Below are 144,179 nucleotides of genomic sequence, written 5' to 3'. Positions count from 1 at the left end.
TCATGTGGCAGGAGTTGAGGGCACTCTCCTCCACTTTCTTGATGTTCTTTGCTACAGAGGGGTTGGTTTGGTCCCCAAAGGCGCTATACTGGTGTCCTCTGAGATGTGGCTGGTTATACCTAACCTTGTTGAATATTCACTGGCATTAACTTCTACTGTATCACTTCTTGCCAGTTGCCTCAAGGAATAAGGTCCCTAGGCCGTGTAGCTTCCTTTTCCCAATCAGAGTCCCCTCTAGGTTTTAGTGGCCTCTCCACATTTCCCCACTGAGCCATACAGACATTTCTGGGTCTCTGGTATGCCTTGCATAGTCTATGGGAGGACTGGGGCACTCTCTTGGGTACATCATCAAATGCTTCCTTTGTAATCTCTACAGCTCTTTGGCCTGTTGACAGAAAAGCAGAGCATCAACCTCTCATTTAATCAATGTCAGCTTTCTATGGGCATTTTAAAGTATTTGTTCTGTCTCTTTGGCCGTGGCACAGGGATGGCAGTGTGACTACTCCAGATCAGGCATCTCATCAGTTTAACTGCTTCCTCTCTGAGACCTGTGCCTGCCTTCCATGACAAAATAATTTATTCTTCTTCCTTCTTATTGGGCATATCCCTTTTGTCAAATCATTTGTTGTCTCTACACAGTATTTTCTAGTAAAACTCTAGGACAAAAGTCCATCAGCCCTAGATCTGTATATAAAAATTGGAGTTTAAGGGACTTAGAAAAACTTATCTCTTTAAACAAAGTCTCATTTTTAAGAATCTTACTGGAGATTCAAACAAGTCTAATTTTGGAAATCAAAAACTGAACATGGACACCATTTTATCTTACATTGCTGTTTTAATGCTTAGCCTCCTTACAGTAATGGCCAAGCCTCCACTAGCTGAAGTAAGAGGGCATCATATACAAGGAAACGTGAGAAAGAAAAGTACACAACAATATATTTAAAAAAATATTCCTATCACAGAAATGGACTCCAACTAACTTAATCATGTGTGACATATTAGAAGTCTATTGGTGTTGGAAAATCAATGGAAGGCTAAGGGATAAGTGTGGGGATGCACAGGAGCCTAGGGTGATCCCGAGTTTCCAGATGTGGAAAGTGCAGCAGTGTAGATAGCATGCTGCTATTTAAGACTTATAGGCCAGTCCGAAAGCATCAGTGGCTGAGCTTAGGTGTGGGCCTATCCTCTGCCTTCAGCAGGGATGAGAAGTCATGGCCTCTGTCAGCTTCAGCTTCCACATGGGTTGGAGGCATCTGGATTCCCCTGTCACCAACACAACAAATGATGGTGGGTTTTGGAGGTTGATTAACCTCCAAAAAAGAAATTGGGGTGCTATTAGAAAGTCATTCTTGGAAAGTCCTAAATGATGAATATATGCAACATCTAAATGAAAACAAAAAAGTGTGGGAAGGAAGGGCTCAGAAATAAAAGGTGGGATGTCCAAAAATGAGCTCCTCCTTTGCACTTCTGTCAAGGATAGGCACAACCCTGTGGTTTGAGGCATGACCTTGGCCTTAGCACCCATACCATAATGCCTCTTTTTCCCCGCTTTTCTTGGCTCCTTTGCTTTATTTTTCCCTGGAGGCTGTTTTCTTCCCTTCTCTGTGTAAATGGCCACTACAACACCTGAGTTCACAGCTCTGCCATTCTATTAAAGTGCTGAATTAACCAGAGCCTCTTTATTCCAATTCTAAACTTCCAAGAGAGCATATCTGATTAGGCTGGTTTAGTATATCCACACCTACTGAGCTATGAACACAGGGAATGGGTAGGTGCAAAGGGTTATGTGGTATCAACACTATTTGGGAAATGTGAGGCTGGCAGTGGTTCTCAGAAAGGAGAGAATGGGGCATAGAGTGGGAAAACAGGCTATAAGTCATGATGGCAGGCTATGATTATGCCATAACATGTTTTACAAATCCCCTACTATTCAATATTCTTTCATCCTAATTTTTTCCTACTATAAGAAAATTGTGATTTTAAAAATCCTTTGATGCTAAATTACATTTTTCCCTTTAGGATTAATTCCTGGAAGAGGAATTGCTGGTGCAAATAATCATTACATTTTAGAACTTTTGATGTATGTTAGTTGTCTTCCAGAAGCCAATGTATGCCATCTCCAGTACTTAAAAGTACTCATTTTCCTGCTTTCATCTGGGTATGTTAATTTGCTTATTAGACATATTAAAAATAGTTCATTGCTTTAATTTACTTGTATTTAATTCCAAATAAGATCCAACCTTTTTCATAAATATATTAGCCACTGCACTTCTTCATGTCTTTCATGTATTCTACTTTCATTGTGTTACTCTTATTGATTTTAAAAGTTCTCTAGTTATAAAAGATAATCTTTTGTTGTATAGTATGTCTCAAATATCTCCCCAAGCTATTTGCCTTTTGAGAGTTTCTATCTAGATTTTTAAAACATAGCTGTGAAGTAGCTTTTTAAAAAACCTGTGGTTATATAATGTAACTAAGTCAAAATTTGGTCAGTGGGATATTCTTCTTTACAGAGTTATTGGATTTATTTGTTCTATGTGGAATATAGTGATCTTTTGTTCAATATTCTGCCTTTAGGAAATGGAGTGGCTGTTGACTAAAACCATCAGAAATGAAATACAGAATAAGGCTCACTTTATGCATAATGATGTTACTGATTTGTTGATAAACTTGGTCACATAAATCCAATATATAGCTGATCTGTGCTTTTTATTTTGCCATTTAGGGATAAGATAAGAAGAAAACAAACCCAGTAATGCAGCATCAATTGTTAGAATATTGTCCGTGGGGCTCTGCTTTTACATCTCTTTTCAATTTTTCAAATAGATATTCATAGGTCAAGATTTTCTTGAGAGCTGACTAGAATGAACTTCTGTGTATTAGATTGAAATTGGCTCAGAAGTTAATGTGTAACAGGAGGTATTATTTCTTCTTCCAAGAGATATTTGGCTGAGAGGCTGCCAATTTATGTGCTATGAAGTTTTTTGGAGAAGAAAATTAAATTATTTTATCTTTGGCTTTAAGGAATAAATATCCATCTCCAAACTTTCTAGCCCTATCTGAGAGATGCCATTGTACATGTCTTTCTAAGCTTTATTTTTATCACTACCTGACAAATATTTCATTTTTGTTTTCATATATAAGGTTTACTTCTCTTTATTTTATAAATGTAATCAGTACAAACTAGATAAAGAAATATTATAAGGAATTAGCAGTTTAACTCTAATTGCTATCAAAAGTTCACAAAGGAAAAAATTCTAGATGTACATTGTCCAGTTTATAACTGCAGATGACTTGTTCACCAAAGGCTCTTCTAACACCTCAAAGACAACACATCCAAACTTAGAGCAGACATACACTAAGGTGACCCCCAGTGCATCCTCATTCTTGTTTAATTCTCTCTTCTTGAATGTAGGCAGAGCCCATGACTTGCTTCTAACCAATACAATACGCAAAGGCAGGATTTCACTCTTTTGATGAGTTTATATTGTATGCCAAAGATGGTGGAATGTCACTGCCTTAAGTATACAAGACTCTCTTAGCACACTACAACTAGAGATTCTCCCATTGACCTTGAAGAAGCAAATGGCCATGTTATGAACTGCCTATAGGGAGGCCCAGGCAGCAAGGACCTCCCTCTAGGACTTAAGATTTGCCTTTACCCGCAACCAGTAAAAGGTTAAGACCCTCAGTCATACAACCACAAATACACAAATTCTCAAAAAACCCAAAAAACTTGGAAAAGTGGATCTTCCCCAGTCAAGCCTCCATGTGAGAATGCAGCTTCCAGATGAGGATGTAGAATGCAACCTTAATTACAGCTTGTGAGCTTCTGAGCAGAGAGCTCAGCTAAGCCATACCCAGACTGCTGACCCACAGAAACTGTGAGAGAGTAAAGGCATATTGTTTTATATTGCTACGTTTGTGGTAATTTGCTATAGAGCACATAAAACAAATATGCAAGCCTAAACTCAATTGTGTTTCCCAAGCTTCTTGTATTTTCTTTGTATCAGCACAACTATTTTTCTAGTGAAATTCATCTTTGATTCCCAAAGTCAAGCAGCTACCAAATCCTGCTGATTTTATATCTAAACCATCTCTTGTGTGATTCCACTTATCATCAGTTCTTACCAAGACAACTGCATATCTTTTCCTTCCTTGGGCCCTCATGGTGCCTTTATTCTGTGAAATGTTGGCAAATTACTCTCTCCAAAGCTGTGCTTTCCAAAACACCTTCTCTAGATACCAGTCCCATGAAATATTCAGTATACTGTAAGCTCCATGTGGGGAAGAAAGGCGGCCCCCTTTTGTCCACCATGTTATGCCTGATGTGAAGTAAATATGTACTTTAGAAAACAACGAGTACACAGATCAGAATGTTTCTGGAAGAAAATTGCATTATAAAAATAGAAGCCTGCTAATTTTTGCTTCAGGTTTTAAGAGGGAGTTTAATAAATTATTTTTCTATCACAAGAATTTTCAGAGCTATCAGTCTCAGAACAAATGTGAACTATTAGTAGGATGACCATACATCACTTGTGGCTCCCCTTTCACTCAAAATCATGCAGGTTGAGAAGATAAATTTAAGGTGATGGGTGGTGGATGAGGTGCTGATGAAGAGCACTAGATCAGATAACCAGGCAGTTTTCCAAACTCTAGCCTCTAGCATATGCTTCCCTTTTAAATATAAATGAATTGGGAGGAAATGCGGAGACTTGTGAGGCTGAAAATTCTTGATTTTTTTTTGTTGTTAAACCATTATAGTTTGCCAAGTCCTTTCACCCTGATTGTAAATCTCAAAGGGAATTCAATCCCATGTGTTTCTGATTAGTTTACACTTGAATTATCCAAAAGTTTTGTAAGACCCATTTGAATTCCAAAAACCTTTGTGAACCTTTTTTTTTTTTTTTTTTTTTTTTGGTGGTGGTGGTGGTGGTGCAGTTTGTTGGGAAGAGATTGTTGGAAGGATAGGTAAAGAGTGAAAACAGGTTATTTTGAGTTAGGATCACAAGGAAACCTCTCTAAAATGATAAAATATACAACATAATCAAAGTAATTCTTAAACATGAAATTTATGTGGTTCAAATCAATCTATAATGTGGCACAGTGTAATTGTCTCATTTTTGAAACTAATTTCTGCCTACAATACCCACATAGCTCATAAATATAGCATTTCTTTAATGCTAGATACAAAATATTTTGTTTTATTTCCAGATTAAAATAGAAATTATTTTAATTGCTTGTTCATGTATCATTGAATATTAATGGAATCTCTTCTCATTAAAAGAGTCAGAGAATTTCCAAAAGGAGGGAGAGCAAAGAAACATTAAGCAATATGGAGATTATCAGTGTTATCACTCTCTGTCAAAAGGACTGAAAGGTTATATACCAAATCCCAATATGTGTAGTCATATCCTCTGCTGAATATATTTGAAAGTTAACGACTGTTTGTAAAAATAAAACTTTGTGGCATCATTACATTTTAAGAAGCATTGCAAATGTATTGCTCCATATAGAAATGCACACAGACTAGTGTTAAGTCATGCTCCATGCTTCTTGTCCTATTTCTTGCTAAGTTTGAGTGTCTGGAATCCCTAGCTGAGTGCCAATGTGTCTGGAACTCACACAGAGGCTGCCCAACCTCACTGGGTCTGCCTATTACAGGCTGTATTTGGTCCTGATTTACTCTACTGGATTTGGTATCTGAGTATAATGATGGATTTCATGTAGAATGAGTACAGCAATTTAAAATTATGAGATGAAACTGCCTTACAAAACATTATTTCTTAACTTTCTGAAATTTGATGCCAGGACACATCCAGGATTTGCGCATACATCTGTCAGTTCTCAGCTCCCTCCCCTTCGTTCCAACCATCACCAACCGCACTCAACACTTCTTAGTTTGGAACAAAGAACCTCACTACCATCATGGTAGAATGAACTTGTAATGAAATTCATGCTTACCACATCCTATGACAGGCTAGGATTTTATAGAACATACTTGATTCCTTTGGAAAACATGTTTATTTTTGAGTTTCTAAGCAGATGCATTTCTGCATTTGAATAGCAGCTTGCCAAGAAGTTCTGAAATCTAGCCATTTTAATAAGAAAAACCAAAATAGTGGTACAAGTTCTTGACCATCTGTTACTGCTCTTACAGAGAAGATTGCTGCATCGGGTGGGAGGGAAGAGTACAATGAATCCTTAGGTACCAACCAGTTCTAAGACTCTATTATTCAAGCACCTCAGATTCATTGATTATTTCATGCAATTTATTGTGGTTTACTTTGGGACTAGCTATGCATAGCTATGCATAGATTTGTGTTATCTGAGATGCCTAAGCTTCTCAAGGCTACTCTATCTTCACTAATATCTTTTCTACTTAATCCCTGATACTCAAAATATATTTAAAGGAGGTAGGAGGTGGGAGAGGAAATGCTTCCCATGTCACATTATAAACAAGGCCTAAAAGAACATTCCTTTAGGGAAAGAATACACAGCAGTTTTAATTTTCACTAAGGTGGAAATGACTGATATCAGAGCCTATTCAATTAGCAAATTTTGATAGCAGACACTAGACATCCTTATAGGTATAAGAAGGACAGTCCAGAGGGAAGGACAGCCAGAGAAAATAGTAGGTGGAGAATGTTACCCTTTGCTTTAGAGTCAGCCTGTCTAGCTTTATAGGTGGTTTATACACCCCACAACTTTAGACTTCATAGTTAAGTACACAGAGTATAGGAGAGTCCTCAAAAGTGGTTTGAATGAGGCTAGGTATGGTGGCTCATGCCTGTAATCCTAGCACTTTGGGTGAGGCGGGCGGATCACCTAAGGTCGGGAGTTCAAGACCAGCCTGGCCAACATGGTGAAACCCCGTCTCTACTAAAAATACAAAAATTAGCCAGGTGCGATGGTGGACTCCTGACGTCCCAGCTACCTAGGAGGCTGAGGCAGGAGAATTGCTTGAACCTGGGAGGCAGAGGTTGCAGTGAGCCAAGGTTGCGCCACTACACTCCAGCCTGGGCGACAGAGCGAGACTCCATCTCAAAAACAAAACAAACAAACAAAATAACGGAAGTGGTTTGAATGGTTTCTTATTTCTCTCTACAAGCTTTGGAAGTATTTTCATTAGGTGAAAAAGGGCAACAAATATATCAGTTTAGCTCTTAATTACATGCTGCAGAAAATGTAAAGAAGTACATGTGGTAATAGCCAGTTTGCAATATAGGTAACACAAAAGGAAAAGGAAAGCTAATCTTAAAACGAAATCGCCATCCTAATGAATTACCAAAAAGTGTGAAAAGTACTTTTATATCAAATGAAAAGATGTAATCTTTATAAAATTTATTTTTTTTACAGCATTTATATTTATTGATCTCAGGTAGGCTATTGTTAGAACAAAATTAACAGTAAATACTGAACAATATGTCAGGCATGGGGCAAATTGATTTCTTTTCTTTACAACAAGCCACTATGACCCTATTAGGAAATGTTTTAAAGGAGTTTCTTAGCATTTTCAACAAAATATTTGTACTCCCTACTGAAAATAGCTTAATATGAAGTCCCAAAGGAATTCTGTCTGCCTCATAAAATTGCTTTTAGAGTTTTCAGTTTTTGGCTTCCTCCTTCCAAATGCACAGGGAATATATGGTGGAGTTTTGTCTAATTCTTTCAGTTGAAGAATTTTGCTACATTAAAATAATTTGCTAATTCATCATTTTCATGGTGAAATAGAAATTACTCACCCTGATTCCTAATATGATCCACATAACTTTGCTTTTCATACATAAAGACATAGGTATGAAAGGGAAGCATTCTCTTGCTTCTATCCATATGCTAGCCTGCTTAAGTAGTCGTGTACTATGACTATGGAAAGCATGACCTCAAATTCCAGCTACACCACTTCCCAGCTGTGTACCGTTCAGCAAGTCATTTGCCCTCTGTAATGACTCAACTTCCTGGTCTGTAAAATAGAATCAGTGGCTACCACCAGAGAGAACTGCTGAGGGGAGTAAATGAGAGCATGAATGTAGATTGCAGCACAGCACCCATCATGCAGGATGCTTTCAATAACTGTGAGTGATTTTTTTCTCTAGTATTAATTAATGCTTTTCTTGGATTTTGTTAACTACATCATATATTTCTAAAACCAATACTCTCTGTTTTTACTTATAAAACATAAATCTTCCATAAGTAAATAATTATAGACTGAATGTTAATTCATGACCAAGTGCAGGATATACTGAGGCCATTATCTGGTGAATGCAGGGTTTATAGATAGCCAGTCTCAATTATTTAGAACCTAAAGTGGACATTAAGATAAATTTTAAACATTTCAAAAATAGAACTGGTTGTCACACAGTTTAATAAGCAAATTTGACCCCTAAAGTCTTTGAATAAATGCACAGATAGGGCTTATTGTACATTTAAGCTTTCATTTCTACATGTTGACAATTTACTGAGATAAGCAAATATAAACAAATGAACACTGTGGGAAAGTGTTTTGATATTTAAAACTCTTGTCAAACTAATTAATTCAAATATGTCATTCAGGCCATTATTAAAAAGTCAAAAAATAACAAATGCTGGCGAGGCTGCAGAGGAAAGGGACACTCATACACTGCTGGCTGGAATGTAAGTTAGTTCAGCCATTGTGGAAAGCAGTCTTGAGATTTCTTAAAGAACTCAAAGAATTACCACTTGACCCAGCAATCTCATTACTGGGTATACATCCAAAGGAATATAAATCATTCTACCATAAAGAGACATGCACACATATGTTCACTGCAGCACTATTCACGATAGCAAAGACATGGAATCAACCTAAATGTCCATCAACAGTAGACTGGATCAAGAAAATGTGGTACGAATACACCATGAAATACTATACAGTCATAAAAAATAATGAGAACATGTCCTTTGCAGCAACATGGATGGAACTGGAGGCCATTATCATAAATGAATTAATGCAGAAACAGAAAACCAAACACCGCATGTTCTTACTTATAATTGGGAGTTAAAGATTGAGTGCACATGGATACAAAGAAGAGAACAATAGACACTGGGACCTTCTTGAGGGTGGAGGGCGGGTGAAGGGTGAAGATTGAAAAACTACATATCAGGTACTATGCTTTTACCTGGGTGACAAAATAATATGTACACCAAACTCCTGCAACATGCAATTTATTTACAGAACCAACCTGCACATGTGCCCCTGAAACTAAAATAAAAGTTAAAAAAAGTCATTCATTAGGTATTAAATTCTGAAAGACCAAACCAAACAAGATGGAAAAAAGTAGGAACCATCAATATTTCTATCTCTTCTGGGCCATTTCCATCATCATACAACATAGGACAATTACCTCCTGTCTTAAACATAAAAATGAATATATGAACCTTCTTTGTCTCTATGGTCTCCTCCAACAACCACGTTATTTCTCTGTTCCCTTTTAAGACTAAACTCTAGGCCTGTCTTGTCCTAACAACTGTACTAAAAGTTCTGTTACCAAGGTCCCTTAAAACCCCCACATTGCAAAATCCACTGGCATTCTTCATTCTTCATTTTTGACCCAGTTCATTACTTGGCCACTAGTCCACTACTCTATCTTTTTTTTTTTTTTTTTTTTTGAGACGGAGTCTCACTCTGTTGCCCAGGCTGGAGTGCAGTGGCCGAATCTCAGCTCACTGCAAGCTCCGCCTCCCAGGTTCACGCCATTCTCCTGCCTCAGCCTCCCGAGTAGCTGGGACTACAGGCGCCTGCCACCTCGCCCAGCTAGTTTTTGTATTTTTTTTAGTAGAGACGGGGTTTCACCGTGTTAGCCAGGATGGTCTCGATCTCCTGACCTCGTGATCCAACCGTCTCGGCCTCCCAAAGTGCTGGGATTACAGGCTTGAGCCACCGCGCCCGGCCCCCTCTATCTTATTTTTTGACCTCTAAACACTGGAATGCTGCAGGTCAGGCTTTATGTGCTCTCTCTACCTTTGTTCCCTAGGTATCTTTATTCAGGCCTCTGCTTTTTAAATATATCTATAGATGGATGAACCCAAATTATATCTCCAACACTGAGCAGTCTCATGAATTACAGATTTGTATATTCAACTGCTGCTTTCGTATCTACACCTAAATGAAATACAGGCATAACTCGGAGATGTCGCAAGTTCTGTTCCAGACTACCACAATAAAGTGAGGCAGATGCATGTTTTCGATTTCCCAGTGCATATAAAAGTTATATGTTTATACTATATGTAGTCTATTCAGTGTAAAATAGCATTATGTACTAAAAACAATGGACATATCTTACTGTAAAAATTGTTTATTAAAAAATTGTTTATTACTGAAAAATGCTAATGATCATCTGAATCTTCAGTGAGTCATATTCTTTTTGCTGGTAGAGGGACTTGCCTCAGTGCTGATGGCAGCTAACCAGGGTGGGGGCTGCTGAAGGTTGGGTGACTGTGACAATTACTTAAAATAAGACAACACTGAAGTTTACTGTATCAATTGACTCTTCCTTTCACAAAGAATTTCTCTGTAGCACGTGATGCTGTGTGATAGCATTATACTCACAGTAGAACTTCTTTCAAAATTGGAGGAAATTGTCTCAAATCCTGCTGCTACTTTAACAACGAAGTTTGTGCAATATTCTAAATCTTTTATTGTCATTTCAACACTGTTCATAGCATCTTCACCAGGAATAGATTTGATCTCAAGAAAACACTTTCTTTGCTCGTCCATAAGAAGAAATTCCCAATCTATTCAAGTTTTGTCATGAGATTGCAGCAATTCAGTCATATGTTCAGGCTCCGCTTTTAATTGTAGTTTCTTGCTGTTTCCACCACAGCTGCAGTTACTCCCTCCAATGAAGTCTTGATCCCCTCTAAGTTAGTTTTCCATGGGGATTGGAATCAACTTCTTCTAAATTCCCATTGATGTTAATATTTTTACCTCTTCCCATGAATCACAAATGTTCCTAGTGGCATCTAGAATGATTAATCCTTTCCAGAAGATTTTCTGTTTTCTTTCTCCAGATCCATCAGAGGAATCACTATGTATGACAACTATAGCCTTACAAAATGCATTTGTTAAATTAGACAACTTGAAAATAGAAATTACACCTTGATTTATGGGCTGCAGAATGGATATTGTGTTAGCAGGCATGAAAACAACATTCAACTCCTTGTACATTTCTATCAGAGCTCTTGGGTGGCCAGGTGCATTGTCAATGAGCATGACATGGTTTGACTCTGTGTCCCCACCCAAATCTCATTTCTAATTGTAATCCACATGTGTCTGGAGAATAGCCTGGTGGGAAGTGATTGAATCGTGGGGGCCGATTTCTCCCTTGCTGTTCTTGTAATCGTGAGTGTGTTCTCAAAATATCTGGCTGTTTGAAAGTGTGTGGCATCTCCCCTTTAGTGCTCTCTGTCTCTCTGTCTCCTGCTCTGCCATGGTAAGATGTGTTTGCTTCCCCTTTACCTTCCGCCATGATTGTAAGTTTCCTGAAGCCTCTGAGCCATGCTTCCTGTTAATCCTGAAGAACTGTGAGTCAATTAAACCCCTTTTCTTCATAAATTACCCAGGGTCAGGTAGTTCTTCATAGCATTGTGAAAAAGGACTAATACAGAGTAGTTATCTCTGAAAGGATTCTTTTTTCTGAGCAGTAGGTCTTAACAGTGAACGCAAAATATTCAGCAAACCATGCTGTAAACAGTTGTGCTGTTATTCAAGCGTTTTTCCATTTATAAAGCACAGGCAGCGTAGATTTAGCAAAATTCTTAAGGGCCCCAGGATTTTGGAATGGTCTCTAGCATTGGTTTCAACTTAAAGTCACCAGCTGTGTTAGTCCCTAACAAGAGAATCAGCCTGTCCTTTGAAGCTTCCAGGCATTGGCTTCTCCTCTGTAGCTACAATAGTCCTAAGTAACATCTTCCAATAGAAGGCTGTTTCATCTACATTCAAAATCGGGGTGGGTGTAGTTTTCTATGTATGTCCACTTATTCATTTAGTTAATCATGTTTTTAAAATCATCAATATCATGTTAATTTTATTTTATCAGCAGTTTCTTTAGCTATGAGGGGAATATACTAAAGGTGTAGGCACCTTCATCAATGAACGTAGCTAGATCTTCTGGATAATTTGCTGCAGCTTTTATATCAGCACTTGCTGTTTCACCTTTCACTTTCGTATTGTGGAGGTGGCTTCTTTCCTTAAACCTCATGAATCAACCTCTGCTAGCTTCCAACATTTCTTCTGCAGCTTCCTCACCTCTCTCAGCATTCATAGAATTGAAGAGTCAGGGTATTCCTCTGGATTAGGATTTGGCTTAAGGATATGTTGTGGCTAATTTGATTTTCTATCCAAATCACAAAAACTTTCTCCATATCAGCAGTAGGCTATTTCACTTTCTTATCATTTGTGTGTTCACTGGAGTAGCACTTTTAATTTCCTTCAAGAACCTTTCCTTTGCATTCAAAACCTGGCTGTTGGGCATAAGAGGACTTCCTATTGTGGCTTTCAACGTGCCTTCTTCACTAAGCTTCATCATTTCTATCTTTTGATTTAAAGTGACAGATGTGTGACTCTTCCTATCACTTAAATACTTAGAGGCCATTGTGGAATTATTAGTTGGCCTAATTTCAATAGTGTTGTGTCTCAGGGAATAGGGAGGCCCCGGGGGGGGGGGGCGGGGGGAAGAAAGACAAGGGAACAGCTTGCCAGTGGAGCAGTCAGAACACACTTAACATTTAACATTTAAGTTTGTCATTTGATATGGGCATGGTTAAACAATTACAACTGCTAAACAATTACAGTTACAATAATCAAAGATCACTGATCACAGATCTCCATAACAGAAACAATAATGATGAAAAAGTTTGAAATATTGCCATAATTACCAAAACATGACATAGAGACACGACGCAAGCACACGCTGTTAGAAAAATGGCACCGATACACTTGCTCAATGCAGGATTGCCACAGACTTTCAATTTGTAAAAATTGCAATATCTGTGAAGCACAATAAAGCAAAGCACACTGTAAACAAGTCCACCTGTATAGGAACTTCAAACCTACTTTGTCCATAATGGAACTCTTGGTTTCCTTAAAACTTTATCTTCCTAAGGATTTTTTCATCTCAGGAAATGGAATATGTTATTCTCATCACTTAGACAAAGAAACAAACAAAAGAAAAAACAAAACAACTTTGGAGCAATCACTCTTTTGACCTCATTGTATTTACTTTCTCTCATGTTCCATATTCAATTCACCAGTAAATCCTTTGGCTCTACCTTCTAAAATATCTAGAACTAATTACTTCTCTCCACCTTCACCCCTACCACTTGAGTCCATGCCACCATCTCTGACCTGATTTATGAAAACAGCCTTCTATTTGTCCTTCCTGAGTCTGCCTTACCCTTCTCTGGTTTATGTTTAGACAGTTGCCAGAAAGACCTGTACAAAATGAAAGTGAGATTATGTTACCCCTCTACAAAAACTTCCCAAAGTTTCTTATCTCACCCTGAAAAGCCACATTCCTTATGATGTTGCTGGTCCTGTCTGACAGCATCACCAAATGTTAGGAATCCTACAGAGAAGAGGATAGATACATTTTCCCGGTTGAGTTAATAGAAACATAACGTGTTAATCTGTAGTGATTTTACGGGAATAAAGTTATTTGTTACATTTTCCTACAGTCTTTCAACTGTCTACATCAACTGTAGCTATGCCTCCATTTTCATTCCTAATTTTGACTGCTTCTACCTTTTCTCTTCTTTAATCTCATCAAAATTTAATCAATTTTATTTATCTTCACAAAGAACCATCATTTGGCTCTTTTGATTCTATTATATATTTTTTCTATTAAAAATTTTACCCTGGTTTTCTAGTTTATTTCTTACTTTTTAGATGGTTGCTTAGCTTGAATTCTGAGCATTTGTTTTTTTCTAGTATCGCTGAAATGGAGACATATGTTATTTTAACCATGTCCTGTGAGTTTTGATGTATAATATGTTCGTTATTATTTGACTCTTAATATTTTGTAATATTATGATTTTATCTTTGGCTTATGGGTTATTTAGTTGTGATTTTCTTCCAAATATTGTGGTTTTTTTCGAGTTATCTTTTTGTTTTGATTTTTAACTACATTTAATCATAGAGAATGTGACATGCATGACTTAGTTCTTTAAACTTTGTTGAGAGCTGCTTTTGGATCAAAATGCGGCCAATTTGATAAGATGTTTTCTGTATGTTTCAAAAGTTGTTGTAATTTACATGTGTGGATATAGTGTTCTATATATGTCCAGTTATTCATTGAATCATGTTTTAAAAATCATCAATATCATGTTAATTTTATTTTGTCAGCTGTTTCCTTAGCTATGAGAGGAATATACCAACATCCCTCACTATTATTTGCATTTATTTTTTCTTGTCTTTCTCTCAATTTTTGGTTTACATATTTTAAGGCTCTGTTGATAGGTACATACAGGTTTAGAACTGTTATATCTTCTTGAGTTATTAAATGTTTTAGCATCATGTAGTGATCATTTTAATCTCCTAATGCTTTAGTTAGTAAATCTATTTAGAGTGATGCTAATAGTGATACTATTAGAGTGATGCTAATACCTGCCAATTGCTTAGATTTTGATTCATGCATAGGATTTATTGAATCATTTTACTTCCAAACGTTCTGAATATTTAGATTTCAAACTTGTCTCTTATAAACTGCTTTGGACTTTTTGTCTTTTGTTCTTTGCGCCACGTGAAGCTAAAATATTGTAGATCAAATTCATCCTAATTAGCAAATGCCATAAAAATGAAAGTTGGCTGCAGAATTCCACGTACCTTCTGGATTTCTGCTAAAAATGCTTTATGATGCTGTCAGTTCAATAATTACTTTTAAGAATATATATTTACTCAGGATTATTAGCTGGTTTCAGCAGGAGGGTTGATCTAGATAATTTTCCATATTACAACAAATTAAAATGAAAAAATAGTAAAATTTTAATACATTAAATTTTATGATTTAGTTTTAAGATGTGGTAATTCATTTATGTTAAATAATTTTCTTATTATGGAGGACATTTTAAGTTTTCTTCATGCTTTAAGATACACTTTACATACAATAAATTTACCTCTTCTAATGTATAGTTCTGTTTTGTGTCCCTATAGAGTTTTACTTTTTTTCAGAATGTCATACAACTGGAATCAAGTAAAAGTATGCAATATTTTCTTTTCTTTTATTTATTTTTGAGGCAGAGTCTTACTCTGTCACCCAGGTTGGAGTGCAGTGGCACTGTCTCGGCTCACGGTAACCTCTACCTCGTAGGTTTAAGTGATTCTCCTGCCTCAGCCTCCTGAGTAGCTGGGATTACCGGTGCCCACTACCAGGCCCAGCTAATTTTGTATTTTTAGTAGAGATGGGGTTTCATCATGTTGGCCAGGCCAGTCTTGAACTATTGACCTCAAGTGATCCACCTGCCTTGGCCTCCCGAAGTGCTGGGATTACAGGCTTGGGCCACTATGCCCAGCCAGTATGTAGTCTTTTAAATCTGGCTTTTTTTTTTTTGCTTGGCATAGTGCACTTGGCCATGTTTTGTGTATCAGTAGTTCATTCCTTTTTAATCCTGAATAGTATTCCATTGTATGGATGTACCATAATTTGGTTATCCATTCACCTTTGAAGAACATTTGTGTTGTTCCAGTGTTGGAAGATTACAAATAAAGCTGTATAAACTTTTCTATATCTGCTTTTATGTAAATACAACTTTCATCTTTGAAGTGGCAATGCTAGATTGTATTGTAAGTAAATACTTAACTTATTAAGAAGCTGCTAAACTGTTTTTCTAAAGTGACAATACTATTTTGCATTTCCATTAGGAATGTATGAGAGTTTCGCTTTCTCTATATGATCATCAATATTGTCAGTTCTTTTGATTTTAGTAATTGTAATAGGCATGTAGTAGTATGTCATTAGGATTTTTCATTTGCTTCATAACTAATGAACTCAAGGGTCTTTACATGTAATTATTCGTTATATGAATATCTTCTTTGGTGAAGTGTCAACTCATGTATACCTATGTAACAAACCTGCACATTCTGCAAATGTATCCCAGATCTTTAAAGCAAAATTTTTAAAAAGTGACCAAACGAAAAGAAATTTTGTCCTTTTTGTATTACATTGTTGTTTTCTTAGTATTGAGTTTTGAAACATCCTTATATATCTTTGTTATAAGTTCTTTATCAGATAAAAGATTTGCAAGCATTTTCTCCTATTCTATGGCTTATTTTTTCAAAAGGCACAATAATTTAATTTAGATTTCACTTTTAGGTATTGATCCATTTTGAGTAAATATTTGTATGTAAAGTATGCCTTAATGATTTCTCTTTCTTTTGTTCCTCCTTCCCTCCCTCCTTCCTTCCTTTCTCTCTTTTTCTCTCTTTGCATATTGTCTTAGTTTACTAGTGTTGCTATGATAGAACACCCAAGACTGGATGATGTGTAAAGAACAGAAATCTATTTCTTACAGTTCTGGAGGCTGGGAAGTCCAAGATCAAGGTGTCTGCAGATTTAGTTGTCTGGTGAGGGCTGCCCTCTGATTCCAAGATTGTGCCTTGTTGCTGCATATGTGTCCTTATATGGTGGAAGGCAGGGGGCAAGAGGGTCAAATGCTGAGTGAAGCCCCTTTTATGAGAGCCTTAATCCCACTTATAAGGGGAGGAGCCCTCATTACCTAATCACCTCTTAGAAGACCCACCTTTTAATGTCATTACATTGCCATTAAGTTTTAACACCTAGATTTTGAAGGGGACGTATTTCAACACCAATTGTTTCTGCACTGAATTACCCTTTCCCATTCAGTGTGATGCTAGCTATAATATTTTGGTTATTTGTTTTTTAAATGGATGCCTTTATTAGGTTAAGGGAATTCCTATCTATTCCTAGATTACTGAGTGCTATTCATTCTATCGTGAATCTATATAGAATTTTGTCAATTATATTTTCTGCACCTATTGAGATGTTCATCTTTTACTTATATGGTGAATTACATCAATTTATTTCCAAATGTTTGCCCTGCACTCTTATCATAAACCTCATTTATTCATGATGTATTATTCTTTCTATTGTTAAATTTCATTTGCTAGAATTTTCTCAAGGTTTTTTGTACCTATGTTTATGTGGGATATTTAATGTTGTGTAGTTATCTTTTCTTGTAACATCTAGATTTTGGGTTAAGGTAAGGCAGGTCTCCTAGATAAAGTGGGAAGTATTTCCTTGTCTTAAATTTTCTGGAAGAGTTTGTATATAATTGGTTTTATTTATTTCTTAAAGGTTTGGTACAATTTAACCATGAAAACTTTGGTGCCTGGAGTTTTATGTGTGGAGGTTTTTAACTATCATTTCAATTTCTTAAATAAATGTGCGGCTATTCTGGTACACTTTTTCCTCTACCTGGGATTCCCTTCACTCATTGCCTACCCCTCCATCCCCCTCAACAAGAGTCACTACTACAAGTACTTTCAGATCAGCTCCTCTCTCACTTTCCCAAAGCTTTCCCTAACATGTACCGCTTTTTCAAGATTTCCTCCCTCATGCCCGCAATACCCTGTGCGTGACTACTATTGATTTTATAGCAGCATATAGAGAATATTAAACATTCTCTACATTAAAATTTTTTCTGTTTATGTGTTTTCTTTCCCAACAGACTATACAATTGAGGACAAGAGCTATGTCATTTTTATTATCATATCCTTGGTATCTATACAATAAAACATGGATTTACACATATTTACACATTGCATCTATTACACAAGCATGCAGTGAAGATATAGGTACATTAGATATGTATATACATACTTTAACATATACATGTAACTATGTACTTATGTACATATATGTATATAAGTAATTCACCTATATACATATATGTCAAAGTCATATGTGATAGTCATATATATGTAAAAGTCTGTTTTTGCCAGTTCTTTAAAACAAAAATCATCAGCATCATAAATTTATTGAAGCTGACTACCCTTTCTTAACCTTATGAGATTTAAAAAATGTTTGAAATATTTTTTTAAGCCCACGAAGTTTACTTTTGTGAGGAAAGCCAGGTTGAGGGCAATGGTATTTCTACATTTCCTGGGGCTTAACTGAAAGAATATAGAGAGAGGACTGGGTGCAGTGACTTACACCTCTAATCCCAGCACTTTGGGAGGCCGAGGCAGGCGGATCACCTGAGGTTGGGAGTTTGAGACCAGCCTGACCAACATGGAGAAACCCCGTCTCTACTAAAAATACAAAATTAGTCGGGCATGGTGGCGCATGCCTGTAATCCTAGTTACTCGGGAGGCTGAGGCAGGAGAATTGCTTGAACCCGGGAGGTGGAGGTTTTGGTGAACCAAGATTGCACCATTGCACTCTAGCCTGGGCAACAAGAGTGAAACTCTGTCTCAAAAAAAGAAAGAAAAAGAAAGAAAGAAAGAAAGAAAGAAAGAAAGAAAGAAAGAAAGAAAGAAAGAAAGAAAGAAAGAAAGAAAGAAAGAAGGAAGGAAGGAAGGAAGGAAGGAAGGAAGGAAGGAAGGAAGGAAGGAAGGAAGGAAGGAAGGAAGGAAGGAAGGAAGGAGAAGAAGGAAAGAAAGAAAGAAAGAAAGAAAGAAAGAAAGAAAGAAAGAAAGAAAGAAAGAAAGAAAGAAAGAAAGAAAGAAAGAAAGAAAGAAAGAAAGAAAGAAAGAAAGAAAGAAAGAAAATATAGAGAGGTATGTATCAAGGCTGTTATGACCACGGGCCATCTGTGCAGTCACACAAAAGTGTGTGGTTTTCTTCCACATTTCTATGTGTCTTCTTTAGCATTTTCTTTTCTAAAAAACAGGCTCTATAACTGGGCATACTTGAACCCCACGATTAGACATGGATGTGGTGATTCATCAGGCTGGCTTCTAAGTACAAGCAGCCCTGGCCTTTCTAAGCCTTGACTGTTGGCAACTCTTTTTTCCCCGCTCTGAATCAGACGTGTATTTGTTTGAGTAATCAAGAAAGAACTGTCTGTCTTGTGACCTTAGAGGCTGGTGAAAGGGAGCAACTGAGTGTTTTTGGCACAGAAAGGTTAGTGAACAATGCAAATCTGTAGATCAGAGAGCACGCTGCTTGGCTGCTGACTCTGGGCAGACCTGAATGTCACAGAATGCTCTGATTGCCGGCAGGGTTTTTCACCCTCTGCCGAAGGCCATTTTAATATAAGCAGAATAGATTTCAGGTATTCCAGAAACCATTCTTAAACTCTCACTGTGTTCATTTTGTTAAATTCTGTACCTTCTATTAAGACTTGCAGTCTTTCTGAAATGAGCATTTTGAATCTGACTGTGATAAGAGCCAGTGAGAAACAGCTTTACACTTGGATGCCACTGGGAAGAAAGCACACCAAATAACCCTGCTGAGGAATGAACGAATCAGCCTGATGCAAATTAGGTGAGGAAACTGGACCGCACAGAGGGGATGTTGAAACTATTTCAAAGATGAGTGAGAGGGATGATAGCCAGTGAGTGAGCCCAAGAACTTTGATGACAATGAAGGCGAAAGAATCTGGTGGAAGAAAAGGATTCACTTCTTATAATGAATTAACTCGTCCCATTTGCCTGTTAATCAATGGGTGTTTTAAAGATGCCAGTTGGAGGAAGTCCAAGTGTTCAATTTTAAAAATGCCTATTAGATTAATTACAAGAAGGTCTCTCTCTCTTTCTTTCATCTCTCATCTTTTCTCTTGTTAGGGGTATGCAGGAGTTCATTAGAAGACCAGAGAGAGAGACAAGCCACAATTCAGGAAAACATCCCAGCGGACTCCTCTCTGCCTTATGTTTGACATTCTTGAAATCTGTGCTCTCTGTCTTGAAATCTTTGAACAATGCACAACAATCTTAGGCTTGCCCAGGGAAACCTGTTCCATTAGATGAGGTGAGCTGATTACATACCTTCTTTGACTTGTGTTCCCAAGTGATCTTATTCCAGATATGACTTGGGGATACTTGTATGAGCCATTCTGATATTGTCCTAAAAGGAAATTATTTTGGAAGTAAAGTCACTGATAAAATCAACTCAGGAAAATGCACTCTGCAAATATGAGAATATGAGCGTTATTAAAAGCCATGCTATAAAAATACCAATGGTTATTTTTACTGAGAGTAGTGTTAAAAATTTATGGGAGACTATTGTTTTGGACTAAGCTCTTGCACTAGGCCCAACAGAACAGACCAAACCAGAATGGAATTACTAGTGCTAGGTCCCCAAACTGGACTTTAAGATCAGCCAGTTAAAAAGCAAACAAACAAACAAACAAAAAACGGAATCACAGCAATCAATTAAAAGGGGAACAATGAGATCACTTGGACTCGGGAAGGGGAACATCACACACGGGGGCCTATCATGGGGAGGGGGGAGGGGGGAGGGATTGCATTGGGAGTTATACCTGATGTAAATGATGAGTTGATGGGTGCTGATGAGTTGATGGGTGCAGCACACCAACATGGCACAAGTATACATATGTAACAAACCTGCACATTATGCACATGTACCCTAGAACTTAAAGTATAATAATAATAAAAAGTAAATTAAAAATAAAATAAAATAAAATAAAAGGGGCCCAGTCAACCTGAGCCGACATAATAAGAAAGTCCCCCCGCTCTGCTTTATCTCTTTAAAGAAAGTAACTTTGAAACAACCAATCTGCTTTCTGTTCCTGTTTCTGCTTTCTTCAGGCTTTTCTGCCCATAAAGCCCACTGCCTCTGCTCAGCTTACCAGCGTGTTTTTCGGTTTCATCGACGGGATACTGTCTGATTATCGCTAATGAAAACCAATTAGATCATTAAACTAAATTTGTTGAAATTTTTACTTTTCAACAGTAGTTACACAAGAACAATAAAATATCCTTAAGAGGAAAATGAGAATATCTCATCTGAGACATGTGAGACAGACAGAAAAAGGTTTAAATAATTATATTCAAAAGCATTATGTAAACGACAAATAACACATGAAAGTCGAATCTGAAAGGAACAGGAATTAACTTTATAAAGGGAGACAAACAAAAATCAGGTTTCTTTCCGCATCTCAACATGGAGGATTTTCCTTTACCTCTGGCCTCCTATTTCTGTGTGCAGAAACTTGCTTCAGCATGTCAGTCCCAGCTCTAGCTATCCTGATTCACTCCTCCCTAGAGGGAATGAGCTCACCAGGCTGACTCTGCCCCTGTGGGGACTGTCTGGGGAAGGCCTGTCATTCCCTGGCTCTGCCTTGGCATCAGTGCTCTGACAGTCTCTTTCAGGGGTTATGTGTTAGGGGCCAGGGATGACTGCAGATCTAAAGCCACATTTTAAAATCCACTCTCTCTGAGGCAGTGGGCTGACTCCTCTTCTCTTTTTCTATTGGTTCTGAATTTCGTTAGGAAAGGAAATGGTCGTTTGTAGACCCTGCTAAAGCTCCAATAGCTGATTATAAAACAAGATTCTATGACATGCAAGAGGTATATCTAAGTCAGAAAAATTATGTAGAATTTCTTTTCCTGACAAGAAACAAACTGAAAAAAGAAAAAGCAAACCTCTGTATGTTTATTTGTTTGTACTATTGTATGATATCAGAAAGGCAGCCGTATAAAAGAGAATCAGGCTGCAGGGAGCTGAAGGCTCCACTAAATGGGGATAAACTGACCAGAGAAGAACTGAAACTGTTAAGAAGCCTGAAAGAAGAAAATAATTATGAATTTTGCTCCTCTCTCCTTCCAAAAGAAAGTAAATGCACATGTTTGAGAGGGAAGCATGGCCATAGATATCGTTATGCCATGTAGTAAAATCAGATTCCAGACCAAGGGAAATCAATTTCAGGCTTTAAATAATGATCCATCTCTATGAGAGGCCATGAGGCTGTGCCCAAAAAATCTTCCCAGTGAACCGGAGGAGGGAGTGTTCTCTATGGGTAGGAGAAAGCTTCACTTCAGAGAAAAGAAGGAAGGACTAAGAGAGTTAGAGGCTGGAGGGAAAGAAGGGACAAGTAAAGGGAGTGGAAAATGGTTTGACCAAAGACAGGCAGAGCCACTCATATGCAGATTTCAGGTGGAGTATTATTTTCACTTGGACTAAGAAAACAAATGATGACTTCTTAACTCTTATAAACAGCACTACTCATTGAAAACCCTGGTATCAGTGTGCAAGAACTCAGTGGGGACTTTAGAATGACAGTGTCTTTAGCTAAATAACAAGTGACTGAAATTCAGACCCTTCCACAGCTGCTTTATCTGCCTAGCATGTCTTCTCCTCCACTACCAGTCCCCTGGATAAAATAGACCTGGTCCAACTCCTACTCATTCAAAACTCTGTTGAAATGGCTTCTCCTCCAGAAGGCTTTCCTCATCCCTTTCAATTCCATTCCCCTCACCAACCTTACTTGTCTCCTCTCAGATTCTGACTGGCTGGCTCAGTGTTTCAGAACTTGAATCTACATGGGAGGCCGAGGTGGGCAGATCAAAAGGTCAGGAGAACGAGACCATCTTGGCTAACACGGTGAAACCCCATCTCTACTAAAAATACAAAAAATTAGCTGGGCGTGGTGGCGGGCACCTGTAGTCCCAGCTACTCGGGAGGCTGAGGCAGGAGAATGGTGTGAACCTGGAGGCGGAGCTTGCAGTGAGCCCAGATCGCACCAGTGCACTCCAGCCTGGGCGACAGAGTGAGACTCTATCTCAGAAAAATAAAATAAAGTAAAATAATAATAATAATAATAATCTGAAAAAGGAGATTCTACAAACTCTTTTGGTAACATTCTACAGTCAACATTTTCTCTAAGTCAAACATATGCCTCCACTTTAAAATGAAAGACTATCTCCTAATTTTTTACATCAGTTGAAAACAAAATCATCTGCTTTAATTCCCTGTAAAGTATTCTCTCATACATGTAAACATTCATATTGGCTGTTTCTCATTCTCCCCTTATTAAAATAAACCTATATCTTTAACCTTTTCAAATAGTCTTTTTTCTTCTTTTAATAATTGTGCTTCTGAAAAATATTGTGTCATAATGCATAAAAACAGTGAGACAATTTTTGAAGTCTCAGAAGTGGTTCATTTAGGCTAGGGGCAGTGGCTCACTCCTGTAATCCCAGCACTTTGGAAGGCCAAGGGCAGATCACATTAGGTTAGGAATTTGAGACCAGCCTGGCCAACATGTGAAATCCAGTCTCTACAAAAATACAAATATTAGTCGGGCATGGTGGCGGGTGCCTGTAATCCCAGCTACACGGGAGGCTGAGGCTGGAGAATCACTTGAACCTGGGAGGCGGAGGTTGCAGTGAGCCAAGATGGTGCCACTGCACTCCAGCCTGGGTGACAGAGTGAGACTCCATCTTAAATAAATAAATAAACAAATAAATGAAAAAAAAATACAGTTAAATGGGAGGAGTCAGATTATAAAAGTATATAAAAATCCCAAATTCCACAGAATTTTCTCTGTAAGCAGAAGCAGCCCCTTCTTTCCTTTGTCATGAGCCTCTCCACTGATTCCTTGGAAACTAATAACAACCTTGCCTAAGACAGTTACCTCGTAAAGGGAAGCCACTTTTCTTCATGTCTGCCTGTACCACCTCTCATTGCAGTCAGTATCACCAACATCAGGTATCATCCGCATGCCACAGGGTACCAGTTTAAAACAGAGAATAGAATGCTTATAAACCAGATAATTTGAAACACTGTTAATTTGTGATGGCAAACATCTACAGAATATATGTGTGAATGAATGCTGAAGAGGCTCGACTAAGAGGGGAGACATAATTTTAAATCAGGCTGAATTTGCTAATTTAAAGCATGCGTGTCAGAATTTCTTTATTCAATATTCAAACTCAAGCAGCTGGAAGTGGCATTAGTTCTTTAGTTTTTTGGCTAAAACTTGGAGTTACCAATGGCCCATATTAAATTCAAATATGAGGCCATGAATTAATTTTTTGTGATAATGTACATGAAGGAAATCATGTATACCTAGTGTCATTTCCAGTAGTAGAAGACTATAATATTTACCCATATTTTCTCCTTTCATTGTCATGTATTCATTAACACATTTCTCTTCCACTGCCACTTCCATTTCTCTATTTCATATGGGGAAGGGTTGGTAGTGGGTAACATTAATATTTTAGTCCATAGCTTATAAATATCAAGACATGCTAGAACTAGAAAGGGAATTAATATTATGGAGGGATCGTAACTTGAAATTAGATGTGGTAACTAATGAAGTTTTGATCATTTCACTCAACACAGAGTGAGTGTGTTTTATTTGTATGATCAATAGTTACATAATGTTGGATGAAAAAAATATTGTTTAGAAATTTAAAATTGAAAGAATGGTAAGTGTTGATGCTGGGCAGCAGAGAATAGTTAATAGCTGAACTATAGTTTTTAATCCTCCCCCACCTGCTTTTGTGACTGACCTATATTTTTTGAATACCTGTTCTATACTTTGGGAAGCCATAACTATATTCCCCAGTCTCCTTTGTAGCCAGAATTTAATTCTAGCATGTAATTCAATCATTTATATCCATAAAAATAATTAGGTGAATTAAAAGCATCACTTTTAAGAAAAAAAAAATGAGATGTGATTCTTTTATTTACTCATGAAATAGATTAGTTCTGATTTGAAAGCATGGTCTCAGCCTGAGATCTTTATAATCCAAAAGAAAAATATGGAGCTAGGAGGAAGATAGATTTGATCCATTTCTAAATTTGGACTAGACTTTGAAAAATAGCGTAGTTAGAATAGGATGAGAAATCTATATTAGAGACACACCTGTATCTATGCAGGTTTAATTTTTTTCAGGATTTCTGTTTGTACTTCTTTATACATATTTACTAGAATTTATTTAGAAAATGTCAGCCTGTCTTAGCTTTTCTATATGGAAGCAACTGAAAGAATTTTGTCTGTGCTGTAGCCAAGTGGTAAAAAGTTGGGAGTTAGTTGTGTCAGGAGCAATCAAGTACCAGCCTTCTAAGAGGAGGGCAAAGCCAGGGCGAGAGTCAGAGTTTGCTTATATAACTGGAGAGCTTTTGGAACTCTCTTCTGTTCAAACCTTGGAAGGAATGGTTTTGTTTTAATTAAGGAAGCTAACACCTACGAGAGGAGATAAATTTAATTAACATTTGTTGGAAAGGATTTAGGTATGTATAAAAGGTAAACCTAAAAGTTTTGGGGGAACAATTTGCAGAATGAAAAGCAAAACAGAAGCGTAGTTGGGTCAGCATAATATTCAGATTTAATTGAACATACAGCTTTATTGATTTTTGAAATATTTATTTAAATAAAATACACATAAATCAAAGAGAATGTATGGTAAATGAACAGCTCAATGAGTTTTTGCAAATTGAAGACATGTGAAACTAGCACCCAAAATAAGAAACAGAGCATTGACTGTATCCCAGAGACCTCTCATTTCCTCTTCCCCTCATAACCACCCCCTCATCCATGATCACAATCTTGACATCTGATACATTATGATATGTTACATCACATGTTACAATCACATTTTATACTATGTATAATCTCATATTAATTTTGACTTTAAAATTATATATAAAAGGAACAATGCAGTATGTATTATTTTGTATCTGGTTTCTTTAACTCAGTTTATTTTGTGAAATTAATTCATGATGTTGCATGAGAATCTAGTCATTTATTCTCACTTCTGTAAAGTATTGAATTGTACAGTATTGTGTATTCTGCTGTTGATCATTTGAGTCACCTGTGGTATGGGATATTATAAATTGTGCTGCCATGAACATTTATATATGTCTTTTGGTGAACATATGAACACATTTCTGTTGGGTATATACATAGGAGTAGAATTGTTTGGTCATAGGGTATAAAAAAACTTTACTAGTGTTTTTCTATTTTTAAATATTATAATTCAGACAAGGTATATGAAAATCTATAATCTAACTTGCAAAGGAAAGCAATTTGGTTACTTTTGCAAACTAATAGTGTGTTATTTCTAAAATACCTTTAATAAAATTGGATGTATTCATCTTCTCTGTTATGATCAACTTAAAATATGTTCCTTTGTTTTTTAATGTGCATCACCTTTGCTAGCTTCAATTACCCTAAAATAACATATGGGTCATTACATTATAAATGGACACAAGCATAGGATCTTTTCTTATACATTCTTCTGCAAGTCATGCATTTACTTAATAAAAATTATTGAGTGCCTACTCTGTGCCAAATGCTATACTTCATATGGAGATACAGCACCAGACAAAAAATACAGTTCCTACCTTCATGGAATTTCCATGCTACTGACAAGACGGACAATAAGTAATGTGTCGAATTGTAATATGAAGACAGATGAGGTTGGGAATAGGTAACCTGGAGTGGTATAAATGACTGTTAATTTAAATAGGGTGGCCTGAGGCCTGAGACATCTTTCTTGAGAAGGTGACATGAGAGCAGAGACCTGAAGAAGCTGAGAAGGCTAATATCTGGGAGTAAATCAATGAGGGAGAAGTGGACAGCATGTTTTAGAAACAACAAGATGGCCAATGTGGCTGGAGCTGAGGAAATTCAGGGAGAGATGTGGGATAGAGGTCAGAGTGGTAGCCCAGGTAAGGCCAAGTGAGACTGTATGGGCTGAAGACTGCCATGAATTTCACTAGGATGGGAAATGATCGGAAGAGTTCATGCTGAGGAGTAACGTGATCTGATTTATGTTTTAGAAAAATTATTTGCATTCTATAGAAAGAAGAAATGTAAGGAGTGGGGGCGGGGGTGAAAGTAGGGGGATCTGTTAGAAGGCTTTTGCAATAATTCAAATGCAAGATGGTTTGCAAGAATTTGGTGTTGGTAATATATTCCAGAAGTATTTGGAAGGTAAGTTTGACAAGACTTGCTGACAAATCAGATGTAGAGTATAAGAGAAACACGGAAGAAAGGGAAGACTTTAGGAAATTTGGCCTGAGCAAGAGGAAGAATGGAATTGTGATTTACCAGGAAAGGAGAGAGAAGAATAAGGAGGAAGAGGATTGGGTCGTTGGGCAGAATCAAGATGAAATTTGAAATACCAATTAAGTACCCATACACCCAAGTTAGGAAGTTAGGTGTTTGGTTGCATGACTCATTTTTATATTGAATAATAAACTTACGTATTTGAACACCACTAAATTGAAAGGTTTGAGTTTTTGGTTTGTTTTGCCAAGAAGCAAGCATTTTACCTATTTACCCTACTTTGGAAACCCTTTCCTATGACACAGTCAGTCTGTGGATAAGCCAAGAGACAATTAATTTACTTTAAACCGCAGGTTCATACAAGGTTAAGCCTGAATGTGATCTCGACAATCACATAATTTAAATCTGTCTTTTGTTGATGATTCTATTGTGACTTGGAAGAGGCTGTGCCCCAATGAGAAGGGAGAATGACCATGGCAATGGACATTGTCCCAGTGCCTATGGCCATAGCCAGAGGAAAGAACACAGCTCACCATCCAGCCTGAGTCTGCGCATCAGGCTGACAGATTCCTATGCCTCTGAACCTTAGAACTTGAAAGGGCCTCATAGAAATATATCCAAGTACAGCCAAATAGAAGGCCTGAAAGTGACAGTGAGTCATCGTATCAAGAACTCAAGAGAACTTCAGAGATTACGTTGCTCAAAACTGTTTATGGAGGCAGAAACTGAGTCAGGGTCAGAAAAGTGAAATGAATTACCCAAAGTCACACAGAAAGTTCATGGCAGAGAAGCAGAGAGCCCCAGGGTTCCAGTGCTCAGCCCATCATGATACTGTACTTACTGGAGTTCTTGTCTGCAATATATTTTCGTAATAAAACACCCACCTTTAGGATATGTAATTAACTTGAAGAGCAGCTCCAAGTTTCACACCTTACTTTAATGTTATTCACATTTATTTCACCATTCTCCTTAGAAATCTAATTTTAACATTTTACTAGTATATGTAGAAGTTATCTTTACATCCCTTAAATTTAGGAGTTCTACCTTATTGATACTACACCCTTGTGATTTCTCTTTCTCCTTTTTAATGACTAATTTTGATACCAAAATACAGATATAAACCAGGGTTCAATAGTCAAGAATCTAATCTTGCCTCTTTCTATTGGTAATTGTAATCAATCACTATTACAATTGCTGAATACGAATATGCTGAATATGCTAAATTTTCCCTCTTTAGGAATAACTCCTCTTTTCTTAAAATACTCTCAATTTTCTTTCCTTACATACATACCTGACGAAACTTTGTATAAACCTGATTGTTCACCTTTACTCACTACCATTCAAGTACTCCAGTCTCCTTTTCTCTTCCACATCTCTGGCAGTTCATTTTTTAACTCTTTTGCTAGCTCCAAGTCTTCCACCATATGTCTAAAACTTGGAATTTTCAAATAACAATCATGGTTTACCTTCTCACTAAATAATTGCCCTCAGCAATCTCACCCATCCCAAGCTTTGAATGCTAACAATACACAAGTGAATAACAAACATCACCCTCTTCTGAACTATTTATTAAACTGTCTACTTGACATCTCTCCTTAGTTTTTTTTTTTTTTTTTTTTTTTTTTTTTGAGACAGAGTCTTGCTTTGTCACCCAGGCTGGAGTGCCACTCTCCTGCCTCAGCCTTCTGAGTAGCTGGGACTACAGGCATGCGCCACCATGCTGTTTTGATTTTTTTATTTTTCATAGAGAAGGGGTTTCACCATATTGGCCAGGCTGGCCTGACCTCAAGTGATCCACCTGCCTTGGCTTCCCAAAGTGCTGGGATTACAGGTGTGAGCCACCACACCCGGCTTCTTTTTACTATTTCACAGACATCTCAATATAATGTATCTAAATGAACTCTTGATCCTTCCCCTAAACTTTACTTCTTCTTCAATCTTATCCTACGCAATTATTAAAGCCAGATACATAGCCATTGTAGTGGGGTGAATAGGGATATGTCCCCTAAAAGATATGTCCATATCCCCAAACCATGAATATGACTTTATTTGGAAAAAGGGTCTTTTCAGATATAATTAAGCATCTCAGGATTATATCATCCTGGTTATTTAGGTAGATCCTAAATCCAATGACAAGTGATTTCTTGGGAGAAAAGCTGAGAAACATTTAAGTGAGAGAAGAGGAGAAGACTGTGTGTAGACAGAGGAGAAAGTTGGAGTTTTCCAGTCACAAGCCAAGGAACGCCTGGAGCCACTAGAAGCTGAAAGAAGCAAGGAAGAGTTCCCTCCTAGAGCCTTCAGTGGAAGTGTGGCCCTGCTGACACCTGGAGTTTGGATGTCTGCCCTTTGGAACTGTGAGAAGATAAATTTCAGTTGTTGTAAGCCACCCAGTTTGTGGTCATTTGTTACAGCAGCCTCAGAAGACTAATAGAGCCGTCAACTTGAATACTCCCCTTTCTGTTATTCTTCTCATCCAATCCATCACCTCCCCAAGAATTCTGCCTCGAGAATGTCACTTGAATAATGTGACTTTTCTCAAATTTCTCTTCCAACAATTTATCACTTTAGTCCAAGCTGCCGTTATCTCTTGCCTTGCCAACTGCAATAGCCAACTCTTTATCTCCCTGTTTCTGCTCTTGGATCCTCTAATTTATTCTCCATATATGAATAATAACCAATTTTAAATTTGTAAAAATGTAAAATACATTCTTTTAAAAATGTAAAATGAATTTTCTCACTTCTCTGCTTAAATTTTTCAATCATTTCCTATTACAGCTGGATTATATTCAGAAGTTTTAGCATGAACTCCGGGCTCATCCCCTGCCTATTTCTTCAGCCTCTTGTACTTCCCACCCCTTTCTTTCTGCAGCTCAGTCACTTCCTTCTGTTCCTTAAACCCACCTATTTTTGTCTCCCTAATAGTCTTCACTCATGCCATTTCAACCACTTTCAGTATTTTTTCCCTGTTCTTTGTCTGGTGGCAAATTCATACTCATTGTTCAATGTAAATGTCCTTTGCTAAGAGAGGCATTTCCCAATCCACAGATATGTCCTGATGATGCCTGTTACGCTCTCACATAGAAACTATACATTTCTTTTACAGAACTTAGGATTTCCAATTATACTGATATACTAGAGACTGTCCATTTAATGCCCGCCTCCTCCACTAAACTCCCCATGAAAGTAAGACTCATATGAGCTTTGTCAGCCACCATATCTAGAACATTAGTCCTAACTTTTCCCTTGACTTCTAGTCCAGCATCCCCAGTTTCCAATAGACAATTCTATTTGTAGATTTTACCTTTTTCATAAGTTCTGCAAATCTAAACCCAAACTTACCAACACACAGATGTGAACAATTTGGCCTCTTTTCTGGGCTCCAGTTTTACCTGTAGTGTCGTGATTCCAGAGTGACCCAGAAGAGAATTCCCACGTAATCTCTGGCCTTTGTTGTCCTTTGCTCCTCTGTATGAAAGCAGTCACCCAGTTCTTACATCTGTCTTTTGTCTTATCTCTATTTTTTCTCTTTTGACAGCCTTCCTTCTAGATCTGGTCCACTCAACCCTGGCACTCTGCACACTTGGGGATGGATAATTCTTTGTCATGAGGGGCTATTTTGTGCTTTGTAGAACAGTTAGCATCATCCTTGCTTTTTACCTACCAGATGCCAGTAACACTCCCTGAGTTGTGAAAAAAAAAGTCTACAAATATTGCTAAATGTCTCTTGGGAGACTAAATCACCTCCATTTGGGAACCATTGTTCCGGAACATAAGCTTATTTCCTCTGGTCCAAGAAAAATACATGACTTATTGAATCAGTTCCTCCAGGCATTTTCTTCTTTATTTCAGTTACTCAACATATATTTTACTAGACATGTACCATGTGTCATAGAATATCATGAGAAGCATGAATGACAGTCCATTCATACAATGTATATCCTAGTTGAAGGGTTCACACAGGTGCCATAATACTCTTTCTAGAGCTTAATGTATTCACTATATCACATAACTGCTCAAACATTTTCAGTAGTATTATATCACCATGAAACTTATTTTGCAATCCTCAGTTTGTCTTCCACAGACTGGCCCCACTATCAGATTTCCAGACTAATGTCCCAAACTTTTCTCCAGCACATGCTCCACTAACCACTGTGTTGTTCCATTGTCACCTGTAAACTTATTCATGCCCTTACCAGCTCCATTCCAACTACCCTGCCCATCTTTCTTTACTCAAACCAGAACCTATCTCCAAAACTCTCTACCTGTAGGGATTTGTACCTTTTGTTCATCTGTTAGCATTTGCTGATCATGACATTGATTTGGCATATATCTTGCCTTGCTTTACACTACATGCCAGTAGTTCTTATACATACGTCATCCCATTACACTATAAATGCAGCTAGGCCCTAAATTTCTCTGTATCCCCTATAACATGTATTTTTTTACAGGTAGGAGAAGTTCAGTGAAGATTGTTGTATTATTTGTTTAAACATCACCCAGCTATGTCAGCAGATGCTCCATGTCAATGTCTCATATTTTAAGGGATTTAGCAGCATTTGTAGTTTTAGTTCCATAATACTGGACTAGGAAGAGGGACTGTGGGGGGGAAAGAAAACATCCCACCCTGGAGCTGGGAAATATTTTGAGTCTGACATCACAATTAATATGAGGGGAAAATGAAATTTTCCTAAAGTGTGAATTTGAAGTTCCACAGGCTCTTGCCAGGCAAGGGCAGGTCCTGGTCCACCTGCGATAGTTGCATTAGAGCTAAGCCCTGCATTAAAAGAGATAAGAGTAACACAGGAGCGAAGTATGTAATTTAGAAAAAGCAGAGGCTTTTTAAAGGAAAAGCATGAGGTGCCCAAGAAGTCACTTTCATTGTCAGAATGAAATTTGGCTCTCTGATAAATTGAAGTCTCACCTGACCCCATGGAATGCAAGATCACGAGCTATTTCAAAGGCTGTACCCTCCATAGTAAGACATTAATCAAAATCTCTAAAGGACATTCAGAAAGTGAGTCACCTTTTTTGTAAATTACGTCTTACGATTAAATTAACTACTTGTGAACATCAGGCCTTTTTAAAACGTATACTCATTTCCCATATTTTTATGGGGGATAATTTTTTGTCAGTATACTGATGGAGAGAAATGGTAGTTCTTGAAATAATGTGAAGGAGATGATTAGATAAATTTATGTTAAAGTAAAATAGGCAGAGACTGAAACAGAATGATTTAGTCATGGTTCCCCTTGCTTTCCTAGCCCACTTTCTTTTCATGCATTTTCAGTGAGATTAGTTACCAAGTAAAAGATTGTGAAAAGAAAATCTATCTTTACCATTCATTTTGACTCTTCCACAAATCAAAAGAGATTGCTATGGATTGGAGGCAAAGCTTTTTATAAAATATTTATTTGTACAAATGTATTGGGTACTTGTATAATTTTTTAGGTGCATAGATCATGTAGTGGTCAAGTCAGGGCTTTTAGGGTATCCATCACCCAAATAATGTACATTATACCCATAACTAATTTCTCATCGTCCACCCTCCTCCCACCCCCTCACCCTTCCAAGTCTCCCTTGTCTATAATTCCACTCTCTACATCCATGTTATACATTTCTTAGGATCCACCTATGGGTGAGAGGATGCAATATCTGACTTTCTGTGCTGGGCTTGCTTCACTTAAGATAGTGACTTCCAGTTTCATCCATGTTGCTGCAAAATATATGATTTCATTCTTTTCATGGCTGAATAATATAATGGCATATTATATTCAGCCATGAAAAGAATGAAATCATATATTTTATATGAATAGAATGGAATATTTTTTATATATAACATTCCATTATCTATTTAACAATATTCCATTGTATATAATATATATAATATTATTATATAATGTATATATTATTATAATGTGATATATAGCACACACATACACACACCACATTTTTAATGGGTTTGGGTAACTTGGTAAAAAACATCATTTATCTCTATTTGGCCCATGCTATCTCTTTAGTATACTATTGTTTTGTAGTTTGGCAAGAGTGTCAGGAGAAAAGCCTATAGCTAGCCACTCACAAGGAGGCTTCTTAGATGCTCAGTGGTGGGAATAAGATAGAATGAGGGTGTGTGCCAATTGCCTGAATGAAAAGAGTATACTGTGTTACTATCAGTCATAGTTGCAGAGTTTTAAAGAAAGGTTTAAAGCACTACAAAGCCCTTTGAGTTCTGAGCTATTGCTGGTTCATCCAGCAATAGTACTGGAATAAACAATTTTGTTCTATTAAGTGCTTACGCTTCACCCCAAGCAGCATAGTCTATCTATTCTCAGTTTCATCTGGCTACTATGTGCTCAGAAATGCTAAAGTCATATTTACAGTTAATTTGTAAGCTTCTGAAATTCTCTTTCACTGCCTGCCCTGATTGCCCAGTCACCTCTGCCCTTGATCATGGTCTGCTTCTACTAACACAACATCTGCCTACCTGGGGTGGTCTGCTCCAGGACTGAGTCATTCAGCAAATATTTATTAAATAACTGCAAGAACCCAGGCCCTGTGCTGGTTGCTAAGGACGCAGAGTTAAATAACAAGAGTCCCTCCCTTTTAGTTACCCATAGTTTAGTGATGTTAAACAAAGATCTACTTTCTCTTGACAAATTCCTTAATAATGAGAAGGTTAAAAATAAAAGTTTTAGTAATTAAATGAATGAAATTCATTTAGTAATTTTATTACTAAAGACATAAAAATAACAAATAAGATGAGATGCCTAAGATGAGAAGAGCCTTTGCTCTTCTGGCTGTTCTCACAGGTTATTTCCTAACTGAAAGGCTCCTCTCCTTTCAAAAGTTTGGCTTCTCCTCCTACTGCTTCAATGCTATTGTTGTAAAAATACAAATTATTTCTTTCCTATTCATGCTCTTTTCTTAGCAAAGACATCCCAATTACAAGCCCTCAAAGGAGGCAGCTCCATTATTATATGGGCCACGACAACAACCGATTGCACCACAAGTGGAAAAGTGATGCAATTCAGGCTCCTTGGAATGCAGGATCTTGGAAATTTGACATTGACACACCTATGTCAGGTAACAGTGATGAGCTTACAATAAGGTCATGTAGAGTCCAAGCTGAAATCAAAGCCGTAGTGAACCCAAACCACATGAAAACTAAAATAGTAAGGGAAGTAGAGGGACTGAGATGGAGATACTTAATCTTCAAAGCAAGGAAAAATAAGAGGAAGGGATGTAGGGAGAAGAGAGAAAGGGAGGAGAGAGAAGGGAGTGTGAGAGAGAAAGAGAGAGAGAGACAGAGACAGAAGAGAGACAGGCAGAGAGATGTTCATATGAAATGCAAAGTCATGGGAAGGCATTAGAGTAGGAATTACGGTATCAACTGTCAGTTTTTCCTTGACCTTCATAGATCATTTGTTCCTTTGTGCTCTAAGTCCTCTTGAGGGGCGCTTAGAAGAAAATAAAATTTCAGCCACGGAATGGAAGTCTAGCTATAGATTTCTGCTTATATTTCTGAGCACAAAATGAATCCGCATTTCATGGAATTAACTTGGAGGATTTCCACATTGTATATGAGATCTGATCCTCCTAGAAATATTAAAAATTATTCTGGATGAATCAGTTTACTTATTAATGTGTAAACTGGTCAAGTTGCTCAACATCTCTAAGCCAACATTTCTTCATCTATAGAATGGGCATAAAAATATATTGTAAGGTTTTTGTAAGGATTAAGTGAAATAACATATGTAAAGTGCTTATCAGTGCCTGGCACTTGGTAAAGCACACTTAAATGCCAATCATTACTGGTAGTGACATTTCTAATAATGATGTTATCAATATTATTTTTATAATCAAGTTCACTTTCACTGCCATTTCTTTACATCTTTCCTGTTTCCTGATACTTCCTGACCCCCAGCCTCCTATGGCTGATGACAGACATCTGTATCAGGTCTTTCACAGTGTCTATGCTCTAAAATTATCTTTTTAAAATCATTTTTACCTTTTCTCATTCCTCTAACAACAACTCTATGCCCCATCCACAATGCTATTGGCTACGACCTCAACTAGAGCCTAAAATAGAAGCAATCCAACTAAAGGGCATAATTAATGTTAAAGCTCAAATATCTGAACTACTCAGGAGTATTGGCTTCTTTAAAATAATACTTGTTAAACCTTAAGCTGGAAAAATTTCAGAAAGTATAAAGAATAAATTTTTTCTGCAAGATTTTTTTAAAAAACAAGAAAAGGCCAGAAAGGACTAAATCTGAATTGTTTTTAAAAAAGAATTAAAATACATGTACTAGATCATTTTACAGTAATTGATTTCTAATATTTATGAGCAATGCAATGTTCTGGGCTAGCAAATTTAACAGTTCTTGAAACTTACTATTTCAGCTCTAAAACTTAAAAAATTAAATGGAGAGGAGCACTCCATCGTATTTTCTTGCAATCCTTTCTAAATTGCCACATGGGTGGGGAGGAGGTATTTTGAAAGAGTGGAAAGATATAAAACATATAGCCCCATTAGAAACAGAATTACATTCTGATTCTGACATTTATTTGCCTGGTAGCCGCAAGCAAAGTCTTACTGTCAGCTCCTCATGTTTTGAAATAGTGACAATATTATTTATTCAGTGTAATATTTTTATTAGCATTTTTTATTTTATTATGAATATAAGGACTGGCAAATACAACAGAAGTTAACTGTCATTTATTTGAGCAGTCAACTATGATAATATTGAAAGTAAACATATATGGTAATTTGTAAAAATCTCTTTGATTAGACCAGATACAACGCAACTACATTCTACCTTCTTAAGTTCCAAGATGCTTTGTGATATTTGTGTGTAATACAGTACCAGAAATGTATCCTATGTTTAATAAATACTTACTGATTTATGGATGTTGACCCAATGATTTCTTTATTTATTAGTAGCATCTATAATCTAGCACCTTTGTTAATGGGTAAGAACTTTTTTTACTATAAAATTTTTAGTGGCAATGAAAGACAGTCAATTTTTTTTAGTATTATATGATAAAATGGAAATGCAAAATTCTAAAGCTTTATAATCCATATTGAGTTCAGCTTCACTTGCTTGCTCTGTGGGTTACAAAAATCCAAACTTCTAAGTTGTAAAGGGATGATTTCCATATTCCTATTATAATCTTTTATATAATTAATACATGAACATATTCTCATTGTAAAGTTTAATCAGTTGAGAAGTTTATCTTCAACATCGCTTCAGCACACTCTCCCTAGCCCCATTTGCCTCCCAAAAGTATAGCATGAAGAGTTTGTTTTATATCCCTCCAAAACCTTTCCTATGTATTTGTTCAAAACCATACACAAACATATTTTCACAAATGTGATCAGACTTTATACATTTTTGCAACTTCATTTAAATATTTTTACAGGGTCTTGTGCCTCTCACATGTCAGTATATAAATTTTACTTACAGTATTTCATGGTATGAGTGTAGCATAAATTAGTTAGCTTTCTATTGGTGGGCATTTGGATGATTGCCTTTTTTTTTCTCTTAAAACAATGCTCTATGAAAATTCTTGTTCATGCTTTTTTTATGTAGATGTACAATTTTTTTTTTCAAGATAGACCTTAATAAGTGGAACTGCTAGCCCGAAGGATAATAAGTATTTTTAGCTTGCATAAATTCGGCCAGCTTGGGAGTGCCGTTCTGTTTTCTCCCCACTCTGGTTCTCCAGTATATCTGAAATAATGTTTGACCTCTCCCCAAAATCTTTGCCTTGTTGATCACATTCCTAGTATAATATGGGCTTAGCAAAGTTCTATGATGTTGCAGGGGCTCTGGGGAGAGCATATAGAGTCATCACATTGAGGAACTCTGTCATCTTCATCCTTTTTTGGATACATAAATGGGCTTAAAGACCTGGAGAAAATCAGCTCCACTGTTCAGTATAACAAATTTTATACTCTGTCCTTTTCTCCTCTTGGAACTTGCTATGGGTTTCAGATATAAGGAAGGTACTTTCTTTATTCTGATTGATTTTTTTTGAGAAAAAATAATTTTACTTTATATCACACTATAGATATGGATAACATAGATGTAGCTATAGAAAAAAACTTGCCTTCTTCAAACAGTGAATATATATTTCTTTCAAATGCCACAAATCACTTTTGTCTAAAATATTTTTTAAGACAACAAAAAATTTTAAAAATTCCAAACCATAGAAATTACTCAGACTACATCTTCTTCTCTCAAAGCTGAATTTAGTTAGGTCAATGCTAAATAAAAAGAAAGAAGTAGACACTATTTATGTCTATATGTTTGTTGAAATTAAAACATAATAAGCCTTTATGTACTATGTAATGTAGCCTTAAAATAATTTTTTAAAATATTTGTTAAAATAGAAAAGAAGCTCTAAAGAAAAAAAAATAGGGAGGTTTTAACATAAGTATCTAAGTCCTTGTTAAATTAAGAAGGTTAAAGGTAAATGGGGTGTAACTATTCTTGAATAATTTGGGCTCATTACGGTACACACTATAAAGCAACTGTGTTCTTTTCTCTTACTCCTTTCAAACTCAGTTAGGTCTTTCCTCAGTGTTGAATGATATCTCGGACAAGTCATTCAGCCACAAAAGCAATCACAATTCAATAATTAAAACATCCAGTCCAATGCAATAATCAGATCTCCAAATTTCATTTAAATGGAAACTTTCTCTCCTTCCCCAGAAATGAGGCAGGAGATGGGGTCACCCAATACAGCTTCTCTCTGTTGGGGTCTTTTTGCCTCTCCAAGTAATTCCCTTGAGTGGGGACTTTAAAATTTCCCAAGTATGCCCACTTTCTGGGAGCAACTTGACTCTTGAGAAACTTGGGCCTCCTTGCCCTATTCCTTGGAAGAGCAGTTTGTGCCCAAGCTCTCTGATTTTCTTTTACTTCTAAAAAGAGACAACTCCAGTCTTTAGAAATCTCGAAGGAAGTGTCAGACACCAATTTCTCCAGGGGACGTGCTGATGTCTTGCTATGATTCTCTCACAGCCCTTCTCACCTGGCTGAGGTGATGGGGAAACCCTTCTTCACAGTTGGCAGTAGGTAAAGGGAGGTGGGGATACACAGTGATTTAACAGTTTCCCCAACTTCTGTATCCACCAAACTTGTAGTCATTTGGCTTGAGGTGAGGGGATACAAACACATCTTTTCTTTCAACTCTTCAGCACATCATCTTTTGCCATTCAAAGTATATGACCACTAGTGAATTGCCTACCTTTTGTGGGGCATGAGGCTGATACAGTTTTGGAGAAGCCTTAAAAGAAATCCAAAGTAACAAATAAAAATTAAGAATGAATGTGAATTCTCATTTAGAAGATAAAAAGAGGCTGGGCGCGGTGGCTCACACCTGTAATCCCAGCACTTTGGGAGGCCAAGGCAGGTAGATCACAAGGTCAGGAGTTCAAGACCATCCTGGGCAAGATGGTGAAACCCCATCTCTACTAAAAATACAAAAAAAAAAATTAGCTGGGTGTGGTGGCGGGCACCTGTAATCCCAGCCACTTGGGAAGTTGATGCAAAGAATTGCTTGAAATCAGGAGGTGGAGGTTGTGGTGAGACAAGATTAAGCCGCTGCACTCCAGCCTGGACGACAGAGCAAGACTCGTCTCAAAAAAAAGAAATCAGAACTAGTTACAAATTTTGAAAATGTCACAACTACTATAAATCTCACAAGATAAAAAATACGTATTTTTTAATTAACTAACCGCCTGACATACCTCTAAAGTCATATAATTTTTGGCTGTCTATTCTTTGATCTCCTCTTCATATTCCAGTGATTTAGAAATATGATTTTCTTTTTTCTTTAACTTTTGTTTTAGGTCCAGGGGTACATGAGCAAGAAATGTGATTTTTCAATACACATAATAGGAAGGTTTTTCAATTTTTGCTCTGGCATGGTTTATCACATTTTTTATTAGTTTAGAAGTTCTTTCTACCTTTATACATCTCTATTAGAACTGCCATATAAATTTTTGGGTTTCTTGTAAAATTCTTACAAATTATTGTAACATGCAAAATTACTATTAAGTTTTTTTCATGTATGAGTTATAAAATCCCAGGATGTTTCAAGTTTTCTGGTTCAGTAATATTAAATACTCTTTTAACCGACATTATTTATAGTCTAGAAAGGGCTCTGTGCAAGAGAAGAGGACCTGAAGCTTAATCTTCATTAATTTGCAGCAAATCCACAGTGACTTGCTGATGTTGGAAGAACTGGCTTTATAATCTCTTGATATTTATCATCTAGGCCATCCAGCCTGTTGAACTGGCATGCGAGGATGTTTGGCACCTACCCCATTGCTCTTAGCCTTAAAAAGGTATTTAGGACCGCTACTGGAATTGCTACTTTAAGTGATATTATGTAATAATATATGGGATATGAATAAGATGATTATGTTACTTTACAAAACTAAATCAGGCTCTGTGCCCTATGGACAGAGAACAAATATTGCTTCTGTCAAACTTATAAGACATTGTAAGAGCTGCAATCTCTGACAACAATGCAGTAAACATAAAAAGTCATTATAAAGAGATATTAGAAAAGATGAATCACTCAAACATTGAAAAGTATTATTCTCAATAACAGTAGGGGCAAAGAGGAAATAAAAATTAGCAATTACCCAGAAAAGAGTATTAATAAAATCACTACCTATAAAGCTCTATGGAATGGTGTTAAAGTTGTAACTAAAGATAAATTGAATACATTAAAATTTTATTACTAAACAAAAACAATAAAAACACATAATATAAGCATTAACCCTAAAATGTAAAAAGGAGAATAATATATAAGAAATACAGAAGCTAAGAGTACATTTGTATTCAGTAACTAGAAATCAGATAAAAGTAAGAATCATGAATAAATACTGAATCAGTAGGCATTGCCTCTCTTGAGGATTTGCTTTGTTGTCTAACTATCAATCAGATTTGAGACTTAGGCACTTTAGGGAATACTGTAATGAAGCATCCATTAGCCTATTTATATATGAATACTGTTTCAGACAAGAGTGAGCTGAAAGTTAGAAGAAACTAGCAGGAGATATGTCACTATTTTGAATTATTTTATGAGACATTTCCCATTCATGACTTTGGTGAACCTAGTGCATATTTCTGTATCTATAGCTAGTACAATAGATTTATAACTTCACTATGCTTGGCTTACTTTATACTTAAGTGTAAATGAAACTGTGGAATTTTTAAATAGAAAGGGAAATTTATGAGCCATGAGAAACGTGACAAAATTTCTCATGGAAATGTTTGCAATACTTCTTGGTAGAGACCTCAACTAATAACAAGTGATGAGAATATTGATTCTCAATTTTTTCCTGTTGTTATAACATCTTTTTTTCTGGTGTTTTTACTTAAAATTTTATTTAAAATAGAGACAAGATACGGGTAGAAATACTGGCTGTCCTTCATTTTTGTTTTACATTTTTGCTTTGCATAGTATTTTTTTTTAGAATAGGGTACATTAGAAAAAATATTGTAGGTATATAGTCGGTGTGTATATTTACGGGGTACATGAGATATTTCGATACAGTCATACATTGTGTAATAATCACATCAGGGTAAATGCAGTAATCATCACTTCAAGCATTTATCATTCTTTGTATTATAAACAACTCAACTATACTCTTTGGTTACTTTGAAATGTACAACAAATTATTGTTGATGGTAGTCACCCCATTGTGCCATCAGATACTAGATCTTATTCATTTTATCTACTATATTTTTGTATTCATTAACCATCCCCACTTCCCTCCAGCCCAGTTACTACCCTTCCCAGACTCAACTAACTATCATTCTACTCTCCATCTCCATGAGTTCAATGGTTTTAATGTTTAGCTACTACCAATAAGGGAGACCATGTGAAGGTTGTCTTTCTGTGCCTGGTTTATTTCACTTAACATAACATCTTCCAGATCCATCCAAATTGTTGCAAATGACAGGATCTCATTCTTTTTGATGGCTGAATAGTATTCCACTGTGTGTAAGTACAACTTTTCTTTATCCATTCATCTGTTGATGGGCACTGAAGATGCTTCCAAATCTTGGCCATTGTGAATAGTACTGCAATTAACATGAGAGTGTAGATATCTCTTTAATATATTGATTTGCTTTCTTTTGGGTATATGCCTAGAAATGGGATTGCTGGTCTATTAGTCCATTTTCACACTGCTGATAAAGACATACCCGAGACTGGGCAATTTACAAAAGAAAGAGGTTTAATGAACTCAGGTTTCACATGGCTGGGGAGGACTCACAGTCATGGCAGAAGGCAAAAAGCAGTCTCACATGGCACCAGATGAGAGAAATGAGAGCCAAACAAAAGGGGTTTCACCTTATAAAACCATCAGATCTTGGGAGACTTATTTACTGCCACGAGAACAGTATAGGGGAAACCACCCCGATTCAATTATCTCCCACTGGGTCCCTTCCACAACAGAAGGGAATTATGGGAGCTACAATTCAAGATGAGATTTGGGTGGGAACACAGCCAAACTATATCAGCTGGATCATATGGCAGTTCTATTTTTAGTTTCTGAGGCACCTCTAAATTGTTCTCCATAGTGGTTTTACTAATTTACATTTCCACCAACAGGGTGCAAGCATTCCCCTTTCTGCATATCCTCTCCAGCATCCATTATTTCCTGTCTTTGAATGAAAACCATTATAACTGAGGTGAGATGGTATCTCACAGTAGGTTTGATTTTCATCTCTCTGATGATCAATGATGTTGAGCACCTTTTCATATACTTGTTTGCCATTTGTATGTCTTCTTTTGAGAAATGTCTACTGAGATATTTTGACTACTTTTTAACCAAATTATTATATTTTTTCCCATAGAGTTGTTTGAGCTCCTTATCTATTCTGGTTATTAATTCGTTGTCAGAGGGGTAGTTTGCAAATATTTTCTCCCATTCTGTGGATTGTCTCTTCACTTTGTTGATTGTTTCCTTTGCTGTGCAGAAGCTTTTAACCTTGATGTGATACCACTTGTCCATTTTTGCTTTGGTTGCCTGTGCTTGTGGAATATTACTCAAGAAATCATTACCCAGAACAATGTTCTGGAGAGTTTTCTTAATGTTTTCTTCTAGTAGTTTCACATTTTGAGGTCTTAGATTTAGGGTTCAGTATCATTCTTCTGCATATGGATATCCAGTTTTCCCAGCACGTACATTGAAGAGACTGTCTTTTCTCCAATTCATGTTCTTGGCACCTTGTTGAAAAATGAGTTCACTGAACATACATATATTTATCTCTAAGTTCTCTATTCTGTTCCATTGATCTATGTGTCTGTTTTTATGCCAGTACCATGCTGTTTTGGTTACTATAGCTCTGTAGTATAATTTGAAATCAGGTAATGTGATTCCTCCAATTTTGTTCTTTTTGCTTAGGATAGCTTTAGCTATTCTGGGTCTTTTGTAGTTTTATATAAATTTTGGGATTGTTTATTCTATTTCTGTGAAGAATACCATTGGTATTTTGATAGAGATTGCACTGAATCTGTAGATTGCTTTGGGTAGTGTGGACATTTTGACAATACTGATTCTTCCAATCCATGAACATGAAATATCTTTACATTTTTTGTGTCCTTTTCAATATCTTGCATCAATGTAGAAATCTTTCACTCCTTTGGTTAATTCCTAGGTATTTAATTTTATTTGTGGTTACTGTAAGTGGGATTGCTTTCTTGATTTCTTTTTCAGACTGTTCAATGTTAGCATCTAGAAATGTTACTGATTTTTGTATGTTGTTTTTGTATCTTGCAACTGTAATGAATTCGTTTAACAGTTCCAATAGTTTTCTTGTGAAGTCTTTCTTTTTTTCCAAATATAAGATTATATCATCTGCAAATAAGGATAATTTGACTTCTTCCTTTTCAATGTAAACACTCTATTTCTTTCTCTTGTCTAATTGTTCTAGCTAGGACTTCCAGTATCATGCTGAATAACAGTGGTGAAAGTGGGCATCGTTGTGTTGCCTATCTTAGAGGAAAGGCTTTCAGTATTTCCCCGTTCAGTGTAAGACTAGCTGTGGATATGTTGCATACGGCTTTTGTTGTGTTGACATATGTTCCTTCTATAAACACTTTTTTGAGAGTTTTTCTTTTAATCATGAAGGGATGTTGAATTCTATCAAATGCTTTTTGTGCATCAGTTAAAATGATCATATGATTTTTGTCCTTCATTCTGTTGATATGACGTATCACATTGATTGATTTGTGTATGCTGAACCATGCTTGCATCCCTGGGATAAATCCCACTTGGTCATAAAGAATGATTTTTTTAATGTGTTACTGAATTTGGTATGCTAGTATTTTACTGAGGATTTTCATGTGAATGTTCATCAAGGATATTGTCCAATAGTTTTTTGTTTGTTTGTTTTTGATATGTCTTTACCTAATTTTGATATTAGGGTAATTGATATAGTTTGGCTATGTCCCCACCCAAATCTCATCTTGAATTATAGCTCCCATTATCATCACTTGTTGTGGGAGGGACCCAGTGGGAGGTAATTGAATCATGGGGGCAAGTTTTTACTGTGCTGTTCTCATGACAGTGAATAAGTCTCATGAGAGCTGATGGTTTTATAAAGGGAAGTTTCCCTGCACACACTCTCTTGCCTGCTGCCATATAAGATGTGCCTTTGCTCCTCCTTTGCCTTCTGCCATGATTGTGAGGCCTCCCTGGTCATGTGGAACTGTGAGTTCATTAAATCTCTTTTTCTTTATAAATTAACCAATCTTCAATATTTCTTATAGCAGTATGAAAATACACTAATACTGGTCTTGTGGAAAGAATTTGGAAGTATCTCCTCCTCCTCTATTCATTGGAATAGTTTCAATTGGGTTGGTATTATTTCTTCTTTAAATGTTTGGTAAAATTTAGCAATGAAGCCATCAGGTCCCAGGCTTTTCTTTGCTGGGAGACATATTATTATGGCTTTGATCTTGTTACTTGTATTAGTCTGTTTAGGTTTTGAATTCCTTCATAGTTCAATCTTGGTAGGATGTATGTGTATAGGAATTTATTGATTTCTTCTAGGTTTTCAATTTATTGGCATATAGTTGCTCATAGTAGCCTCTAATGATCCTTTGAATTTCTGTGGTATCAGCTGTAATGTCTTCTTTTTTCATCTCATTTTATTTATTTGGGTCTTCTCTCTATTTTTCTTAGTCTGGCTAAAGATTTGTCAATTTTATCTTTTCTAAAAACCAACTTTTCATTTCATTGGTTTTTTGTATCTTTTTTATTTCAATTTCATTTATCTCTGCTCTGATCTTTATTATTTCTTTTCTTCTACTAATCTTGGGTTTGATTTAGTCTTGCTTTTCTAGTTCTTTAAAATGCATTCTTAGGTTGTTTTTTGAAGTTTTTCTACTTTTTGTGATGTAGACATGTATAGCTATAAACTTTCCTCTTAGTACAACTTTCACTCTATCCCAAGGTTTTGGTATATTGTGGTTCCATTACCATTTGTTTTAAGAAATTTTAAATTTCATTTTTAATTTATTAATTAATCCACTGGTCATTCAGGAGCATATTGTTTAATTTGTATGTATTGGCATCATTTCCAAAATTCCTCTTGTTATTGATTTCTAGTTTTATTCCATTGTGCTGAGAGAAGATGCTTGATATTATTGTAATTTTTTAATGTTTTAAGACTTGTTTTGTGACCTAACATGTGGTCTATCCCTGATAATGATCTGTGTGCTGAGGAGAACGTGTATTCTGCAGCCATTGGATGAAGTGTTCTGTAGATATCTACTAGGTCCATTTGTGCTATAGTGCAAATTAAATCCATAGTTGCTCTGTTAATTTTGTCTGGATGGTCTTTCAATGCTGAAAGTGGGGTGTTGAAATCACCAGCTACTATTATATTGGATTTTCTGTCTCTCTATCTCTAATAGTATTTGCTTTTTATATCTGGATGCATATATATTTAGGTGAATATATATTTACAATTGCTCTATCATATATATTTATAATTGCTCTATCTTCTTGATGAATTGATCTCTTTATTGTTATATAATGACCTTCTTTTACTCTTTTTACAGTTTTTGTCAGTGATATTGTTTGGCCGTGTCTCACCCAAATCTCATCTTGACTTGTAGCTTGCATAATTCCCATGTGTCATGGGAGGGTCCTGGTGGGAGGCAACTGAATCACAGGGGTGGCTCTTTCTTATGCTTTTCTTGTGATAGTGAATAGTTTCAGGAGATTTGGTGGTTTTATAAAGGTGAGTTCCCCTGCACATGACCTCCTGCCTGCTGCCATGTAAGACATGACTTTGTTCCTTGTTCACCTTCAGCCATGATTTTGAGGCCTCCCCAGCCATGTGGAACTTTGAGTCAATTAAACCTCTTTTATTTATAAATTACCCAGTTTCTGATATGTCTTTATTAGCAGCATGAGAACAGACTAATACAGTCAGGAAAACCTATTTTTTCTTATATAAATGTAGCAAATCCTGTTCTTTTTTCATTTCTATTGGCACGGAATATCTTTTCCATCCCTTTATTTTCAGTCTATAGTTGTCTTTATAGGTGAAGTGTGTTTCTTGTAGGCAACATATCATTGAGTCTTTTTAAAACTTCTATTCAGCCACTCTATGTCTTTTGATTGGAGAGTTCAGTCCATTCACTTTCAATGTGATTATTGGTAAGTAAGGACTTACTCCTTTAATTTTGTTATTTGTTTTCTGGTTGTTTCATGGTCTTCTCTTCCTTCTTTTATTCCTTCCTGTCTTCCTTTTAGTGACGGATATTTTCTCTGGTGGTACATTTTAATTTCTTGCTTTTTATTTTTTGTGTATCTTTTGCTTGTTTTTATTTGAGATTACCATGACGCTTGCAAATACCATCTTATAACTCATTATTTTAGACTAATGACAGCTTAACACTGATTGCATAATCAAACAACTAACAAGCAAAGAGAAAAGTAATTAAAAACTCCATATTTTCACTTCATCTCCCTGCCTTTAAACTTTTTGCTTTTTCTATTTATATCTTATAATACTGTCTATATCTTGAAACATGGTTATAGTTATTTTTATAGGTTTATCTTTTAGTCCTTCTTCTCAAGATATGAGTAGTTTACACACCACAATTACAGTATTATAATATTCTGTGTTTTTCTGTATGCTTACTATGACTAGTGAGTTTTGTACTTTCAGAATATTTCTTATTACTCATTTATGTCCTTTTCTTTCAGATTAAAGAATTCCCTTTACTATTTCTTGTAGGATAGGACTGGTGTTGATGAAATTCCTAAGCTTTTGCTTGTCTGGGTGTCTTTATTTCTCCTCCATGTCTGAAGGATATTTTCACCAGATATATTACTCTGAAGTTACCGTCTTTATCCTTCAACACTTTAAATATGTCCTGTAACTCTCCTGCTTGCCTGTAGGGTTTCCACTGAAAAGTATGCTGCTAGATGTGTTGGAACTCCATTGTGTGTTATTTATTTCTTTTGTCTTGCTGCTTTTAGGATCCTTTCTTTATCCTTGACCTTTGGGAGTTTGATTATTACATGTCTTGAGGTAATCTTATTTGGGTTAAACTTGTACTTGAATATTGATGTGTTTCTTTAGGTTTGAGAAGTTCTTTGTTATTATCCCTTTGAATAAACATTTTACCTCTTTCTTTCTCCACCTCCTCTTTAACGTCAATGACTCTTAGGTTTGCCCTGTGAGGCTATTTTCTAGGTGTTGTGCATGCTTCTTTTTTAAAATTCTTGTTTCTTTTGTCTCCTTTGACTGTGTATTTTTAAATAGCTTGTCTTCAGGCTCACTAATTTTTTCTTCTGCTTAATCAATTTTGTTAAGAGACTTTGATGCATTCTTCAGTATGTCAATTGCATTTTTCAACTCCAGAACTTCTGCTTGATTCTTTTAAATTACTTCGATCTGTTAGTTAGACTTATCTGTTAGGATTCTGAATTCTTTCTCTGTTTTAACTTGAATTTTGTTGCATTTCTTCAAAACAGCTATTTTGAGTTCTCTGAAAGGTCACATATCTCTGTCTCCCTAGGACTGACCCCTGTGCCTTATTTAGTTCATTTGGTGAGGCCATTTTCCTGGAACTTTTTCAGTGTCTGGGCATTGAAGAGTTAGGATAAGGTATTTATTGCAGTCTTTGCAGTCCTGGCTTGTTTGTGCCTGTCCTTCTTGGAAAGGCTTTTCAGGTATTTGAAGAAACTTCAGTATTGTTATCTAAGTTTTTGGTTACTGTAGCTGTGTCTGCATTAGGAGCCACTCCAAGCCCAGTAATGCTGTGGCTCTTGCAGACTCACAGAGATATTGCCTTGATGGTCTAGAATAAGATACAAAAGAATTCTCTGGACTACCTGACAGAGACTCTTGTTCTCCTCCCTTACTTTCTCCCAAACAAATGGAGTCTGTCTCTCTCTCTCTCTGTGCTGAATTTCTTGGAACTAGAGGAGGGGTGACACAAACAACCCTGTACTCACCACCACTAGGGCAGTGCTTCAGACCTGAAACCAGCACAGCATTGGGTTTCACTCAAAGCCAGTTGTGAAACTGCCTGGCTACCACCTACGTTTGCTCAAGGCTCTGGGGCTCTACAATCAGCAAGTGGCAAAGCCAGACAGTCTGTGTCCTTTTCAGGGTGGTGAGTTCCCCCAGCCCTGTGCAAGTCCAGAGATTCTGTCTAGGAGACAGGGCCTGGAGTTGGAAACCTTAGAAATCTACCTGGTGCTCTATTCTACTGTGGCTGAGCTGGCACCCAAGCCACAAGAAAAAATTCTTCCACTCTTCTCTTCTCTTTTTACAAGCAGAGGAGTCTCTTCTCATGGCTACCACTGACCGTGAGAACTGCCTGGCTACTGCTGATGTTCACTCAAGGTCCAAGCAATCTTCAGTCAGTTATGGTAAATGCTGCCAGGCCTGGGACTCCTGCTTCAGGGCTGTCAGCTCTCCTCTGGTCAATGGCAGGTCCAGAAATGTCATCTAAGAGCCAAGGCCTGGAATCAGGGACAACAAGGATATGCTTGCTGCTCTACCCCACTGTGGCTGAGCCGGTACCCAAACTACAAGACAAAGTCCTATTTATTCTGCCCTCTCTTTTCTTCAAGTAGAAAGAGTTTCTCCTCATAGTCACAAAAACTGAGAATGTACTGGGTCATGGCTCTGAATCTCACCCAAAATCCATGGTAAGTACTGCCTAGCTACCACTGCTGATTGTTCAGGGACCAAGGGTTCCTTAGTCAGCAGGTGATAAATCTTTCCAGGACTAGGTCCTTCCCTTCGAGGTTATGGGTTCCCTTCTAACCCAGGGTATATATAGAAATGTCATCTGGGAGCTAGAGCCTGAAATGGGAGCTTTGGACTCTGCCCTGTGCTCTATCCTACTGTGGCTGAGGTGGTATCCAAGTTGCAAGAAAAAGTACTCTTTACTCTCCCGTCTCCTCTCAAGTGGAAGGAAGGGTTCTCTCCTGAAGTTGCAAGCTTCACTGCCTGGATTTGGGGAGGGGTGACACAAGCATTCCTTTGGCCACCCCAGCTAATGTCTCACTAAGTTGTATGCACCCCAAGCCCATTGATTCTAAGCCCAGCACAGCACCAGGAGTTGTCCAGAAATTGCAGTCCTTGTGGCCTAGACTGCCTTTCATTTCAAGTTTATTTTAGAACCCCAGAGCACTTTAGCCTGTGTTGGCGGGACTTGCCAAAACTGAAGTTCTGCCACTGGGATGGGCTATTTCCCTCTAGCTAGGGTTGGTTTAAATGCTCCCTCTATGGGCACTGGCTGAGTTCCGACCTGTGTTGCTTTCTGCTGTGACAGAGCAGCACTGAATTCCAATGCAAAATTCCAGTCACTGCACTGTCCCTCCCTCAAGCACACAGATTCTCTCTCTGCATGAGTGAGGGACTGCTACCTGGGGACAGGGGAAGAGTGGTGTAGGCAATTCAAGTTTTCAATTCGCCTTTCCTGTCCTCTTCAGTGCCTCTTTCCTTAATATGATGTTAAAAGCAGGTACTGTGATCACTCATCTTTTTATGAAGGTACTTTTTTTGTTTAGATAGTTGTTCAATTTTGTTTAGACAATTGTTCAATCCTTTTGGGGGAGATGATTCCTGGAGGCTTCTATTTGGCCATCTTGTTCCATCTCCTCCTGCATAGTACTTTTTAATGCTGTCTTATGATTTTCTGATCTTACATAAAGGTCTTAAATGTGTTTGCCTGCTCAGAGAAAAAAAGTGTATCAAATGTACATTTGCAATAGTATGATTCATTTTAATTTTGAGGACTTTAGTGGCTCATTACAAAACATGTTTTCAATAATAATAACAACTTTCTTTTAAATCAAAACACATTATGAAAACACACATAAATTTTTTTTTAAAAAAGTATTTACTAAATATTATTTAACAATACTCCTCTAACTTCAGCCAAATCAGAGAAGAGTAATTTATAGGTTTTGAAAAGTTCATATGTATAGTTTTCAGAAGTGATAATTGGTACATTCTTTGTGTAGTTGTCAAAATTTCTCCACCAAAAATTAGAACTCATTTAATAAAAATTGTTGACAAAAATAACCACGATAATGAAACACAATGTATGACATGAGAAGCATATTAATATGATAAATCATATATCTTGAGAGTAATGGAAGAGTTTTTTAGTGTTTATCCTCCAAATATTTAGTTTGTATTTAGTACAGCTAGAGGTTCTATTACAAAAATGCATAAATTCAAGGTTCACTTCTTAATACCTAATTGGTTTTGCCCACTATTCTATAAATAATCCATAAAATTACACATTTCTTTACATCTTCCATGATAATTAAAACAACATTTAACCAGATTTTAACAAATCTGTTTCTTCTGTACTCAATTATTTCTACTTACTTCAAAAAAGTAAACATCAGAGCCAAGATCAGGTTTCATGTGTGAGAATTTAGAGGTTTTTTTTTTAACTTAACATCTAAATTTGAAGTACTCCAGTTTAAAAAATCAGGATATGATGAATATTTATCAGAAGATCCTCTTTTTCAGATAGTTGAAAATTTTGTGTATACATTCAGCATCACAAATAACATGTTGATTATTTTAATGGACTGGTAGCCCTTCTTTAATGCCAGTACAACATTATGCCTGTAAATTTAGCATTATCGTTTTTCATAAGAAAAGAAAAGAAATACAGTGGCATATTATGCTTTTTAAATGTCTTGATTTGGCCAGGTGCAGTGGCTCATGCGTGTAATCCCAGCACTTTGGGAGGCCGAGGCGGGTGGATCACAAGATCAGGAGATGGAGACCATTCTGGCTAACATGGTGAAACCCTGTCTCTACTAAAAATACAAAAAAAAAAAATTAGCTGGACTTGGTGGCCGGCACCTGTAGTCCCAGCTACCTGGGAGGCTGAGGCAGGAGAATGGCGTGAACGCAGGAGGTAGAGCTTGCAGTGAGCCGAGATCACGCCACTGCACTCCAGCCTGGGCGACAGATCAAGACTCCGTCTCAAAGACTAGGGACTTGGACTGGCTACCTTGTTCCTCAGCTTGCAGACGGCCTTTTGTGGGACCTTGTGATTGTGTGAGTCAATAATCTTTAATAAACTCCCCTTCATACATCTATCCTATTAGTTCTGTCCCTCTAGAGAACGCTGGCTAAACACTTACTTATTTCATTTTTCTGCATAACACTTACATAACCTGGCTTATATAAATCTGTTTTGTTGTTCATTCATTGTTGTCATGTCAACAATAGTAATATTCATAGGTTGGGCACATTGTATATTTTGTTCGCTGATGTAAAATTGAAACAATACTTGGCACAGTGTTGACACTCAGAAATGTGCGTTGAATAAGTGAATTCTGGTGTGGCATAGAGTTCTAGCCGTGGTCCCATCCTGCAGAAGCAATATTCTGTTAGTATTTTGAGGTCACAGAGTCATGGCATTCTTGCTCGCATCTTCCATGGGGAGACTGGTGGAATGATGAGGTACCCTTGGAAGGTCCAGAGAAAATTTTAGTGAACACTTTTGAGTGTGTAGCCTCTTGCTGCATGATCCCACTATATAAGAATTTGCTTATTTCCAGGGCTTCATACCAAGATGGGTAGAGCAGAAGCCTACCTGTATATGATAAAGGAGTGAATACACCACCGGCTGGGTGCAGGGGGACCTGCCGCACTATCTTTAACAGTGTTTCAGAAAGGAAGTATGGAGCTTCATTGGAGTTTTCCCTTTCTTCTCCTTCCTACCCTCAGTTTACAGAAAGTGGAAAGAAAATAATATCCAGCTTTCAAAATTAGACCCAAAATGTCCTACAAGAGATGGCAAGGATGGCAATCAGATTTTACTATACAATATCCAAGTTACAAATGAACAAGATGTAGAAATATGACCCCTCAATCAATAGATATATAGATCTATTGAGGAATATGTGAGGAATGAATGTAGACATTGATTTTTATCCTTACTTTTCTTCCAGTTAAGCAATCTCTACCTGTGAACCTGTAGTCAAAGTACTTCAGAGTTCCCCAGACTGGCGTTCTGTTACAGAGGGGGTTTAGATTCAACTTCAAGTGAATGATGGAGACCCTCTGGGCTGAGCTCCAAGGTGCAGCTTGGTAGTGACAGGCTTGAGGCTGAGCAGGGGGCAGGTTGGCCTCCTGCCTCTTAAGGCTCATATCTAGCTGATGAGATCCCTTTTAATGTCATGCTGTTGTTTTATTTCCAGTTTATATTTGAATTCATGATTTTACACATTTTTAAAATGAATATAATGTGCCCTATTCCTCATCTATACCTAGATCAATTAATAGATATATAAATAGACATATATATAATGAACTTAATGAGTTATTAAAGTATATAAAATAAACAAAATCCCATACTCCTCATCTATATGTATGTGTGTAAGAAGAAAAATCAATGTCTACATTTATTCTTCACATATATTTTATAGGCACCTTATTTACTATGGTCACCATATTAACACTGAGATCATCACTGTCTGTCAACACCTAACATTAAGCTAACAAAAGTTATAAAAAATAAATTCAACATTCAGTCAATACCTTTTGAGCATCTACTGTATATCAAATACTTTGAAATATAACTTATTTAACTTTCTCAACAATTTGGTGGAGCAGATATTGTCTCTTTGCTTATAGCTGGGGAAATTGAGGCTAAGAGAAGTTGGATGAGTCATACTTTGCACTCAAACCTCTTTGTTTCAATTTTACTCTATGGAAGTGCCATATAAGGCCCCAGAGGAAGTAATAGACTGCAATGTTTCTCAGCCCTGTCTGTTGAAAAATTATTTGTACTTAGGGAACTCAACACAAATATTAACACCTTGGCTGCATCACAGAGAGCCCAATTTAATTGGTTGGGTAGAAAAGGGAACAGAGGAAGCTAATTTTTAAAAACTCTCTTAATGGGTCTAACATGCAGTCATGATGAAGATCTACTGATCTATTTTATTATATTTACTAAGTTGTATTATATATATTATTTATATATTATATTATAACTAAGTTTCTTATATCTACTAACTGCTTTCAAATTAATATGGCTTGAATTGTTGGGGGGCTTATATAGTTAGTTCAGCAGTATCATAAACACTTCTATTTCCTAGACTGGCATGATTTACGAAAAGCTGGTAATCATTAGAACTCTGATATTTATTTTACTGCTTACTCAGTAATATCTGTTTCTGAATTGCTATTTTGGAACTCCTACATAACTCATTAATTGCTATAATAACACCCCAGAAACAAATGTTAACATATCATATTAATAATTTTATCTTAAATCAGAAATATTTGCTGTAGTATTTTAAGGATCAGGTAAAGAAAGTGAGCATCCAAACCCCATCTAGCACTAGGGTTTAGTTCTCTACAGAAAATGTGGAGGTCAGGGAAATCTCCAGAGGTTAGCATCACCTGGGAGTTGGGCAAAGTTAGAGCCAAATCCCTGGTAATAAAAATAGGGATCGAGGTATGTGTACTGTGTTGTGGCAAGTTGCATCACTGAAGGAGTGAAGGGTCATAGAGAAATTGTTCCAAGCTTCCTGAATGCTCCAGGATCAAGGACAAACCAGAACAAAATCACACTGTCTAAGTTATACTGAGTGAGACTTTTTAGCGAATCAGAAGCTATTCACAGAGCATTTGTAGAATTAGCTGAGAGGAAACTTCATAAATCGTTTAATAAAATATTCCGTCTTTACAGATGAGAAAAATGGGGATCCAACATGAAAAGTGACTTGCAGTGGTTGCAAACTAGTGTCCAGGGCTCTGACTTCCAGCTCTGGTCAACTTTCGCCACCCCATACTGTGCCAACCCCTGGCATTCTGTTTGTGCACAACCAAGTCTTTAATTTCTCCTAGTAGTCATGTTTTTTTTTTCTTCTTCTTCTTCTTAAATTGATGTCTTCACTTGCTGTTTCCTTGGTTGTTAAAATGCAAGTCCCACCCACTGCGGAACCAACAACATTGAATAAGAATATGGCCATGAACTGATTGGCCAAATCTACTCTGACCCGAGCTCCCAAGGTGAATGACCTTCTTGGGGTTTACTCACAGTCTTTTCCAGGGAGGTCAACATCAACTCAGCTATTTCAAAACAGAGTTAAAGTTCCAGTCCAGGGAATGGCTGATTCTTCAGGTGTGCACAACTTGTTCTTTCAACAACCTCCCCCTGAGTTTCTGGAATGTGAAGACTGCTTTTGTCTGAAGAAACCACTGGCCTACATATTTTTATTATACACACATGAAAAAATTGTTACAAGAGGTACTGCTGTGACAAGCAATATAAAGTCCTGGACTGTTTCCTAGTTATCTGTCCGTGCTTTATCCACATGCCTGAGGAGAGTGGTACAATTTTGAGAGCCAGCTTGTGAGTGAAGTAGAATAAACAAATTCGCAAATAAGTAGACTGAAGAATAGGCTTTAAACTATAAACCAAATACTTTTCATAATGGGTCCCTTTTAGCTGCATGACTTTCTTTGCAAATATCCTTTTTTTTTCTAACCACTTGTACTTTCTCTTTAACCCTCTCAGCCTTACTTAGACCCAAATTATTTCCTTTCTTTTCTCTTCTTTCTTCCCATTCCCTAGTTCCCACATATTTATCTTTGACTTTTCTAATTAAAGAGTAATTTTGATCACTGAATCATACTAATGCTGTGTTATTACCAATTAACAATCCATAGGTAATATGGATTTTGACTTATTTAGACTTTTTGTCAAACTTTCTTATAGTGGTATCAGATTTTTTAATAAGATTAAGAATAAATGTAGAAAAAGAATGTGTGTGAGAGAGAGAGGGAGAAAGAGAGATACTGGAAAAACTTTTTTGAATTATCATATATATTAAAATGTATGTAATTGTATAATAATGCCTTTTTTGGTTTGCACTAACCTTTCTGGTTACATTTTAATGTGAATAAGTGGTGATTTCCTGAAATTTATCCCACCTTGTTCTCAGTTTCTATTACATAAAATTCTTTATTCTAACATGTGTTAGGAAGAGAGGTAGAAGAGTCATGCTGGCCTCGTAAATGCCTGGCCCCAAGTGACATGTGCCATTTCCATTTCTGACCATTGGCTATAATTGGTCAAGTGGCCTTGCCCTAACTCTAAGAGAGGCTGGGGGATGCAGGGAGCAACAGCCTCTACCATACTCAGAGTAGCTGAAAAAACACAGGTCTTGGAGTCCAGCAAATCTCTATGTTCTATTCACCTCAAACTCAGTAGAGGAAACAGCATTTTTAATTTTCCATCAGAAATCATGCTCGAGTCAGCCATGTTTTCAATCATATCTACAATTACATTATAGCACCTAATTTTAAATGGATTTTTTGTTGTTGTCGAAGAACATACAAGCCCTTGGTGTATTGCTGTTATTTTAGTTGACAGCAATGGTGTTCTATTTCAACAAATAGAATAGAATGGTGTTTTATTTTTAAAAATACAAGAACACATCAGAAAGAAAGGTAGGAGAGGCATTTATTTTACAATTTATTCTGCTGTTTTTAAATTGAATTTTAGAAAATATGCATCTAGATTAGCGCATATATCCTAAGTGTGCAGTTCAATGAATCTTCACAAACTGACCACACTTCTGTAACCTGCCCTCCCCAGATCAAGAAATAAAACATAATCAACAACTCAGACCCCTCTTATAGTTTATGACTTCTAAGGGTCACCACTATCGTGACTTTCAACACCATAAATGAATTCATATTTTATGTAAATGATATTGTACAGTATGTATTATTTTGTGGGCCAGGCTTCTTTCACTCAGCATTATGTAGAATTTTATGGTGTTATGCTGTTATGTTGCTCACTTTTAATGCTATAATATTCCACTGTGTAAATACAGTGACACTAAGTTTTTAAAGTTAATAATGTTTGTAGGTTTGGATTCATTTTTGATGACCAATCTCTATTTGCTAGGAAGTTGGAAAATATTTTCATACTTAATTGATGCCCTCCCCTTCCTGATCAGTTTTCCTTTAGGTCTTCTTCTTGCCTCTTATATTCACTTCTGACTGCTCCTTTTTGTGGCTTACAGTCATTAAATTTCCGTAAGAGCTTTGCTGGCTCTGAGGCAAATTCAATCACAATTCCCTTCTTGCTCTTCTTGCTCATTCTTTCTTGAATTCCTCTGCTATTATATATATTATATACATAATATACATTATGGAAATTATGTATATATAAAATGTTTGTGTTACTATATATATGCTATATGTAGCAACACACACAAACTCTTTTCCTCTGCTATTATATATATGTTATATATTCCTCTGCTATTATATATATTATATATAATTTTATATCAGAGGAAAAGAGAAAAAGCATTTTTCATGCTTATTTCATATGACAATTCTTTCTAACTGTTTCACACTGGAGTAAACTAAAGGGTATTTGGAGGCATCTGCATGGGACCTGTTGAGAAAACATATTATATGTACTTTATCAATATCATTATGATAAAAACACAAATATTAATGAAAAGGTTGAATATTTAAACAGTCAAATCTTTGCAGTTTTTAAAATGAGACTTCAGTATGCTTTCCTGACCATTTTTTCTTTGAGTATTATATTTTTATGCCTGAAATGGTTAAACACTTCCTAGTCAAATCTTATTAATGATGATTCCTGCAAGGTCTTAACAATCCTCATTGATAAGACACTTTTTTGCATAAGTTATAAAAAATTAAAACCATTAACATATAACAGTGTATTTGAAAAATTTAGCAGCTTCTGCCTTTTTTTCAAAAACAACTATTAAATTAAAATTTCCCTTTCTAAAAAGAATAGATCTTTGAATCCAATACTTTTTTTAATGCCAAGTATTTTGAAATAATGACGACAATAATTTGGGAACAGGTCTGTGTGTTAGAAGAGCTACTATGCAGCCAACTTGGATGAGAAAACAGAAATGTTCAATATTTGTGATGCCAGAATGTAGGGGCCACTGCTTGGATTTACCTCTTTCCCAGTACCCACCTGAGCTTTCTGCCTCTTCTTTCCCTACCCCCATCCCTTCCCCAACCAGGCTCACCTAAGCTATCGAACATCTTGAACTCCCTTGGCAGTCTCATTGACTCTGTGGTGAGTTGAATAGTAGGCCTCAAAAAATATGCCCATGTCCTAATTACCAGAATCTGTGACTATTATCTTACTTGGAAAAAGGAACTTTGCAGATATAATTAAATTAAGGAGCTTGAGATGAGGAGATCATCCTGGATTATCTGTGTGGCTCTAAATTCACTGACAAGTTATTTATAAGAAATGCACTGGGAAGACTGCTTAGACACTTCAGGGCATTATAGCAGAATATCATAGTCTGGGTGGCTTGTAAACAATAGGAAATTATTTCTCACAGTTCTGGAGGTTGGAAGTCTAAGATCAGGGTGCCACCACGGTCAGATTCTGGTGTGAGCCCACTTCCAGGTTGTAGGCTGCCAACTTTTTTTTGTTTCTTCACATGACTGAAAAAAGAGCAAGGTAGGTTTCTGGCCTCTTCTTTTAAGGGCACTAATCTCATTCATGAGGGCTCCACTCATCTCATAAGTCCCTATCTGCATATACCATCACAGGGTTTCAACATATATGAATGGGGAGCATACACATTGAGTCCATAATAGCAGATTTGGCAGAAGTGGCAGAGGTGATATAGCCTCGGAGGCAGAGATTGGAGTGATGCAGCCACAAGGCCACAAGTCAAAGAATACCAAAAGCCGCCAGAAACTAGAGGAGACAAAGACTCTCCTAGAGCTTCCATAAGGAACATAACCCCTATTGACACCTTAATTTCAGACTTCTGGACTCTAGCACTGCAAGATGATAATTGTTTTGTTCTTTTAAGTCACTAAGTTTTTGGGAATTTATTACAATAGCTATAGGAAACTAATATAGGACCCTTGTCTACAATGGGCCATAGGCACTTGGGAGGTGGCCGTTGCATCCCACCTGGGCAAAGTGGCAGGAGTGGCCATCTTGGGGTTCCCTACCTGTGTGGCCCACAGCATACCTCAGGCTGCCCTCTGAAGAGCCCAGATGAAGTTCTGCCACCGTGGCCTTGCTGCCCCAGGGCTGAGGGTCTCAGCAATTATGGCACAGCAGCTGAGCCCCTATGGACACACTGTTCTGGGTGTGTAACCTAGGGTTGCTGCTCACAGTAAGCTCATCCTCTGCCTGTGATTTCTTCTCATTAGGGTTACTAACTCTGTGTTGAAAAGGCAAACTGTTATGTGTAAAAAGAAAATCCATAGTTCTGGTAGAAAAGTATAGGTTCATCATAAATTAGTACTAGGAAAATCACTCATCAGAAAATATTTCTAATTTTATTCTGTTTTTTATTAAAAGCATTCCTTGAACAGAATACAAAAGACACTTGAGGGGTGGTGCATGGGTAGAAACCCTTACTGCTTTCTCTAGTTGGGTTTGGAATTATTCTAAATTCATGCAGTAGTCTTTTTGAGCTTCATTTTAATTAAATATCAAACATATTCTTTGTTGAGCTATAACAGAATTTGTGAGAAGTTTCCTTCAACCCACTTCAGATCCCACTTTGCTCTTTGCAGTTCCTTCCTTTGCATTATATGTGGTCCTGCTCAGTGAATACTTCCCCTGCCTCTTTGTGTCTGCTTCCCTGAACGTTACCTCATCGTTTCTGTCTCCTATAATCTTACTGAAACAATTAACGGGACATGTAAAAGACATTTGAAGAAATAATTTATTTGGTTCAGAGAGATCATACCTTTGAAGAGGGTGCTTTTCATGAACATACAGTCACCTGAGTTATCAAGAGATGGATTTAAATTGTTATTTATTTTCCTGTAACAGGAGCTTTTTGTTTTGTTTTGTTTTGTTTTTTTGCGCTCTATCACCCTAGCTGGAGTGTCGTGGTACAATCTCGGCTCACTGCAAACTCTGCCTCCCAAGTTCAAGCAATTCTCCTGCCTCATCCTCCTGAGTAACTGGGATTATAGGCATGTGCTACCATGCCTAGCTATTTTTTTGTATCTTTAGTATAGATGGGGTTTTGCCATGTTGACCAGGCTGGTCTCAAACTCCTGACCTCAGGTGATCCACCTGCCTTGGCCTTGGCCTGCCAAAGTGCTGGGATTACAGGTGTGAGCCACCGCGCCTGGCCAACAGCTGCTTTTAAGTGCTCTGTTCTGTCAAAACTGTTCAGCGGAGACCATGCTGCATAACAATGTTTCCTCAAAGCATTTTGCAAAGTGTGTATACCCTGAGCATTTTTATGTATTGTATAAGGTAGAATGATCTCACCCATGGAGTCTAAATTGGGCTTTGCAGTGATATTCTACAATCTGCACATGATGCCACATCCGTGCACAACCGTGGCTATTCCTAGCCTCAGATGATATTCTAAGGAATTGGGACAAGCGTTTTACCCAGGATAACCTGTGGCCATAATTTATTGAAAAAACTTACAAGGAAAATACCAAAATAGACAATTTGATTATTTAAAATTAGTGATCGACCAGCTTTTAGGGTTCTTGAACTTTAATGATAAGCTTACAGATTCCACAGTTGTTGAGGCACAGGGAGAGAGACACAAGTGGGTTTCCTTCTTCTAGACCAGAGCATGGTGATATTACACAGTACACAGGCAGAGTGTGAACAGTGACCACACTCACTTCTAGAAACTTCCTAGGGTGATGGCAGGTGACAGCAGCCATAGCAGCAGCACAGAGGGCATTCGTTTCTGGTACTGCCAGCTTATGAATAGTGCTGGTGGAGTCCTTTCATCTCAAGAAATACTATCTGCATTGTAGCTAAGAAGTCCTAAGGCTGACCCTTTGGATAGGAATAAACCCCTCAGTAGTTTCTTGACCAAGAATTAGATTCCGGAGGAAGATGAAACTCTGTTCATCTAGGCAGGTAGGATTTATTTTCCTTTGGCAAATTGATGTGGCACATAATGTGACCAGAGCTCTAAGTAATGTCATTGCTCCATCTTGTACATGGGAAAACAAGGCACAAAGAGATTCCATACCTTGTACAAGATCACAGTTAATAAGTGGCAGACTCAGACTCAAACCCAGGCAGTCTGGCTAGATACTCTGTTTGGTATTACTAGATTAGCATTTACAGTAAAGACAGCAGAAAAACTGTTTTGCTTTTATTCAAATCATTCCTCCAAGAAATGGAATAAATTATGTATAAGATATTTACATGTCAGGATGAGCTACTGTCACAGGATGATGGGAGGGTATCTCTGGCACTTTACAACAGACCAGGGTCAGGCAAGAATATCTAGCATTCTGCCTTGGAAAAGTTGAAATTGCCTGGGAACACAAGATTCAGATGGTATTTATTTTAGCAAAACATTTTTGAGTCTGTCACTTTTATACCTTGAGGTTTGGAAAACCTTACATTTTCTTAGTCTTAAATTAGTGTAATCTATTTTAGCATCAGCATTCTTCATTTTCTAATTAAATTTGAGTTTTATTTGAATGGGAAGTTTTTATTAAGGCAAATGTTTTTGCAGATAGGTTGTTTAGCTTAACCAAACTAGTCTCCAAGGTGACCCCTAGAACATAAGCTCTGGAGATTGTGAAGTTTAGGAAGGTTTAAAATATGTGGTTGATTTTCTTGAGGAATTTTAAAACCTCAACTAATATCATTTTCAGTCAATTTTTGGAACATATACAAAATTTTCTTCATTGCCGTTGATGTCTGCAATGCCAGGTTGTGGCTATTGCTAGATCCCTACTATCAGTTGATACTTATTTAATATAATATACTTGAATTTTTCTTCTGAACTTAATTATAAATTGTTTATGTCACTATTTTTTCTAGGAGAGTCTAGCTCATAAAAAAGGAAAATTTCATGTATTATATTAAGCCCAAGACAAAGTTGCAAGTTTGCTCTGGAAAAGTTGGTTAAATGAAGAGAGAAATTGTCGGTTAATTAAAAACACCAGAAAGTAGAGAATATCTTTTTTTTAAACCTTTATTTTATATCCAGGGGCACATGTTCAGGTTATATAGGTAAATTGTGTGTCACGGGGATTTGGTGTACAGATTTTCTCACCACCCAGGTAATAAGCATACTATCTGATAGGTGGTTTTTGATCCTTACCCTTCTCCCTCCCTCCATCCTCAAATAGACCATGGTATCTCTTATCCCATTCTTTGTGTCCGTAGGTACTCAGTGTTTAGCTTACATTTATAAGTGAGAATATGCACAATTTGATTTTCTGTTCCTGTGTTAGTTTACTTAGGATAATGGTCTCCAGCGCCATCCATGTTGCTGCAAAGGATATAATCTCATTCTCTTTATGTGTGCATAGTATTCCATGGTGTATATGTACCACATTTTAAAAATTTAGTCTACCATTGAGGGGCATCTAGGCTGATTCTATGTCTTTGTAATTGTGAATAGTGCATGCATGTGTCTTTATGGTAGAAGGATCTATATTCCTTTGGGTATATACCCAATAATGGGATTACTAGGTTGAATGGTAATTCTGCTTTGAGTTATTTGAGAAATCATCAAACTGCTTTCCATAATGGCCCAACTAATTTATATTCCCACCAGCAGTATATAGGCATTGCCTTTTCTCTGCAATCTTGCCAGCATCTATTATTTTTTGACTTTTTAGTAATAGCCATTCTGACTGGTGTGAGATGGTATCTCATTGTGGTTTTGATTTGCATTTCTGTAATGATTAATGGTGTCGAGTATTTTTTCATATGATTGTTGGTCTGTTGTATATCTTCTTTGAAAAGTATATGTTCATGTTGGATAAAGAAGCAAGACACAGCAGTATGCTGTCTTCAGAAGACCCATCTTATATGCAGTGATGTCCATAGGCTCAAAGTAAAAGGATGGAGAAAAACCTACCAAGCAAACAGAAAACAGAAAAAAGGAGGAGTTGCTAATCTAATTTCAGACAAAACAGACTTTAAGCCAACGAAGATCAAAAAAGACACAGAAGGGCATTACAAAATTATCAATTTTTTTGTTTGTTTTTCGCTTGTTGATTTGTTTATCATCCTTATAGATTTTGGATATTAGACCTTTGTTGGATGCATAGTTTGCAAATATTTTCTCCCATTCTCTCTGTTTACTCTGCTGATAATTTTTGTTTTGCAAAAGGTCTTTAGTTTAATTAGATCCCATTTACCCACTTTTGTTTTTGTTGCAGTTGCTTTTGGCATCTTTGTCATAAAATATTTGCCACCAGACCTGCCTTACAAGAGGTCTCAGAAGGAGTGCTAAATATAAACTGCCTTATAAGAGGTCCCAAAGGGAGTGCTAAATATAGAAAGACTGTTACCAGCCACTACAAGCACGCACTTTCGGTACATGCACCAGTGGCACTATAAAGCAACCACACAAACAAGTCTGCGTAATAACTAGATAACAACATGATGACAGGATCAAATATGCATGTGTAAATACTAACCTTGAATGTAAATGGGCTAAATGCTCAATTAACACTCACGGAGTGGGAAGTTGGATAAACAAGCAAGACTCAATAGTATGCTGTCTTCAAAAGACCCATCTTATATGCAATGATGTCCATAGGCTCAAAGTAAAAGGATGGAGAAAGATCTACCAACAAACAGAAAACAGAAAAAAGGAGGAGTTGCTAATCTAATTTCAGACAAAACAGACTTTAAGTCAACAAAGATAAAAAAAGACACAGAAGGGCATTACATAATGGCAAAAGGCTCAATTCGACAAACAGACCTAATAATCCTAAATATATATGTACCCAACACAAGACCACCCAGATTATAATGCAAGTTCTTAGAGACCTAGGAAATGACTTAGATAATCGCACAATAATAGTGGGAGAATTTCAACACCCCACTGACAATATTAGATTATTGAGGCAGAAAACTAACAAAGATATTCAGGACCTGAACTCGATGCTTGACCGAATGGATCTAATAGATGTCAACAGAACTCTCCACCCAAAAACAATTGAATATATGTTCTTCGCTCTGCACATGGCACGTACTCTAAAATCAACCACGCAATAGGCTTAAAACAGTCCTCAGCAAATTAAAAAAAAAAAAAAAACAAAAAAAAAAACCTGAAATTATACCAGCCACACCCTTGGACCACAGGGCAATAAAAGTAGAAATCAAGACTAAGAATATCACTCAAAACCACACAATTACATGGAAATTAAACAACCTGCTCTTGAATGACTTTTGGGTAAATAATGAAATTAGGGCAGAAATCAAGAAATTCTTTGAAACCAAAGCAAAAAAAGCTACAATATACCAGAATCTCTGGGACATAGCTAAAGCAGTGTTAAGAAGGAAGTTTATAGCACTAAATGCCTACAACAAAAAGAAAGATCTCAAATTAAGAACTTAACATCACAAATCAACCCCAAAGCTAGCAGAAGACAAGAAATAACCAAAATCAGAGCTGAACTGAAGGAAGTTGAGATGCGAAAAACCATACAAAAGATCAATGAATCCAGGATCTGAGTCTTTGAAAGAATTAAGGATAGACCACTAGTTAGACTAATAAAAAAAAGAGAGAAGTTCCAAATAAACACAATCAGAAATGACAAAGGGAACGTTACCACTAACTCCACAGAAATACAAAAACTCCCAGAAACTGTTATGAACACCTCTATGCACTCAAGTTAGAAAACCTAAAAGAAATGATACATTCCTGGAAATATACAACCCCCCAAGATTGAACTAGGAGGAAACTGAATCCCTGAACAGAGAAGATCTCTTGTAAAGATGTCTTCAAAATCTCAAACTCCAGTGCTTCTTCTTTTAAGAACTCCAGGCATGTCTTACTAGTAATGTCCCCCTGGAGATGATACTGACATTTTGAAAATACATTCCTCAAACAGAACTCACCATCTTCCTGTTTCAAATCCTGTTCCTCCCTAGCCTGTGCTCTCCATATGCTCATCTATTACTGAAGCTAGAAACTGCAGAATTGTCATTGACTCATATTTTGTACCTATTGGCTTTGCTTCTTAAGATAAATTCCAAATGCAGTTACTGAATTATTTTTTTTAACTTTTTATTTTCAAATGACTTCAAACTTACAGAAAATTTGCAAAAATATACTAATGTTTTTGCATATGCCCTTCACCCAAATTGGTTACCATATTTTAACATTTTCTCATATTTGCTTTGCTTTGGCATTCTCTCTCTATACACATATATATGTATAAATATATATAGTGTATATATGTACATATACACACAAACACACACATAGATAGCAACCAAGACTGACCAATTATATAAATATATATATTTTATATATAATATTTATATATTTTGTTCTGTTTCATCTGAGAGTAAGTTACAAAGCTCATGCTTCTTTTCCCTGAAATATTGTGTTATTTTCCAAGAAAAAAAATTCTCCTATGAAATCACAGTAAAATTTTCAAAATCATGAAAGTTAATATGGATATTGTACTATTATCTAATTCATAAGATCTATTCAATTTATTCTAATAGTCCCTTTGATGTCTTTCATAGCATGTATTTTACAGGTCCACAATGCCATGAGGAATCACAGTTGCACTTGGTTTTCAAATATCTTTAGTCTTCCTTGATCTGGGGTGGTTCTTTGGCTTTTCTTTGTCTTTTATAACATTGATTTTTTTTTTTACAGTACAGTCCATTGATTTTATAGAATGATTTTCAAGACTAGTTTCAGCTTATGCATTGTTGTCAGGAATGTAACATAAGTAATGTAGTGTTCTCAGTGCATCACAACAAGAGGCTCATGATATCTGTCTCATTACGAATTATGTTACCTTTGGTCACTTGGTTAGGTAATATATTGACATTTTCCCCTCATTCACATCTTCACTCGCCATGAACACCTGGATGTTTAATTCTGAAATTCGACCAAATTCAGATATTCTCCTTTATTCCCATGGGCTTTGCCTGGACACTAGTTTCCCAACTATGTCTCACTTACAAACCCTTCTTCCACATTCTTGCCAAAGTTGCGTTTTTAAAATACAAATTTGGCCGTGAATTTTTCACATCTTTATTAATTAAGACTTTCCATTCTACTTGATTCCTTATAGTAGCATTCCCAAACTATCTTATATGGAACACTAACTTTTCAAAATATCCGAGCAGCTAAAGGGATATTTGGTGGAATAAGTTTGGGAAATTTTATCTTTATTTACATATATCTCGTGGAACCATATACGTTAGCACATTGAAGACTGTGAAAAGTTTTACGGAAAAAAAAATTCAAGGTTTCTCATCCTTTCTTTGAAAAAGAAAACTTTTCTTTGCTAGTCCCCATAAATAATCCAATAAATAAGTGGTATATGGAGTTAATATTTTATAAAACACCTTTGGGAAAATGTCATTGTATAGTCCTACTCTTCGGCTAACCTTACAGTGATATTCATACCCCACCTCACTTCTTCACCAACTCAAAGTCCATTACTCTTCCTGCCAATATCTCTCTTATCATCGGTCAGAACTGTTACTTCTCCCTGATGCTCAAGTCTTCTTACTACATAATGCCTTCTGTCTACAAGACTGTTGTGAAACTATGTTTAGAATGCCCTTTGCTATCCCACCTCCCACCCTTCTCCTCCTGGGTCACTTATTCTCTTATTAAGACACAGTTCAAAGGTTGCCCTCCTCCCCCAAGTCTTGTCTGCTGTCTTCTTCTCTCCTCCCTTTTTGTGTCTCTCTGTTGAGGGCTTATCACATTGCATATGATGATCCTAGTCTGTTAGAGCTGCTATAACAAAATACCATAAACTGAGTGACTTATAGACAACATAAATTTATTTCTCCTAGTTCTAGAATCTGGAAAGTCCAAGATCAAGGCTCTGGCAGATTCACTACCTGGTGAGGGCCCACTTCCTCATAGATAGTCATCTTCTCTCTCTAGCCTCACACGGTGGAAGGGGCAAGGGATCTCTCTCAGACTTCCTTTATGAGGGTGCTAATGCTATCCATGAGGGTTCCCCCATCCTCCACCATGACCTAATCACTTCCCAAAGGCCCACCTTTTAATAACCATCACCTTAGGGGTGAGGATTTTGGCATATGAATTTTGAGGGGACACAAACATTCAGACCACATCCATGACAATTACTTGTTTGCATATCTGCCTCTGTCCTCACTTGATGAGCTTCTTATATGCCTTGTAAATATCATGGTATTTGGTAAGCTCTGAGTGTTGACTGTTGAATAACTGAGTAAACACAGACTTGACATTTTCTACATACTGATTTAATCTGGTGGATTTTTTAACATCGGCTATACCTGGTGACCCTATCAGATTGTTGGTACTGAAGGAATTTTTGTATCACACCCAAATTATAAGTAACCAAATAGAATATTTTGTTTGTTTGTTTTTTGTTTTCTTTTTGAGATGGAGTCTCACTCTGTTGCCCAGCCTGGAGTGCAGTGGTGAGATCTCAGCTCACTACAAGCTCTGTCTCCTGGGTTCACACCATTCTCCTGCCTCAGCCTCCTGAATAGCTGGGACTACGGGCGCCCGCCACCACACCCGGCTAATTTTTTTGTATTTTTAGTAGAGACGCGGTTTCACCGTGTTAGCCGTGATAGTCTCAATAGCCGTGATAGTCTCAATCTCCTGACCTTGTGATCCACCCGCCTTGGCCTCCCAAAGTGCTGGGATTACAGGCGTGAGCCATGGTGCCTGGCCCAGAAATTTTTTATTTTTCATTCTCGTTTTCTCATGCAACTCACCTGTATTTAGAAATGTGTGTTACAAATTATATGAAGGAAATAACTTGATTCTTTTATTTGAAATTTGAATATTTGTCAAAAGCAGCAGATAACAGACATATTTCCATCTCATTTACTTTATAAGATTCATAAATTAAGAAGATATGATTATTTTATTCTTAGTAACCAGAGCAAACTTTCCGGTATATATGTATTTTATATTTCTGAAGCATAACTAATTCTCTAATTTAGAAGAATATGTGAGTTTGATACGTTTAGCTTATAGGATAATTCTAAGTTTCTAGCCACAAATTTTCCAGTTTTTCTATTCATTCCTCATGTCATCACTAATCTTTTTTTCATTTCAGATATTTGGTATCTAATGATATTTAAAAAGAAAAAAATATAACATTTGGTTAGTACAGTGTCTGTAGTTTCTTTGAAATTAAATTTAGACCTTCATAGCTAGTCTTAATTCGTTTTTCTCGATAAATGCATGCTACTGCATTTAATAATAAGAAAACCCATTTTCTTCAACTTACTGTAAACAAGTGAATATATGGTGATAAACAGTGTTCTTGCATCACCTATGATTTTTATAAACACAACTTATCTTGTAATGTTCTTTACCTTCTTGCAGTTAAAGATATGATCTGTCAGATGCTTACATTTGTTAAGCAGCATTGACAAAAGCCTTAGCCTGTGACACCTGGGCGTTCTCAACTTCATATTTTCCCACTTTCATTCACTATGGGACTAGCTACTTTACTGCCATAACAGGAAAGCAGGATCATCTTAAAAAGCCAAGCTGTGGACTCTTTCCTCATCAGAGACCTCAGATCCTGAACGAGTGCAACTTAGTTCCTGTCCCTTTGGAGACAATTGTAGGGAATAAACTTTTCCATAGCAGGAGAGACACTGTGATTTTTTTCCCGATTGCACTCCAATTTTTCAAGAATGTGTTTGAAATCAGATGTCGAACTAAACTCTAGGTTGAGTTTTATTTCAAATACATTCCACACAGATTGTAGCACAGGATAGGGTATATTACTCAGCCACCCTCCACACGGTGACTCATAAGGAAACCCCTTTTACCAGCTGCCAACAAATGAAGAGCCTGGGTTACCAGAGTTTGAGCAAGCACAGATGCAGAATGAGCTGGAGCCGGTCAGGGACAGAGTGTGCATTCCAGGTTGGCAAAAGTGCACAGTTTACAATTGCAAGGCAAGATTGGTGCTTGAGAACAGTCAAGGAGGCTGATAGAGGCTTAGTAAATCAGGCTAAGAATGCACGATTTTCTCCCCCCGCATACTCCTAATGTGTTTTCAAAGAGGAAATGTTTGTAAATTTTCCAAAGTCCTTTGTTTGTTGTTAATGGGTAAGCCATTTCAATATCTCTACAGCTACACAGTTCTGATCCAGTCCCCAAATCACAGCTAAACTTGTCATGCTGCAGTATGTGGTGGCTTGAATCAGCATTACCATACAAGGCAGCTTTGAATTCCCCGCAGTAACCTTTTATTACTGTTTTTAAGTTTCCCAAGCACTGCCAAATGTCTTGAACTTTGTGGAATGATTATAAACTTTATAAATATAAACCTTTGATTTCCCTCTGAAATTCTGCTAAAGAAGGCCAAAATTATATTAACAGTGCATATATTTCAAAATCAAAGACCTGTAATACCATTTTGATTATTCACTCTTGGAAAAAAATTTGTTGGGATCATTGGACCATTGATAAAGGGGCATTGCAACAGCTGTGCTGATTTTCAGGGAAAAAAATGATACAACCCAGGAACAGTGTTTGGGCTGAGAAGCGGGCCTGCATGTCTGGTTGTTTGCAGATGCCTTGGATATTTAGAAAGCTACTCCTTTAAAATCTCCAAAACATTTTGTTAGAAACACTTCATAATGGAAGTATGTTTCCCTTGGCACCTCGGCAGAGCAGTTCTTGCTTTCATTTCAAAATATGAGAGATTTCATTAGAAACAGAAAGGGTTTTGTCTTTTGCAAGCTGACATGAGGCATGGCCCAGAATCAATCTGATGTGGGGCAACTCCTTAAGGAGAGAAGAGTTTTCTCAAAGAACAGGCTACAGCTTTTGGAAGCTGCAAAGGCACGTGGAAGAAATCTCTGTGAAAGGGCAGGCGAGCAAAAGAAATCTATTTTTATGTGGTGCTGACATTGTGACCTGACATAGTTCACATGGAAGGGAAGAAGATATACATTCAATATCTAGTATAGTGTGGTGAACACAAGTTCACACTTTAGGCCTTGATTGTCAGGGTCTTTCAGTTCTTAGCTTGATGGCTTTCCAAATTACATAATCATAATAATTCCACTGTCCTCAGTTATTCTATCTGTAAAATGATATAATAAAGTACCTACTTCGAACGGTTGTTGTGAGGATTAAGTGAGTTTGTATGTGTAAAGTAGATGTAGCATTGACTAGAGCTACTTCTTGAAATAATGCTAAGAAAATTTTAAATAGAACAGAGTAAGAATAAACTTTATCTTTAAAAGGTTTCCAGTAAATTTACTCTCACATGATAACATTTGCCCCAACACACACACACACACACACAGCTCACACACATGCTCACACACACTTTTGCACACACACACACTCGCTCACACATATGCATGCAAGAGATGATAAAGAGGTCATTCTAATGTTTTTTTTCCTCTCCTATTTGTAAAATTCTGTAAGTATTTTGGAAAAGGTCCTATAATTATCCTGCAAAGATCATCTGGATGGGAATAAGTCATAGAAATTCCATTTCATTTTATAAGTTAAGAATCAAGAACCCATCTCAACCTTCAATGAGGATACTGAATCTTCACTCTGAGGTGCCACCCCTTTAAAGCAGGGGCTTCACCTGCCATTTTGGTGTCATATGCCAGCCATTGGAATGGGCAGAGGAGAATGCTTAATAAAGATTGAGTGATGATGATAATTCATAGTAGTGTTTTATAGTTCGTTACCTTACAGATCTTGCAAAACAGCATGCAATATTTCCCAGTAGAGGCAAATGCCGAGTGCTGTGCTATTTGGTGAAAAAAGGAGCATGGCATGGAAAGTCAAATCAAAATGAAAGCACCTCAAGTTGCTGTGGACCTATGCTGTCCTCCAGCTCCTCTCTTCCTAGCTCCCACTTCATACCTGTAGCAGAACTTTGTTTGGAACAAGGGAAAAGAGAGAAAATGTGTGTGGGGAAAAAAAAAAAAGAATGTACTATATGACTTTGTCAAGCAGAGCTGCCAACACTCTCACCTCCTTTCTTACAATTCTCTCTTACAAACACTTAAATTGTTCGAAGGTATCTTTCCCAAATTTTTTCAGTTTCAATTAAAAAGTAGTAATTTATTTAAAAATTTGACAAAAAAGAGTAAGAAATCAGGTAAGTCACTAATTACGAATACTATCGCATACCATCTTTCTTTGGAAAACTGTACATATTCACAAACTTCAGGACTAAGCACTAGATTTTCTCTCTACTATTGCATTTATCACAATGGATTGCCAGTTTGTTTAAATACCTCTCTCGTTTGTGAGATATGACACTGTAAACTTCTTGAGGCCAAGGTCTACGTTGTATAAAAGTTTGTACCCATAGTACTCTGGAGTTCATGGGTGACTAATAAATTCCGACTTCCCCCAATCTTCCTTAAATAAATGTCCTTTATTTCATAGAATCTGGAGAACAAACAAGGTCCTGTATTCTAAGTTCTTTCCCACTGAATCTTTAGCAGCACTAAAGGTGTTTCTCACTTTAGCACCTGGAGTGTTGAGGATTCCATTTGTTCAGCATAGAAATTCAAGCACTGAAGACTCTCTGTGAAAATATAGGCCTTCTGTTTGCTCCATGACTGTGATCCTAACCTCTGGAATGTACTGTCCTGAAAATAGTGCTCACCAGAATTTCTGAGTCTAGAATATTATAAATATTTCTGATGTTTATAAACTCTCAAATAGAGTTTATGGAATTAAGTTTCTTAAGACTGCACAACTGTATAAATCCCAAAGCAAAGGAAGAAGAAAGGTAGATGAGAAGATGAAAGTTAATATAAAAATGAATTTGTGTAAGTAACAAATTGTATGAATTTGTATAAATAACATTTTATAGCATCCAGAGCAAATGTATATGTTTTATAGAAATTCTCTTTTATGTATCTATTACATAATAACAGAGTTATCATCTAATAATTCTGTTCAGTAGGTGTTAGATATCTTGGCCACATAACAAACGACCCCAAATTCAGCAGTATAAAACCATTTATTATGCTTACAGATTCTGTGGTTTAGGAATTTGAACTGAATGCAGTGGGTTCAGGTTTTTCTGCTGATGTCACGGGCTTCAGCTGGAAGACTAGAGGCCCAGGATTGGAACTGTTTGAAGATTTGTTCACCCAGGTTTCTGGCAGTCAATGCTGGCATTGGGCTGGGAGCCTCAGTTCCTCTCCACATGTGTCTTTCCACATGGACTCTCTGGGTAGAAAACTTTGGGTTTCTCCACAATATTATGAATGGGTTTCAAAGACAGGCATTACCAGGGTAGATGGTGGGGGAGAGAGAAAGGGAGAGACAGAGAGAGAAAGAGAGAGGTGAGAGTGATCCTGGAGAGCTCCTATCACCTCTGATGACTTAGCCTAGCCAGACAGACATGCTGCAGTCTGTTAGTCCAGGCAGTAACAAAGTTCCCCTCAGTTTCAAGGAGAGAGAAGATAGACTCCAGATGATTGTCGACAAGGTTCTGCAAAAACATGTGACCAGAAATATTGCTGTGACCATTTGTGAAAATATAAGCTGCCTTATAGCGATTGATAGTCCTGTTTTGTAGGTGAGAAATTGAGGCACAGCTTAAATGGTTATTCACATCCCCACAGCTGGTAAGTTGGGAGTTCACACTTCAATCCAGTTCTTTTGATTTAGCAGTATAATTTTGTCACTACACTGTAACTATGGAGAGCCAAATCTTCATACAAACACTCCACTTATGTGAAGAGATGAATGACTTGATGAGATGTATTTTCTTCTATCAGTTGGTAAAATATAATTATGAGACTTCTTATGAAACATGGTATTTTAAACTGAGAACATTCATAAGAGAAAATTATAATAAAATTCCAAGTTTCCCCTGAACTATGAGCTGATAACTTTTAAAACTTTGTATTTTGAAATAATTTCAGGCTTATAGAAAAACTGCAAACAGTATTACAAAGAATTTGTTTACCCTTCACCCAGATTTCTTAGCTATTAACATTTTGCCACATTTGCTTTCTCATTCTCTCTCTACAGTATTTTTTCTAAAACATTTATGTGTAGGTTGCAGATACGATACCCATTTACCCCCAAATGCTTATTTCAGTGTGTATTTCTTTAAAACAAAGACATTCCCTTGAATGATCACAGCAGGAAATTAAATATTATATAACACTATTGTCTAATATATGGACCTTACTGGCTACAATTTAAATAGACTATAGAATAGAATAATTTTTTTTTTCAGGAAAAGCAGCAAGTCAATATATTTCCTTTTATCTTCTCACAAAGGAAAAAGCTGATGTTCAAAGGAGTAACTACTACCCTGGAGAAGTTCATGATTCTTTAAGATATAATAGATGTCGGTTTTGAAAAATAAACAAAGCTAATTTGTCTAGGAATTATTTTTCTCTGTATGGGTCTGCTTTTGTTAATGGTCCTCTTCTCTGTCAATAAAATGGGAATATAAGGTGTCTATCATTTATAGGATCCAAGTGAAGGCAGTGCAGCTAATGAAGAATCTCCTTCAAGTTGTAAGAATAGCTAATGAAACTGTAGCTGATAGAAGTAACGAAAGTAACTGTAGCTAATGAAGCTAATGAATGCAGAATGAAACTGTAGCTAATGAGTCATTGGGCTGCAGTATTTAGACTGATTCAATGTAATATACATGAAATATATTTATATCTTCTTTTTATCCATATCTGGATTATGGTAAACATTTAATTACTCTTTGATGGATTTTTATTAATGAATGAAGAAAACTATAAATAATTAATATATCAAATAGAGAAAGAAGAGAATAAATCAGGAGTAAGTTTGGGAAAGAAAGTAAAATTTAGAGAAAGAAAAGTTTAGGAGAAAAATTCAGAAAGGCAAAATAAAATGAAAAAGAAAGATAAGGAAGAAGAGAGGAATGGGTGATATGCTGTCATCTATTGCATGGTTTATGCATAGATGAAGTTAATGGATACAGCAATTAGTGGCTCATAATAGTACAAGAAAATCAATATGCAAACTGGGACCTGAGATTTCAGAGGTGCTACGGGAATGGGGAAGATAAGGAATTGGCATTGCTGAAACATTTAATACTATAACCTTTTCTGTAGTTTGTTGTCAGATAAGCAGATCCTTGACAACCTTTGCAAAACAACAAGTACTCAGAATTTTTTAGGTCTCAGAACTTTCAATATCTATTGTGGAAATACAAAAACTGCTGATATAATTTCACCAAAAAGGAGAAAATACACTAAACTTGTCATTGCCACCTGGGGAAAAATAGAGTAACGTGAAAATCATTTCAAAACTGTCTTTGACATGTCACATTTGATAAGGAGACTGGAGTCCTTTTTGGTAAGCTATTATCAGATGTGAATGGTAACTTTTGTCTATTGACTTCTTTATCTATATCTCTAGCCAGAGGTTTCTCTTGAGCATCCACTTTCAGGTCCCAAACTGCCTGCTGTACTCCTCCACTTGCCTCAAGCTCCACATTCTCCCCAGTGAAGTTATCATTTTTTCTCTCAATGTAGCTCTTCCCTAAGTGGATTTCTCATGTCTGTTGAGGTCACCGCCATTCTTCCAATTGGCAGGGTTGTCTTTGACTCCTCCCTGTCCTTCAGTCCCATTGTGATAATGTCTCATAGATTCCGTTTTTGCAGTGTTCCCTTTTATCCATCCACTTACCTAGGGTAACAGTGAAAGCAGCCTCTCATACTAGAGAAGATATTTTGACATGACAAACAGCTGCTTCAGCATCACTTCCATTGTCTCCTGTCAGTGACAGGTCTTTGTTACTTTCATTTGCTGTTACCTGCTTGTCTCCTCCATGAACCTCTGAACAACTGACAGCAGAAGTTTCTGTTCTATTCACCCTCAGTTCCCCAGCATCCCAATATGACTCATGACTTACTAAAGGGATATTTTCAGGATGAACACGTGATCTTCATTGTTTATTTATCTGTACTAGTTAGGGAAGGTTAACTCCTATGACCAACAAGCCCAATATCAGTGGCTTGAACCAATAAATGCATGTTTCTTGCCCACATCATGTTTCCGTGCACAACACTGCAAAGGAGAAAGCTCATTTATCTCTTGGCTGCACCATCTTGACCTGAGTTGTCACGGCAAAGCCAGAAGGAGACTATATCACTTCTTTCCATGGTCTCTTGGCCAAAACTCAATCAGAAAACTCCACACAACTACAGTGGATGCTGGGAAATATAGTTACACTGGAAATAAGCTTGGAGATCATCTAGCCAGTGTCTGCCATGCTATCCTCCTAACTCTCTATTTACAATTATAATAATAAACTGGCAGAGTGTCTTTCTGATCACAATGATCCCCCAAGCTCCTTGATTCACTCTCACTTATTTCCACTGTGTTGCCCTCTCAAACTTCATTTGATGAGATTTTTAACTGTTTTGCTTAGGTTGCATGACTCTGTCCCCTGATCATAAATTGGTTTGTCTATGTGTAAAACAATTGGAGACAATCAGATTTTTTTTTTTCTGGGGAATTTGGAATCAGAATCAAGAGGCAGCCAGTCAGTCTCTCAGTGTGACAATATTTGTAACCTATGAACTCAGAAATTTTAGAGTACCCATCTTTACTAACTGATCATGCAGACTAAGGAGCAGAGAGACTGTGCCTACAGGGAAAGAAAAATGAAGCAGATGTTCAGGGAGGAACTTAGAGGGAGGGGAAAAGGACCTGGTGGCTGCCCAGCCCTGGCTTCTGTTCCATCTGTAGGAACAGAATTCCTATATTCCTGCCTGTACCCTTACAATGATCAATGTTTTTTGATACTTTGAAAAGATAAATAATCCTAACCAAGAAGATCCCCTGCCAAATTCCACAAAGAATTTGAAGCAGGCTGAAATGAGAGTTCATACAACAACGTTATCTGGAAAAAAGATTTAAATCATAATTGCTATGTTAGTGAAGGGTAAGATTTTCCTCAAAGCTTCCTGGAAATCAAAATGTAGAAAAAAAGATACAGTTATTGACATTACTGTCAGTTTCAGAAAGGAGGAAATATACACCTTTCTTTGGGGAGTGAAGCTCTGTTAGTATTAAGATCTAATAGTAATTTCTTAGGCAGGTAAAAATGATTCATATGTGAGAGATCATAGCCTTCCCTCAATCCTTCCAGACTTTCAAAGAGAAACCCAGTTTTCACGTGTCCAGGTGAAGAGCAATGCTAAGAATCTGAGAAGAAAATTTGAATCTTCATTCTATGTATTATGCAGGCCCTTATAAAATATTTTTAATAGCCTTGGCCTTCTGTTGTTATTAATATATCCTCTGTTCTGGATCTATCCCCTCCCTGCCCCCATTTGGCCAGCATTTCATTTTCTGTTAGAATTATTTACTTCAGTCCTATTCTCTATCGAATGTAAAACACCATGAGAACAGGGATCTTGTTTATCTTGTTCACATCACTTGGTCCCAGTGCCTGCAACCATTCCTGACACATAGCAGATAATAAATATTGATTGATTAAGCAAATGAATGAATGAATGAATGAAACAATGGAGAGAAGTGGAGATGGCAGAGTGTGAGAGAAAAGAAATTGGGCAGGATTGAGGTTTGGGGGACTTGTGGAGAGAGCAGCTGGAGGTATGAGAAACGCAGGTAGCAGAGAAGAGGGAATTTTAATAAGTGTTGCTGAGGATTATGTAATTGGATCCTTGTACTGTCATTTTTTAAAACACAAGTGACTTTTTAATTAAAAAAATACTTATGGTTACTGAGCTCTGTTTCTTCTTTTGCTCTGTCCTTTAGAAACTTGGTCAAATGAGTTCCATCTCAATTAGTAAAACTCTTACCTGATTTATTATGGCTTATTCAGATGCCACTTAATTCTTTTTGTTATTCACCATTTTGGGGGCACGTATCATGTGTTAAGTGCTATATTTGGTTGTAAGGAAATAAACATGAAAAAATTATATTTCTGCACTTAAGTAGGGCAATGATATCAGTGAACTAGTAGTATAGGTCAAGATGTACGTAAGCAAAGATGGGTTTCAAGCATGAGGGGGTGTGGAAGGGTCATCGATCAGCTTCTTAGAGGTAACTATCTTTGCAAAGTCATGGAGGTATGAAGGAAGCTACTAACTTCAGAAAACTGCAAGCATTCAGTTATGGCTAGATGAACATGTGTATATGTGAAAAGGGTGGGAAAAGAGGCTGAATCACTGTTAGATTTTTTTCAGTAAGGAATACTAATATCTTCTCTGTATTGCACTCTGGTAGAAGAAAAGAGAATGAATCTGATAGTATAAAATACATATTTGACCTTTCTTCCCATTTCCTGGCATTAACTTCTAAAATCATGGACTCTCCAAAGTAATAGATGTAATCTATTAGTAATAATGTGTTTTTGTATGTGAATGAGTTGACTGATGGCTGGCAGCCCCTAGGTAGCTTCAGGATAGGGGCTGGTCACCAGAAAGACCAAGGCAGGATAAGAGGTGGGGTTGGGACTTTCAGCTCCCCGCTACCCACCTTCCAGGGAGAGAAGAGTGGCTGAAGGCTAAACTGATCAACAATGACCAATAATTTCATCAATCGTGCTTATGTAATGAAACCTCCATAAAAACCCCAAATGACCGGATTCTTGGAGCTTCTAAATAGCTGAACACGTTCTGGTTCCTGGAGGGTGGTACATCAGAGAGGGAATGGCACCCCTTCTCACATGCCTTGCCTTATGTGCCTTTCCATCTGTATCCTTTGTAATATTCTTTATAATAAACTGTGAAATATAAGTAAATTGTGTCCCTGAGTTCTGTTGTGAGCAGCTCTAGCAAGTTAGTAGAACCTGAATAAGGGGTTGTGGAAAGCCTGATTTATAGCCAGTTGACCAGAAGCACAGGTAAAGCAACCTGAGGCTTGATATTGGTATTGGAAGGGGGGAACAATCTTGTGAAAGTGAGCTCTCAACCTGTGGGATCTAACACAGCCTCCAGGTAGATAGCATCAGAAGTAAACTGGAGGGCACCCAGCTTGTGTCTGCTGCAGAATTTGCTGATTGCTTGGTGGGTGGGGAAACACCCCCTTACGTCTGGTGTTAGAAATGTGTTGGTGAAGGCTGGGCTGGGTGTGGTGGCTCACACCTGAATCCCTGCACTTTGGGAGACCAAGGCGGGTGGATCACCTGAAGTCAGGAGTTCGAGACCAGCCTGGCCAACATGGTGAAACCCCGTCTCTACTAAAATTCAAAAAATTAGCTGAGCATGATGGTGGGCACCTGTAATCCCAGTTACTCGGGAGGCTGAGGCAGGAGAATGGCTTGAACCTGGGAGGCAGAGGTTGCAGTGAGCCCAGATTATGCCACTGCACTCTAGCCTGGGCAACAAGAGTGAAACTCTGTTTCAAAAAAAAAAAAAAAAAGAAGAAAGAAAAAAAGAGGAAAAGAAATGTGTTGGTGAGAGTGAAGTAGGAGAAAATGAGTTTAATTTTTTCCTCGATGTTCTCAGGATTAGACCAATATTTCTTAAAGTGTAAGCGTCACCTGGGAATTTGTTCAGAATACAAATTATCAGGCCCTGTATAAGATCTACTGAATCAGACACTCTGGGGAGTGGAGTCCAGTATTCTGTATTTAACAAGCCCTGCAGGTAAATTTGATGCATGTTAAAGTCTGAGAACCACTGCATTAGAACAAGGGATCTGATAGGAATTTACAATATACCTGGTGAGAAATGCCAAGTTTTTTAGCCAAAGTATTGGTTATAGTAATGGAGAAGCAGGCATAGACAGATTCAAATAAGTGTTTCAGATGGCCAGATTAAGTCAGAGTGGTAGGAGCACCAAGGAATAAGTCATCATCACTTCTGAGAGAGAGGTAGGGGCAGTGCTTGGTAGACATATAACAGTGACCTGTGGCTTTGAGAACAGATCAGACAGAATGAGATGCTGGGAGAAGCAAGCCAAGCAGAGTCCAGTAACCAGAACCCCAAGGATGTTAGTGTTTCCTGCCCTGACTTCACATTATTGCTGGCCATGAAAAGTGAAATGTTACCTAAGAAAGGTGTCCCCAAATGATGTTCCTGACTCATCTCACAAGCCAACAGAAACCCCAAACTTTAGATTCATGCTTATTTACAAACATACCTTTTAGTTATCTAAACAATGCTGAATCTAAACAATCACATTAGCAAAATAATTTTGTTCTGGGCAGCATGTGCCCAGACCTCATGGTATGAATTGTGCTTGGATAAGTCCACCATAGAAACTCCATTTTCCTCTGCCTTTGATGAGGATGAGCAGGTGGCATATTTGTGGCCAATTAAGTGGAATGGCAGGTGAATCAACTGGCGGCCCCTGGGAAAGATCTTCCTTTTCTAGAGGTAAAATACGCTTTTGCCACTTATCTTCTTTATTATTTTGGATGATGTCATACGAGGGAGTGGTGCTTGAATGAAGGGACAAATGAGGATAGAAGGCAACAACACATAGAGGGTGGAAGAATAGAGAGATTAAATAAACTTGTCGGAGCCAAATTTGGGTTAGCCTCCATCTTGTCTTAAAACCACTCTTAGTTAGGTTTTTAGTAACTTACAGCCAAAAGCATTCCTGATAACCCGCCTTTCCCTAGGAAACTACCAGAACTAACCTTAGCCTGCCTCTCGGTCCTGTTTATTACCCCTGGCCTCTAGATTTTTCAGCCTTACTGGAAACCTGATACCCATTCTGCTTTGTACTTTGAATCTGGCCCTATCTCTTCCTATACTCTTATCTCTGTACCCACTGACATCCAATGTCTGTGAACTGCAGACTCCTTTGTACTCTCAAACTCATCATCATCTTCTCCAGCTGACACCTAGTTATCCCAAAAGTCTGCTTCTTCTGTAGTATTTCAAGTAGAGTCTGGCACAATCCCTGTGGGGTGCCTGTCTTCCTCACTGTCTACTGTTTTTCCCATTAAAGGCTGTTTGTTTCCTAACACTCACAGCTCTTTTAGGTGTAGCACATGGACTTAGACTTTACCACCCATCTCCACCCTGAGTTTCCATCTTCTATCAGATGCCACAATACTTCTCCACATACTTTGATAACTTTAGCTCTGGCTTACTCTTCTCTCCCCCATTTTCCCTGTGGTTAATCTTGATGACTTCAATACATGATGTCCATTCAACACTTGGGCCTGGTATTTCGTACTCTTCAAATCCAACAATGTCGTCCTCCATCCTATTGTAATGGGAGAGGAGGAGAATCAATGGGATGTGGCTAGAAAGTGTCTGTCTAGATTATTAAATCCAGATCCCCCTGGAATTATAACATGATGCCTTCACAGTCCATCAATATTTATGGAGAAATCAACTCTAATATTAGTCTCTATATTCACTCATGGCTGACTCTAGTAAAGATAACTGGGTACAAGTTGGTTTTGTTATTGGCTGAGGGGCAAGACACCCTGGTGAGGAGTATCACTGAAAAAATATTGATAGCAGCCTTCATAAATGTCATTCAAAACAAGCATCAAAAGGTAATGATATCTTATTTTGAGTGCTTCAATTTATATTATCAGATCAAATAGAAGCTACAATGACGTGTTCTCTGTGAAAGAACAAAATAATTAGCCAAAGCTACTTAAGCATCAACTAAATATATGGAAAAAAAATCCTATTAATCTATTAATCAAGCCAGAATGTGTTTTGTGTGGTCAAAGCACATACACATATCCCAGCACAGTGGGTCCTTTGCATACATGTGGGCATTCAGTACAGTCATCAAAGTTATTGGTGAGCATTTAAATCAACAGAGGCCAAGAAGGGACAGATGAGTAAGAAATTGTGGGAAAGCACCTTTTTATGGAGACATTGACAGAATCCCAAGTTTTCCAAAGAATTAAGTGAATACCCAGAAGACAAGTTCAGATATGCCGAGGCATCTCAAGACAAAGGCTGAATGCTGCTCTTGGGTGCTGGTGTCTCTTTGGTAACTATGGTGAAGTTGTATAAGCTTAAACACTATGTGTTGGAAATTCCTTGAGAATGAATCAGTGATGAATCCCTTGCCTTTGGTGAAACTGGGCTGAAATACTTCAAAGTTAAATTTGGAAATCTATGCTTGAAGACTTCGGTAATAGAAGTTTCAGCTAGAGTCGATGAAAAGAAAGAACAATCCCTAGCCCCTCATTTGTCGCCACCCCCCCCAGCCCCCCCCCAGCCCCCGGCTTAAAGAAAAAAGAAAGGAAGAAAGGGAGATATGCAACACATATGAAGGCCAGAACGTCTCAAGAGCAACCCACATTTCCTAAGGGAATTGGCCATGTTGGTAGCAGATGGGTTCTGTTTCAGTTTTATTATCACTTAGCCATGTCTGGGAAAAGTTAAGTTGTACAACTTTGTGGACAATATGCTGTGGAAAATATATTTGTTGCCATTTAAGATAAAGATATGAGCAATCGTAAAGTGATCTTTATGGACAATAATGATACTTGTGATATTAGCTTATAAAATTGTATGCAGAATTAGGTTACTTTAGATAACGTGACACATATCCAAGCTCTAAAAGTTACTTCTGCATGGTCGAAAAAGGCATAGTGCAGAAGGAATAAATTTGTATGCCTGGTATGCACATGTGCGTGTGTGTGTGGTGGAGGGGAGTGGAGAAGTGGAATGTAAAGAGAAGTACTATTGGCCAAACAGGAGCTGGAAAAAAAAAAAAAAGTCAAGTTATTCTGGGTATGTGTCAGAGAAAACTGCTACTCCGACTGTGACAGAAATAATTGTAGACTGAGGGAAAAAAGTATTATGGCCTGCTAACATTAGGAAGAATGAATCTACCACTATTCCCCATTTGCTTCCTGTCTCATGATAAGTTTTCAGGAAAAAATTCTTTTAAAATTTTTACATATAAAGAAACCAGAGTTGAAACCCAAATATAAAAGGCTTGTTAGATCCAACTGAATAGAAAATAAAGTTCTCCCAAATGTTAAAATTACACTTTCCCTTTCTTTGAAAAAGAAAAAAACTCCTGCATGACCAAAAACAACTTAAAAGTCCTGATTTTAAAGTTTCATAAACCTTATCTTTTTTCATAATGAAACATCTAGATTCTGTTCTGTCCTGCCAAGAGGCAGCCTTTATTTTCTTTTGGGTAATTTTTATCCTTGGAGACATCGCCCCCTGCTGTAACACATGCTTAGTTGCAGAAGCATTTTTCACTCAAAAAAGGATATGAATAAAAAGAGACAATGATTATTAAAGTGAAAGAAACTTTATTTTGAGTAATATACATATCATTCATTCCATTTAATTTTCATAGTGCATAGCTATGTGTAGAAGTACACAGGGAAAAATAAACATTAGAAATACCTAGCCATGAAAATACACAAGTGAAGACATTTGATATATCCATGGATAGGCTTGGAAGTATTATAAAACAGGATCCGTTAGAAAAGCATAAAAACCATGCAAAAAAAAAATCTTATCTAAATCATGGCAGGCACGTGCAATCAATATGAATCATAGTTTCTGGGTACAAAAAGTATACATGTTCTTTGGATTAAAAGCAAATGGGTGGCTTGGCTTTTTATGTCCAAGCCAAAAATCATGTATAGAAGTAAAAAGTGTGTAGGTCAAGCATGGTGGCTCCCACGCCTGTAATCCCAGCACTTTGGGAGGCCAAGACAGGCGGATCATCTGAGGTCAGGAGTTTGAGACCAGCCTGGCTAACATGGTTAAAACCTGTCTCTACTAAAAATACAAAAATTAGCTGGGCATGGTGGCATGCACCTGTAATCCCAGTTATTTGGGAAGCTGAGGCAGGAGAATTGCTCAAAATTTAAAAAAAAATTGAAAAAGTGTGGATACTGTTATGCCACATGTGATAAAATATTCAAGGCCACAGATGGAAGTCACCCACTTACAAAGAGAATACTGAGAGGTAGGGTACATTAAAAAAAAAAAAAATAGAGAAATGCAATAAAGAAAATGCCACCTCTGCCTAAATCAGGAAAGAGTAAATGCATAGGCATTAAAACGGCAGCTTTGCATACTACACTTCATTTCTCTGTCAAAAAGAATTCACTGTGTATTATTACAAAGGTCAGTGAATAAGATGAGGCAATAAATGTAGCGCCTTGATATTAGGGCAAATTTAGTTTCCTTTTCATTTTACACACGAGGGGAAAAAAAGGAGTGTAGAACTAGAAATGCGCATCTTTCCATTCAGTACATTAACTTTTAAGTGTTTGGCACAAATGGAATAGAGACATGAAGTTTAATGAGATCCAAGCTTCCAACTAAATGATTTCACACTGGAAAAGCTATGGAAAGATAAAATTATTTACTGTTTTACAAATCAAGTGCTTAAGTCAAGTTTAAAAGCTGAGACAGAAAAAAAAAATTGATAAAGAAAAAATGGCCAAAAAAATTAAACAAAATCTCTTGGTTTCCTTTACAGTTTCTTTTTTTTTGCCTTTTATTTTTTTTCAAATGGCATTTTACAGTAGAAATGCAGACCACTTTGGCTAGCGATGGCTCGATACTTCTGGGTGCCCTCCTCCTAAGACATCATCTTCTTACATTCCACTGAACAGAAAACCATCCCTTCTACTGGCATGAACTTCTGCCCAATGAGGCACTTGCTGCAGCAGGAGCACAGAAAGCACTCTGTGGATGCATGCCAGCTGAAGTTGTTATAGCTCACCCGCTGCACTTCTGGGTCGATGGCATTGTGGCATCCCTGACACACCTATCAAGAAATAACACAAGAGAAGAGGGTGAGAGATCAAGCTGTAATGGTAACATTTTCACCTTAGGACAAACTGAACACGTTTCTTTAGATGACAAATTACAACTCATGATGACAACCTCGGAAATACACGATGGAGGGTGGCCTTCTAGCTAACCTTTCTGGCCAGCTGTTAAGAGAGGTTAATAGACTGAACATCCTGAGAAACAATGGGTGAAGGCCAAACAGGTGATGTGGTGCACGTAAGATAACTTCATGGCGTTCAAGGCAGAAAGTGTTGATGGGAAGTTCCAAAGCAGTGTGCTTAGTTCTGATGTATTTTATTAGATCGCACATTTGTAATTACACAGAAGTTTATGAGATGATTTTTCCTTGTTCATTAAAGCTTTGAAGTGGTAATTTTACCTGTCTTACCTATGACACATGAGATTATTAACACCACTAATTTCTAGACAGTAGTAAATTAAAATCATGTTCAAAGTAATTAAGGACTCAATTAAAAATACTGACAGTGTTTGAGAATAATGAATTTGCACTAAAAATATAACTTGTAGTTAACTGGCTTCTATTCTGTCATAAGATCAGTCATAATTTATGTGTAATCTAATATTGTAGAACATGAATACTTGCAATCCCTGTACCATTCACTATGTGTTATGGATGAATATATATATGACATACAAACATGTATATATACACACACACAAACATACATACATTTACACAAAATTTTCTTATTCAAACATGTAAATGACCTATGTTATAGCAGAAAACAGCAAACCAGTTCAGACCTCTATAGTCCATGCCCTTCTGGTTTATACATGTTCTGAATGAATATGACTGTCTTAAAGTTTTTGTTTTAAATATTTCATAACAAGCGAAGAAGCCAACAAGACTGTCTGGTATCACAGTGACTAATCTTAAGCACCCTTGGCCTCATAATGTGATTGTCAGGAATTACTGAGGGATAAGGGGCAGGAACAGGTGGGTGGAGGTCATTCAGCTTGAGCCTCCTACTCAAAAAGACTTCAAAATGTGGCTGCTACTCACTGGATAATTGGTTTAGGCAGTGAAGTGAGGCCTGTTATATATGTCCATTTCAGACCTGCATATTTTTTAGTTATATTGCTTCTGATTACAGAGATTATAGCTCTGTAATCTATAAGTTAGGTCAACCCAGTCTTCCCTGAGATACAAGGAAAATACTTTGTGTGATCAATATACTATTCCTGAATACAACAAAACTGAATGTTTCAATTGCAAGCACATTTCTAATGTGTAGCTGCACCACGCAAGCAACTACTTTTTGTATGTATTTTTATAGCTTTATTATTCATTTAGAACATTGTCTTATTGTTTTCCACATTTAATATTAATCTTTCCATTTTAAAATTTATGATCAACACATAATTGTACATATTTATGGGTGTACTATGTGATGTTTCAATACATGTATACATAGTGTAGTGATCAAATCAGGGTAATTAGGATATCCCTCTCCTTAAACATTATATGATTTCCTTGTGATAAGAACATTCAATCTTTCAGTATTTCTTGTTTGTATAAGCATTTTGAATGTGTTCTTATAAAATACACTGTGTGTTTTATTACCTTGCTTTTAGACCATGATCTATCTACTTTTTCTCAGACCTATAATAGTATTTGTGGATCTTTTTATAATTACCCAAAACACACATTTTCAGTTGCAATTTACAAAAAAGAGATAACTAATGTTCAATTAGTTATCTCTATTGATTACCATAAATTCAAAATCTGACATGTAATCACAGGTCGAATCTACTGATCCCTAATTCTTTGAAAATCTAAAATTGGCCCAGGCTGCGCCGAGGGCCTGGGGACAGCAGAACTCTTCAGGAAGATGATGTGCTTCACCACTTTCCACCTGCCATTTGATTTTCCCATGTTCCTAAACCTTTAATATTTCAAAGAATTCTTATTTCCTTCAATCCCTCTTTTTATTTGTACACAGGATGTAAAACAGCTAATGACATCTGTTGGAATGAGCTCTCTGCAGGAGTGTCCTGTGAATCTGGTGGATGTGAATTCTGGGGGTAACTATGGCGTTCCAGTGACTACACAGAGACAAAGTAGCTGCATTTCCCATTTTTTTTCCTTCCAGGTAATTTTTTTTTTTCTCAGAAATGTTGTTTGGAGTTGAGCACTTGATTTCAAGTCTAAAAATAATTTGTATTTTCTCTCTCTCTTTTTTAAAATTAAAAGATCTAAGCAGATCAATGTCCTGAACTAGATAAACTTCTCCAAATTTTATATAATGTAGCATGCTGTGTGGGTAGCTCTCTTTGCTGTTAGCTGGAACTTGTTCTGGCGATGGATATGTATGCTCATTTTAATATTAGGCAAAGGCCAATGGTATATCCCACTGAGAAAGTAAACATGAAAGAAATGATGCTATATATCTATTGTTTTGTTTTGTTTTTGAAACGGAGTCTCACACTGTCACCTGGGCTGGGGTGCAAGGGCAGGATCTCAGCTCATTATAACCTTCACCTCCCGGGTTCAAGCAGTTCTCCTGCCTCTGCCTCCCCAGTAGCTGGAATTACAGGCACTCGCCACCATGCCCAGCTAATTTTTTTGTATTTTTAGTAGAGACAGGGTTTCACCATGTTGGCCAGGCTGGTCTCGAACTCCTGACCTCATGATTCGCCTGCCTTGGCCTCTCAAAGTGCTGGGATTACAGGTGTGAGCCACCACGCCTGGCCAAAATGATGCTATATTATAAAACTAAATAATTTTAAAATTATTCTATTTTAAAAAATCATATCTGTGGTTATTCTCTGCCATTGATTAGCAACAATGTAATACAGAAAAGCTTGTAACAGCAGTTTTATCTGTTTCAATATATTTTTATTGAGCATCTATGTTGTCCTAGTGTTGGGAACAGAACAGAAAAGGCAGATAAGAAAATCCCTGCCCTGATGGAGTTACATTCTAGTCCTTGAGACTAAAGGTCAGACAGCAGCAAAAAAAGGTATACATGATAATACCTTTAGTCTGTAGAAAAACTGTTGCAACAATATTCATTGAAGCAGTTTTTAGCTAAATAATGTATCAGGTTACATGGTGATTCAACATCTTGTTCCCCAGGTAAAGGAAGGCCCACAGTAGCCCCAAAGCTAGAAATATTAAGAACACAAGTCAGTCACTCATTTCTAAGTGCCGACACTGAAGATACAGAAATAGTAAGGCAAGCTCTACCCTCCAGCTGCTTACAGTCTAGTGAAGGAGACAGATGAGTGACATTCACACACACACGCCCCCCCACACACACCATTGGGAACACAGAGAGCCTGGAGACAATGATGGAGTTTGGGCACAGGGAATCAGGAAAGGTGTTCTGAAAAAAAGTTAAAGCTAAACTGAATCTAAAGGAATAAATGTGTAGGTACAGTCAGGTAAAACAGGGAAAAGTAGGGTGTGTTAGAAAAACTATAAAGAGTAAGCAAAAGACAAAGAACAGTGTGTAAACTAGAAAATGCTGGTGAGCATGTGGAAATGTATGATTTGGGTGGGATAACTAGTACAAGGGACAGGAGAGGCAAGAAGGGGCCAGATCTATTAAAAGTTTAATAATTTGCATTTTAGGAAGACCATTTTCCATCATTATGGTGGGTAGCTTTTGAGCAAGACGAATGAAAGTGGAGGAACGAAATTTGAGGCCACTGCAATAGTCAAAATGACCAAAAAAAGAGAAAAGGTCTGAAGTAGAGCGGTTGTAATTATGAGAATGTGAAATATATTGGTGAGACACAGTTGACAGAAAATGAATAACTGTATCGGGGGAATAAACGCTGAAAATTGGCAGTGACATCAAATCTTGTTACGTTATCTTCAAAGTACCACACTCTTATAACTATATAAACTATATGTAATTTCATTCCTTAGCCAGGAGTCTCTTTTACTTTATTTATAGCTCAGGGGACCATTAACACGTATTTCTTTTGCTGCATATAAAGAAGTAAATGTCTTTTTGGATACTCCTGGCTTACACACTTTACCATCTATGGTCAACTTTTTACCCTTTATCTACATTACCATCACTTGGCCATTATACAATAGCAGCTCTGTGTAAGCAGAATAAATGCAAGAAAAAAATATACTTTCACATTGGAATGTTTGCCCACATAAAAATCTAAATATGCAGGCCAAAGTTTGTTATGCCAAATCAATTCAATAAGGGTTTAAGAAATAGGTATCTTACAATCTCCAGGTAGCAAAAACAAAATTCCAGTGGGTGGTCCAGTAACACGAACAGAAAGCATCATATTCAAATAGAGCTAAAGAATATCAATAGCCCCTAGACACCGTTATTGAAATGGAATCTGATTGCTAACCATGAGAATAAAACAATCTCATTCCCATTAAGAATTTTTTAAGTGAGGATTTTATTACTAAGCAGTACCTATAATTGATACTATAAACTTCACAAGTAGAAATCTTGAGGTGGCTCATAGTCAATGCCTGTATTGTTTTTGAACTGCCTTGATTTTAACACCCTGTGGTAGGAATAATTTGCTTTCTACTTAGGAGGAGTGCTTTCTGTTTCCCATTTATAAGAGGCTTTAAGAAAAGTAAAAACTCAAGTCCTAAAGCAGGCTGAGGCAAAACCATCTCCTTAGAACACTTCTCACCACAGCGTGATTCTTCACATAGCAGGGCTTGCACACGGGCTTGTCATTGACCATCACGTATATTTCCCCAGCTAGAATGCTATCACAGTCAAAGCAGCAGAAGTGTTTCAGGTGCCAATTCTGGTTTTCTGCCTGGGTATACTCATTGCTGAATATCAGCTAGGAAGAAGATAAAAATAAAGATTTTTTTTTTAATATAATAATTTACATCTGTAACAACATACTTTCTCAGGGTCTAAAGTTTGAAAATGATAACCTAAAGCTTGAACTTATGCTATCATTTAATTTAGTCTAAATCAATCTTTTGTATTTCTAGTCTTTCATTTGTTAACCCAATTAACACAGACAGAATGAATGATATCAAAAGTTAATTTTTTAAAACTTCTGTGGACGTAAACAGAGCAATTGCTGTTTGGTTAAGTCTTGTTGCCTTCTAGGTAACGGGACCGTATGAGGGTCTAAGAGGGCACCAGCATGCAGGTGGTCCCATAGAACGTACCTCGTCACAGCCAGCACATCGGGGTTTCTCGCTGTCACAGTAATGTCTGCCACAATATAGCTTCTCATTCTTCCAAAAATAAATCATGTCAACCAGGAGTTCATGGCAGGTGCTGCAGACAAAACAAGCTGGGTGCCACAGTTTATCATAGCCAGCCCTTTCGGCATAGATGGCGGGGTCGCCTTCTTTCATACTCAGTTTGCAGCAATAGCAGGACTGAAAGGGAAGCCATCCAGAACAACGTAGTCATTAGAAGACTGCCATTTCTTATCATTGGCTTCAGTAGAAATTCAGAGAAACAACTTTGAAGAGAGATAATTTCTACTGAAATTACAAATTTGTCGACATAGATAATAACATATTCATACTTCTGTAGATAATAACATATTAATACTTCTGTGAAATGGAATCTCCAGGCTACTCAAATCTACTTCATTCACGCTGTGTGTAACAGGGCATTATTTCCTGAATTAAGGTCACTTATGGAAAAAGGAAAATAGTAATAGTAATTTTCAGCTCAATTTTAAGCAGATTCTCTAAAACGATCCCTCAGGGCTTATTAGTGCTCTTTTTTCAGGACTAAGCCTTATTGGTTGGTGTGCTAACTGGAGCTATGAGGAATATATTACAGCAGGTTTGGTTCTTATGTCTGTTCATCTGTGTCCTAATTGCCTCCTACCTTCAAGTCATTAGCAAAATACTTCAATTTCTCCCTTTAGAAGAGACTTAAAAAAGAGCTTCACTATATATCCGCAAAAATTAAATTTAAGTTTGAATTTTAGGCATGTTCTCACAAGCAAAACTGAATTAACCTAAGCATATATTCTTATTTATGGGCAGAGATAAGCAATTAATACCAAGAGCATGTTTAGAAACAGACTATAGAATAATACACTGTCCTTGATTAGCATGCCAATACCAACTACTGTCTGTATATAAAACTCACAATTATCCTTGATAATAAATGCATAGAAAATTTGGCTTTAGATAGAAGTTTCAAACATGATGACCCTCTGTGGGAAGTCTAAAGTGAATCTTAATTCTGTTTATTCCCCATACCTATTCCCTTTTGGAAACTCAGAGGAATAGTCCCCAAAAAAGTTCAAAGAAAGGGAAAAAACTTTGTAAAGTATACAAATCGGGCCAGCAGTGTGACCACTCTACTTACATACTGAGTTCTTTTGTGCTCAGCAGACTTGTCCTCCATGGCCCCCACTGCTGCTGGGGTGCTTCTGTCCCCTCCAGGAATGTTCATTTGTTTCGGGCCTTGGGCATCCATCTCACAGGGAAGTTTGACATCTCCTACTCCCAGAGCTTCGCTCTTATATTTCTTTACAAACTGCTCCATCTCCTTCACCTCTCTGGGAGACAACTCATGGCACTTTGAAGGGTCCTGGTCATGTGCAGGGAGCTGCTTTGCCAGCTGCTTCTTCCGGTACTGTGCCCCCTCTGAGCCTGCTACTGGCTGCTTTTCCTTGGGTAGCATCTGCATGTACTGCCTGGCCTGAACCACAAGGAAGGAGGCCAGTGTTAACTGGGATTGGCCATTAGGCAGTGTGATGTTTTAGAACACACATCAGAAGCAAGTTACTTAAGAAAGAAGTGGGTTCTATCCAACAGTAGCAACTCACCCTCAACAGTATATTAAGAAGTTAAAACTCAAAAACGGTACACGAAATAGATTTAGTTGGGTAAAAAGTAACACTTTTTCTCCATGAAATTACATATTTTTTCAGTTTAGAAGATCTGGCTTACTACTGTTTACTTAAGCTAAATAAACAAATGTACAGTTGAAAGAACACACAAACTTTTAGGCAGACATGTTTGGAATGGTCTACAGGACCAGGAACATTTTTATCACATAAAAAATGACATTGCAAAATTCACTTTAATGATTTAACTGACCTTAAAAGACTTCCAAATGTTTCATTTAGTTGTTATAATAGTGGAAGGCGCTTGATATAAAACTGTGATCTTTTTGGTCTTATATAGTATTAATAAAGAAAATAAAATGAAGAAAAAACACAGATAATGTTGAGTATTTTTTTTTTAGTTCTAAACTATGACAAAAATTCTCTTTATCATCTTAAAAGAAATCCTCTCAAGAGTAAGCTAGAAGAGTTACTAGATTGATATAAAACATGATTTCCATCTAATTATTAAGAATGTTAGACCATTCCCTCAAAAAGGTAAACATATCTAGGGAGTTGGAAAAATTTTATGAAGTATTTAGTCTGACATTCAAAAGACTAGAAAAGGAATCAGAAGTCAAAGTAATGAGAACCCCAGAAGAATAATAGATCTGGGATGTGTGAAGTTGATTAGGTCACCAAAGAAACTGCCCCAAATAAATGCTTCAGGAACTTCAATAAAGGAACTCTCTGTCCCCATATTATTTACCAATGCCTGATTCTGGACAGGAGGTGCCCACTCATAGGTAACTGTATTGATGGAGACATTCTTCTTGGCAGCAACTGGATTGGTCAATATCATAACATTGCGTTTATACATGGGAATTCCATCTGACTTTAGTTTTGCAATCAGGGTGGTATACTTGGTGTCTTCAAAAAGTTTTCCCACTTTTCGATCCTCTTCATTGCTCAAGAGGACATCATGTTCTTCTTGGCCACACTTGCAGTTACGACATATTTTTCTATAATTTTGAAAATAGGTAGAAAATGATTAATCGTACTTAATCGATATTTATGTTGATACATTTACAGTTCATAAAATACTTTTAGGCATATTCTATATCATAGTATGCAAAGGCAAGTTCTTTTTTACAAGGGAGAATAAGTATCCATAAAGTTGCAAGAAGGAAACAAAACACAACTTTGCTTGATAAGGCTTTTAAGAGCTAGGTTGTAAAAATTGACAAGAGGGACCCAATTAAACTGAAGAGCTTCTACAAAGCAAAAGAAACTGGCAACAGGACAGACAGACAACCTACAGAATGGAAGAAAATATTTGCAAACCCTACATCAAATAAAGGTCTAATATTCAGAATCTATAAGGAACAATTCAACAAGCAAAAGGCAACCCCATTAAAAAAATGGGAAAAGGACATGAACAGACACTTCTCAAAAGAAGATACACATATGGCCAACAAATATATGAAAACATGCTCAATATCACTAATAATTAAGGAATGCAAATCAAAACCATGATGAGATGCCATCTCCCATCAATGAGAATAGCTATTACTAAAAAGTCAAAAAACAACAGATGTTGTGGAAAAAAGGGAATGCTTATACGCTGTTGGTGAGAATGTAAATTAGTTCAGCCACTGTGGAAACCAGTTTGGAGGTTTCTCAAAGAACTTAGAACTACCATTCAACCCAGCAATCCCAAAGGAAAATGCATTGTTCTTCCAAAATTTAGACAATGCACTCGTATGTTTATCACAGTAGTATTCACAATAGGAAAGACATAGTGGAATCAACCTAGATGCCCATCAATGGTAGACTGGATAAAGAAAATGTGGAACATATTCACCATGGAATACTATGCAGCCATAAAAAAGAATGAAATCATGTCCTTTGAAGCAAAATGAATGCAGCTGAAAGCCATTATCTTAAGTCAATTAATACAGGAACAGAAAACCAAATACTACATATTCTCACTTATAAGTGGGAGCTAAATATTGACTACACATGGACACAAAGAGGGGACTAATAGACACTGGGGACTATTAGAGTGAGGAGGGTGAGAGGGAGCAATGTTTGAAAAGCTAACTCTCAGGTACTATGGTCACTACCTGGGTGATGGGATCACTTGTACCCCAAACCTTAGTAACATGCAATTTACCCATGTAAAATACCTGTACTGCACATGTACATTCTGAATCTAAAATGGAAGTTGAAAAAAAAGAGGAAAGCAGCAGAATTATCAGTCACTAATAATGTATTTTTGGAAATTACTGAATTAAGTTTTGTGATTTTGATGGTACTATAATGTTTCAACTGAATTTTCAAAGTAAGTGTTTTAACAAATTCAGTATGTTTGGTCAACCAAACGTGCATCTGCATTTCTGATATGATCAGGAGAAGCAATTATTCATTTGATTTTTATCAAAACCAACCAAGATTTTTTCAATTAATTCACTGAAAGAAGTGGTGATGGCCCCAATAACAGACATCTTCAATTGTACCATTAAAAAAAATAAAAGACTGCGATTAAAAAGTACACACTTAAAGGTACATGTCTGAGTGTAACCCCATCTGATATTCCTTATGCTGTCACCAAATAGTAAATAAATAATAAAGAAAAAAGAAATGAATTAAATAAAACCACAAAAATTATATGCATTTCCTTATTTTATTTAAGCCACAGGCTTTGTATTTTATTGCATGTTAACATTTTATAGCCATTATCCAAGGTTTCGTGTTTGTTTTTTTTTTTTAGTGAGAGATAGGGAAAGTTTTCCCATCAAAGACTACAACCTTTCTCATTTTTTTCTCAATTTCTTTTGCCCTCCATTTCCTTCCCTTTTGTTTTCCTTTCTCTTTCCTTCCCTTATTTTATTTCTTCAAACACTTATTGCCACCTACCATGTGCTCTCTGCCATCATGGTGTTTTTTATAGTTCAAGGACAATGTTCTCTTTTTCACTCTGGTTTGGCACACACACATTCATTCATTCAAGCAACATACATGAGTGCCCATGTGCCAAGCAATGTACTTCACACTAGGACATAGTGCTACAAAAAAAAAAAAAAAAGGTCCTAGACTCTGACTTGTAGAACTTACTGTCTGGTGGGAGACAGACATTAAATAATCACGCACACACACACAATTTCATTTGTGATAGGAAAGTCAAGTACAGGGTCCCTTGAGAGGGTGTAATTTTGACTTCAAACTAGTGAAGAAGGGACTCCATAAGAAGGTGACATTTAGGTTGAGATCTGGATGATGTATGAAACATAGGTGTAAACTGTGTATGTGGGTGCGTATCTGGGAAGGAGAAAAGGAAGGAAAAGAAAAGTCTCTAGTGTCTGGGTATAAAGAGGAATACCTGCAGTGGTCCTGAATTAGGAAAGAAATTGTCCCCTTAGGTGTCATAACCAGGGGAGGTTGGTATGACTGTATGAGTCAGTGGGAGGGTGGCAAGGCTGGAGGGATAGGCATGAAGTCATGCAGGGGCTCATAGAACACATTAAGGAATTTGGGCTTCATCATAAGAGCAATCAGGAGGCAGCAAAGGCTTTTTGGTAATGGAATAAAATGATCGGATCTGTAATTATAAATATCACAATATCTGCCATGTGGTAAATGGATTAGGAGTGAAACATAACTGGAAATAGGGAGACAAGTTAACATGTTAATTATGCATCCAGTTTGCAATGGCATGGTTCTAAGTAACAGGATACTGCCACTACTTCACAAATGGAATTTATATCTTGGAAGGTTATTGTTGTGGTCCAGATAAAATATTCTATGGCTTAGATTAGAGTATTCAACAGTAGAGATGAAAAGAAAGGAGGAAATTTGAGGTCTCCTCGAACAAAAACCTGACTAAACTTTGTGATTTGGATATAGTGATGGTAAAGGGAAGGCTCAGTGATATGGTTTGGCTGTGACCCCACCCAAATCTCATCTTGAATCGTAGTTCCCATAATTCCCATGTGTCATGGGAGGGATGTGGTAGGAGGTAATTGAATCATGAGGGCTGTTACCCTCATGCTATTCTCATGATAGTGAGTGAGTTCTCACGAGATCTGATGGTTTTATAAGGGACTTTTTCCCCTTTTGCTCGGCACTTCTCCTTCCTGCCACAATGTGAAGAATGTGTTTGCTTCCCGTTCAGTCATGTTTGTAAGTTTCCTGAGGCCTCCCAGCCATGCTGAACTGTGAGTCAATTAAATCTCTTTCCTTTATAAATTACCCAGTCTCAGGTATGTCTTTATTAGCAGCATGAGAATGGACTAATATAGTAAATTGGTACTGCAAAGAGTAGGGTGCTGCTATAAGGATACCTGAAAATGTGGAAGCGATTTTGGAACTGGGTAACAGGCAGAGGTTAGAAAAGTCTGGAGGGCTAATAAGACAGGTTGATGTGAGAAAGTTTGGAAATTCCTAGAAACTTGGAGGGTTCAGAAGACAGGAAGATGTGGGAAAGTTTGGAACTTCCTAGAGACTTGTTGAATGACTTTTACCAAAATACTGCTGAAGACAATGAAGTCCAGGCTGAGGTGGTCTCAGATGGAGATGAGGAACTTGCTGGGAACCGGTATAAAGGCCACTCTGGCTATTCAAAGAGACTGGTGGTATTTTGCCCCTGCCCTAGAATCTGTAGGCAGGGGCAAAACTTTGAACTTGAGAGAGGTGATTTAGGGTATCTGGTAGGAGAAATCTTTAAGCAGCAAAGCATTCAAGAGGTGATGGAGGATAAAAGTTTGAAAAATTTGCAGCCTGACAATGCGATACAAAAGAAAAAGCCATTTTCTGGGGAGGAATTCAAACTCGTTGCAGGAATTTCCATAAGTAACAAGGTGCCCAGATGTTAATCACCAAGACAATGGAGAAAATGTCTCCAGGGCCTGTCAAAGAGCTTCACAGCAGCTCCTCCCATCACAGGCCTGGAGGCCTAGGAGGGAAAAATGCTTTCGTGGACCAGGCCCAGGGCCCCCTTGCTCTGTGCAGCCTTGGGACATGCTGCCCTGTATCCCAGCTTCTTCAGCTCCAGTGGTGGCTAAAAGGGGCCAAGGTATAGCTTGGGCCATTGCTTCAGACGGTGCAAGCCCCAAGCCTTGGCAGCTTCCATAAGGTATTGGTCCTGCAGGTATGCAGAAGACATGTTTGGGAACCTCCGCCTAGATTTTGGAGGATGTATGAAAATGCCTGGATGTCCAGCCAGAAGTTTGTTGCAGGGGCAGAGTCCTCATGGAGAACCTCTGCTAGGGTAGTGTGGAAGGGAAATGTGGGGTCAGAGCGCCCACACAGCATCCTCACAAGGGCGCTGCATCGTGGAGCTATAAGAAGAGGGCCACCATCCTCTAGACCCCAGAATGGTAGATCCAAGGACAGCCGTAGGCACTCAACACCAGCCTGTGAAAGCAGCTGGGAGTGGGACTGTACCCTGCAAAGCCACAAGGATGGAGCTGCCCAAGGTCATGGGGAGCCCACCTTTGTTGCATTAGCACGCCCTGGATATGAGACATGAAGTCAAACGAGATCATTTTGGAACTTTAAGGTTTAATGACTGCCCTATTGGATTTCCAACTCATGGGGCCTATAGCCCCTTTGTTTTGGCCAGTTTCTCCCATTTGGAATGGCATATTTACCCAATGCCTGTACCCTCATTGTATCTAGGAAGTAACTAACTTGCTTTTGATTTTACTGGCTCACAGGCAGAAGGGTCTTGCCTTGTCTCAGATAAGACTTTGGACTTGGACTTTTGAGTTAATGTTGGAATGAGTTAAGACTGTGGGAGACTGTTGGAAGGGCATGATTGTGTTTTGAAATGTGAGGACATGAGAGTTGGGAGGGGCCAGGGGCAGAATGATATGGTTTGGCTGTGTCCCCACCCAAATCTCATCTTGAATTGTATTTCCCATAATCCCACGTGTTGTGGGAGGGACATGGTGGGAGGTAACTGAATCATGGGAGCTGTTACCCTCATACTCTTCTTGTGATGGTGAGTGAGTTCTCATGAGATCTGATGGTTTTATAAGGGGCTTTTCTCCATTTTCCTAGGCACTTCGTGCTGCCACCATGTGAAGAAGGATGTGTTTGCTTCCCCTTTTGCCACGATTGTAAGATTCCTGAGGCCTTCTCAGCCATGCTGAACTGTGAGTCAATTAAACCTCTTTCCTTTATAAGTTACCCAGTCCTGGGTATGTCTGTATTAGCAGCGTGAGAGCAGACTAATACACTCAGTCCCTCGAAAAATAAAACCAAGTTTCTGAGATGAGTAAATTAGTAGAAGGAATATAATATATTAAGACAGTTTATTCAAAAGATGAACAGTTTTGCAGTATGGAGTGGGGAAGGCCGATGGAAGCCTCCAAAATGAAACCACTGATAAATCTGATATGCCTGTGAGATAAGGTAAAGGTATCACAGAGTGTAGGATATGTAACTCTCAGGTTAAACACTGTAGCCTGGTAGGAAATATAAATTTGGTGGTCAGAGAACAATATAATGACTATGAGTTAAAGAGATCATCTGTGCCTCTTGGCGAAAGTGTAGAGGGAAAAAGTAAGGACTCAAGAAAGAGTCTGGCAGAGGAAAAGAAGCTGGAAAAGGTGACAGAGAAAAACAGAGTAGTAGGGAGTGGTGTTAAACATTTAAGCTGGAACTAATATACAAGGCAACGACAGCATAAAATTAAGATTGGCGATCTGAGTGTTTTAAAACACATTCTAAAGATACTTACATTGTTCAGTCTATATAAACATGGATTAACTTTAGATAGTTAGGTTAAGTATGCATGTTGAAATAACTAGATAACTAAATAAAAAATTTACACTTTAAAACACTCAAATTAGAAAAAAGGAAAGAATAAAGTACTAAGTGTTCAATTCAGGAAGTTAGGAAAAAGGCATAATAAGTCTGAAGTAAAAGGAAGGAAAATAAAGAGAATAGAAGAAACTAGTGAAGGGAAATAGAAACAATTCTAGAAAGAGTTTCTGCAGGGTGGGGCACGGGGGGAACAAACCCACTCAGCATAGATCATACTTACTGCATTAGTTTTAAGATGTGAAGCAAGAAAGCAACCTTGCTATCACCAATTCTAATCATACTGTTCTGAAGGTACTAATCAGAACAGTGTGAAAAAAAGTGACAAGAATTCATCAAAAAGAAAAAAACTAAACTGTTGCTATCACAGAGAAATGCAATGTATTAATTAGCATTAAGAAGAGTTTAATAAGTTTTCTAAATTTAAAATTAATATAAGTCATGGAATTTCTCTACAACAGAAACAGAAAAAACAACAACTAAAAACCCAAATGAATCTCATTGCCAAATAATACATTATTAATTATAGATTTTAGGTTGTTACATTCTGAATGTTCTTAAAATACTTTTCAGTATGCAAACTGAAAATATTAGATTTGACTTGTATATTCCGAGAGATAGAGAGAGAGAGAGAGAGAGAGAGAGAGAGAGAGACTGGTGGTGAAGAGGCAAATTGCTTTCCTTGTGCACACTAGTCAGAAATCTTTATTTGGTAAGAATTTGTTGAAGAACTTGCATATTCTAGTTCAGCTATAAAATAATCTTTCTAACATCTGGTTATCTCATACTCCCATCTAGTGGAAAGCAGCAAGTTATCCTACTACAGTATGTTCTTTACTTTTATTCTTTGGTTAACAAAAATGTAATTATACTATCACACTGCTTTTGGATCAAGTTTAAAATTATATCTTCCTGAGGGGGGAAAAAGGTGAAGTGGGAATTTAGTTCTTAATATAGCTAAATAGATCCTTCTATGGCTGTGAGCTACAGCATGCATCCCAGTAATTAGTAAAGTGATGTCTTAAAGGATCAAGGCTGTATAATAAATACTGGACTTTGGAAATTTTTACAATCTAAGTTCTACACCAGTACAACATGAATACCACAAAATAAGAAGGGTCAGATTTTAGAATCTGAAAGATAAATAGTAAAAGATACAAGTGAAATAAAGCCTGAAGGTTTCTGAAGCATGAATAAACTATGGTGAGCTGTGGCTTGGTTAAAAAGTTATATTTACTATGAAAGTGTTAAATATAAAGAGTTAAATTCACTAATTATAGAAGAACCAACTCTGTATTTTTAAAAATTATTATTTGTCTTGACAATTAGAAGAATTCACAATCTCAGGAAGCCTCTGCTTTTCTACCAATGCCTTTAACCACCCAATATACCTTTATTAATAAGTAAGTAAAATCAGGTTAAAACAACATACCAATAGCAGTAGTGGTGAGAAAGAAGAAATACCTAAGAAGTCATACTATGCCATATAATTAACAGTTTCCTAAGTAGAGAAAACCTATGATTGATTCATTATAATTTAATAAATCATGACTACATTAAAAGCCTCATCTGCATCCTCATTCCAATGTGGTGAATTGTGGTGAGAGAGTCCTTGGTAAGAATGTGACCCAAGAAGGGTGGGATGGTTCTTCAACTAGAGCTGTCATCACTGAAACAGCTGGGATGACCACATCCCTTCCAGTTGCCTTACACTGGAGCTCCTTTTCTATAAGGAAAAGAGCCAGCTACAAACCACTCTGCAAGAAAGCATACTATAAAACCAGCACCAGGTGCCAGGAGCTATCTATTGTGGAGATCTGTGCTATTACCAGTTACCTACTTTTAGGTTTTAAAATCTTTTTCTTAGAGTTCTAATCTACAGTGTTTTATATTTGAATCTCCCACATTTAAACTAAAACATTTTACTTTTAGAAATACCTATAAAAACTTTTAGAGTCATTTGGAAGCAATCCAACAAATTTATTAAAAGAAAAACCTTGTTGTGGAATTGGAGAAGAAAAGGATGCCACTGTGATCTTGTTATCAGAGAGTGGCCTGAGAATAAGTGGGATGTTTATCACATATTCAATTTCAGCCTAAAATAACCCAGATTCTACCCTTAAGAAAATGAAGAACTTTAAAAACGTGGTTTTATACAAACCTAAAACAAAAACAAAAACGGGGTATGGGTGAGCACAATATCCACGTGCAAGGGGCTGTTTGTGCGGTGTGTGGATTATCTTTCTTCAGGGGCTGTTTGTGCGGTGTGTGGATTATCTTTCTTCAGGGGCTGTTTGTGCGGTGTGTGGATTATTTTTCTTCAGATGATCCATAAGTAACTTCTGATGACATATATAGATTTAAACAGCTTGTTTATTAAATTTATTTGTGCTATACTGAGTTGACAGTTTTAAGAGAGTATATAAATCAGTTCCCATATTTAGCACAGTTTTCAAACCTCTAAATTTTCTAAACTGTCCTATTGAGCAGTTCTCTCTCCAGACTCTCCACAGGATGTTAAGAAAAGTTCTATGGGGAAAAGAAAAGGGAAGGGGATTCAGACTTAAGTTAGTTTAAAAGTCTTTTTCATGATTCTTTTAAAAAGATGCAAAGGTGGACTGGCAGATTGGAAAGCTCTAAGGTGTGGGGATGGAGGAGGGTTATTTGTATTAAATGCTGTTTGTACAAAAAGAGTTTAGCATCATTAACACATATATATGCAAACATTAATATGTATGGCAAATCAAAATTGTACACTCAAAACTTTACATTACAACTTAAGAGTCCTAGAGTTAAATCTAACTGGTGAAGGAAAGGGAGGAGTGAAGGGGAGGAAAGGAGGGAGAGAGGGAGAGAGACAGCCTGGGATAGCAAGTACAAGAACCAAACTACCAAAAGTATTGCCTCAGACAAATAAACATATTTACAGTTTCAAGCTGAAAGCAACCAAGAAACTATCCTTTATTCTACCAAAAGAAATTTTTTTTGTATCACTATTTGTAAAACTTACTATTTTTCCAAGGCAAGTAGTAGAAACTAGAGTGCTTTGACATGCTGCCAGCATTCGCAGTGATTTAAAAGCATGGCCATGGCATTGCTACAAACCATAATTTTAAAGGGTTGGAAGCTGCCCTTTTATAACAGGGATATACATATATGGATTTAAGCGTGGGCCTCTGTGATAGAATTCAACACAAGTATTAATCCATTTATGGTAGGGAATTTTCAGTTTTCACTCAGCTCTAAATCAATCAGAAATTCTGAACAGATGTATGTTATAATCAAGTAACACATTTTCAATAAATTGCAACTGTTTTATTGGGAGACTTTAACAAAGATAAGGCAAAACTAATAATTATGTTACTTAATATGATAAATGACATGGTTGCAATTATATTAACTATACTTCAATATGAAATAACTGGCTATAAACTGGAAACCTTGGGTCCGTGTCATACGTTTCAATAAACACTCATTCTCTCGAAATATTACTTGAAAGCATGCCCGGCAGATAGTGTTTCTTATTGGGTCGTTATCAGGCTTCCTGAACCTTTTATTTTCCTCTACTATTGTAATCACGGGCACACTGAAAAAGGAGAGAGCTCACAGTAAAAGTACACCTTTGTCCGCAAGGATGTCTGTATCACAACAATCACACCTCAGAGGCGACAGCCTGGTGCAGTTCAAAGTTCACTGGCCCTGAGAGTGAAAAATGCACATTCTAGTATCTACTCTGCCATGGAGAAAGGTTTTGGCAAACTCTGAATTCAAATTCAGCTCTGCCATCTGTAAGCCCTAACTTTGGTAAGTTGTTTAACTTTCCTAAGTCTTTGATTTATCATAAATAATAAAATAAATATTAGGAGTATTAGGTACAATCAGGTATATAAAGTGCTGTGGTAAGCAGAATTTTAAGATAGCTCCTATGAATTCTGTCCCCAGTGTTACTTTCATGATGATGTTACTTTTATATGGCAAATGGGAAATTTTCCAGGCGTGCCTAATCTAATCATGTGAGCCCTTAAAAAGCAATGAATTTTCTCTGGCTGGGAGCAGAAGGGGAAGTTGGAGGCGTGTGAGGTTCAGGAAGGATTCTAAGGAGTGTTGCTGGCTTTGAAGATGGAAGGGGCTGTACCTCAATGAATGCGAGTGGCTTCTAGAAGCTGAGAGTAGCCAGCCCCCAGCTGAGAGCAACGAGGAAACAGGGACCTTGGTTCTCCAACCACAGAAAATGAATTCTACCAACAAGAATGAGCTTGAAAGCAGATTTTTCCCCAGAACTTAAAGGTGAGAACTTAGCCTGGCCAACACCTTCATTTCAGCTTTTTGAGGTGCTAAGCACAGAATCCAGCTAAGCCAGCCCCACTACCTCAGACTTCTAATCTGAAAGATAATGGATGCTGGCCAGACACAGTGGCTCACGCCTGTAATCCTAGCACTTTGGGAGGCTGAGGCGGGTGAATCAGCTGACATCAGTGGTTTGAGACCAGCCTGGCCAACATGGTGAAACCCTGTCTCTACTAAGAATACAAAAAATCAGGTGGGTGTGGTGGTGGGCGCCTGTAATCCCAGCTACTCGGGAGGCAGGCAGGAGAATCACTTGAATCTAGGAGGCAGAGGTTGCAGTGAGCCGAGATTGCACCACTGCACTCCAGCCTGGGCAAAAAGGGTGAAACCCCGTCTCAAAAAAAAAGTAATAATATAATAATAATAATAATGGATGTTGAGTTAATAGTTGTTGCTTTAACTTGCAAAGTTTGTAGTAATTTGTTATGCAGTAGTAGAAAATTATTACAAGTGCTCACTGGTGTGTGACACATAGAAATCATTCACAAATTATATTATTAATAACTCATGGGCTCAAACAAGTCATTTTAACTTCCTTTGGTTTTAGTTCTTTGATCTGTAAAATAAGGTTCGACTAGTTAAGTTACAAGTTCCACTCTAAATTTCTAATAATTCATTTTTAGTCTCCTGCAACTATGGTGATAAACCTTGATCCGGCATCTTCCATTCACCTCTCCAGATTCACTCTCCATGCCTCAGTACTCTGTGCTACTTCCCAGAAGGCTGACCCTTAAGGACTACACCGTGGGTTCCCTTGGCACTGGCAATGGGACAATGGGAGGTGCCAGCAGGAAATCAGAATGATGAAGAAGAATGAGGTCTGGGTATTTATCTCCTGGCTTCCTATAAGTATACAAGGTGATAAAAAGGAAAATGATTCCTAACAACTTTGGGGGTATGTGGAAGCAGGGGAAGGGGGTGCTGTGGACTGAACTGTATTTCCTCAGTTATATGCTGAAGCCCAAACCCCTAATGTGACTGTAAAAGCAGGGGCTTTTAGGAAGTAAAGTTAAAAGAGGTCACAAGGTGAAGGTCACAATCCATTGGAATAGGTGACCTTATAAGAAAAGGGAGAGAGATCTCTTCCTCTCCAGACACACACACACACACACACACACACACACACACGCACAGGCACACACACACCAAGGAAAGGCCATGTGAGCACATGGTGAGAAGGCAGCCGTCTGTAAGCCTGGAAGGGAGACCTCACCAGAACTCAACCATGTTGATTGATCAAGCACCTGATCTTGAACTTTCCAGCCTGTAGAACTGGGAGAAATACATTTTGTTTAAACTACCAGGTCTGTGATATTTTGTTATGGTGGCCTGAAAGGACATACATGGGCAGGGAAGAATTCTCAGAGGTATTTCTTGAGCTGAGACTTTTTGTTTCCTACTGGTGGGAGGTAGGGTTTTCCAGGCAGAGAATACCAACAATAAGGCACGAAATTTCAGGGAATAGTATGTATCAAGCACTTGGAGCATAGGGTGCTTGGAAGGGCAGTGGAAGAGGCTGGAAAGGCAAGCAGAGGCCAGATGTTGGGGTTTAACATCAAAGGTCAAGAATTTTGCCTAAAAGAAGTCCAGTGGGAAACTACTGAGGGTTCTTAAGTCATCAGAAGTATATAATAGTATCCATGTTCAAAAGACCATTTATGTGGTTGTGTGAGAGGCCAGACTAATAAAGAGGTAGAGAATAATTTAACTCTGATTTTTGAAATGTACCCAGTGGAGCCCTCAGGGTCCTAAGTCAAGGATCACCATGAAGCTGGAGGAGGAGGCTAAGTGGGCAGGGTCATGGAATCCCATGTCTACCTCACCCACAGAAGTTCTGTGGCCCTAGACTAGACCTGGAATCTTTGTTACACTCAGGTCAGCCAGTCTAGAATATTTTACTTCAAAGACTGTACTGAAAGAGGCTACATATGGAGGTCAAAGGCACCTGCTTCAGCTCTTTTAGCTATGGTGAAAAAGTCAGGGAATTATCAAGAATTCTAAGAGAAACGTGACTGGACTCATGCCAGGAAGATGTCAGAACTACTAAGAAATACCAACGGGGTGGACTGTTATCAACCCCAGCTGAATGACAGGCCATATGCAAAGCCCTAGACTATTATGGCTCTTAGATTTTCAGACTATACCCAATTGATTAAATGAGTCTGTGTGATAAAATTGAAAAAAAAAAAAAAAAGGTTATTTTCATGCCATGGAGATCTGCTCTTGTCGGATATATTTTCATCTGAAAGTATCAGATTAAAATGATTAATATAGACATAACAAAAATGACTATAACTTGCTTTAGAGAAAAGATGATATCTCTTAGGAATGAGCTTTAAAATCTCATGAGCAGTTTTTGGCAATTGCATAGCAGAACCAAAAAGAATACAGGTTAAGTATCTCTTACCCAAAATGCTTCAGAAGTAAAATAAAACAGAAGTGTATCAGATTTCAAATTTTTTTAAAGTTTGGAATATTTGCATAAACACAATGAGCTATCTTGGGTATAGGGCCCAAGTTTAAACATAAAATTCATTTCTTTTTTTTTTTTTTTTTTTTTTTTTTTTTTTGAGACGGAGTCTCACGCTGTTGCCCAGGCTGGAGTGCAGTGGCGCGATCTCGGCTCACTGCAAGCTCCGCCTCCCGGGTTCCCGCCATTCTCCTGCCTCAGCCTCCTGAGTAGCTGGGACTACAGGCGCCCGCCACCGCGCCCGGCTAATTTTTTGTATTTTTAGTAGAGACGGGGTTTCACTGTGGTCTCGATCTCCTGACCTTTGATCCGCCCGCCTCGGCCTCCCAAAGTGCTGGGATTACAGGCTTGAGCCACCGCGCCCGGCCACAAAATTCATTTCTATTCCATATACAGCTTATGTACATAGCCTGATGGTAATTTTATACATATTTTAAATAATCTTGTACAAGACACAAAGGTTTGAATGTATTTTGACTGTGACCTGTCGCATGGTCAGGTATGTGAAATTTTCCACTTGTGGCATCATGTTGACACTCAAGAAGTTTTGGTTTTGGAGCATTTTGGATTTTGGATTTTAGGTATTATAAGATTGTAAGGTAAAAACTACGCCCAGGAGAGGGCAGTGCAGCCTTCGGTAAAGTTAACTGATAGGGACAATAGAAAACAGTGTGAGCATTAAGAGCAGAGACGTTCTAATCCACGAAAACTATTTTGTGTTAAGTCACTTTACCTTTTTAAAACATGAGAGACATACTGCCTCACTTCTATATCCCTTGAAGAGACAGCACAAGGGAGAGCTGTTTAAGTCTTGTAAAAAAAAATTCCTGGAAAACTTTAGCTCCCTAAAACTGAAGAATTGTATCAGTTCTAGCAGGTTTCTACTGACTTTGCTATTTTACACATTTACCTTTGTTTCTGAAAACTGATTCAATAAATAGTTTTTAAAAGAGCTTAATTTCTAAAATTTTATTTGTTTATAATCTCCTTTAATTACACTGTACACATTTCCAAGAGCTGATGAAAGTGTGTTTTCTAAAGGGTTTCCGGTGGAAATTTGTAGTACAGAAGTGGCTCTCAAATGACAGTCATCCTAACAAGATAGCTGCCATCCTAAAATTGTATAGTTATCTTTATTTTTTTTTTCCTGCTAATTCTAACTTTGAGCAGACTTGTGAACTACCATTACTGACTTGACAGTCATTCATAAGCACAGGTTTCAAATACTGATTTTAGATTTATATGATATGCAGTAGTACTTTCAAAACAACCTAAAGATCTATATAAAATTCACATTTTTGACCCACTAACATGTCTTGTGTATATTTGCACTTCATTCAAACCAAGACACTACAATTAATTTTTTTCTTTAAAAAAAATTCAAGTGTTTCAATGTTTTTCACTGGTAACTTACAGCTGAAAATTTTAAAGAGACCTAAATTCAACTTCATTCCCTGATAACTAACATATAAATTCTCAATTTAGTATTCATATTTGTTTACTGAAAATGTAGAGATGAGATGTGAAGTTACTAATTTTTAAGAAGAAAATAATTAAATTATTAAACAGGGCCAGGCGTGGTGGCTCACGCCTGTAATCCTAGCACTTTCGGAGGCTGAGGTGGGCTGATCACTTGAGGTCAGGAGTTTGAGACCAGCCTTGCCAACATGGTGAAACCCCATCTCTACTAAAAATACAAAAAAGAAAAATTAGCCAGGCGTCATGGCACAAGCCTGTAATCTCAGCTATTCAGGAGGCTAAGGCAAGAGAATTGCTTGAACCAGAAAGCGGAGGTTGCAGTGAGCTGAGGTCACACCACTGCACTCCAGTCTAGGTGACAGAATGAGAGTTCGTCTCAAAAAATAAATAATAAAATAAATAAATAAATAATTAAACAGTCCTGGAGGATTACTACAAACTTATTTACTACCAGAAGATATATTCAGTATTTCAGGCTCAAAGGAAATCCTAAAGACAGCAAGCAAATCCAACAACTCTAAATATAGTTATTATGGTCCAATTTACTAAGTCAAACTTAATGGCAGTAAGAACACTTTATGTTGTATTCATTTCTCAGAAAAGACAATAACAGGTCTGCAACTTAGCAAGCATGCTGGAGAACTTGAAAATATTTCCACTGTCTAAGGAAGTATTGCAAAAAGTATAAATTACTAATGTGGTTGCAGTTTTCAAAACAATACCTCCAGAAGTGCAGTTCGAATCCTTCACATTTTTCTTTGCATTTTAAACAAGGGGCTCCAAATCCTTGCTCGTGACCTAAGCCCATCTGTTAAAAAGAAAACATTGCGAATCTATTATTACATTCTTTACAAATCTAAAAATTCAATAAATTGCAGTTTTAATTCCACTTACCACTTGTGTTGATATAACTTTCAAACAAATCTTATGTTTAGTCAGTGATGATACCCAGGTATGTACATGGCAGTTCCAAGTACATACATAACATATTTTATATTCTGATTGCCTTTTATCATAGAAAGAAAAGCATCAGAATATAACCGTATAGAAAACTACAAATATTGCAAATAGCAAAAAGTCATGAACTTATGTCTTTGGCCACTACATGCTTCGTAGTACAGCCCTGTAGTACAACAGGTACAACACTCAGAAAACCATAGCTTAAAAAGCTCTCATCCTGAATAACATATTTTGCATCAAACAAGGCATTAAAGATTTTAGGAATTACAACTGAAGTAATATTTTTATTATGATAAATATTAATAGCTACAATATACACTTATTGAATGCCAGTGCTATGGCTTTAACGTTTGTGCTCCTCCAAAATTCATGTGGCAACTTAATCCCCAATGTACCAATATCATGAAGCTGGGCCTTCATGAAATGATTAGGTAGTTAGGCAATGATGGCTCCACCTTCATTGATGGGGCTTCCTCTCTTCCATCTCTTCTGAAACTTCCTCCATGTGAAGATGCAGCAACAAGGTGCCATCATCTTGGAAGCAGGAAGCAAGCCCACACCAGACACTGAATCTGCCAGTGCCTTGATCTTGAACTTCCCAGTCCCCAGAACTTAAGAAATAAATTTCTATTATTTATAAATTACCCAGTCTAAGGTATTTTGTTATGGCAGCAGGAATAGACTAAGACACGAGGAATAGAGGCAAGTACTTTACTTATATCTCACTGAAATCTTACAGAACCTTTGCCCACTTTTTGATGGGGTTGTTTTTTTCTTGTAAATTTGACTGAATTCTTTATAGGTTCTTGATATTAGCCCTTTGTCAGATAAGTAGATTGCAAAAATTTTCTCCCATTCTGTAGGTTGCCTGTTCACTCTGATGGTAGTTCCTTTTGCTGTGCAGAAGCTCTTTAGTTTAATTAGATCCCATTTGTCAATTTGGCTTTTGTTGCTGTTGCTTTTGGTGTTTTAGACATGAAGTGCTTGCCCGTGCCTATGTCCTGAATGGTATTACCTAGGTTTTCTTCTAGGGTGTTTATGGTTTTAGGTCTAACATTTAAGTCTCTAATCCATCTTGAATTAATTTTCGTATAAGGAGTAAGAAAAGGATCCAGTTTCAGCTTTCTACTTACAGCTAGCCAATTTTCCCAGCACCATTTATTAAATAGGGAATCCTTTCCCCATTTCTTGTTTTTGTCAGGTTTGTTAAAGATCAGATGACTGTAGATGCGTGGTATTATTTCTGAGGCCTCTGTTCTGTTCCATTGGTCTGTATCTCTGTTTTGGTACCAGTACCATGCTGTTTTGGTTACTGTAGCCTTGTAGTATAGTTTGAAGTCAGGTAGCGTGATGCCTCCAGCTTTGTTCTTTTGGCTTAGGATTGTCTTGGCAATGCGGGGTCTTTTTTGGTTCCACATGAACTTTTTAAAGCAGTTTTTTCCAATTCTGTGAAAAAAGTCATTGGTAGCTAAATGGGGATGGCACTGAATCTATAAATTACCTTGGGCAGTATGGTCATTTTCACAATATTGACTCTTCCTATGCATGAGCATGGTATGTTCTTCCATTTGTTTGTGCCCTCTTTTATTTCACTGAGCAGTGGTTTGTAGTTCTCTTTGAAGAGGTCAGGATATGAACAGACACTTCTCAAAAGAAGACATTCATACAGCCATGAGACATGAAAAAATGCTCATCATCACTTGCCATCAGAGAAATGCAAATCAAAACCACAATGAGATACCATCTCACACCAGTTAGAATGGCAATCATTAAAAAATCAGGAAACAACAGGTGCTGGAGAGGATGTGGAGAAATAGGAACACTTTTAGACTGTTGGTGGGACTGTAAACTAGTTCAACCATTGTGGAAAACAGTGTGGTGATTCCTCAAGGATCTAGAACTAGAAATACTATTTGACCCAGCCATCCCATTACTGGGGATATACCCAAAAGATTATAAGTCATGCTGCTATAAAGACACATGCACATGTATGTTTATTGCAGCACTATTCACAATAGCAAAGACTTGGAATCAACCCAAATGTCCATCAATGACAGACTGGATTAAGAAAATGTGGCACATATACACCATGGAATACTATGCAGCCATAAAAAAGAATGAGTTCGTGTCCTTTGTTGGGACATGGATGCAGCTGGAAACCATCATTCTCAGGAAACTATCGCAAGAACAGAAAACCAAACACCGTATGTTCTCACTCATAGGTGGGAATTGAACAACGAGATCACTTGGACACAGGAAGGGGATCATCACACACCGGGTCCTATTGTGGGGAGGGGGTGGGGGAAGGGATAGCATTAGGAGATATACCTAATGTAAATGACGAGTTAATGGGTGCAGCACACCAACATGGCACATGTATACATATGTAACAAACCTGCACGTTGTGCACATGTACCCTAGAACTTAAAGTATAATAAAATTAAAAAAAAAATATATATATATACTTTATCTTTTAGCAGTTACATATTTGAGTTAAACCAACTTTTCTTCATGTACATCAACCAAAACGGCATATCAGAACAGATAGAATTCTATAGCAGATATGAGAATCTAGATGTTGTCTATTAGAGGGTTTTCTCGTAAAAACGTTACTTTTCTCAGTGTTTTTTGTTTAGAAAATATTTTTATATAGAATGTAATTTATTAAAAAAAAAATCTTACAGAACCATATAAAATACTTACAGAGTAGGCAATATTATTTGCCATTTTTGACACGTTTTTGCTGAAACTCAGAGATTATGGAATTTGCTTAAGATCAAAGTGTTAATAAACGGTAGAGTAGAGATTTGAGTTCAGGTCTTTCTGACTCCAAGGCCTGCGCTCTTCTGCCTGAAGCTGTAGGGAGGCGAGGAGTGGAGAGCTGTATTACCACCCTTACTATAGTAAACCATCTTTTCTTCTTTACCATATTAAACAATAGTCTTTGAGAACTTGCTGAGACATGGCCTAATATGTGGAAGGAGTGGGGTGCAGATGGCAGAGGACACAAGATGGTAATTAAGCTCTTTTACCCAACTACCAATATTGAAAAAAAAAAAAAAAAGAGTAGCCAGTCTTACATCAGTACAGTGGCAAACCACCAGTAACCAGATTATTCCGTGTTTTAAATATCACATCAGTGACCATGAGGAATTGGTTACTGGTTAGTGCCTAGAGTAGCAGTTCAAGCTGGACAAGTAATGGATATTTTTCAATGGCCCTCTTTTGTAACTTTACCAAGTTCTGTTTGTCACTATGCAATCAAAACCACATTGTAACTTGTTCCTTGAAAGATCAGTCTGACATGCCCTGAAGTTGAAGTGAAGCCTTTCCTTTTGTTCTAAAGAAAATGACCACATCCTTTTTCCATAATTAAGGCCATATTCAAACCCAGCTGGTCCACCCAGCTGCTTAAGGGACCCCACATTACTTTTAAGTTAGACCATATAAAGTATACTCTCTAAAGAATAAACACCTGCCCAGCATTAGTTAAGCTTTATCATCTTTGCCATGTCCATATTACCAATTTCAAAAGAAATGAAAGTCTTTAAATTGTATATTTAACGTCAACACTAAGCTTTTTTTTTTTAAAACAAATTGTTTCCTTGTCACTGATGATCACAGTTCACACAGTATGGAAATAATGTAGGTTAAACAAAAGACAGAGAGAGACTGTTTTCTGGTCTTGTGTAAGAAGCACAATTACATGTTTTCTCTATTACAATATCCATAGTAAAATGAAAAGCAAATCCAAAAACATGTATTGTTTTTCAAGCCCTTTCTAATTTTCCATTACAGAAGAGTTAGTTCTGAATGTGCCTGGAGTATGGATATGATTCATACTATGTTCATGCATCTCCTGCTAAATAAACTCTAATCCCAAATGAAAATTTTGATTACATTATTAAGCCTTAATCACATAGCTTAGCTTAAATCAGAGGTTTTTAAACTCTCTTTTATGTAATTCACAACATGGAATACATTTTACCTCATGACATAGAACTTGCATATACACATACAAACTTACATGTGTGTATAAAATCCTGATATTTGCGGACAGATAATATCTAGAAATATGCTTCTGCCTCTAAATTAAATGGCCACTTAAATTCTTGCATGCCTTCAAATTAGAATTGCCTGGTCTGAACAACACTGGGCTTATAAAAGACTGCAAACATCCTGGAACAATACCATCTCATTCTCTATTTCTGAATGCAACTTGAAAGTTCAGCTCATGTAACTAGAACCTCCATGAGTCAGCAGAGTTTTTACACTAAGGCTTTGGAGTAGCTCACTACTGTTACAAAGTCAATCTTGCAAAGGGGCAAGTTGTTTTCTCCTACCAGCTTTTTATCTTTGTAAATCAAACATAAAATTATAAACCCAAGAAGCATCTGAATGGACCTCACCTCTTGGCCAAGGTCATTCCAAAGTGAACCTGAAAAACCAGTTCAGGCCATGATAGGAAATGGGGAGTTGGGGCGGGGCGGTGGGGGGGCGCGGTGCATGCTGCTTCACAGATGACCAGCATTAGCATAAACACAGAGACCTAAGACTGACAGAACAGACTCTGATAAGAAACATTTACAATCTATTCTGACACCTGCTACCAGGAGACTTCATCTGCATGATAAAACCTTGGTCCTTACAAGCCCCCTTATCATAACCCAGACATTCCTTTCTATTGATTTCAGGTCTTTAGATAATAAGGCTTTCAACTAATCACCAATCAGAAAATCTGTGAAGCTGCCCATGACCTGGAAGGACTGCTCCCTACCTCCAGCTGTCCTGTCTTTCCAGACTGAAGGAATGTACATCTTTCACGTATTGACGGATGTCTTGCATCTCTGTAATACGTATAAAACCAAGTTGTAGCCTGACCACCTTGGGCACATGTTCTCAGAGTCTCCTCAGGGCTGTGTCATAGGCCATTGATCACTCATATTTGGCTCAGAATAAGATCTTCAAATACTTTTACAGAGTTTGACTCTTTACATCAATATGTTCTTAAAATAGCTATCGGTTTATTTATTATAATTACTAGAGCTGGTGGTATTTCATGAACTGCTGCTCTTTTAAAGTGTCCCACATATTCTTATTCTGAACAGGACTAGGCATCTCCCTCATGTAAGAGATCAAGAAAACAGAATCAAGAGAGGATGAGGAATTTGCTCCTGGTTGCACGGCTACTAAACAGCAAACCAGACCTAAAACTCAGCATCTGGCTCCTGCGCTACTGTTCTTTTGGGGCAGATGACTAGAGTGTCAAACGGGAGCTCTTGTCTTTCAAAGAGAGTCACTAGCTAATTTCTGCCCCAAGGAAAAGAACTACCAATCCAGAAACACTCTTGCACCATCTCTAAGTGTAGATGACTTTCTGAGAGCTTTAAAAAGGAAGACAAGTAAGTTAAATAAGGAAGGCTGGGGAAGCTTTGTTGAAGGAGAGGTGTATGAATTACAATGGAAAGGATGACCAGTATCTAATTTGGCTCAGAGAAGTGCATTCAGGGGAGAGGAAACACTATACACAAGGCCTGTGGCAGAAGAGGGCAAGGGAAAGAGCCAAAAAACTGTAAAGCACTTGCAGGGTGACAGGGCTGGCCTTGTAGCAGGTGGAGTATTTTGTTTTGTTTTCCTTTTCATTTTCCCAAGGAAGAAACTAAACTTCATGAAGCATTCAATGCCATGCCTTAGGCTACTGGCTTAACAGAGGAGACATCCTCAGAGATAGGAGAGACTGGTAAAGAGGAAAGCCACAGGGCAACAGGGGAGAGTGAGGAGCAGGAGCACCTCTCACGCTCTGCTAGCAGAAGCTCAGGCAGCCCTCACAGAGACCAGGAGACCAGGCCTTGGGAAAAGCAGTAACTACCATCAGAGTGAACAGGCAACCTACAGAATGGGAGAAAATTTTTGCAATCTACTCATCTGACAAAGGGCTAATATCCAGAACCTACAAAGAACTCAAACAAATTTACAAGAAAAAAACAAACAACCCCATCAAAAAGTGGGCAAAGGACATGAACAGACATTTCTCAAAAGAAGACATTCATACAGCCAACAGACACATGAAAAAATGCTCATCATCACTGGCCATCAGAGAAATGCAAATCAAAACCACCATGAGATACCATCTGACACCAGTTAGAATGGCAATCATTAAAAAGTCAGGAAACAACAGGTGCTGGAGAGGATGTGGAGAAATAGGAACACTTTTACACTGTTGGTGGGATTGTAAACTAGTTCAACCATTATGGAAAACAGTATGGCGATTCCTCAAGGATCTAGAACTAGATGTACCATATGACCCAGCCATCCCATTACTGGGTGTATACCCAAAGGATTACAAATTATGCTGCTATAAAGACACATGCACACGTATGTTTATTGCAGCACTATTCACAATAGCAAAGACTTGGAATCAACCCAAATGTCCATCAGTGACAGATTGGATTAAGAAAATGTGGCACATATACACCATGGAATACTATGCAGCCATAAAAAAGGATGAGTTTGAGTCCTTTGTAGGGACTTGGATGCAGCTGGAATCCATCATTCTTAGCAAACTATCACAAGAACAGAAAACCAAACACCGCATGTTCTCACTCATAGGTGGGAACTGAACAATGAGATCACTCGGACTCAGGAAGGGGAACATCACACACCGGGGCCTATCATGGGGAGGGGGGAGGGGGGAGGGATTGCATTGGGAGTTATACCTGATGTAAATGACGAGTTGATGGGTGCAGCACAGCAACATGGCACAAGTATACATATGTAACAAACCTGCACGTTATGCACATGTACCCTACAACTTAAAGTATAATAATAATAAATAAATAAATAAATAAATAAATAAAAAAAAAAAGAAAAGCAGTAACTTGAGAAACGGGCTCTGTAGGCTGCCCTGGAAAACCCAGAAAGTATTGTTCCAGGGTTCTTTTGCCCTTGGGCCTGCCTGGAAGGCCAACTTAATCTCTTTATGGACTCTTTCCAGTTAGACTTGTGATTGCCTGGAGAAAGTGCCCCTCTACCTTTCCAAACACAAACACTTTCATCTTCCCCATGTGCTCAGACTTAAGTGTGAGGGAACTTTTAAACATCACAGACAGCAAGTAAGTGAAAGAGAGTGGAATGGGTCACGGCAATATGATACACTTTCCCCTACCATAACCTAATGGAAACAGTCCTAATTAAAACACACACACACACACAAAACACAAACAAAAATGACACCAAGTTTTCAAAATCACTTTTAACAGCTAGAGCAATTAGAGTTTCAGACTGGCAATAAACTTATTTTCCTGAGAACATTTCAGTAAGAAACTTATTTTATAGCTACAAGTATACAGCTACAAAACTTAAATCTCATTGACACCAGCACGGAAGATCTCTGACTTACGCCACATTATTGGGTGAGAACTTTTTCCATATTTTTATTGTCTTTATCAACCCTCTGTTAGGAAACAAGCACAATGCCTCTCCAAGAAAGAAGATACATGATTCACACTCTAGTGTTTTCCTTGTTTAGGATGTGCCTAGTTTCAGACTGAATTATAATTTAGAATGCAGTTGTTAAATCCAATTTATATTATAAAATTGCACGGTAGCAGACATACCTCTACCAGTGTGGGGCAGATTTCTTCTGCTCTGTTCCCACTCCAACTGAGGCATCTAATCATCTGCTATTCTCCCCTTCCTAAGTCAAACGTGCATCAGATGAAGGAAAGCATATGGACTCTAATCTGTGGTAAGAGGAGTTTCACAGCCAGAACTGCCCCAAGCACAGTTTCTTAGGGCCTATTTTGGGCAAAGTGTCACAAGAACTGAGGTTCCTCAACTCCTCTTGGTTTCAGTTCAAGGATCTGGAACCCCATCTACTCTAAGGGCTTCTCTAATTTCTCTCCATTATTCACTTTGTATTCAAGATTCCCTGAAGTCCAGGACCCAGAATTCTTCTCATCCCTTCTCTTTACCCTCAGCATAGACCACACCTTCTCCTTAGGGTCCTTCTGCTTTCCTGAAGAGCCAAGGCTATTATTATTCTTGAACATCCAAATCTTGTAGGTTAGTCTCTGCCCAGATGACTGGGCTGGAGAAAACTCTTGGCGAGGGATATAAATAAGGAAAATGTTATTTAATGATGCCCAGGGTTCACACAGGGGTATGTGAGAGAGAGTGGTAGGGAGGAAGGGGAGCCTAGAGAGGGTTAGCTCCTCAGCTAAGGCAAACTGGCTGTTTAGAAAGTGAAATCTAGATCCTTGGACTAATATAATCAAGATACGTGTGCCTGTATGTCATATGTATGTTGTGAGAATTACCAAATGTTAAGGAAATGATAAAATATATATATAGTTACAGATACTAGTGAGCTAATGGGGAACTTTGAAAATGTAGAAAGATCCCTAGAGGAGAGCAGAACTTTGAAAATGTAGAAAGATCCCTGGAGGAGAGTCAGGAAAACTGCGATCTGGTCCCAGAGTGTCACTGGTGAGTTCAGGGATTTTGAAAGTGATCTTTCTTCTTCAGGCTTCATCTAGATAATGAAGAAATTAAACTAGATTGCCTCCAAGATACCTTTTAATTTTATTGCAAATCGTGTCAGATTAACTCTTAGTTTGGTTATTATTCAGCATGGTCAACTGCTCAAAGTTTAATCACTAAATAGAAAATAATTATTTGAAAAAGCTAATATATTAATGACTCTGAGAAGTCAGAATCACTTGGAACTCAGTTTGGTGGAGTAGTTTTACAAAGTATGCATAGGAAACAAAAGACTTAAATTGTGAATGATAAAACTCAGGCCTGTTGCATGTAATTATTTCAACAGCAAATGTGATACGGTATTCCCTGCAGACTCAACACCTAGTGCCTAAAAACACATGTTTTTCATAAGCACAAAAGTCTCAAAGCTGTCTACTTCATATCATTTTAGTAACACATTCTGGTCAGCATCAATAAAAGGATATGACAGAATAATTTTTTTTCTTCAGCATCCAAGAAAACAGGTCCTTTGGATTGACTATATTGGAAGAAAGTATAGTCAGGCTTTGGGAATATCTATCAATATCCTAAGAAAAAAATAAAAGTGACTATATAATATTTACTATGAAACAGGAATCACAGACAAATAGGACTTAAGTATCTTTAACTGCAGGCTCCACAAACTGAATTTATATTCACATGATCTGTGCCTCCAAACACTCTTTTATACCCTGCTTATTTTAGAATAAGAAAACGGAATGGAATCAATTTATCCATATTCATAATTTTAAGCAGTCAAATAGGTTGGCAACATTTCAGGTCACCCTTCTGACCCAGAAAAAGGTATTGCATGTCAGATACTTTTTTAAAACAAAAGAAAGGAAAAAAAAGAGTATGGAACATCTGGTATTTCAAACATGGTCTGAATTGATTTGGAGACAATTTGGGTCTGGAAGATATTATGCAGTATTCAGGGTGAGATCATCTGATTCATGCTGTTTTCATAACCAAACTCCCTCTGGAGTAAAGAATCCTATGTGGTTACTAAACAAGCAAGTGTTACTAAGACTTCTTTAATAATATTGGAATGAAGGTAGATCATATGAAATATACATATCTCTCTCCCACTCCCCCTTTCTCAGTGTGTATGTGCATGCATGTTTATCTACCTATCACATATACACACACATATGCATGTACATACACACACATATATACTCATATTATACTCCTAAAGAAGCATTTTAGATTTTTGTTCATCCAGATAAATATTCTGGACAAAGGAACTACATATCTAAATAATTCATCTTAGCAAATGGCTCCCTTAGAAATCTAGTGTGATCTGTGAAGTCCCCCACCCAAGGAATATATTTTTACTAAGATCTGATACAAGATTTAAAATTATTTGAAATTTTTAGTTCATTGCCTGTTTCCAAATCTCTAACAAGATTTGTATTACCAAAAAAGTGTAGGTTGGCCAGACGCGGTGGCTCATGCCTGTAATCCCAGCACTTTGGGAGGCTGAGGTGGGTGGATCACGAGGTTGAGAGTTCAAGACCAGCCTGGCCAAGATCATGAAACCCCGTCTCTACTAAAAAAAATACAAAAATTAGCCGAGCACAGTGGTAGGTGCCTGTAATCCCAGCTACTCGAGAGGCTGAGGCAGGAGAATGCTTGAACTCAGCGGGTGGAGGCTGCAATGAGCTGAGATCATGCCACTGCACTCCAGCCTGGGTGAGACTCCATCTCCAAAAAGTAAATAAATAAATAAATAAATAAATAAATAAATAAATAAATATAAAAAAAGAAAAGTGTAGGTTACACAGATAACCAAACTTAAATATAAAAATAGTTGCACACTTTATTAGTTTGCCAACTTTCTTAGGTAAGAATACAAAGAACTAGTGTGATTAAGAGCTACAATTAGTCATTCCTAGTAAAGCTGCTACATTTCTCTTTCTTTGCTAATAAAAACAAAAACTTCCCATCTCTCAGTTACTCAAGTCTGAAATACATGAGAAGAAGACTGAAGACAAAGTTGTCATCACCCACTTGGTCACCCAACCTGGGGCCCAGAGGCCTCCTTGTCCTTGTCTAGCATGTTTATTATGCTCCAAATTCTAGTGTCTCTTTTCTACAAGTCACACAGTCTCCTCCCTCATCTGCACTCCAGGGTTCATGTTTAAACTCACATCATATCATCCTGAGACCACGCTCTCTTAACTGATCATTTTGTATGATGTTGTATTGCTATTCTCAAAATTATTTTGATAAACCTAAAGATAATCATAACACTCCCCTTGCTAGATGATTTTAATAAGTTCAATGAATTTCACTTTTCTTAGCATGCAAAGAAGATCCTTTAAAGCCTGGCACCGCCTGCCTTCCTCACATCACTCCCCTCCAGCCATGCCTTCCTCACATCACTCCCCTCCAGCCATTCTCTGTTTTAAGGGGAGCTTTTCGCTTTGCTTGAATCTCTGTTCCTCTTCTTCTCCATCTGCCAAAGTCATTCTCTCTATTGGGCCCACATATCAATTTTAATGTCAGAAACTGTGATACTTTTCTTTAACTATCCCCTTGGCACAAATGGTGTTATTAAGTCCTTCCTTACCATCCTATGATTGTGTGTACATCAATTTACCCCCATTAGATTGTGAACTTCTTGTTCAGATTTGAACTGCTAGTACTGCCACAGTGTCTGAGATTTACAGGAGTGCTAGAAAGTTTTATTTATTTAATTGTTTTAATTATCAAACTATCTTGATCATAATGTATCTTTACCCCAAGGCACTTCCACTGCCTTTTACACACACAAAAAAAGACACTGGAAGGGATGGTGATAATAAAAGCAGCAGCTGATTTTTACTGAGCACTTACACTGCCATGCATGGTTCTAAGTATTTTACATGGATTATCTCATTTTATCCTCCTAACACTCTTATGAGAGTCTGAGATACTATTACTACTCACATTTTCATCCACATGAAGAAACTGACACAGAGCTATGACTGCTCTTAACCAATAAACAGTGCCTAAAGATAGATCATAAAATGGAAAGCCCTGATAAAGAAGCACTATTTCCTAAATGCGTTTAAAAAAATAGAATGTAATGGAATTTTTAACTGAAGACCAAGTATTATAGCTCAAGAATAGAATAATCAATTAAGGGTCTTCACTTGTCAACACAGATCATCCATAAGGAAACAGGAATAAAACTATTTACTGCAGATTCTAGGATTCATTTCCACATCCCCTTACCTTTTCAGCTTAGGATGCATAAAGCCAGAAGCCCTGTATGCATCTCTATTATGAAATCCACTGTAAGCCAAATGGTCAGAAATCTTTTTTGTTCACAGACAGCAGTAAATAATCACATAGACTATTATGTTAGGAATGAAAAGGAAACAAGTGTTCTTTCTGCCTAAATATTTTATAGTAAAATATATTCTGGAGGTAATAGGTCAAGTTTTCTGGGACTTTAACAAATTAAAGTAGACTATTCCTACTTAATCTGTCCCTACATTTCTTAAGGCAGTAACAGTATTAAGTTAATGACAAAGGTACTGTCATCGAGACAATTTCTCTACTTGAGTTTGAGATGTAATCAAGTTGTAGCTGATTACCCAAAACATCTATACCTCAATAAATACGGTAACATATGTGAAGAAGAGCAGAAATAGATCCTGCTATCATATTTGAAGAAGAGCAGAAATACATCCTGCTATATTTTTAGGTAACAGTAATAAATTTTTGTTTTGGCAGGATACGTTGAAGTGTTTTTAACTATACTTTAAAAAATGAGCACTGAGGGTTGTGATGGTAGAAGTGTTAGTAAAAACACCTCAACCACCATTTGTTAAAATGTTACTACCCACCAGCCAAAATACATATACCATCACATTTAATCCCCAACAACCTATTGGAAAAGTATTATCACCTCTATTGCATAAAAAGGAAACTGAGACTCGGAGAAATTAATTTGCCTAAGACTACCCAGCTAGCAAGTGGCAGAAGTAAGATTTGCATCTTGGCATTTCTGACTCAAACCCTATGCGCTTAACTACAAAGTCACTGCTTTTTTCCCTCCAAACTGAAACTTCAAAGGTAAATAGTAATTTAAAGAGTAATATTCTTCATCTGTAACTTCTCTAGAACAATCAATTTTGATCTGAAAGACTGCTCGTTGCTTGCTAGGCAGGAATTCCTCCGTCCTAGGCAAACCTGGGACTTATTATGAGGAACCTGAATGTCTGCACACCAGCTATACTAACATGGAAGTCCCCGAGGTAATAAATTCACACACAAGGGGATCCTCAGAAGGATGAGGTGAGAGTCAAGAAAAATCTCCAGGGTCCTGATGCAAAACAGGTCTCTTTCAATGTTACAGCAAGAGAAAAAAAAAAAAAATTAAAAGAATGAGCAAGAAATACAAATGAACAAATTCTATTTCAAAGTTGAAAGGCGTTTACTCAAAACATGTAGACATGACTAGTACTAAAAATTATCTGCTATATTACATGTAAGATGTTTTCACTATGCAGTAGTCAGGGGCAATATAATAAGCAAAATATGCTTTTCATATTTTTCAAATCACTAAATTTCTAGATTCATAATGGAACAACCTTTGTATTAGCTGCAAACTACCCCAAAACTTAGGGTTTGAAAATACCATTTATCATGTCATAGTTTCTGTGGGTCAGAAATTTGGAAGTGGCTTAAGTAGATGCGCAGATTTAGGGTCTCTTACAAGTTTGCAATCGGGGTCAGCTGGGCTGCAAGGATCGACAAGGGAGATTCCCACTTCTAAGATTTCTCACATGGGCCTACCCACATGGGTACCTCAGGACATGGTAGCTGGTTCTCCCCAGGGCAAGTGATTCCAGAGAGAGGAAGAGCACACAAGATAGAAGTTGTAATCTCTAATCTTAGAAGTGATGCCATCGCTTCTGCCATATTTCATTTTTTGGCAACTGATCAGGTTAGCCTGCACTCAATGGGAGGGCAATACGTAAGAGTGTGACTACTAGTAGGTGGGAGTAATTGGAAACCAGCTCAGATGCTGCCTACTGTATCCTATTTTCTGTTTTGATTTTAAATTCAAAGACTAAGTGATTTGTGATGAGACAGACATTATAAAGGGGAACAGGGGCATATGGGGTGCTTATCTACCACTTCTCTTTATTCTGCCCATCTCAAATATTTAAATTCTCTTCACCCAATGGGTATCTAAAGCAGAACTTTGTTCCTTCCTCATAAATACTCTCGTTCCCCTCAATTTGTTAGTTGTTCACTCAGAACCAGGAAATGATCTTTCAGAAGACAGGGTAGAATATGATTTTTAGCCTCTAAGTCTCATTTTCTTTCTCAATATATAGTTACACACACTTGTGTACACACACATACACACGCACTTGTGTTACAGAAGACAGCTGCAAACCAGATTATTAAAATACCAAATATATTTGGGAGGAAATTTTCACAATTTTTATAATATGCCACAGTAGTCCTTAAAGAACACAGAATAAAAATTGGAAAAGATTTATATAAACTTTTAAATTCTATTATATAAATCCACCTGGAGATGGAATTAAGTAAAATAAAATAAATTTCAGTACCTCTATGTGATAAAAGGAGCCAAAATTACTTGATTCAAATTATGTAGTATTTACAGTTAGCAGCTCCTTCCCTCACAGTTCTACTTCTCTATTTGAATCCTAATATGTAACCTTACAATATTATAAGGAGCAAAATTTAGGCCCCCCTTTTTAAAAATAAAAATGGTTTGTACTTATTTTAGGTAAGCAACTGCTGAAAATATATTGCATCTGCTCAGTTTAAGCTGGTTCCTTATAAACATTTTTCAAACAGACTGCTATCAAATTATTTTTATACTATTGTATGAAGGAAGTCATTTGAAATGCTTACTAACAGAATACCTCTTCTGTGGACTCTACTCAGAAACGGCCTCCTCCAGAATCCATTACTTTGAGAAAGACAATGTAGGGCTATAAAAATGTCACAAATTATTATAATAAGCTATGACTGCAGCTGAAATTGCTTCTTAATTAGGATTGGCTGAGCTCTGGCTCCACTGAAGGACACTGCAATGGAATGCGTTCATAACAGCCCTCAAAACCTCCTATTTATTTGCTATAAAAGGGACTTTGAAAACCTGATTCCAAAAGGCATCTGTAGGAGTTCCGTAAAAGAATCTGGATCATGGCAACCATTCCTAATTTGGTCTTGTGTCACTATCTCCACAGCTGCTTCTAAAGGGTGGATCCTACAGAGAGCTGCTTTGAGAGGTCTTAATTAAGGCTCTTTATCCCCAAACTTGAATACTGTGATCATTCTTGCCATGCCTAAGGGCTGTGGTATTATTTCTTCAGAGGTAACCCATTATAATACATGGGTGAGGGTATAAGTAGGGTGACTGTACTTAAGTGATTTATTGCCACTAATTCTTTAACTATCTAACTGGAGCACATACAGATAAAGATGGCAGTACAGATGTGTTTTCACAGACTGGAGAATGAAAGAAAACGCTCATGGTATTGGCTGAAGGCTTCACTGAAGGAGGCTGTGCAGAAGAGGATCCAAGGAAACCTACAGAGTAATGCCCAACAGAGACAGCAAAGAAAACAGAAAAGGGGGTGGAAAAAGACAGTCTTCTCATTTTTCTTTTGCCCCAAATTAGCGTTCACAGGCATTTAGAACAAAAACACAGTCTTACAGCAAGGATAGGGGTCTTGGAAACCAGGAAAGAAAGGGAGAGATGTAAGAACCCTACTGCCAGGTCCTCATGCTTGCTTATTTATTTATTGCATACCCTTTTCATACCATCCCTTATTCTGGGGGAAAAAAAGAATTATGTTTATTGATATGTTGTGCTGCATAAATCAAAGAGCCTTAACTAATTTTTGACCCATGTTTTAACTTCTGATGTATCAGAGAAGTAGTTTGGATTACCATACTTTTTGCTCTATATTTAGACTATACCACTAAAGAAGCTACATAGACATCACTTAAAATTTGTCTAGTGATTCAAGGAAATTAGACAATTTTCAAAATATGCATATACCACCTATTTACAACTAAGATAAACTTGCAGTTGCATGTTAATTTAATTTTCCTTCACTTTAATGGAACAAGAAGCACAAAAATCAAAATTAGATTCGTCTAGAGTAGAAAGTGGGTTCAGTCTTAAGCCAGCAATGAAATCAGAGAAGTTTCAGTACATCGATTCTTGATTCTTTCATATGTACAGAGGAATATCAGGGTAATTCAAGTGAGGACAGTCTTCTGTAAGACTCTTTACACAGCTTTCACCGTAGGAGGCTGTGAAGACTTAAATACCAGTAACAGAGCAATAGAAGCAAGCAAGGTCTCTTGAGGTCCAAGCTTAGGACTCACACACCACTTCTACCACATTCTACTGGTCCAAGTAGGTCAGAAAGCAGTCCAGATTCAAAGGGAAGGAAAATAGACTCCACTTTTTAATGGGAGGTGCTGCTAAGAATTGTAACCATTTCTGTAATTTACCTCAGAAACTCTGAGGAAGATTCCAATCAGGGAAACATGCCAGTTTCCTATACTGGACCACAATACATTGCAGTGTTCACTCAAGTGCTTTCTCAGGGAACCTAATATACACAGCCTTGAATCCTTTGCATAGCGATTGGCACATGGTAGGTACTCAAGTTCTGGAAATATTTATAAACTTTAATTTCATTGTAAAAATGAAAATCAGAATAATTTTTAAATTAGCAAAAGGATACATTAAATATATTAAATTTTAAATTAGCAAAAAGATATATTAAATCCAGTAAGTTAATATATCCCACAGTTATCCAACTTTAAATGGCTATTTCTTTGTGTCCAACAAAACACCAAGTGGCAATAATTTACTGAGAGTATGCCATCATAAAATTCTTGGTGATATATTCAGGGGTCTGTGAAATAGCATGAAGATCTATGCAGGATTTTCTTCCCTCTAGATTGGATTTCTTGAAGAGGATTATGACACATTTGTTTATTGTCTATGTTTTGGCACCATACTTTGTGCTTTAAGATATTCATCTTGATTATCCTTACAACCCTGTGAGGTAGATAGTTGAAACCCATTTCAGATGAGGATACTAAGGTTTACAGGGCTAGGTAGCTTTCCCAAATTCACACAGCTAATAAAGGCCAGGGCCTTTAAAACTGATCAGAGAACACTAATAATCAACACTGATCAGGTACTTGCTATATGTCAGGCACTGTTCTACACGTTTACAGTACACAATAATCCAATAAAGAAGTACTATCCATGTTTTGCAGATTAGATCTCTGAAACCAAGGAGCAACTGTTGCCAAACTACTGAGTAAATATCAAAGGTGGGATCCAAATCTATGTCTGGAAACGTCAAAGTCTGCGCTGCTCCCTTTAAATTCCCTAACTGTTAGAGAAAAGTGGGCAACGGTGGTCCACAGGATGATTCTATCCTCTGGCTTAATTTCATCTGGTCCATGAAAAAGTAACAATGAATAACATCACTACTGGTTTACCGGTGACATCTTAAAAGAGCTGTGGAGTTAGGCCACTGAAATCTGTCCTGCCTCTTTTTAGCTTTAAATTCTGCTATTTCTCTCTTCTATTCCGTTACCACAGATAGAGTCTAACCCATATTATCGGAATGTTTACAGAATATATTTTCCATTTGTTGCCGTACATAAAAGGTAATATTTTGTAATTCCCCTTCAAAACCTTAGGCAACTTGCCATTTCCCAAATAAATGAGTTTTACATTTCTTCATGTAACACGGAAGTCACATGACCTGGATGGAATGAATTTGGAGAGGTCTATGTTTCAAAGCTAACAGAAGAGTGACTAGATTGAAAAATGGACACCCTAAAAATCAAGTAAGGGATACTGCAAAGTTAACTCTCCTCTACAGTTTTTTGGAATGACCAAAAACTACCCTGCTTTAAAACATGTGTAGTCTGTGATACTGTACAGAATATCATCTCAGAATACTCTTGATACATGAAAGATCTTCAGAAAAGTATCCTCAAGCCCCTACATTCAACTGTCCCTCTGTAGCACACGTGGTAGACTGAGGTAATGATCCCAATCCTTCATTCCCACGTAATAGCATTCAACATCATATCCCTGCCGCAGCCTCATAGTTGCTAGACTAGACTTCTCCTCTCCTTGACTTCAGGACTGGACATGTGACTGCTTTGGCATAAGAAGAGGCTTAAAAGGTGCTCCTTCAGTTGGGCAAGACCTTTACTGTTTGCTTCACTGATCTAAGGAGGATGAAAACCTAGCACCAATGTGGTCCCAGTCCACAGCTCCGAGTCCAGATCAGCCTACATAAGCTAGACTCTACTGTGAAATTTCCTCCTCTCTCTCAGCAGATGACACAATGTATTAAATAATCATCCAAGTCAAGGGAGATCAGAAACTCTTCAGCTGTGGCCTAGGGTCTTATACTAGCTCAGTGATACACATCTTTAATTCAAATCTGTACTGTGGAAAAATTACAAATTACTGCCGCTCATCTACTTTAGCTTTATTTTAGGAGAGACAAAACTGAAAATGTTAATGGTGGTTTTACTGACTTTTCACAGCCAGGTACCTTTGGTTCATGCTATTTCCTCTTTATAGAATGCTTTCTTTGCCTAATGAAAGCTTCTTTATTCTATAGGAGGTGTTTCCTTGATAAAATAATCTCAACCCACACAATTAAAGTTAGTTACTTCTGCTTCTGAGACTTCATAACCATTGTATTTCTATTATTGCTGTGCTACTCAAAGTGGCAGTTCACAAACTGTAAGTCACTTGTCTGTGATGAGATAGGCAGAGAAACTGACAGTAGGCAATTAGGAACTACTATACACTTAAAGTAATTTTGTGTCTCTTGCATTTAATATTTTTTAATTGGTCCTGTATTTGTCTTTTGTTTTAGTAATTTTTACTATGTTTTTAAAAATATCAGCCCATGATAAATTTTTGTTTATAAAAAGGTTTCTTATCCCAGATAAGAAAAACAGTGTATTATAGCACTTACGTCATTCTATCCAGCACTGTAGTTAACTTACACATCTGTCTTGCTCACTCATCTTCCTTCCTTCCTTTTTGTTTTTTAAATCTATCAAAGCTGACATCCATATTTTGCTCAAGAGGTGATACTGATAGATATGGAGTTTAGAGTCTGTAGTTTTAAATCTAAACTGCACTTTTAATATTCTCTATGAAAAACAAACGGTAACTTTTTTTAACCCCAAGTTATTTTTATTGTAGGCCAGGATTTCATAAAGGAAAAATCAGATCCTTGATCCTTACTTTGTGACTCATTCTGTTAAGACTGTCACATTACACTCATATAAAAACAAAAATCCACCTAACATCTACATGGTCATTTTTCAATGAAACATGATATCACTTTATCATCAAACAAGGCAAGGGAAAAGTTCACTGTGGCTAGAGATGCATTAATGGACTCCATATCAAGGCATTTCTGTTGGGCTGAAAGCCCATCTTTTCTGCCGGGCTCGCTGCTCAGATAAGCTATGCATTGAACACCCTGAAACTCCTGTTTACAGCTTTTCACAGTGGCCAGAATGTCACAATGATAAACACAAGTTGAATCACTCATAGTTTGAGGATAATTCAGCATTTCAGATTAAGTATATTTACACAGTAGTAACTTTGCTGTTATTCAGCAGACGAGATCTCAGCAATCCCCACTGGCTGGCTTCTAATAAAGCTCTCCCACTTTAAGCCATGCTCAAATCTGAGCAGACACCCCACCATTCTAACAGACTAAGGAACAGAGAAATTGGCAATTCTAAACTACGCTCTTTTACTTTTTTGAATTTGACCAAAATAAATGCAGTGATACTTAGAAAATTATAGTCATGCATACCCTTATTGCTCTAATTCCCCATTACTAACTAGAATGTTAGGCAGACAGGGCACTTAGAACAGAAAATTGACAAAACCACGCTAAACTGCAGCTCTTTTGTAGGAGAGTCAAAGATTGTAGTTGGCTAGTTGAAAAGCATAACTTCTAAATTTAATCCTCTAATAGTGTTTGAGGCAATTTTTAAACATGGATATTTACTCAAAGAACAGTGGTGAAGTTATCAATTACCAAATTATTTTTCTTTAAAATCCTGAAAATCTGTGGTTTTGAAATGTTTTTGATTAGTCTTTTGTTTCCTTATCTTCCTCTCCTAGAAAAAGTTGATTTCATAATTAATAATATAATTTCCCTGGATACCACCACCTTGTAAAAAGTAAAACAATTTCCTGTACATTAATGATTTAATAAACAATTCTTTTAAAATCATAATTTTGGTTACCATGGCAGTAGTTACCAAACAAAAATTAGCTATGACTGCAAACAGGAAATCCAAGAATGACTCTTTTGTAATGCATTTGTAATCAGGGAGAAGACTTACAGTTTGTGTATATTATAGGTGTAAGTCTATTTGTATAGCTTTATGCATTCATAATCTTTTTCACATTCTAATACATAAAAGCTGCTTTCCCATTTCTTTTACATTTGCCATTACTTAAAACAACTGAAATAAGAACCCCTAACTACAAAGTCTGCAAAACCAAGAATCAAGCCCAGGGATCACCACCAAAATTGCTGACTGTCTGTGTTAGAAATGTAGGTACTGCTAACCTATAAAGAGTTCTCTAATGGGTATAATCCCAGTTGTGCTTACTTTCAACATTTACATTGCTCTATCATCACTTGTAATAGCGTAATTCTATGACATAAGCTTAAGTTCAGTGTCATTCTTGTTCACTACTATAATCCCAGAGTCTAGAACAGTGCATGGTATGTAAAAAAGCACTCATATAGGTTTTTTTTTTCTGTTTTAAAATTTTTTTTAAAATTTTTAACAGCCTTATTTTGAGAGAGATAACTTTTAAAGAAAATAAACGCTCCATTATTTTTCATTTTCCCATAATTAAATACCAAGGTAAGTAATGTATCACCCCTAGACTTATGGGACCCACACTATTACAGCCTTCAGAGCCTTATACTACAGATTTAAATTAATTAAACTTAACCTAATATCTTCAAATACCTCCACAAGTATTATGAAAATTAAGTACAAACAAGTCGAAACGAGCTAAGATTTGTGGAAAAAAATTATTTGGTTCAATCTATAGGGTCTTCATGGAATTCACTAACATTTAAACTATGCCATCTCCTTTATGTATTTATTTACACATATATTTATATGTTCTTTGTGTGATTTTAAAGCGCTGTGGACCATTACACGTGGTAGACTACTGATATTATTTCCTATGATCAAAGAGTCACAGGACTTGCAGACGTCTCAGAAATCATCTGGTTCCCCTACTGATTTTTATATAAATAGAAATTGATAGCCAAAGTGGTCAGCATCACAAAAAACAGTGGACTTGGATCTACCAACTCTCAGCTTAGGGCAACTTTAAATATATTATACTGATAAATGGAAGTGAGAAAACTGATATATTATGGAAGACCTTTCCATACACTATAGATGTTTATATATACTGGAGACTTACTGACCTTTCCTAATTTCTAAACACACTTTGGTGACTGGTATGTAAAAAAGGTATATACACATTAGCATGGGGCCAACTTGTATTCCTTCTTCTAGTTCTCAGAAAAAGAACACAGGAAGTAGCTTCCATGTTACCAATTTATCACTCTCTTTCCACTAGGAAGGCCCCTCTTGGTAACTCGTGTTGCACACTGATGAGCTAAGATGTTGATCCCATGCTCATAATGCTGGATGTCATGCTGGAGCTCCATGAGAGCCTCATGAAATATCTGATCATTGTGGTGTTTTGCACAGCTTCTCAGCTTCACAAGAAATGTTTCTGCATGAAGAATGGGAAATTAAAACAAAAAAATAGTTCTCCTCCCAATATTATGAGGTTTTGTTTGTTTGTTTATTTGTTGTTTCTTTTTAGCTGCTCTATTCTTAGCTGTCTGGACTGTCACTCCAGAGGTACTCTGAACACTTTCCTACTAGGGAAAAGAGGTGTAGCCTACTCATGCTATGTGTAAGGCTTTCTATCAACTGCAGAGCTCAACAGGGAGAAAAGACCATGAGTATCCCTTTATAGTTCCAGATGCCATTGGTTAAACTTAACAAAACAGAGAGCCAAATACAGCGTCACTGTTGCCCAGGGCCATTTTACATAGTTAGGAGATAGCATTATCATTGGCTCACACCAAAGTCAGGAAGTTGGAAGAAACTTAGAAGACAGGTAGAGAGTATTATTGGAGTTTATGCTATTTCTTTGACTGTAGAAGTTTCCCAGAAATTCCTTTTCACAAACTTGTACTTTTGTATACTTTGCCTCTGCCCAAAGAATGTCAATGGCAACTTACACTAAAGGGAATACATACAACATGGATAAAGTAGAAACAATATACAGAAACTAGTAGGATGGTGATTTTATTGGAATATAAACCATTTCCTCAAATATAATTCCTTTAAAACATGAGTGAAAATGTTGAAATGTATCTTATTTTATTTCTCTTTTTGTAACAGTTACCATTCCACATATATTTAGTGAGCAAGATGAAGGACATAAGACTCGGGCTAGTTGACATGATGAAAGGAGTATGGCTTCTTCAGATTATGGTTGAAGTTCATAGTAAAGTTCTCTATAGAAAGGTTTCAGATTACACTATCTAAACTTTAGTTTCTTCATCCTGAAAGTGGGGCTAAGGCCTACTTCCTAAGGTTGCTTTGAACAGCAAACAAAATAACCATGCAACTATAACAGGATATGGATTCATCTCTCAAGAAGTTTGTAAGCAAGGTAAGAAGGTGAAACATACAACAGGTAAGTATAATCCAGAGGTGGAGAGTTATTAGTGTCCTAAGTGTTACCAATACATGTTTTGGGAATTCAGGAGAAAAGAAGAAAATATTTTTCATCTAGGTGGCAGCATGGAGAAAGATTTCCTAGAGGAGTGTGCAGCGTGAGGGGTTGGTCCTTGAAGGATGGAAAAAATGTAGAACTATGGATGGAGTATGGGCATGCACAAGCAAAGTCATGGTGTGAGTTGATGGAACACAGGTAATAGCCAGTAGACATATAAATTCCTATTTCTACTTCATAGGGCAGCATAAAGGAACAGAATCAATAGAAAACCTACTATAGTTTTTTCTCCAACCAATATTCAGGACAATTAAGAGAAAGGGACTTTTCATATTCTACCAATGTAATGAATCACACCACGGGTGAGAATAGTTTTATAAAAGCCCAGCCAAGGACCATTCATTTTCTTCTGCACTTGCTCTGAGAGGCAGAACACCTCTAAAGCAAAGCCCTGGATGTGTCCTGCCCTACCTTTACCCTTAGCCTTGCCAATGATTCTTGCAGCAAGAGTGGCTTCAAGTCTTGAATCCAATTGTAGATTTGAGCATCCAGGTCACCATATATTGCCTTTTCCACTTCAACCAGGGGCCACCTCAGGCAAATAACTCATTCTAATTTCCAATGGAAATAATCTCTGTAGTTCAGTCCTTTTTCCAATAGTATTCACTTGGTTTCACTATGCTTTTTTGGCTAATGACAAAGGTTTTGAAAACAAGTTTGGATACAGAGAAAGGGGATTTTTAGTAACACGTGATCTTTAAAATGCACCACTTTTTAAAAAAGTAAAATTAAAGAAATAAGAGTCTTAAGAAAAGTATGCAAAATATTAGGATTAATCTTAGGATTAATCAAAATAAAGGCGTTAGAGAGGAGACAAAAAATGAACACGGTAAAATAAAGTCCTGCAGCAATTCCAGGCAGTAAAAGGGAAACTACTGAAGTTCTCTTTCTCTGTTGGTATGTTCTTAATTGAAAAAAGTAATTCTCATGGGAGAGTAACACAGAAAGGAAAGAGGAAAACAGCTGGCTGTTGGCCATGATTTACCATTTACCGCAAAATGAGACTGTTTCTCTTTCTCAAAGTCCACTGTTTTTCCCAAGCAGACATGGACCATACTGACACAAAGCCAATTAACAAGAGACTTAAACAATAAGAAAGAGGTCTAGATGTGTAACTCAGAAGACAGGGCAAGGACACAGAATCAAATTCTGTTCTAAAGTATTATTAAAACAAAAACTCTGTATAACCAAACCAGCTCTCACATCCTAGCAACAGCTCGCTTACTTCAAACAAAACAAAATATAGCAAAATCTAATTATAAAAACCCTTTGTCTTTGTGATGGTGGGTTTTAACTGGTAATTAATCCCAATCTGTACAACTGATGTGGATGAGCTTTCCTTTTACAAGCCAAGAATTTTATAACAGTATCATCTATCTCAATCACTGCTTAATAAAGACAATCCTCTTTAGTTCTTTTTACATGAAATGTTAATGTGGAAAAATAATGCGTTTCATCTGTCTGGAAGAAATTCTTCATGAAATCAACAATGTAAAAGTTTTGGAAGGAAAAAAATGTCACACATCTTAAAACAGAAGTCATATTAGTTGTCTTTAAATGGTTGTGTCTTTGTTCCAACTTTTAATCTGCCTTTTCTCAAGGTACATTCAAACTATTAATTTTCTTGTATAACTGAGTCAAAAAGAAAGGCGACTTGAAAACTAGGTACCAAAATAGGGTGAGAAGACTGTGCTGGTAAATCAGATAGTCTTGTAATATTTCCTTCTTTGGATGTGTTAGAAAACAATTGCTAAAAGGAACGTAAATTTCTTTTTGAGAGTATGGCCAAGATTGTGAAATACATTCCTGAGATTTCCAAACTTTTGTACTGGGGAACTTTTTGTTAGAATATCAAATCTATTAAGGGACCCACACAAACTGGAGTCAAATAGGACATCTTTGCAGTTTTTTAATAGCTTCCAATTTACCAGGTGAGGATTCTGTTCTAAGAATCATCAGTGAAGACAACGTAGTGAAACAGGGATTTGCTGTATCATGAGATTCTCTCTAAAACCTTTAATTTACGGAAATCTTTTTGGGGTGGTAGAGGCAGAGAGGAGGAGAATTAGAGGAAGTTAAGATTCTTGGTTGAAAACATAACTTTTAAAGGTAAAGTGGGGGATAAAGGAGGAAAACTATACCATATGTCAAGGGCATTATTTATCATAATCCACATTTTCAAACTCTAAGGAAATTGTTTATAAACAACGTCTGCATTTTTCCTTTGCAAGCACATACAATTTTTAACTTTGAACTTTTTTCCCTCAGAATTACTCCTTGTCTCAAAAAGCTTCAAAAATATCTTTGATTTTTCTTCCCCTATTAAACGGACTTTGTTTTTTAAAGCATTTTTTAGCTTCACAGCAAAATTGAGCAGAAAATTCGAAGTTCCTATGTACCTCCCCCGTGCCTCCCCATCTCCAAGCAGCCTCCCGGACTACCAACATCCCGTTATCAGTGCTGTACATTTGTCACAAGTGATGAAACACATTGACACATCATTATCCCCAACATACATAGTTTACATTAGGGTTTACTCTCGGTGTTCTACATTCTATGGATTTTAATGTATAATTACATGTATCCGCCATTTTATAGTATCATACAGAATAGGGTCATTACCCTAAAAATCCTGTGCTTCACCTGTTCTTCCTGGCCAACCCAAAATATGTTTACTTTGACAAAGTTGTCTTCAAATAAATACTTAAAAGCAAGGACAAGACCCCTCAAGTTTTAGACAAGTACTAAATTAAGTAGCTCTTACCCACTTGAAAACTAAATGAATGTAGTATTCATCAACAGAAAGCTAAGCGAGAAAAATGCTTTCCCCGCTTTTCCCCCATGACAAGCAAGATTAACCAAAAATATCAGTTACTTAAAAGAAAAAAAGAAAGAAACCAAATGGAAAGAGAATAGAATGCAATCACGCTACTCTCAACAATTTATGTTTTTCTGTTCCTGGATACCTTTTTGAGTGCTTGCGAATTTCAGTCCTAAGGAATGAAAAAAACTGTTTTCTCATTTCAAGTTTTTATTGGTCAACAGCTTCCTAACCGAAAACTCTGCAGTCCTAACACAATACTTTCTATCCATTTTCAAAAATCCAATTCTGGGCATAAAATAGAATTAATGCTCAAGTCAGAAACTTTGTGTTTAGAAGATAAAATAAGAATATTAGGAACCATGAGTAAGAGAAAAAACAAACTTTTATTTTTCCCTTCCTCTCTCTGCAAAACTTCCCTATCCGATAAGGGAGAGCTAGCTTAAATTTACCACAAAGTAAAATATGAGCAAATCCCCTGGAACGCGGAGAACTTTCGCACAGGGCAATTCACTCGAATGTGACATCAGCATTCCTTCTGAGTCACAGTCTGGTCCCCACCCTTTTCTCCCAGGCGACACCAGGCTCCGCATAACCCGGGAGTGGCTCAGGTAAGGCCATCGGTTCCAATGCCTGCGAGGCAGCAGCCAGGCTGGAAATGTCTCCCTGCGCTGAGACGCTGGTGACAACCGCCCTTTGGGACTCCCTGCCAAACAGGGAGAATGCGCGCTTTGACAGATAATTCCCTAAGAGGGAGGCAGTGCTTCGGTAGACAAGTAATGAATGACCAAAAAAAAAAAAAAAAAAATTCACATTAGAAGTTATCACCAGCACGGGTGCGAAGGCAGTGCATTAAATCAACACTCATTTTATAGGGCCCCAGGCAGCCCAGCTGGAAGGGAGGAGGTCAGAGCTGTCAAAGCACAGCAGAGCCCCAAACCACAAAGGCTTAATGAAGTTGAACTTCCTGAGCCAGGAAGTGTCACGGTCTCGCCCGCACTCGCCCTAAGCTCGTCCTTTTGAGGAGGCACAGGCAGAGCTGAAACATCTTAAGTAAAGTTTCCAACACCTCCAACCGCTGGGACTCCGTAAGACGGGAGAGAAGAGCCCCGCGCCCGCCCTCGCTCGCGCTTCCAATTTTGTCGCTCTCGAGTTTGGGGAGCTGGCGGGGCCGGCGGGCACCTACTCTACCCAGGGGGCCGGATCTCTGGGCCCGGGACACCGCAGACCCAGAGCCGGGCTCACGCCAGGCGGCCCGCAAGCCCCACCCGCCTCGGCACCTCCGGCCGCCGCGCACCGCTCGACCCGCGCAGGTGAAGCAGCCGCTGCCCGCCACGAGCGCCCCCCTGAGCACCCCCCTACCTTCTTCACTTTGTTTTCCAGGTCCATGTTTATGCGTCCTATGGGTCCCCTCCTCCTCCAGTCCGGGATCCCACGGCCGGGCTCAGCTGGCCTCCGGCTCCGCTGCGGACACGGGGAACCTGTGGAACTCCCACGCCGCCGCCCAGCAGCCACTAGACCGGCGCCGTCGAACTTCCGCCGCCCAGTCCGCCGCAGCCGGCCTGCGGCAGGGACCCGGGAACAAAGAGGGCCGGGCAGCCAATGGCAGCCGGGCAGCCCCGGGCCGCCGCCAATCACCGAGCGCCGCACGCACCTTCGCGGCTCGAGCTCGGCGCTGGCAAGGTGAAGGGCGGGGCCGCGTCCGGGGCGGCGCCCTGCGGGGCAAGCTCGGGGACCCTGACCTGGTCCCCGGAGGATGCTCTGGGCGTCCACGGGCCGCTTCTAAAGAGCTGGGATCCAGCCTCCCTCTAGCTGAAGATAGAGCAGAACTTTTTTCATTTTGGCAATTTGTACCTGTGTTTGCCCAGGACTTTTTATCTGGGTCAAGGGGAATAGGTATCCCAACTTCTCAGTTTATTTTCAAACTAACTTCTCAGTTTATTTTCAGAGCAAAGAGAGAAAAAATAAAAGAAAAAGAGAAAGAGAGAGATTGTAGGGATCGTTAGGGATTCCTGTGATGGACCTTGGGCACTAAATTCACTATTGCGTTGTGGAGATGCCCTTTCCTCGATTGCTTTTCTCCAAAATCCCAAATACTGTCAAGAAACCGCATCTTACATCCCTAACGTCAGTGAATATTCTTAGATTGTTTCCTGAGCATTGGGTTGTTCAAAAGTAAAGATGATGTGAATCACTTCAGAAACAGGTGTCATTCCTTTGGAAGTAGAGGGTTGCCCTTTCTGCTGTGTGAAATGGTGCTAGGCCTATCGCGTGCTCAGGCTTTGATGACGCAGAGTCATCACATTGGTGCACCAGAGCTGAACTCATTTCATGCCCTAATTCAGGAGCAATTGCATCTAATACCTTCAGATTGGTGGGTCCGGAAGGGAGCCTAAGATTACTTAGTCTAGCTTCCTCATTTTGCTGGGAACTGAGGACTCCAGAGGTGCAGGGACCTGCCTAATGTCTTAGCCTGTTGGGGACAGAGGCATTGCTCATGAATCTAAATAACTTCTCAAAGATGTTTGGGGCTGGAAGCAGAGCATGTTGACTAAGGAAAAAGAGCGGTCAATTTTCTTCAATTTGTGGTTATGGCAAAAAATAACATTGCCCAGACAGCAGGTGACATAATTTGACACCTACTTTTAAAAATAACAAAACAATATAAAACAAACAAACAAAAATTCCCCAGTAATGCAGATATTCAGGTCCAGATGTATGTCTACCTTGCCTCTAGAAATTTGGTAGCTAAAAATATCCAAAATTCATTTTAGCCAATACTTGCAACTCTGCTTACTTGATTATTTGTTAACACAGAGCATTGATTTATAATGTGCATGTTTCCTTTATCCTATTAAGAATTAACACTGAAATTACCAAAATGAGTTACACATTTTTCTTTTAATTGATGTATAACTTTTCTGTATCATTTTCCCAAATCACCTTGAAAGTTGTGGGCCCCTGCAAAGTTTGCCCTCTGTAAGTGTACAGGAACATGAGGTCTAGCTATGACAAGACAATTTTGTTTCTTTCAGAGAGCTTAACAGATGGAAAATGTCCAGTAAAGCAATTTAAATAAGGCATCAAACAAATGTTGTAACATAAATTTTGGACCCTTATTTGATGAGGTTGCAGAGATGACACTAAGAAAACCATCTGGAAACATTTTTTTTTAAACTGTCAACTTCTGCCTTTCTCCCATTCTTCCCTCCCAACCCTCTCACCATTACATTGTGTGTGTATCATTGACAAGGATGGAAATAGAAATTCAGTGAGTTTTATCTGGAATTGTCACTGTGCCAATTATAGAAAAGTAATTATAGATTATGTATAAATTATAAAAATAAAATTGAGGTAGATAAGTGTTAAAAGAATTAAATTGCAAGTTTTTGTTCAGTTATTCAGGTTTTAAGCTACAGTTATTAAGGAGGTAGAACTGGCATGGTTTGATGACTACGTGTAGTTGATGACAGTGGAATGAATAGAAGATGGCACACATTTCTATCTTGATCACCTCTATGGATGGCTCAGGAAGAGAGAAAATATAGGAGGACAGTCAGGATTTTGTTCAGTTGTGCTTTCTTTGGCTCTGATGGTAGACATAAAGGATCCAATTTTTAATATATTGAGTTTGAGACTGAGACATTGAAATGAAGTAGACAAATATACATCCTAAAACCTGGACTAGAGTGCTAATTTAGGGGTTCACATCCTACATAAATAAATAAATAAAGGCTGAGAAGTAAGATGAGCCTGGGAGATAGTAAAATAAAAGAGAAGAATATCAAAGACACCAAGTGAGCAGGACTGAGCAAGAGAAACACATGAAAGAGATAAGGGCTAGATTAAGGGTAAGAAAAAAATTAGAAGTCAAATCCCTGAAATCAAGAAAGGAAATTGAAGAAGAAATTAGTTAACAAATGTCAAATTGTAGAAAAGGGTCAAATGCCCTTTGGATTTAACAAAAAGGAGATCATTGGTGACTTTGGAAAGTGCATTTTTGGTAAAGTTGTGGGGAAAGATATTACTTTACAATTTTATCTCACTTTGTTACCACCAGAGTGCTTTAGTCAATGTTGGACTTGACTTTTCCACAAAACTTATGGAAACATCAGCCAAATAAATGCCCAACTCTGCTGTTTAAATCAAGTAGAGAGGAAATCAATATACTATACTGAATAATACTAAGGAATGTTCTTAAGATCTTTATCCTTAGAAAAGTAAATAAAAATATTAGATTTTACGCACGTGTGCAGGGGCACACACACACACACACAGAGACAGAGGAGAGAAAGAGAGAGAGAACAAAATATTTATTCAGGTTGAATTCAGTTTCTATGCTATCAAATTATAATATCCAATGAGGGAAATGTGTTAAACATGTATGTACCCTTCCTCGTAACGATCACTGGAGAGATGTAAAAATACATAAGACATTCCCTTTGTTCTTTAGCAGTTTATAGATTAGTATGGGAGTAGCAGGCATGTAAGAGTAATGAAGTGTTACAGGTAGAGGGAAGCACACGTGAGAGTCAGGGAGAAGGTGGTATTGGGATTTGTAAAATCTTTAGAAAAGAGTAACCTTGGCTTAGTCTTGGAAGATGAATAAGTGTCTTAGTTAAAACCCTTGATTGCAAGTTATATTAGGCTGTTCTTGCACTGCTATACAGAAATACCTGAGACTGGGTAATGTATAAAGAAAAGAGGTTTAATTAGCTCACAGTTCTACAGGCTGTACAGGAAGCATACCTTCTGCATCAGCTTCTGGGGAGGCCTCAGGAAGCTTACAATCATGGCGGAAGGCAAAGTGGGAGCAAGCACTTCACATGGTAAAAGCAGGAGCAAGAGAGAGAGAATGTGTGTGGAGAGGAGGATGAGGTGTGCCACACAATTTTAAATTACCAGCTCCCCTGTGAACTCAGAGAGAATGCTCATTTATCACCAAAGGGATGGCCCAAGCCACTCATGATCCAAACACCTCCCATTGGGCCCCACCTCCAGCATTAGGGATTACAATTCAACATGAGATTTGGGTGGGGACAAATATACAAACTATATCACAAGTAATAGTAACCCTCAAGCTAGTTTACTTTTAAAAAGGTGGCATTTTATTTTAAGGATACAGAGGTATGTTGCAAAACTCAAGGGCCAGATGCATTTGCAACTAGACCAAGCATTTACCAACATCTGGAACAAGGAATCTACTCCTTCACTGGAGTCATGTGGTCTCTCATCTTGCTGCTTGGCCTCCATCAGCTTTAGCTCTTCCTCTTTGAAGACTCTGTTTTCCTGCACACATGGGCAACCAATAAAGGCAGTCTCAGCTCATTAGTTGACATCACCTTAGTTCAAGCAAAATACCCAATTTGGGATTTCAATCCCTCTAACAGAAAGACTTTAAATAGCCCAGCTTGGATAAGCTCAGACTTCTGATTCAATTAGCTGAAGCTGGCGCCAGTTGAGAGACACAAAGGACAACACATAGACTAAAGCCCAAACTTATAGGGAGTAATAAGAGTTTTCCAAATGCCTCCAAGGATATCTATCTCTGTTGCAGATGTTATAAGGAAATTAGCAAAGAGGCTTAGGAAGTACAAGCAGAAGATTTTTCTTTCTGTCGATATTGGAGAACTTTTTTCCCTTGACTTTTATTATAGGTTTGGGAGTACATGTGCAGGTTTGTTACATGATTAAATTGCATGTTGCTGGGGTTTGGTTTACAAATGATTTCATCAGCCAGGTAGTGAGCATAGTACTCAATTGGTACCTTTTTGACCCTCACCCTCCTCCCACCCTCTAACCTCAAGTGGGCACCATTGTCTATTGCTCTATGTGTTCTGGTGTACTCAATGTTTCTGAACATTTCAAAAACTATTTAAATTACAGAAACCCCACTTGGGCAAAAAGTTGTAGATGTTTATTTTATTGCTAGGAATGGGGGTGGATAATGAATGGGACAGGTCTAAAGAATGGAAAATTAATCAGGAGATTCTAGCTATAGCCCACAAGGAATATGATGAGGGCCTAAGTAAAGCAGTAGGAATGAGTGTGGAGAGTTAGAAGGATTTATCAATGATATTAAAGAGGTAGAAAATATTGGACTTGACTGATTCTTGAAAAGGGAGAGGATAAGGAATCCATTAGGATTCTATTTTCCTATCTCTTAGAAATCTATTTTGGGTCACCAACTTGGTAGATATAACACACACCTTAAAGTAAAAAACAAAAGAGGAGAAGAAAATTTAACTGAGAAAGATAGTGGGTTTTGTTTCGTATGTATTGATTTGGCAAAGCCAATAGGATCTGAGTCTGGTGGACAAAAGAAATATCTGGGCTTAAGATACAGATGATGCTACATACACAAGTACACATACATAAACATATATACATATGCACACATAAATACACACACAGAGTAAACACTACATATACCAGGGAAAATAATTATTGAAAACTTTTCTATACTAGATGAGGTAAAAATTTCAAGAGGAAAATGATACACCTGTCTCGTCAATTATTAATGTGATCCCAAGAGGTCTCTTTAGATATGTTAATCAGTTATTAACACCTGTCATAGGAATGCCTTTGTGAGTCTGACACAGCTATTATTCCTCATTAGCAGCTTGTATAAGATTACAGGTTGTTCTCTAGGGGCATTTTTTGTTTTTTTTTAAAAGAAAATAGGTGTCAATGTAGCTTAGAGCAAATTAATATCCCATAACGTTTTTAATTGACCAAAAATTAGGGATTGGCTAAGTAAATAATGGATGAGCCACATGATAGATTTAGCATAGTTACTGATCAATGATACTTAGGAACATTTGTAATGGAAAACAATTATTATGTTAGAGGAACAGAATATAATATGGAATTGTATATACAGTATGCTCACAGCTATACAAAAATATACCATGCATAGAAAAAGAACATGAGGCAAATACACTAAAATGTCACCAGCAGTTTGCCTTTGATTGGTGGGTCCATGGAGATTTCTTTCCTCCTTTTAAAAATATTCCATGATTAGTATGACTATTTTAAATGAAAAAACCTTATTTAAAAATATATTATTTCAAGCATTTTAGGGGGACAGAGCAGTGGCAGTGTAATTTTCAGTCTCTACAAAAGCCTACATTAAGAAACAAACAAACAAAAACCAGATCCACTAATTAGCAAAACCAAATGCCCAGGGACAAACTTCAGAAAAAACTCAATAATAAGGTATCTTCATAAACCCCAAAACACAACAGATGACGGCAAACCACCGAAAGTCACAAGACATATATGCATAAACGATTATGTTTTAAAGAGGGAAGAAAACAGTGGGGTGGTGTCTGATGGATGGAAGAACTAGATTGCTCTCCTCCAGTTATTTATTGTAAAGCATTTCAGGCCAATTTTATAATAGCAGCTGGAAAAGTAAAAAGGATTGAAGGGAGGAAATGAAGCCATCTAGCCCTTGTGCTATGTCAAAGCTGACCCTCCAGGACTCTCTTCTAGGACGAGTTTCCACAATCAGAAATTGCTTAAAGAGAAATCAAAATTGAGCAGGATGGGGCAGCAGAGGCAATGGAAAGAAGCCTAGAGGGGCGCCATCCAATTTGGTAGCCACTAACTGCGTGTGGTTATTTCAATTTTAATTAATTTTATTTAAGTTTTAATTAGCTAAAATTAATTAAAATTTAAAATTTGGCTTCTCAGTCACACTGACCACGTTTCAAATGTTCAACAGCCAGAGAGGGGAGCAGTGTCAGGAAATCTCAAAAGTACTGCTGTATGTTTTATTTATTTTTATTTGTAGCACTTTATAAAAACAAAGAGACGAGGCGTGGTGGCTCATGCCTGTAATCCCAACACTTTGGGAGGCCGAGGCAGGCAGGTAACCTGAGGTCAGGAGCTCAAGGCCAGTCTGACCAACGTGCTGAAACCCTGTCTCTACTCAAAATACAAAATTAGCCAGGCATGGTGGTACATGCCTACTATCCCAGCTACTCAAAAGTCTGAGACAGGCGAATCGTTTGAACCCAGGAGGCAGAGACTGCAGTGAGCCAAAATCGCGCCATTGTACTCCAGCCTGGGCAACAAGAGCAAAACTCCTTCTCAAATAAATAAATAAATACATAAATAAAATAAAATAAAAAACAAAGAAAGATGGAGCTCTCTAGAGTTGGGCAAGATTTCCTGAACTTTGCCTTATTATAAAAGTTCAGGAAAGCTAATACCACATGAAAATGAGCAACAGTAAATTATCAAGATAAAATTCCATACAAAGTTGTCATAACAAAAAAGAGAAAAAAGGAGCAGCATAACATCATTACAGATAGTGAAAGAGCATCAGAAAAATGTGTCCACAAAACAAAACTATAAGCTATTATTTGAAAACAAGCTAAAAGGCATTAACAAGATAATATATGTAAAGGATCACACAAATCGGAATTTAAAAAACTCAGAAGTGAGGTGAGAGAACTTAGGAAAAAATTAGAAATTAAGAAAACAATATTAACAAAATGAAGACTAAAGTAAAAGAATAAAAGAGCAAAACACTAATAATGGCTAAGACCAATAGAAGGTAAAACAGAAGAAGAATATTTGAAAAAGAAATAGTCTAGAGAAAGTAACAAGTATTGAAAACAGACTAAAAATGTGAAACACAAGGATAATAGGAATCCCTGAAGAAGAAAACCAAACCAAAGGAACAAAACAAAAACTACATACTATAATTAAAGAAGTCTTTCTTGAATTAAAAAAAAATTTAAAACTAGATATTGAACGATTGCTGTACATGCCTGAGACTATCAACTCAGAAAAATCAATACCAAAGCATAACCTAGTAAAATTACTGGACTTTCAAGAATGGGGGAAAAATCCTTTGGGTTTTTAGATTTTTAAAAATGTATGTAACTTAGAAAATTATATTATCATCTGACATAGTAATCCTTTAGCTCAGAAAAAAATGGAGAAACAAGATATATAGGAAAGATGCTGTGAGCCAAAGATTTTATATGAAGTGACTTTCAAGTGTAAAGGACACAGACAAACTTTTATCAACATGCGAGAACTCAAGAAATATTGATCCCATCAGCCCTTTATGAGGAATCTATAGAGAATGAGCTTCAGACAACCAAAGTTGCTGGAGAGATATTGAAATAAGGAGGTGAGTGTTAACTCTATAGATGACTCCTATAGAACAAAAACTAGATGAGAAACAAAAAGGAGAGAGTGTAATGTATATTAACCATATGATCTGACAATGTAGATATAATAATACAAATAAAATGGGAGGAAAACATATAAAAATTTTAACAGACTTTCAATATTCATATTGGTGGTAATATTAGCATAATCTGCTGCTATGCATATAACAGGAAGTAAGACAAATGAGTAATCAGGGGATAGTCTAATTTTATCATCCCCTGTAATCTTGACAACCAGGATTCGAGGTGTATAAGAAAGAAGTTAATCTAAACTCCTTAAACTATAATAGTTTTGAATTTGACTTTCTCTCTATTTACTAGCTTTTTCCACAGAGAAGGACTACAATGACTAACTTAGTAGCAAAGAGTATCTCTAGAACCCAGATTGTGATCTTGAAATAAAATTTTCACTGAAAGGAACCTAGAACTTCATGGAAAATGACTGATTCCAGGTCTAAAGCAGAAAATGTGTAAGTTAAGCGTAAAACATGTTGTCATAGAAGCGAGCAAGGAGGGTATGAAAAACTACTGGGATCATGTCAAAAGAAGTTAAGCCAGCTTGAAGAGTCTCTTGCTAGCCAAAAATGGGTCAACTTGAGCTTCAATAATGATAAAAATTACGGTAAATTAAAACCCATCAAATATCTATAAATTCATAATAATATTTTAAAAACCAGGCATCTTTGAAGAATAATAGGGAAGCATTCAATGATCTAAAGAATTAGTAAGTAAAGAGAAAGAATCAAGGATTTATTGTGTCTTTTCAATATGAACTGTACCACTGGATAACCAAATAGTAGAATGTACCTCTTTATAGAAAGTACTCCAATTAATGCATTAAAAAATGATAGAATTAGAATATCACCATTTCAAAAAAATGAGTAAAATCAGTATCGCTGACTGCTGCCATCATAAAAAGAGACACAATCTGACATTATGTATCAAACACCTCCCATAGGTCTACCAAAGGGATAACACCTGAACTTGGTCCAGTCTTTGTATCCAGCTGCCAATTGGCAGGAAATGCCATAGACAGAAGAACATATTGAACTACTCCAAGAACACCAAATCAGCAAAATCCAGACTGCAGGAAACTCTACAGATCAAATGATCTTGGTTCTTCAATAGAAAATTGTAAGGAAAAGAAGGGGATGAAAGGAGTACCTATAGATTAGGAGACTTAAAAAGACATATCAATTATTTAAAAATAGGCAAGGATAAAATTAAACCATAGTGTCTAGGGATACATGATTGAATAATGAAATTCTTTAAAAATGCAGGAAGTAATTGGCTAAAATATAAGGAAAATGGTTACTAATGGGGACAGGAGGGGCTTATGATTGAGATGGAGCAAATAGACAAGATTTCTTGCGTACTCACCAAACTTCACAGAATAAGGAATCCCGGAGAGCTAATGGAGGGTCTCTGCTCTAAACAGAAAAGAATAATAATTCCCAGTTACATCTATTCCTTGTGTTCTTGATACAGCAACATGCCTTTTCTTCATTCATATGCACCCCCAGCTTTGCCAAAATACATCTGTTTCATGTATAAACAAAAATTTAACTCTTCCCATCTCAAAGATAACAATTGCATCTAACTCTAAATCCAGGATATCTGGATGATACAAATTAGGCTCAATCAGGTCTATATGTGGTTTATCATGATTCTGTTCGAATGAGCTAAATGATAAACATAACCAACAGCCAACTTAAACAATGTAAAGTGGGTGTATCAGTTTACAAGGGCTGCCATAACAAATTACTACAAACGAGACGGCTTAAAATAACAGAAATTTATTTTCTCATGACACAGGAAGCTAGAAGTCTGAAATCAAGGTATCAGAAGGGCCATGCTCCCTCTGAGGGTTCTAGGAAAGAATTCTCTCTTGGCCTCTTCCTAGCTTCTAGTGTTTGCTGGAAATCCTTGGCATTCCTTGGTTTGCCTTTCCTGCTTGGGCATTTTCTTTTGAAACCCAGTCACCCACTTTCCTGCTTGGACATTTTCTTTTGAAACCCAGTCTAGAAGCCTAGCTAGAGAGGAACTGATGCCCCAGCTGACAGCCCGCACCACCTTGCCAAGGAAGTGTCCCAGCTGGGCCATTTCAGCTGATGCTGTATGCAGCAGAGACAAAGTATCCTTGCCGCCTTTCCTGCCTAACCTGCAGATTTATGAGCAAAATTAATAGTTTTGGTTGTTTAAATCTACTAAGTTTTGAGGTATTTTGTTACACAACAACAGACAATCCATTTCTAGCATCATCCAAAGCAGTGGTTCTCAACTGGGGTAGCTGCAGTACTCCAATTTTGCCTTGTTCTTCACATGACCATCTTCTCTGTATGTTTGTCTGTGACTGTGTCTGACTCTCCCTCTCCTTTCTCTTATAAAAACACTAGTCATTGGATTTAGGGCCCACCCGACTTCAATATGACCTCTTAACTAATTATATCTGCAAAGACCCTATTTGCAAATAAAGTCGCATTCTGAAGTTCTGGGCATATATGAATTTTGGGGGGCACATTATTTAACCCACTACAAATAAACTTGCTTCTGTTTGGGAAAACAAAAGCAAGGTAGTGACAGTAAAACTTCTTGGAAAAAAAACAAAAGCAATCTGTTCTGTTCCACACTGTTTCACAGCAAATATTATATCAGGCAGAACTGAGAAAATAAGAGCTAACTTTCCTAGGGGTGGAGTTAGGTTCTTGGTCTTCCATTTTGGATGCACTGAATTCTTACTACTGAGATGCCCTTCTTTATCCATTGTCCCCTGTGATGACCTTCCAGAGAGGCATTTGAAATTTTGCTTCTGGAGAGTAGTCCTATCCTAACAACTGTCCTATCCTGTCCTGTCCTTTGGGTATTTGGGATTTGGGGGATGCCATAATACAATGAGATATAGGCTACTTTTGCCAGGCTTGAGATTTACTTAACATTTGCCTGCCATTTTTATTTCAAGGGAACCTTTAAGTAAGTATTCCTCAACCATGATACTAATGATATTTTGGAACAGATAATCTTTGTTGTGGGGAGCTGTCCTGTGTATTGTAGAATGTACAATAGCATTCTGGGCCTCAACTCACCAAAGGCCACTGGCATCCCACTCCAGTTATGACAACCAAAAATACCTCCAGACATTACCAAATGTCTTCTGGAGAGCAAACTAATCCTCAGTTGAGAACTACTGCTATACATGAGGCCAGAAATGGATCATCTGTTGTTGTGTTAAAGAAATACCTCAAAACTCAGTTGATTAAAAAAAAAAACCCTAATCATTAATTTTGCTCAAAAATCTGCAGTTTGGGCAGGAAAGGTAAGGATATCTTTTCTCTGCTGAATACAACATCAGCTGAGATGGCCCAAATGGGGCAATTCATTGGCAAGTTAGTGCTGGCTGGCTGTCAGCTGGGGCATCATTTCCTCTCCAGCTAGGCTGCTGTGAGTTGCTTTGGTGTCTTTATGAATGGTGACTGGGTTTCAAAGGAAAATGTTGCAAAAGAGTAAAGTAGAGTTCATGACATTTCATGACTTTGAAAGCCATGTAGTATTCGTTATTTAAGAAGAGTATGTGGAGGCCGGGCGCGGTGGCTCACGCCTGTAATCCCAGCACTTTGGGAGGCCGAGACGGGCGGATCACGAGGTCAGGAGATCGAAACCATCCTGGCTAACACGGTGAAACCCCGTCTCTACTAAAAAATACAAAAAAAATTAGCCGGGCATGCTGGCGGGCTCCTGTAGTCCCAACTACTCGGGAGGCTGAGGCAGGAGAATGGCGTGAACCAGGGAGGCAGAGCTTGCAGTGAGCCAAGATTGCACCACTGCACTCCAGCCTGGGCGACAGAGTGAGACTCCGTCTCAAAAAAAAAAAAAAAAAAAAAAAAAAGAAGAGTATGTGGAATGGGAGATACGGTTGCAATCTTCTTCGGAAAATATACTCTTTTGCCGTCTGCCCTGTGAACACAAAAGCTCACATTCTTTCCATCTGCCTAATAGAATGATTTCATCCTTTAAGATCTTCAAGTCTCCACAGCTCAGTCTAGTACCTGTCGTCTGAATCAAGTCTAGGTGTGGATAATTCTCCTCAGGTGTGGTTAATTAGTATAGCTGCTTGAGTACCATTCCTCTTGATCTGAAAAGCTCTGAATTAAAGGGACAAGTTATCCGTTCTTCACACACACTCAGCATATACTGAGATAGTCCCAGAATATCTGCTGTACAAAATCCCTTCAAATACGGGTAAAACAGGAAGAACCTAACAGTCACTGTTCCACAGCAGTTCTGAAATCCAGCCAGGGATGTGTTGTCACTTTCTTGACTAGGGTTTATTCTTGCTCTTTAAAGATTGTTTTTCATGGATCTTGTTTTCACCTTCTGGGCTCCTCATTCTGATATCCGAGTCAGTCATCTTCTTTTTCCACCAAAAATTCTCCATGTTTACACCTGAGTCATTCTTTTAACCAGCTTCCAGCTTGCAAACTTGGGAGTTCAGAGGAACTGCCTGTTCGATGGAGCTGTACTGACTCTGCCTGTTGAGTCTGTGCTGTTACAATTACTTAAAAAAATCTTGTGAGTTTCTTATGTATCAACTTATAATACATTCTATTAGGTCAAAGCTACACCTACAAATCTCTTTGCAATTATTCCTTCCCTATCTTGAGCTCAAACTGCGAAACTTTCATTGGA

General features: G+C 37.5%; 1 protein-coding gene across 3 annotated transcripts; it reads right to left on the bottom strand.

Moving 5' to 3' along the window:
- Positions 1 to 80,661: 80,661 nt before the first annotated feature.
- Positions 80,662 to 131,864, bottom strand: TES (testin LIM domain protein). Of its 3 annotated transcripts, none has more exons than XM_005550574.5 (8): positions 131,668 to 131,864; positions 107,744 to 107,896; positions 104,803 to 104,888; positions 89,726 to 89,978; positions 88,494 to 88,829; positions 87,326 to 87,541; positions 86,827 to 86,985; positions 80,662 to 82,156 (listed from the first exon to the last, which is right to left on the bottom strand). In XM_005550574.5, the coding sequence occupies exons 2-8, from the start codon at positions 107,765 to 107,767 to the stop codon at positions 81,968 to 81,970; spliced, it is 1,263 nt and encodes a 420-aa protein (XP_005550631.3). In that variant the 5' UTR covers positions 107,768 to 107,896; positions 131,668 to 131,864; the 3' UTR covers positions 80,662 to 81,967. The 3 variants fall into 3 exon arrangements, with proteins under 3 accessions (XP_005550631.3, XP_065398561.1, XP_005550630.3); XM_065542489.2 differs by lacking the exon at positions 131,668 to 131,864 and adding an exon at positions 113,032 to 114,110; XM_005550573.5 differs by lacking the exon at positions 107,744 to 107,896.
- Positions 131,865 to 144,179: the final 12,315 nt, after the last annotated feature.

The sequence above is a fragment of the Macaca fascicularis genome, chromosome 3 (genome assembly GCF_037993035.2).
Source record: "Macaca fascicularis isolate 582-1 chromosome 3, T2T-MFA8v1.1".
Lineage (NCBI taxonomy): Eukaryota > Metazoa > Chordata > Mammalia > Primates > Cercopithecidae > Macaca > Macaca fascicularis.
The sequence above is the reverse complement of the archived record's forward strand: the minus strand, read 5'-3'. Positions and strand labels throughout refer to the sequence as shown.

Coding starts and splice junctions, on each gene's coding strand:
- TES (XM_005550573.5), bottom strand. CDS start 131,694: ATGGACCTGGAAAACAAAGTGAAGAAG. Junction 88,830..89,725: donor CTGTCCAGAATCAGGCATTG/GTAAATAATATG, acceptor CTTGTGGTTCAG/GCCAGGCAGTACATGCAGAT. Junction 82,157..86,826: donor ATGTGAAGAATCACGCTGTG/GTGAGAAGTGTT, acceptor ATTTCTTGATAG/GTGTGTCAGGGATGCCACAA.